The sequence below is a fragment of the Eurosta solidaginis genome, chromosome 2 (assembly GCF_040869045.1).
Source record: "Eurosta solidaginis isolate ZX-2024a chromosome 2, ASM4086904v1, whole genome shotgun sequence".
Classification (NCBI taxonomy): Eukaryota; Metazoa; Arthropoda; class Insecta; order Diptera; family Tephritidae; genus Eurosta; species Eurosta solidaginis.
Window position 1 is genome coordinate 305,461,269 of NC_090320.1, and position 144,179 is coordinate 305,605,447.

At 36.8% G+C, this 144,179-nt stretch overlaps 3 protein-coding genes and 1 long non-coding RNA gene across 6 annotated transcripts; 2 read left to right on the forward strand and 2 right to left on the reverse strand.

The window, feature by feature from the left end:
- The first annotated feature begins 31,458 nt into the window (after positions 1-31,458).
- Positions 31,459-83,785, forward strand: crp (cropped). Its single transcript, XM_067768918.1, has 3 exons — positions 31,459-32,009; positions 57,217-57,523; positions 81,077-83,785. The coding sequence occupies exons 1-3, from the start codon at positions 31,921-31,923 to the stop codon at positions 82,415-82,417; spliced, it is 1,737 nt and encodes a 578-aa protein (XP_067625019.1). The 5' UTR covers positions 31,459-31,920; the 3' UTR covers positions 82,418-83,785.
- Positions 83,786-85,612: 1,827 nt separating this feature from the next.
- On the reverse strand, positions 85,613-86,782 carry LOC137241371 (uncharacterized). Its single transcript, XR_010949985.1, has 3 exons — positions 86,259-86,782; positions 85,914-86,199; positions 85,613-85,800 (listed from the first exon to the last, which is right to left on the reverse strand). It is a non-coding gene; the product is annotated as an uncharacterized lncRNA (long non-coding RNA).
- A 22,690-nt stretch (positions 86,783-109,472) lies between these two features.
- On the forward strand, positions 109,473-117,589 carry pkaap (A-kinase anchoring protein pkaap). 2 transcript variants are annotated; one of them, XR_010949986.1, is made up of 5 exons: positions 109,473-109,630; positions 109,747-109,992; positions 110,049-112,030; positions 112,107-112,362; positions 114,171-117,195. XR_010949986.1 is itself a non-coding variant. In XM_067768919.1 (4 exons), the coding sequence occupies exons 1-3, from the start codon at positions 109,603-109,605 to the stop codon at positions 112,007-112,009; spliced, it is 2,235 nt and encodes a 744-aa protein (XP_067625020.1). In that variant the 5' UTR covers positions 109,473-109,602; the 3' UTR covers positions 112,010-112,030; positions 114,171-117,589. The 2 variants fall into 2 exon arrangements, 1 of the variants encoding a protein (XP_067625020.1); XM_067768919.1 differs by lacking the exon at positions 112,107-112,362 and having other exon boundaries at positions 114,171-117,589.
- Positions 117,590-134,008: 16,419 nt separating this feature from the next.
- On the reverse strand, positions 134,009-137,626 carry LOC137242905 (uncharacterized). Of its 2 annotated transcripts, none has more exons than XM_067770157.1 (2): positions 137,560-137,626; positions 134,009-134,611 (listed from the first exon to the last, which is right to left on the reverse strand). In XM_067770157.1, coding segments are annotated over exons 1-2 (537 nt in total). In that variant the 5' UTR covers positions 137,562-137,626; the 3' UTR covers positions 134,009-134,076. The 2 variants fall into 2 exon arrangements, with proteins under 2 accessions (XP_067626258.1, XP_067626257.1); XM_067770156.1 differs by lacking the exon at positions 137,560-137,626 and adding an exon at positions 137,201-137,275 and having other exon boundaries at positions 134,009-134,626.
- Positions 137,627-144,179: the final 6,553 nt, after the last annotated feature.

Consider the following 144,179-nt stretch of genomic DNA (forward strand, 5'->3'; position numbering starts at 1 on the left):
AAATGAGCTTACTTATATACACAATGAAATTTTTTATACTATATAAATCATGTATAAATACACACACATATCTATAGTTTTTACATCTAGCAATTTGCTGAAATAAAAATCAGCTTCAAATATTTTATTTCCTGTCCAATTGCGATAAAACGTAAAATAAGTTGAATGAGTTAAAAAGAGGGATACAAATGGAAACAAATAAAAAAAATCAACAAAATTTCAAACGAGAATGAAAGTTATTTACTCCACGTACAACTTTTTCTGAAGAAAGAAAGAATTCTGATCATTTACTTTTTATTTCACTTTCACGCACGCACACACACGCATCCCAACTCAGCCTCAAGCTTTTTTATGTACCTATTATACACCCCCCTCCCCCCCACACACACACACACACACACAGATGTTTCACATTCGCATTGTAAAAGCAACAAAGTGTAATTTTAAATTTAACCTTAAAATAAAATGGTTGAATTGCGTGCTTTTTGTTTGTGTTGTTGGTGTGATGGAGTGATGGAGTGGACAACGCAGGCGACAAGCATTCACAATGAGCCAAATGAATAAATAAACCAAAAGAAATGAGCACTCGTGGAAACAAGTTTTCTTTTTTTTTTTTAATTTGCAGGTTGTGTGAAAATGCTGCCGCTGCCGCTTTCGCTGGTAATTGGACAGGGATGAAGAAGAGGAGATTAGGAATTCGGATTTTTTTCTATTAAATCATTTTATTTTTTTGTACAAATACTTTGGCTCTTTTGGCAATGTAATTGAAGCAACGCATGTGCCTGCGTGTTATCTTTGTCGGAGCACACCTTTAGCTTTTGGCAATGTCCAGTTTTCTTTGAAATTACAAATGCACGCTTATACATAAATACATATGGACCTATGTACATATGTATGTATGTATAGATTCGCACTTTGATGTGCATTACATATTTGTAAATGCTCTATTTGTGTAGGTGCGTGTGAATGTTTTTCGTTTTTATACTCAGCTGAGCAGAGCTCACAGAGTATATTAACTTTGTTCGCATAACGGTAATCCGTAACGGCATAAACTAATCGAGATATATATAGACTTCTATATATCAAAATGATCTGGGCGAAAAAAGAAATCCATTGTGTCCTGTCCGTCCGTCCGTCCGTCCGTAAACACGATAACTTGAGTAAATTTTGAGGTATCTGGATAAAATTTAGTATGTAGGTTCCTGAGCTTCCCCGTCTCAGATCGCTATTTAAAATGAACGAAATCGGACCATAACCACGCCCACTTTTTCGATATCGAAAAACCGAAAAAGTGCGATAATTTATTACCAAAGACGGCTAAAGCGATGAAACTTGGTAGGTGGGGTTTGGACAATTGGCGTGGTACCGCCCACTTTTAAAAGAAGGTAATTTCAAAGTTTTGCAAGCTGTAATTTGGCAGTGGTTGAAAATATCATTATGAAATTTGGTAGGAACGTTACTCCTATTATTGTATGTGCGCTAAGGAAAAATTAGCAAATTAGAAAAAAGTCAAATTTTAACAAAAAATTTAATATCTTTACAGTATATAAGTAAATTATGTCAACATTCAACTCCAGTAATGATATGGTGCAACAAAATACAAAACTAAAAGAAAATTTCAAAATGGGTGAGGCTCCGCCCTTTTTCATTTAATTCGTCTAGAATACTTTTAATGTCATAAGTCGAACAAAAATTTACCAATCCTTTTGAAATTTGGTAGGGGCTTAGATTCTGGGACGATAACTTATTTCTGTGAAAAAGGGCGAAATCGGTTGAAGCCACGCCCAGTTTTTTTACACAGTCTTCCGTCTGTCCTTCCGCTCGGCCGTTAACACGATAACTTGAGTAAAAATCGATATATCTTTACTAAATTCAGTTCACTCTCTTATCTGAACGCACTTTATCTTGGTATAAAAAATGGCCGAAATCCGACTATGACCACGCCCACTTTTTCGATGTCTAAAATTAAGAAAAATGAAAAAATGCCATAATTCTATACCAAATATGAAAAAATAGATTAAACATGGTAATTGGATTGGTTTATTGACGCAAAATATAACTTTAGAAAAAACTTTGTAAAATGGGTGTGACACCTTCCGTATTAAGTAGAAGAAAATGACAAACGTTCTGCAGGGCGAAATCAAACGACCTTGGAATCTTGGCAGGAATACTGTTCTTGGTATTACATATATAAATAAATTAGCTGACAGATGATGTTCTGGGTCACACTGGTCCACATTTTGGTCGATATCTCGAAAACGCCTTTACATATACAACTAAGGGCCACTCCCTTTTAAAACCCTCATTAATACCTTTAATTTGATACCCATGTCGTACAAACACATTCTAGAGTCACCCCTGGTCCACCCTTATGGCGATGTCTCAAAGAGGCGTCCACCTATAGAACTAAGGCCTACTCCCTTTTAAAATACTCTTTAATGCCTTCCATTTGAAACCCACGTCATACAAACACATTCCAGGGTTACCCTAGGTTAATTTTGCTAAATGGTGATTTTCCCTTATTTTGTCGCCAAAGCTTTCAGCTGAGTATGCATTGTTCGGTTACACCCGAACTTAGCCTTCCTTACTTGTTTTCATTAGGCGCAATACGGGCAACTGAAGAACGTTGATTAGAAAATGTCAAAATACCAGAACTAATTTGAGTTTTGATTGACTTTGATTGTTTGACTTTTGAATGTGTGTATTTTATTAAAAAAGTCTTCCTTCCAAAACACGAGTGTGTGGTCTTCTCACAACAAGCCCTCATTCAAAAGGAAAGTCGACTTTTTTCGTTTGAGATTTAAAACCAATTACTTTGGCTTAAATTTAAGTGAAATAACTCACTGAGAAGTTTTATCACAATTTACAGTTACATGTTTCGAAGAAATCCTTATAAGCAAGGCTTTACAATTTGTTATAAATACCTACAGTATTATCTACATAATCTTTTGTGTGTATGTATGTATGTATGTATGTATGTATGTACGCATTGTCGCAGTTTTCACCAAAAAATGGTGTGCCACGTCGTATGAGTGAAATTCTCAAATTTTTTGAGAATGACTTTTTTTGTTATTTCCAAAAGCAAAAAGTTTTTAGTTGTTATGATCCGTCACTCGAAAGATAGTAAGAAAAACTATTTAGTAAAAATTGGAAATTGTTATTTTCTCTGATTTTTTTGTATCTGCCAAAACAATCTACTGGGATTTTGGAAACTGCTCCCGAAGTGGCATTTCTTAGGCGAATATGATTATGAGTCCTCTTTTTTTTGCTTAGACCCGATTACATAATGAAATCAATTCAAATTAAATCGTGAATCAAAAAAGTATTTTTGGTTTGGAGTAACGATTTCGCTAACAAAATGCGGTAGATTTTCGAAAAAAAAAGTTTAATTTCTATCATTGCAAAAGCAGCTGAAATATTTATTGTAGCTTGGTTTTCTAGCATCTGATATCCGATTTTTTAAATTAAGACATCATTATTTCGGTCCTTCTAATTCCCTTTTACGCTCTGTACTACACCTTTTCCAACTGTATTTTAAAAAACAACAAATATATTTGAGAAATGAGGAAAGTTATTTGAGAAAAAGGAAAATGTAACTCAGAAAAATTTAATATTTTTGCATATTTCTTAAATAAATTTTCGTCCTCTGATGAACAGTTGGAAAAGGGGAAAAGGTGTATTTTTCAAATAATTTGATTAAAGAAGCAGCGTACTTTAACAGGCTACCTTTTCCTAGAGCTCATTGTCAGAAGAAACTTAGTACGGTAAAAGAAGAACTTTGTAAATAATCAAACTTTTAAAATGTAGTTTATAAAACCTGAAATTTTTATGGAACAGCGTGATTTATCACCGCCACTTCATAGTCGCTGCTACTTTTATCCGTGACTGTGATGGAACAATTGTGACATCTATTGGAGTGGCCATACGAATAAGCGCAGTTTCGGCGTCGGATTCGTGGTGGGAGAGAGGCTTTGTCGCCAAGTGCTGGCGTTCACGCCTGTGGACGAGCATCTCGCCGCTATCCGAATAAAAGAAAAATTGTTTAATATATCATTCATCTGCGCCCATACGCCGACAGAGGAGAAATACGATGAGGTGAAAGACACTTTTTATGAACAATTAGAACGCACATACGAGCGCTGCCCCCGTCATGATATAAAAGTCGTGCTTGGCGACTTTAACGCCAGGGTGGGCAAAGAAGGTGGTTTTGGCCCTACAGTCGGAAAGTTCAGCCTACACAGTGAAACTTCTCCTAACGGACTGAGGCTGGTTGACTTTGCCGGTGCTCGAAACATGGTCATATCCAGCACGAGGTTCATGCATAAAAAGATACATCAAGCTACATGGCTGTCTCCTGATCGAAATACTCGCAATCAGATCGATCACGTTGTGACAGACGGACGGCATGCCTCCAGTGTTTTAGATGTGCGCACGATCCGAGGACCTAACATCGACTCGGACCATTATCTCGTTGCAGCCAAAATACGCACCCGCCTCAACGCGGCTAAAACCAAGGAACAAAAAACACATGGAAAACTAGACGTCGAAAAGTTTCAATCACAACAGACTACCAATGATTTCGCAACTCGACTCTCACACCTGCTCTCTGAGAGCACAACTCATCCTGAAGAAATACAGGAGCAGTGGGAGCATAACTCCAAAGCACTTCGTACTGCCGCCGAGAAAAAAATTGGTTACCGGCGGCCACGAAAAAACAACTGGTACGATGAAGAATGGCGCGTTGCAACCGAAAGAAAAGACGCTGCCTAAAGGGCTACATTAAAAGCGAGCACGACAAGAGGAGTGTGTGAGCGCTATCGTGAGTTGAAAAGGGAAGCGAAACGCCTTTTCAGGAAGAAAAAAGCAGAAGCAGAAAGGCGTGAGTGCGAGGAGCTTGAGCTGCTAGCCACCAGGAATAACGCCTGAAAAGTTTACCAAAAAATAAGGCGACAGACGGAAGGTTTTAAGACCGGGGCAAACTCCTGCAGGAATGAAAACGGCGACCTTGTAACTGATGTCCAGAGAGTGCTTAGATTATGGAGGGAATACTTCTCTGCTCTCCAAAACGGAGGCAGCAATTCACCGCGCAGAGATGAAGAACCCCATCCCGCAATCGATGATGATGGAATATATGTCCCCCCGCCCGATTATGACGAAGTTAGAATAGCAATAACCAGATTGAAAAAGAACAAGGCCGTGGGCGCTGATGGATTGCCTGCGGAGCTACTCAAGTACGGCGGCGAGGAGTTGGTAAAGCGCATGCAGCAGCTTCTTAGCAAAATATGGGCGGACGAGTGCATGCCCGACGTTGGAATCTAAGTGTTCTTTGCCCAGTCCATAAGAAGGGGGACACTGCAAAATGCACCAACTATCGTGGAATCAGCCTTCTCAATATCGCATATAAGGTCCTTTAAAATGTATTGTGCGAAAGATTGAAGCCCACCGTGAACCGGCTGATTGGACCTTGTCAGTGCGGCTTCAGACCTGGTAAATCTACCATCGACCAGATTTTCACAATGCGCCAAATCTTGGAAAAAACCCGTGAAAAGAGAATCGACACACATCACCTCTTCGTCGACTTTGAAGCCGCCTTCGACAGCACGAAAAGGAGCTGCCTATATGCCGCTATGCCTGAATTTGGTTTCCCCGCAAAACTTATACGGCTGTGCAAAATGACGTTGAGCAACACCATCAGCTCAGTCAGAATTGGGAAGGACCTCTCCGACGCGTTCGAAACTAAACGAGGTTTCAGACAGGGTGACCCCTATCGTGCGATTTCTTTAATTTGATGCTGGAGAAAATTATACCAGCTGCAGAACTTAACCGCACTGGAACAATATTCTATAAAAGCGTGCAATTACTGTTATATGCTGATGGCATTGATATCATCGGCCTTAACACCCGCGCTGTTAGTTCTGCTTACTCCAAACTGGAAAAAGAAGCGGCAAAGATGTGTTTGATGGTGAATGAGGACAAAACGAAGTACCTGCTGTCATCGAGCAAAGAGTCAGCGCATACGCGCCTTGGCAACCACGCTACGCTTGGCAGCCATAATTTCGAAATAGTAAAAGACTTCGTTTATTTGGGAACCAGCATCAACACTAGCAACAACATCAGCACTGAAATCCAGCGAAGAATCAATCTTGCCAATAAATGCTACTTTGGACTATGTAGGCAATTGAAAAGCAAAGTCCTCTCTCGGCGAACGAAAATCATACTCTACAAGTCACTTATCGTACCCGTCCTGCTATATGGGGCAGAAGCATGGACCATGACAACAGCAGATAAAGCGGCTTTGGGAGTGTTCGAGAGAAAACTTCTTCGAAAGATTTATGGACCTCTACACGTTGGCCATGGCGAGTACCGAAGAAGATTTAATGATGAGCTGTACGAGCTATACGCAGACATCAACATAGTCCAGCGAATTAAAACGCAGCGGCTGCGCTGGCTAGGCTATGCTATGCGAATGAAAGATGATGCTCCAGCCAGTAAAGTGTTTCTATCGGAACCCATCTATGGAAGCAGAGGTAGAGGGCGGCCCCCATTCCGTTGGAAGGACCAGGTGGAAAACGATTTAAACTCCCTTGGTGTGACCAATTGGCGCCGGTTGGCGGAGCGAAGGAGCGACTGGCGCGCCTTGTTGGACGGCCATAACCGTGTAGATGGTTAAGCGCCAATTAAGTAAGTAAGTAAGATGGAACAATGTGAAATGAACCATCGTACACATTCACGCTTAGCAATAGTCACAATCACAGACCCAATCACAACTCTAGCCAAAGTAGTTGAATTAATCTGTGATTTTTGCTGTGTCTGGGTAGCAGTGGACTCATTAGGATTGTCGCAGCTACGTGTTACTTTGATAAGAACTGTGATTGGATATATGATCCCGATTACTGGTTAGTGTGATAATAAAAGAGGCGCATATGCTGTCACAGTTAGTTAATTACGGCGATTTTTTAAAAATTTTGCCGCGTTTGACTGTGATAGAATAATTTTTTGAATATTAAAAAAATAATTAACTTCAAGTGCTTCGTTGTAAGTAAGAGCAAGAGCGGAGTTTAGACAATAAACAAAGATATCCATCCATATATTTACTATAGTACATAAACTACATACGTACATATATATATATATATCTACTTAAATATAAACATCATCAATCATAGTAAAATCAGCGAATTACACACCTTTTGACCATTTTGTGTTGTCACAAACAAAGCGGCGGCGTGTCATTGTGACACAATTTCCATAAATCTACAAAGAAAACAACAAAAACGGATATCAACTGCTGTTGTTGGCAAATGCTAAGTGTGAGCCATTTTTCTTTACTTATCATCAAAATATGTAAATGGTTAATTCAAATTTGATTTTTGAATATAAAATGTGACTTATGTAGGTGTCTCGTGCGTCCGCAGAGTCACAATCACATACAACTCCGACACGTATGTATGCATGTGTGCGTAACTTGTTTCACTTTCATGCAGTTTCTTATTGTAATTCTGCCATTGTTGTTGTTGTTGTTCAAAGTCCTGTATTCACTTGTCGACGCTTTTGTGTGTGAGACCGATGAAAAATTACGTTTATTTTGAATGAAAATGTGGGCGTTTTAGATGGGCAGCCAATTCTAGCTGTCTGTCTGTCTACAGTCGACAGTTGCTCCATCATCCATCATGACACCCTGTGAGGGCGAATATGTAAACGAGAAATTCAAAGAAAAATGGTGCAAGATAAGTGGTTTAGTTTTGAATTTATTATGCAAGCTCATGCCTTCTGAGCACAAGCTGCTCTAACATCCCAGTGGGAAATTATGCTAAATGTAAATAGGACTTTGGACGATTAACTACACGCATACATAGACAAAACAATCTCATCCCTCATCAATTTTGAATGATTTGCATTTAACATACAATATTTATAAGGCAATTTTAAGTGTGTGAGTGTGTGTGTGTAGTTATTTATAAGGATCTGAGTGAGTACGCTTTAACCTTACAACAGGTGGTTCAATATGGAGTAAGGCAATTTAGCTGAGTCATAAAATGACTCACATTTTGCTTCTGTAAGAATTTGGAAGCTTTCTTATCCTTTTTTATGTTTATCATACACATGTATGTATGTGTATGAATTTGTTCAGTATTGGCTACTATTCCTTAAAGTCTGGTATGCAGTTAGTTCATCGTTGGTCGGAAATTTTAGACGAATATATCCCTCGTGTAACTCAAGGTCCTTTCTATGATTTACATCTTTAATGTCCGGACCATTAATGGCGATGTGGATGGTGCACCTGCATGGCCGGTTGAGGTCCTTACGAAGGCAAAAGCCGACTTCATCAGCATGCAAGAGATACAATGGACGAAACATGAAAAAAGGCGGTTAAAACATGTGTTGTTTCCTAGGGTAAACATTTTACCGCAGCTGAACGTATTAGAAGCCTACATCTACGTGTTCGAAGGTAGCGAAGTGTTGGTGAACAAGAACTGCCACTCCCCTAACCCAAAGGGTTTGGCCCCCGTCGCCAAATTTAGTAATAGACAGCTGTGCCCCCCTTTTTGGTAGAATAAGGTCGAAAACCAAGGAAGACTTAATGGAATTCAAGGATTTGCCAGGGCACTTTATAGCCTATTCAATCATTGCACCATTATGGACCACCTTTTTATTTAGAACGCGTGGCTCTGGCGTCTCCAATTCCCTCACGGAAAGGGAAATTTCGATGACCTTAAAGGTTCAACGTGGTCCAATCGCTTCCACGATGAACAATACAATAATGGTGATATTTTCTGAAATGTACCGGATCAATATTCGATAAAACTCCAAATCCTTCGGAAAGTCTTCTTATCACTTATACTAAAAACAATAAGAAAGGAATGTTAAATGGGGTTACATCTCCCCATTAGCGAGATGAATGAAATGCTGAACAAACAGTTTCTGTTGAATACCCAGAGAAACTTGGGCATCACAATAGACCTCTGATTGAAGAGGCCTCACCTCGCAGGGAATTAAAACGTTATCTCCGCAAGCATTATGAGGAAATACGGCACCTGAGAACACAGCCGTATAAAGTAAAAAACGCAAACAGGTCCCCATTGATCCAGAAATAAACAGGACACCTATCCAGGAATTGCCCGGCGAACCCAGTTCTTTAAGATAAATACCCGGAACTCGCAGAATTGGAATGCACCCTCCCTAGGGAGACGCGTGTCACTCTAGCTCAACTTCGATCTGGGTACTGTAACAGGTTAAATTTTGACCTATCCAGAATAAAGCTCGACATATATAATGTATGTTCTGCATGCAATGTATCTCTTTAATTGCAATGTGGAACCAACGTCCCTCACTCTGGTCCACCCCTGTTGAAGCTGCAAATTTCCTTGGACTTCCGTTAGAGGATATTGATGACAATTTGTGATCGGTAGCGCATATTGGATGGGGCGAAGAACTTCTACAACAACAACAACAGAAGTGAATGTTATATCTCTATGATTCAGAGGTTGCGAGAGAATTTCACAAAATTGACTAGCTCGTATCGAGTTGCTAGGAAAGTCCGAACAGAGAAGGAAGGGATAAGCGTACGCAGCAGAGGTGGTAAAAGAGATCTCCCATAGCACCGGTTTGCATTAAGAATTGTCCACCGCTTTAGACACATGGTTGGCCCAACCGCCCGGGAATCAAAAATAGGTAAAATCAAGACCCCGATTTTAGTGTATAATTCGAAGGGAAGCAACGGTTCCCCAAAGGGTGAATGCCGTGACAAATCAAGCGCTACCGTCTAGTTAGATGTCACTTCCGGACTTTGATTCAGGTCGGTGGTACAATGCGGTTAAATGTATGTGATTCCACGATATCGTGACCTTCAGATGACTGGAGGGTGTGGTTTCAGTTCTCTCGTAGCTTGGCCTACGGAGGAGAGACAGTGCTACGTCCACTAAATAAACAAGCAGCCCAGTGATGCTGCGGATTCTACAAATAAATTTTCAACACATTTAGGTGGCGTAGAGCGAACTCTTCCCAGCAAATGAGGAGGGTTCGTTTCTCATGGTACTTAGCTATGAGAAAGGTTTTTGTCTTGCTCGGGGCTGCAAAGTTTTGAAGATGATATGACGGTCTTACGGCATTACACCAAGATAGTTACTTTTATCATTAAAAAAGGGTGACTGTAGACTTATGATGGACGTACTTACTAAACACTGCATACCGGCGTCGCGGGCTGATGAGCTAGGCCACGGCAGTAATGGCAGTTATAGGAAGTGAGGGTTACAGAAGGAAATGGCTAAACACGTTCTGTTTTCATGTCCTTCGCTCGCCAGATCAAGACTGGACCATATACCTATTGGTATTTGCCAAGAGTGTAAAGTTTCAGGCCATACAAAATGTATCTCCGAGGAGGCTTATACTCTCATTTCCATCATGGTGCTTTTTAAATTTTTCCAACAAATAAGCGAGAAATTAGCCAAATTATAGTAAGGCTATGGACACATTCAGAATATGTGATGTCCTTACTTACTCACGACCAGCGCAACCTAACCTTTTTCACACATAGCCATTGAAAGTGGCCAGTGCCAGCATCATCAACTTATACGTGAAGTTGATTCTTGGATGGGATTAAGCTCAGCATTCCCTTATGAATTAAGCATTACCTTAAATTTCTAGCGGCCGCCGTGGTGTGATGGTAGCGTGCTCCGCCTACCACACCGAAGATCCTGGGTTCACACCCCGGGTAGAGCAACTTCAAGATTTTAGAAACTGGGTTTTTCAATTAGAAGACAATTTTTCTAAGCCCTTCGGCAGTGTTTGGCAAGCACTCCCAGTGTATTTCTGCGATGAAAAACTCTCAGTGAAAACTCATCTGGGTTGCAGATGCTGTAGGTCCCGTCACGCCAACTTGTAGGAAAAATTAAGAGGAGGCCGGCGCAAATTGGAAGAGAAGCTCGGCCCATTGATCTGGTAACCTTGCCGTGCGCGGACGTGGTTTTGATCGCTCTTCGAATTGTTATTCTTTTTACTTTGTAAACAAGTTTTATCTTTTATAAATATTCATTAATATAATAGAAAACAGTTTATAAGTATAATTTCGTATTAAATCTTTACACAGTGCAATATACTGTTACGAATATTAGCAAAACAAAGGGGTGCTGCTATCTCTAAGCCAATGCTAAACAGTGATATCATGCACATCCATAGATCAATCATTATGTATCTACATAAACGAAACAATAATTGCGTCTACACATATATACCACGAGCAGCGGAGAATCAATACACAAACACATGCATAGATCTGAGATACTCCTGAAAGTATGCAATGAGAGAAGCTATAAAATCGTGCAATTGTAGTTACAGCTGAGAAGTTTGAGAGCTGATGGCAACAAGCGCCTAGAAGATGCGAACGTTGAAATCAGAGAGTATAAAAGGCAGCAAATATAGAGGCGCTGGAATTCAGTTTGATTTGAGCTATCAAGCAGTTTCGATTAAAACGCTATCTAGCGAGCAATAGCAGTATTATTTTGAAAGTGAGTTTCGTTTGAGCTATCAAACAGTTTGGTTGTTAGGCAAGCTAGTTGCAAAGTATAAGTGTTATTGTGAAGTACTTTAATAAAGGCCATTTTTCCATTATTCAATATTGGAGCTATTTATTCGACAATTTAGCGATACGAACGTAAGAAGCAAGTTGAAAATAAGCGGAGTTACAGTAAATTCGTTACAATACATAGTGGCTTTATGTGCAATTTAAACATTCAGTCTGTTTGTTCATAAATCATAGATTTTCACAAAAACTTGTGATAACTGCATACCTTTTTGTTGGTAGCTGCTATTAGCAAGTCATTGTGTGCCCTTTTGGCTTTCTGTTGTGTTCGCTGCTAGCTATACGCTATCTTACGATTTGCATCCAGTGCTCCAAAATAACTCTCGCCCATATTTTTTGAACAGCTGTTCAATTTATCCTTTGCTTATAGTTTCTTTTGCCTATTTTTCTTTTAGGTTTGTTTAACTTTGCAATTATGTTGGATTGCTGTGTCAAGAAGTGCACCAATCAAAAGAAAATTTCCCGTGGTGATACTTATGTTTGTTGTTGGCTCTGTGATAATCTCACATAGGTCTGGTGGTTGACCTAATATCCTGCAAAATTGGACTGAACTGGACATGTCATAATTGTCGTTCCGTAGAAAATGACATGCGAGCTATTATGAGGCAAACTCAGAAAGAGTTCAACAACATTTTTATTTGGTTTCGTGACCTTAACGAAAGATTCAAAATGATGGAAGCTCACTTTAAAAAATTGAAAGTGATATCTGATTCCACAAAACGTAAGAAATGTATGCCAGCAATGATTCCAACTTGTCTTCGAGTCAGGGGCAAAGCTGTCCTCCTACGAATGTTCCTTCAACCGCGTTGACTGATACGAACAGGCTTGCCAAAGACGTTATGAACCATGCATTTCAGGAATCTCCACAAGGCTCTGTCGAGACTTGTAGTGAGACGATCTCTGGCAAATTAAATGATGCACGATGTAATAGTGGTACCTCTGCGGCTGTTTGTTCTACGTCACCAATGTTGATTTTGCTGGACTCCCCAATTCATCGTACACCTCCACCGGTATCTTTAGCTCCAACAATAACAGTTACCGATACTGGGGTTGTTGCTAGCGATACAAGTGTACCTGAAAAATAGTACTTCATTGACGGGCTCGATAACCAACGCTAGGTCAAACAATGCGTTTTCTGTCAACTGTCCTATAACGACCGCACCTTCCCAGCTCTCTGGTGCGCTATCCGCTACTCCTTTGCAGGTGACTGCCGTGCCACCTATAGGGCGCTTGTTTTTTGCGGTTCCCCCTATAGTATCCAGACACTACGTTCCTTTTTATTTATCCCTTTGTCGACGAAACTTTGCTAAAAATAATCCTCTTCTTATCTGGTGCGCGCACTACAATGACTTTTATAGCTGTATCAGTCTTGAATGTACTCTTGCCACTATACGTAATGCAATACTTGCCTATCTAATTTAAGAGATACAAGCTAATTTAATTTAATTTGCCGGCATTTATTTCTTCCGTAAAAAACAGGCACTATCTCGTTTAAGGATGGAGGAACATTTATCAACATGTATCATTAATCCTGCTCAGAACATTAATCTTCCGCAAGTGGAGCTCATAGACTTGGCTTCCCTTAATCCGCAAGCTGTGGTTCCATCCACTTCTAAGGCCGCGGAAAAAACCTTTTAGAGTCTCAAACTGTAACTTCTGAAACTGTAACTTCTGGAACTGTAACTTCTCAATCTGTGACTTCTTATTCAGAAGCACCGGCTAAGAAGCTGGTTGTAGTCCCGCTAAAAAAATCGATTTTTGTATCTCGCTTTGACAAAGACATTTCCGTTGAGGATATCAAGTCTTATGTCACTTCGAAAATTAAGGCTGACGGCATGACTTTAAGAAAATTTCAATTTCATTACGAAAGAAACGTTTATTCATTTAGAATTGATGTATACTCAAAAGATTTTGATAAACTTTTGGACAGCGCATTTTGGCCGCCAGGGGCTTTTGTTCGCGAATTTGTGCATGAGACTATTGAGATTACTCAAAATGTAACAAAAATTCCTCCTCAAAGTTCCGATCCAAAAAACTTAATTTGACATCTTGCTTAAGCATTTACTATCAAAACGTTAGAGGCTTAAATACTAAATTAACTGACTTATATTTGAAAACCATTCACTGTAACTATAATATTATTATTTGTACCGAAACATGGCTGAAACCCAATGTTTTAAATTCCAAAATTTTTGCGGTGAGTATCAGACCTATAGAAATGATCGCTTAAATAGGACCGGAGGTGGTGTCTTGCTAGCTGTACATTCTTCAATTCCATCTGAAGATGTTAATTTAGCCGAAGTTGATTCCATCGAGTTTAAATGCATCCGAATCTTACTAAGCCGGGTTCATATTTACTTAGCCGATTCCTATATTCCACCGTCTTCTGATCTATCAGTGTATATGCACCATATTTCACTGTTACAATCAGTCAATTCGATGATAAAGCCCACGGACTCTATGATTGTTTTAGGCGACTTTAAACTGCCACATATATCTTGGAATACCGTTGATCACAATATTGTCCCCGTATCATCCAAAATGCATAACAATGACTTTCTGGATGGAATTACTGATCTTTGCCTTAATCAGATCAACTTCTTTCCGAATAAGTACGGAAAATGCTTAGCCTTAGCATTTGTTGACGACATAGCTAAATTCTCTATAAATCGGTGTGAACCTCTTGTTTTGCCAGAAGACGTTTACCATCCTTCTCTTGAGATAACTTACATAATCATAAGCAACGAAGTCGGCTGCACTAACAAAATACGTGTCTTTACCAGAGGCTTTGATTTTTCCAAAACTAATTTCAACAATTTAAATAAAGAGCTTTCTGAGATAACGTGGCCTCGATATAAAGAGGATGTAGAGGAAAACGTTTTACATTTTAATAAAACCATGTATACTTTATTTGAAAAACATGTGCCCAAACGCTCATGCTCGTGCATTGAACCAGTACTAGCCTAGTTTACTAAAGATTTAAAAGCTTTAAAAAATAAGAAATCACGTTTATTCAAATTATATAAGATAACCGGTTTACATTCTCATTATGCACAGTACGCTATTTTCCGTCATAAGTATTTTGAACTTAATAAAAAGTGTTATAAAGCTTACATATGTAAAACTAAAAGAAACATTATTTGCCACCCGAAGTCTTTTTATGATTTCGTAAATTCTAAACGCAGAACTAACGGGTTTCCTTCTGCCATGAAGTTTAGACATAGCATTTCCACGACGATCAAAAGATTGCAAACTTCTTCGCTCAATTATTTCACTCTAATTACTCTGCCGTGGTTGATTCATCACCTACAAATTATCCGTATGAGCTCCATTCTAGTAACTCAATATATGCCCCACATTTGCTACCTGAGGATGTTCTACTACATCTAAGGACCCTAAAAGAATCCTTCAAATACGATCCCGATTTGATCCCAACATGTTTTCTTAAAAAATGTGCGGAATACATTTACCAGCCCCTTACTGATCTGTTTAACCTCTCTTTAAAAAATGGCATTTTCCCGACGGCTTGGAAGGAATCTTTTCTTATCCCACTCCATAAAATAGGAAGCAAGTCGTCTATTGAAAACTATCGTGGAATAGCAAAGCTCTCCGCTATCCCTAAGCTTTTCGAAGCAATCGTTACTAACTACCTTACATTTTCGATTTCTACATTGATAGATAATTCTCAGCATGGCATTTGTAGAGCCAAATCAACCACAACCAATTTGCTTGAATTTACAACTCACGTCTTTAATGGGTTTAGAAACAATCATCATACCGACGTTATATACACTGATTTCAGCAAAGCATTCGACAAAGTACGCCACTCATTACTTGTTTATAAACTCGAATTGCTTGGTTTTCAACCTGGCCTAACTCGCTGGATCTCCTCCTATCTTTGCGGTAGAACTCAAAGAGTCATCTTTAAAAACATTTGTTCGAATGTCATCGATGTTCCCTCCGGTGTGCTTCAGGACAGCCATCTCGGTCCTATTCTGTTTTTGATCTTTATAAACGATGTTTCCACAACTATAAAATATTCTAAAATTTTTATGTATGACGACGACGTAAAACTTTTTAAGTCATACGCGTCGGTTGAAGAACGTTCTGTACTTCAGGCGGATTTAAATCGTTTAGTTACTTGGTGTAATGCGAATTTTATGCCTCTCAACATAGAAAAATGTAAATCCATGTGTTTTTCACGTGGGAACATACAGCCAGCTTCCTACACAATTAATGACCAAACTCTGGAAAGCGTTGATGTTTTTGTCGACTTGGGAGTTACAATGAATTGCAAACTTAGTTTCAACCCTCATATTAATGCCACAGTCAATAAAGCGAGAGGAGTTTTAGCATTTGTGAAAAGATGGGCAAAGGAGTTTAGTGATCCTTTCGTTACAAAAACCCTTTTTACATCATTGGTGAGGCCAATATTAGAATATGAATCGATAATTTGGAATCCGCGTTATCAAGTTCATGTGGATAGACTAGAATCAATTCAAAAACAGTTTTTACTTTTCGCCTTGAGAAATCTTCAATGGGACTCTCCGTATAATCTTCCTCCTTACACTAATCGATTAAAACTAATAAATCTTCCTACACTTGTAAGTCGTAGAGAAATGCTAGGTGTAGTATCTATGGCTAGACTTGTAAATGGATCGATTTCAAGCCCATTTCTTTTGACCGAAGTAAACTTGAATGTTCCATGCCAAGTTTCAAGGCATTATAAACCTACAATTCTTAAACAATGCAGAAGCAATTTCCAACTACACGAACCTTTTCTATGTTTGTGTGAAGATTATAACTCTCACTCGAGAATAATTGATGTTTCGGACTCGCTCTTTGCCATAAAAAATACGGTTCTATCTTCTCTTAATAATTAAAAAATTATATTTATACCTTTAGTCTATTGTATTTTGTGAATCTATATTTCTCATCTGATGAGTTTCTCTGTAGCTGAGCGGTTTTAGATCTCGGCGCTTAAGAAGCCACTGCCTCTCAAAGACTCGGTAACAAAAAAATTATAAATAACACATAAATAAGAATTAGGATACAAAAAAAAGTATGTATGAATTAAAAAAAAAAAAAAAAACAAAAACAGGATTAGCCTGGTTTCATCGGGCCACTTGAGGGCAGTGCGCTGCCACAACGTCCGTGAAAAAAAAAAAGAACGACCAAGACAGTACTGTGTTGATTGGAATCTGATGCATTCCAACAACGTTAAAAACATGCTTTTCATGAGTCACTGACCGGAATCGTATGCATTCCGGCAGTATAATCTTATGGGTCAGGCATCGAGCTGATTGGAATCCGGTGCATTCCAACAACACAGGTCATGTTACTTTTTTATGCCTTGTGATGGTGTATCCTCATTACACTACTCTTAGCACTGCCGGATTCCCATGACATGCTGATTGGAATCTTGTTGCATTCCAACAACAAAATTGGAATCCACTGCATTCCGAAATCATGCTGACCGGAATCTGATGAATTCCGCCAGTATAAGATCTCGGTATAAGATCTTATTTCTGCTCATATTTCTTATTATTATTATATTCTGAAATTAAAGTGTAATGTTCATTAATATATCTTTGTTTGTAATATAACATTATTGAAATCTCGATATATCTTAAATTTTATCTTTTGATTTGTATATTTATATATCTTTTATATTATGCAGTCGACCATAGTTTGTCGTCGACTTTAAATAATAAATAAATAAATAAATAAAATCTCGTCGGAGGTTGTTGAGCCTTACATTTATTTTTAACCACCTCAAGAACCTTAAATGATGGGTAAAGTGCTCTTAAGTATAGTCGTCTAAAACCTCTACATTTCTTTTCTAATCCTGTTGAAAATCACCTTTCCCAAGCCTTTTGTTATTTTAATCTAGCGAAACAGTACAGGAAACTCGGGAAGTTCTGTTTTTCTTAGATCTTCCCAAGGAATATCAAGAAATATGTTATTTTATAGAGATTAAAGTATATCTATGATAACTGAAGAATCTCTTTCTTTCCAGGTTAACGCGATCCTAAGAAGCCAGAAAATTTGCATTCGTATTTTTTTTCTACCTCATAAATTTCAAATAAAGAATTACGAAATAAAATCAGAAAGACTTGAAAAGCATACAAAGTCCAAATAATGAGTTGGCTTTTTTTGTTTTATTGCGGTTTAATATTCGCATCTACATACATATGTATGTATGTTTTTTTATATGTATGAAACATTTTTTGTAGTAAAGATGATTGCGACGGCACCACCCGCCTGCGCCACAGCACCAGTGCACTTACAATTCTCACACTCCGTCATTTTATTATCAAAACTAAGCGATTTGCCTACGCAAATTTGGAGAGCTTCGTCTATAAAAATATGTATATGTATGTATGTATGTATGTTTGTGAATTATATGGCTATAAATAAAAAAGTACTACGAGGTGGTGGCGTCCTTATTAAGGGTGGTTAAGTTGGGAAAAGTGCGTTATGCCAACGAAAAGATACGCAGAAAGCCCAATGCCGACACTCAAATCATCTTTATTGCTGGTATCGTTATTTTTATTATTATTGCCACATTTCTACTTGCTGGTAAAAAAAACGACCGACCGACCACCCGGCCCTCCCTTCCTCCCTCCAACGCGTCGCAATGCGATTAAATAGCTCGTACTTTGTTTGGATGGATGGATGTGTGGGTGTGTTGTAAGTAAATAAGTAAAAGGTATGTAAATCTGACATCCTCGGGTATAGCAGGCTGATGGCTGTTGAGCTGAGAATTTTTTAGGGCCTCTGATGAAATAAATTTGGTGAAACATTCGATATGTTTACATAGAATAAAGTACAAAGAACTATATAGCGAGTCCTATAAATGTAGCAATGTATGTATATCATTCGAGTGAGTTAGCGCAATTAAATCCCCACAAGTATCCGAAGCCTTCGGGGCTAAGCTCTCTTTATCCTTAAGACTTTAGACCATGGGTCCCCAAAAATTGAAATTATGACCAATTATGCTAACCTCGTTCCTTTTAAAGCCTTGATTTGTTTTTCTACGTAGGGAGTAGGATTCCTCGAGAACGAGTTTCGGCATCTTAGCACGCCTATTGTAACTGCAAGTGGACAGAAACGGATCTTCATTCGGTTGTTAAACTATCAGTATCAAGGAGGTCACTAGAGAGCAAGTAATATGTGCTGGCCGCCTTTCTTAACGTCGAAGAAGCTTTGGAGTTGAATCGACTCTAGTAAACATTATATGTGACCCGGTCTATGAAAAGGTGGCTAATACAAACGGGATACATCAAAGTTGAAATCGACCTTCTTACAAATTTCTTTCAGTATGTTTTGGACATTAAAAATGTTTGTTTTCCTTCAACTGTTTTTAGAATTGCATTAACTTCTACATTTATTCCTATATATGTACATACATACATATATTAAGTACCTACGTACATAAATTGTTCTTGTTCAATCACCACAAAGAAATCATTGGCTGCTTTGTGCATTCATGGCGATTTATTGTATTTATGAGTTCCGTCCAGTTCAGCAAAATCAGCAGAATTGCAAATAGGCAGCCATTTCGGTAAAAAGGACTGAAAAAAAACAAGTCCGAGTCGATTTTTTTTTTTTCAATCAAACAATAGGCTCATATATGGAGAATCTATATTTATGTATGTAATGACGGTGACGAGTCCATGTGAGTTTGAAATGTGTGCGTGCGATCATAAAATGAATATCAAGAGGGGAGAGGGCTATAAATTTGATTTTATTACCGCACATAATGTTTGTGCGAATTTTCATTTCCATATAAAGCCTATCCAAAAAAACATACAAAAATTTATTTGCCTCCATTTTGTAGGGCTCCACCTCACCCTACCTGCACTTACATTCATACCTAAATACAAATATATGCATATACATATTTACTGTTATTAAAATGTCCACTCGATTTTATTTTTATCATAATCAGCAAATCGCCAATGGAAAATTCATTTCGATTTTTATGGAATTTTGTAGCCAGTCAAACCAAAACTACTTTTAGAGGTTTTCATGAGAGCGTTAAATGATATCAGGGATTTGAGATGAAATTGAATTTTCCAGATTCATTATCAGAAAATAAGTATTTTTTTTCTAGTAAGTACATATGTATATCCTAGCCCCGCCAGCATGCTCTTGAAAAATTTTTATTTCTCTTCTTTCCAGATTCACAGTTTTCCCTTCCTCTGTGGCTCCCCATTCGTCTTTATCTTCCCCTTTCTCCTTGTCTACTCCTTTCCCCTTTGCCTTTTCTCTCCTCCTCCTACTAATATTCCCCCTCCACACCCACAAGAATAGGGAAACAAGTGTCGCCTCGCTCAATTTTTTTGAGAAAAATAGCTAAAGCAGAGAATTTGTACACAATGTGTACAGATTCTCTGGCTAAAGCCATTAAAAAATTTATATTTTACATAAAAATTCTCTGATAAAAACAACCAAACTCCTTCACGATTTTAACTCCCCCAAAGGTGTCACGCATGCAACTACAAGCCGTTATACACCACTTTTGTCTTTCCACCAAATATATGAAGTGATTGACCACGCCATCAGACGATTCACCTCAGGCACAGGGTAACAAAGCGTTCAGCGGAAACAGAGACTTTATACACAATGAGAAGGAGTTTTTGCTAGATTCCAACTTTTTTGCATGTGAACACGTCTTGCACTTCACCACACACAATCCAATTTCAATGTTAACCAGTAACAGCAGAAAATTCTCTGTCAACAGTTTCAACTGGTGTATAAAATCTCTGGATTTTCTCTTAAGATGATTTCTTTGTGGAAATATAGGTATTTAGTAGGATTGTAGTATCGCGTGGAATTCACCCCATTTCAAACACGCTTAACATTACAAACGCTCGTTCATTGCGCCAGGTAACTACCATAAGTTCATTCGCTTTCACTAAGTCAATAATTTGCTGACAAGCATTCCTCACTATTGAGTCATGCACCTTTAGTATGTAAATATTAATGTAAGTATGTATATATGCATAGGTTAAGAACTTCTGTATAAATAGTAATGAATTTCGTCAATAAAGAACAATTGCAACAATTGCGATCCAACGCTACTCATCAGCGTTCGGCTCTTAATCATTTTTGTTCAACTTTATTCTACATGGCGATCCTGCCAGTTTAGATTAATATCGGCAAAACTGCCAAAATAATCTAACTGACTAGAAAATCCGCCAAGCCTAAAAGTGAAAAAGTAAAATTCAGGACTCCTTACCAGTAAGGCAAAAAGAAAAAATTCTATTGACATAAACGCTCAAATGTAAGCGAGTGTTCATACTAGTGCGCAAAGTCAGCCTTCGTAACAATCCAGGACATTTAAACAATATAAATGGTACTAATATTTGGCAACAGCAGAAATTGGAATTTCAACAAATGGAGCCTTTTCGTGCGAATTTTTAACAAATCTCAAGGTGAAGAAGATCAGCATTACCCACTGGCAACGAGCGGGCATAATTCAAATGGAATAAAAAGGAGATACGTTAGCAAATAAAGATCATCAGTAGAGGAACAACAAATAAAGAAACATTTTATATGGCACAGATACCAGCAGCAAGCGGAAACAACTAATATTTTATAAGTATATTTTAAAATTTCTAGAATAAATTGAGCAGCCTTGCGACGCTTAACCATTAGCAAAAATTCCATTTTTGCTTAGGATTTTTTTTTAAATAGTAGGAGATTCTAGAATGAACAGAATTAATTAAATGTAAAAGAAAAATAAATTAAAATCCAAAATTTAAATTATAGAGTGATTGTTGAATTAAATAAGTAAATTGGAATGTGGAAAAATATTTTAAACACCCCATTGAGTGGGAAGACAAAGTAATTTTAGACGCAGGAACAGTAGATTACGAAAAGGAATTAAATGATTAAAACCATTTTGGAAAAAGATACGCATGAATAGGGAACCCACAATTGAGGATGTAAAAAATCCCACAACCAGGGAAGAAGAAACCGTGAGAATGATTCGAATGGTATTCCCCAAGAGAGCTTAAAATTAAATTGTAATAGCGTTGAAACTTTTTTTGACTATGAAAGAAAATAAACTATACTAAGCATGTAGATTATAAAATTTTTTTTTGAAATGTTAAAATCCTTTTAACCTAAATAAAAATATCTTTAATTTAAAACATTTTAGATTTATAATTCTATAATACGAAGCTTATAAATAGATAGATAGATAGATTGATTGATATTTATTATTAATATGTTTACATATTTTTTGATTTCACAATAAATTTTAAATATCACAAGTTCATTTTCAATTCACAGACGTGTATGATATATATATATATTAAGTAATAAAAAGTAAAAAGTAATAAAAAGTATTTTAGCCTCGAATAAGATCTATACATAGCCGTTTAAAATTCATAATATTATTCTCTCGTTTGATATAATCAGGTAACGAGTTAAATATGTTAAGGCCCTTATATAATAATGTGTTTTGGGCTGCAGTAGTCCGCTGTAATCCTAGTCGAAAGTCATTCGCATTCCGCACAGCATATTGGTGTGTATCTCTAACATACTGAATGCAACTTGTTAAATACATCGGCGCCCTGTTCTGTTTAATTTTAAAAATCATTATTAGTGTATTGAGCATCAGTTTTTGCTCAATATTTAGCCATTTCAATGTTTCAAGCATGTGACTTATTGGGGTGTATTTGTGGCATTTTATTATTGATCTCATACATTTGTTTTGTAATTTCTGTATTCTTCCTATTTGTGATTGGTTACAAGATGGGTACAGAATTGTGGAACAGTATTCAAAATGTGGCTTTATGATTGTATTGTATATTTTTATTGCTGTTAAAGTGTCTAATTTATTTCGTATTCTTCTAAAGAAGTAAATCTTTTTTGCAGCTTTTTTACACAAATAGTCCACGTGATTGTTAAATTTGAGCTCATTGTCTATTATTACACCTAAGTATTTCATATTGGTTACTTGCTCAATACTAGTATTATTTATCTCTAAATTTATTTCGCTATTTGTATTCATCACCATTACTTTTGTTTTCTGTTCATTCAATTTGAGCCTATTCATTTTAAGCCATTTCATAATTTCATCTATATCACATTCTAACTTTCGTTTACATTCTTCCACTGTTTCTGCTTCTGTATATACCAATGTATCGTCTGCATACATTACCAATTTGGATTTTGATATCACTTTTTCTATATCATTTATGTAAATTATAAACAGAATTGTTCCCAGAAGAGATCCTTAGGGCACCCCTGTATTCACATATGAAAAACTTGATTTTGTGGATTTTATATTTGTTTGCTGTCTACGATTTGTAAGGTAGTCCTTATACCAAAGTAGCTCTTTTCCTCTTATTCCATACATATACAGCTTTTTTATTAGAATACATCTGTCTATTGTTTCAAATGCTCTTTTAAAATCAAGAAATAGAGCTGCTATTATTGTTTTTCGTGGACGCTTCTTCCACTCACTTACGACGAAATTTATTGCACTTTCACATGAATGATTCTTACGAAATCCGGACTGGTTTAGAGACAGTATATTATTAGTTTCTAGGTACGTTTGTAGTGGATTTTTCACAACACTTTCCATTATTTTTTCAAATATCTTAAGAGTATTTATTGGACGAAACTCTTCACATTTTTTTGTTTTAACAATTTTTTCAACTGGCACTACCAATGAGTCCTTCCATTCATTTGGGAATACTCCGCACATTAATGAATGATTTATTAATTTTGTTAAGAAAAGCCCAAGTACATTCCAGTTTTCCAAAATGATCTTTGGGCTCACATTATTCCAATCCTTTTTGTTCTTAAGTTTTTTACAAATTGCCTTTAGTTCGCAAATTTGTATTTCTTTAAAATGAAAGGTTTCAGGACAATGATCAATATTGTTAATATATATTTCTTTATCAATTGAATGATCTATTAATTCTATGCTCTCAATGAAGTATTTATTGAGCTTATCAGCTATTTCATTTTCATCACTTATTTCTTCGTTTTTATAAATTATAGAGCTTATTTCTTTTACATCTTTGCTAAGTATTAAATTTTTAAGTATTCTCCACATTTCTTTTTGATTTGTTGCGCTATTGATTTTTAGCTTAAAGTATTTATTTTTTGCCTTTATTATCTCTTGTTTGTATGTTTTACATACACTTTTATAAATTAACCATGAATTGGTATCGTCCATTACTCTCGCAGCTTGGTATGCTCTAATTTTATTTATTTTTAGCTTCTTTAACGTTGAGTTAAACCATTTGTTGCGACTTGAGCTATTTCTAATCGTTCTACTTCTCGTATTAGCTACCACCAAATCTTGTATGCACTTTTCCAGAATAACAGTGTTTTCATTTACATCATATGCGTTACTATGTTTTAGGTTTGTGTTTAAAAGCATTATATTAAATTCACGCTGGTTGTAGTGGAATTGTTCAATTACTTTGTGCTTTGGTTTTATTACACTTTCGCGAGTGGGTTTTTCTATAACTATCGGCTCATGATCTGATATTTTTAGAGAATGTTGCACTGTTACTCTCAGATTGTGTATATTCGTTAAAACATAATCAATCAAGGTTTTAGAGTTTCTAGTTATTCTAGTACTCTCGTTCATTTTCTGCATTATACCGTTATCATTTGTTATTTTTTCTAATTCTCGCTTGTATAAACTATCTTTCGACCAGTCAATGTTAAAGTCGCCTGCTATTATAAAATCTTTACTTAAACTGGAATATTTAAGACAAAGAATAAAATCAAAGAAATTTTATTAAAATTGCAATTTACCCCTTATTTTCACTGGAACAGGAAAGTAACCACAGAAGGTTCAAAATGGCTTGGTGGACTAAGATAGCTCAAGGCATCATGATAGCGATAGCCGGTTATGAATTAGGGAAGGAAAACTCGGAATCAACGGAAAATAGAGTAGTAAAATATGAACCACCAACCGAAATAGATACGAAAAATATGCCAAACGTTCCAGATGTTTGGTTAGCAGTTTTAATCTGCGTAATCGGGCTATTGATAATTGCAATAGCCATGATGCTCAAAAGTTATATGCAATTTAAATATAGGCAATTAAAACCTGTTCAAGCTCGTACCTAAGGAATTCTATTGTTAAACTTACACCCTACTATTTTAAAACAAATCTCAAAGCTAAGGAAGAGCAATAAATAATCCAAGTATACCTCAAATAGTAAATCTCAAAATGTCACAATTGACAGTAAAGGCACCTCTGCCTAAAATGAACAGCAAATCAAGAAGTTGCATAATTTACATTTAATACCGCAGTAGTCCCTATGGAAGTTATCAAAATAACTTCCTTAAAGGCTGTCAAGGAAGAAGATTTATACCACAGCCCCGATAAAGTTCATGTCAGTGGATATATGCAAAATACAAAAACTTTAAAACCAGCCCATAACAGCAACAAGCATGAAGAAAAAGTCACAAAGAAAACATATGTATATATATATTATGCATCAGGTCAAATACATATATTGCTCGCAATCAAATTAGGAAAGAATTCCTGAAGATATCGTCCCAGACAAACAGTTGGAGTGTTCATGTGAATCACGTATATTCCTACAACAATGATATATTATAATTAATTATGATCGCGAGTTCGAATCGAGCTCAAGGCCTAACAATAATTTTTTATCATTATTATTGTTATGATAAATTTTTTCTTAATTGAAAAAAATTTAAATTAGAATAGAAGAAAGAAAAAATTTTAGACAACTGCCAAAGCTCGTTGTATAGATCCATTTCGGGAACTGCTAAATTCCTTGAAGGAATTCCTTGAATAAATATAGTTGGTAAAAAGGAATAGAAGTAGCAAATTTGCCAGTCAAACAAACCACCGCTGTATAGCTAAAAGGTTAGCGCAGCATGCCTAAAGCGTACTGATGATGAAGGCTTAGCACCCTTCGAAATGGATCTATCTGCGCAGCTATGGCAGGTTGTCTGAAAAATTTTCTACTTACTATTCCAAAAACAAAATACAATTTTTCAAATTTAGAAAAATTAAAAAATAACAACAATTATCATTAGAAAAAAATTATTGTTCTGGCCTTGAGCTCGGTTCGAACCTTGAATGATTTATCAATAGGCCGATAAAAACAAAAACAATTATTAATAAACCATGAGCACTTGGGAATGTCAAACAAAGTAATTGACAATAAACAAAAATCCAGCATTATCAGTGATTTGCACCAGATGGCGCAAGACTGAATAAATATAGTTGGTAAAAAGGAATAGAAGTAGCAAATTTGCCAGTCAAACAAACCACCGCTGTATAGCTAAATGGTTAGCGCAGCATGCCTAAAGCGTACTGATGATGAAGGCTTAGCACCCTTCGAAATGGATCTATCTGCGCAGCTATGGCAGGTTGTCTGAAAAATTTTCTACTTACTATTCCAAAAACAAGATACAATTTTTCAAATTTAGAAAAATTAAAAAATAACAATAATTATCATTAGAAAAAAATTATTGTTCTGGCCTTGAGCTCGATTCGAACCTTGAATGATTTATCAATAGGCCGATAAAAACAAAAACAATTGTTTTATTATGTTCAATACCTTTGTTACATATAATTAGTGTTAAACGATTTAGTCTTCTAATCACATTTGAAGAAGTAAGTAATGATGTTTTGTTTTAAAATTTTTTAATTGTGTATAAAAAGGGCTTATTTCGTTTTGTATATTTCTAGCTCCTGATGATGAATTCAGACTGAATTCGAAATATTGAGTGAAAATAAATTAAAACAAAAACATATTTATTTGTTTTATTTAAAACCGGCCTTGAGCTCAATAAAATTTTAAAATAAAAACACAGAATTTTTACACAAAAATTTGACATAAAAATTCTCTGATAAAAGCAACCAAACTCTCTTCACGATTTTAACTCCCCCATAGGTGTCACGCGTACGACTACAAGCCGTTATACACCACTTTTATCTTTCCACCAAATATATGAAGTGATTGACCATGCCATCAGACGATTCACCTCAGGCACAGGGTAACAAAGGTTCAGCGGAAACTAAGAATGGCGATACCACCCTGTATAATTACGATGGTTGCGTCGTCTGCTGTGAGATAGTATAAATATTTCAATTCCGCCGGAAATGCACTAATGCTTAGTTTTCAGTTCTAGCTTAAACTCCATTTTAAGTTGCTACCACTTCGGTCGCTTAGGATGAGATGAGCAGCAAAATTTTATGTTATCGGCCTAAAACTTTGGAATCAAATAAAGTATTGGCTTTATGCAATTCAGAATTCGACGAGTTGCTTGTTCGCGGCAACTTTCTCGTAAAAACAATTTTTGACGACGTGTGCAGAAATTTATATTAATACCATTTCGACTGCCAAAATAAAATTATTTTGATAATCGTTTTGCCTGATGAGATACATACGTGCGCGAATTTTTATTTATATCAAATTTTATTAAAAAATGTTTTTTTTTTTTGTTATATTTGCGTTTCAGTTGCTCAAATAATTAAAACAAAATATTTATCGATATAAACGAGTGAATAAATTTTTTGATAAAAGTGTCTGTCCTGCAAATGATATTGATTATAAAGTTGTGTAATGTCAACAGCCCATCACTGTTTTTTTGTCTTTTCTTTTTCAGGGGCATTTCAATCTTTCAAATAATTTTATTTTTCTGCAAAAAAAGATTGAGGCCGACGTAACATAGCTATTGGGCTATTGTGCCCTCATCAGATTACGTCGCGTTCCAGGAGGGAATGTTCCGCTGATCGATCACGAAATCAAAATTATGTTTTTTATTTAGTTGAACGGCGATAGAAACTTGGGTATTTTTCAGAAAATGCAAGAAGAACATAGGTTTTTAATTATTTGTGTGTTGCTTCGACGTTGGCGTTGCGTTGCTAATGGATTGAAGCAATTAAAGCGCGTGTGTTCAAAGTCAGATGTAGACGCAACGCAAGTGCCAAAACGACGCAAAAGTCACCTTAAGCGTAATTGCTTCACGTGTTATTTATCATCATTAATTAAAAAAGTTAAACTTAGGCAAGATACATTCGGGGCGTAGTTTCGTAGACGCGTACAAAATATGGCATGCAGCTACGATCTCCCTACGCCTCAAGATTTATTATGCTGTGCCTAATACGCGTCTATGAAGCTACGCCTCGTGTGCATCTTCCCTTAGATTATATTTCAAAGAAAGCTTTTTTATTTTTAAACTTTGTTCATGATATTCATGTACTGTCTGTACATGCTATTATTATGGCAGTCGCCTGCATACTACTATTTCATTATTAAAAAAAAAAATAATTTCTGAAAAATGCAACCTTGTCACATACATTTTCAAACACGTTTTCATTTAGGACCAAAATTCATCGAAAAAAGGACAAAATTTTTGTTTTATTTTATTAGTTTACAAACAATTCGGCAAATTACTAGAGTGTCGTATTCGTTGTAAAAAGCAAAAATTTTAGGATATTTCCGTGGTTCCCTATATAAAATTTGAATAAAGGAGACACTTGGCTTTAATTCAAACTGCGCAAATAAAAATAAAATGTACCTTTACCCTGCAAAAATCGTTGGATCATGTGGTCCACTTGTGTCATACTGGAGTACTCCATGGATTACTCTGATGTAATGCTGAGATGGAGTATATTATCCAGTCCTAGGACATCGCAATGTTAATTGGACCATATTTTTTGTATGAATTGTGGTTAATTTTGGATCACTCGCTTGGTCCATATCGAGTACTCCATACATGCATGCATGGAGTACTCGCGACTTTTGCAGAGTAGGTATTACATTTTCACATTTCTAGGATAAGTCTATGTCTTTCACCGACCAAACGTTGTGAACCTAGTTTTGCTTCATTGCAAGGAAATAAAATGTGTAGCGCAGTTAAGTTTTAGTAAGGAACGGTTAAAAAATTTGCGTTGTGGGAAACCCAGTAAATCGTAAATGAAGCTAAGCAATTGTGTTAATGCTATTTTTATAGATGCTTACTTTTTCCCTAACAGTTTAAACTTCATACCAGATCCTAGATTCGGTAAGTGTGAATTTTGAACTCAGACTAAAAATCAAGCGTATTAAAAGTTTCAACTGTGTAATAACTGAACCGAATTACATGTAATTGGGTACGAGAAACTAGTTAACAGTGTTGTGATTGAAGCTTATGGAGTTTTGCAAGCACCTACGGGAATATGTTTGCGCAAAACACACGAGTATATGAGATAAATTTTTTTTCCACGACTAGTCGCAAAAATATATCACGAAAAGTGTTTGATAACCGATTGAAATATCGAACTACTAAAACAAGTATTTTTTCTGATAAGTCCGTTGTTTCATCAAAAATCAATGACAATGTGTTTTCCCAAACATTCAACAATTATCTTTTTAATGCCTCGTCTAAATTATTCCCAGGACATTGTTCTGCTACATTTTATTGACATAAATTTTTGTTTCAGTGAAAAAGAAATAAAAGTACCAAAACCGTGCCGAAAATGGACCAAAATTGAAAAAAAGGACCAGTGGACCAAATGGGGTTATAAGGGAGCATTTTTGGTCCAAGTGGTTGGAGGTGGTAACCGTGCTCTGAAATGCAAGCTTCCAAATTAAATACTAATAAATTCGGCATTACGAAATACATAGTCGCGTTTTGAGGCAAAGCATTGGTGGATAAAACCTTTTTGGCCACCACAATACCACTGATTAAGTATAAAATTTCACGAAAATAATAATTTTTTTGGAAAAATCACACCGAATAACTGCAGTCATTGTTTACGAATTTAGAAAATGAGAATGGCAAATACGACCGTGTATGAAAAGTAACGTCAAAACGCATAAGCACATGGTCATTGTGGATAAAGGCGATGACACAATGACATTTTTCATATCGATGCTTTTAACACAAGCTTATGCATTCCAATAACATCGCCACAATCAACCAAGATGTTGCGTTTGTAAATATGAAGGAACTTCAGACTTGGCAATTAAAGTTTATTACGTCTTGCCCATTCACAAACAAAATTTCGCGAAGCACTGTTGTAAATATTCTCCCTATACAACAAAAATACTTGCTAACATATTTTGTGTCGTATTCGATTGTTATATTGCAGTTTTTAATTGTGAAAAATGTTAGAAAATTTACCAACCAGTGGCAAAGTAATTTCACTTGCAAAATCAAATGTAAAATTCTTCCTATGATTTGCTTGGAACAAAATTGGGGAGTTGGCTACTTTTCAATATCAGATGACGCTAGTGTCGCTCATTCTACCATTCTCCATGCAATGTACTCATAATGCATAAGCATGTGTTAAACTCATCTATGTGAAAAACTGTTTATGTGTCGGAGCTGTAAGTACAAGTGTGTTGACAGGCACTCGCTTAAAATAGCATAACGGGAAAATCTGGGTTGCCATTGTTTTTTCTGTTGAAAACGGTCAATTAAGGTTCTGTGCAGGGACGTAAAAAATTTAATCAGGGTTTACGTAGTCACGTAGTAACAAAAGGTTACTCCTCTAAGTGTAAAAAGCAAAGAAAACGTAGAGTTTTTCAAATTATTGTGAAAAACTTTTTAAACTCAACAACAAAGTATATCGATAAAATATTTTCTAGGATTTCTGAATTTCTGTACCCAAGTTCTTTATATTTGTGCAAAACAAGCAGCATTTTTAAATCAAAAAACAAAAATGTTATTGCAAAAAAAACGTATCTAATTGTCAAACTTTCATCCATTCATATTTTTACTTGCTCCTTTAGTTTGCTTTCACTCCCAGCACCACTTTATTTGCGGGAGACTTTCACAGCTACAAAAATCAGGGCGGATTTACATAAACGCTTTGGTTGCGTTTCATCGATCTGACGCTTTGGCAGGCCCATAATATAAAAATAAGACCCCTTGCCATTTTCTTCGTTTTGAAGCGATAAAGGAGTTGGAAATCCTCCTCTGGGAATTTCTCAACTTTTTGAGTCCCTTAACATTCAACAAACTTTGCTGAGCAAGATATAGGAGCTGCCATAAATTTAACTCATCTGTCGGGCGAAGTATCGAAAGATTTACATAAACGCTTTGGTTGCGTGCTTACGCTTTGACAACGCCATACGAAAAACAATGAAACGCCTTGTGTTATCTTTGCTTTGAAACGACCAAAGTGTTTATATAATTTTACCCTTATGCATTTGTGTAAACAGCCATAGAAGGAAATTTTTCCTGAGGGAAACATGTCCACACGTGTGTCGTTTTATATATTGTTAAGTACCACTAGACTTTTTTGACTCTAATTTAAATAAATTTTGATTTCCGTATGTTTTCGCGTTTTTGGAGGCTACAAATCTTCTGTTATTTATATTTCCGCGGAAATATATGCACCAATTTCATTTGTAAATACTACAAAGTTTTATTAAACTATTAAATGCAACTCAGCTTAAAGGAAGCTTACATACCAAAAATGCAACTATAGACCTGAGATTTGCATCAGGTGAGCGAGGCTGTTTGTAATTTTGACGTTTATCGCTTAGTTGACACACTTGGTATTGTATACAATGTACTTGGTAATATTTACAATGAACCAAGGCGAATCCATACCAGGTGGTGGCAAAGCGAATTCAACCAATTCGCCGTGCAGAAGAATGTCAAAAGAAAACTTTTATTAATTTCGATTAACTGACATTTTGTTGTACAAGGCTTTGTATGGAAATTATCAGGAAGAAGCAATCTGCTGTTGGGATAACACCACCTCTACTGAATTCGCCTTGCAATGAACTCACGAAATTCGCTGTGCAAGAAGCAAGTTTTGGTATCTGGCACCGCTGTTCGATATTCGCCAGTTCTTTCTTTGCTTTCCAATGAAGCTCAGAGAAACGGCGACAGAAACGTCGCTGCCAGTCCGGTAAAGTCAGCAAAAGGCGGTAAACGTCGTAGCATTTTTACGTGGAATTGCGCGCTTAATATTTGACGTTTTGCTTTTATTGTAATTGATTTCTTTAAATAATAAAATTCTCAAATAACGCATCGAGTAAAATTGTCTTAAATCGGTCGCCCAAAACCAAGTACAAAGTGTAAAATAATTGTGAGTTATTGAATTTCTCTCGTGAAAAGTGGTGTGAGAAAAGGCGCCGAAAATTCAGTCTCGCCAGCCATCTTCAAATTTATTGGTGTGTGGCTGTTGTGCATATTTACATACACATAAAGAAAATATAATAAAACACGTGTCGTATTTGCTAAATTTGCAAAAACGTGTGTGTATGTGTGTGTGCTAAATATAATAATTAATAATCAAAATAAATAAGTGAAAAAGAAACCAACGCCGCTAGCAGTTCGCACAAAAATTTCAAACATTTCGTTCCACAAAAATGTCTGTACCCGTTGATATCAAGACAGAGGAAGTCATTTTGGAAAGCGCCGAATACAACAGTGCAGAGGAATTGGACGAGGAGCTACAGTAAGTTCTCATTAAATTAAATTAAATTCATTTGCGACATAATTCAGCCATTTGTTGATGTATTTTAGAAAAAAAAAAAATAAAACAAAGTTTAATTAACATTTCTGTTAGTTGGGTACCTGCGCCACCATATGACGTCGGTTTTTCTTATATGCATCTATTCGTTTACTATACGTTCATTGAGGCAATACAAAACATTTAGCACACATAATACAGGTTCTAGTATATACATACATATGTAGATAAGGTAAAATGTGCATACATATTTACACCCAAACAAACGTACACTAAATTTTTACTATCCAAAATGTACCTTCTGTACCGCCAGTCGAAAGCAAAACGGTGAAAAACATCTGTGCCGTGTCTAGAGAGTGAGTGTAGCTCTGCGGCTGCCCATGCATTCATTTGTGTTGTTTTTGTACAGCCGCTGCTACAGCGCACAGATGGTTAATGGAATATGAAGCTATTTGCTTTATTGGGGGTAAAAACAAAATTGGGAACACTTGTACAGACGTACATATGTGCATATCCTCTCGTCATATTGAAAACGAAAATTTATGAGAAGCGTGGAAAAGGGACGCGTCACAAAATGCCCACAAAAGCAACAACACAAAAATAACAGATGATGTGTGCGGTGTTCTCGTATAAACGAAAGAGAGAATTTGTGTAAATATGCGCTCAACAAATTCCAGTCGCCGCGCCAACATTCTTGTCTTCCAGTGATAGCGGCAAATTGGAAACGTAGTGACGCGTTAGCTTCTGGCGTCCATATTGAAAACGGCTGATTTTTTGTTTACAGTGGCGGTCGATTCGGCAATCTACATGTGATTTGTCATGAAACGTATGTTGGCGCAAAAGTACAGCAGCTGATGAAGAATAGAGTTGTGACGAGTTCACAGCTGCTATGCGGTAAAAAGTTGATTGGAAAATCAAGTTTTTTTGCGACTGTTGCCAGATTTGCATCTGACGTTTTATATAACACTTGATGAAATTGGTGTATATAGAAATGTATGTAGATAAATTTATATAGTATGCATGAATGCATAAAGATATTTGCTCTGTCAACGTATTTATATATATATATATATATATGTATGTATTAGAGATATACGCCGCCGATTTTGGTCGTTTTTCGCACGCCGCCGCCGAATGTCAAAAATATCGGCGTCCGGCGCGTTACTATATTTTCTACTCGTTTAAGACTGTTTAGGCCATTTATTGTTCATGTCGAAAATTGTTCGGATATGGTCGAAAGTGGTATCAACGGATGCACATCGCCGCCAGTTATAAGAAACTAATTGCGAAATTTAACTCTATATAACTATTCAAAAGTTATTTAAAATAACAGGCGCTTTCGATGTCAGCTTAACACGGGCTTTCCATCACCCAATTCACCAAGTTATTAAAAGAAAATACTAAAAGAAAAGTTATATAATAAATTTATATACCCACTTTGCATTTTTGAAAAAATTAGTAATGAACAATGAATTCAAATAAAATGACCCAAGGCGAACATGTTTTTAAACTTTCCTCAAGAATAAGCGAAATCAGTGATGCAAAATCCTTTAGTAGGCTCTAGGGGCATAAACACTCCTTTGAAATTATTTTTACCTCATACTTAAGTTGGGGATATATGTATGTACTTATGAGAAGGGTTTAAAAAATCACTTGGGCTTACATTCAAACATCTGTTGTTTATTTGCGAAACTATGCAATAGCGTCTGAAATGTTAATTTTGATTTTCACACTTCATCCTTCAACACCCAAGTCTTCCGGTTTGACATTTCCTAAAGTTGGCGGCCCTATCCAAAACTAGTCCCTTGGAGTGAATCACATTGATTATAGCCTATCAACCAAGTTTAAATATCACCTGCACGTTACGGCTCCTTTTACAATTGTGAATACGTAGGCACATATATTTACCGGGTGGAGCTTTGTCCTTCGCAAGAACACTCAAAGTGGTGAAGCAAAATCCCAAGACAGTGGAACTAATGACCGTGTGTGATATTACCCTAACGTAGCGGACAGTCGAACTTGTCTGAAAACTGAAGCTACGCGGTCATCCATAATGAGCTCCTATATCGTAAGGCCGGAAAACAGTAGTTAACAACTTTCAACTTAAAATCCGTCGACTTTCATTCTAAATTTGATTTAACGAAGACTATTGAAATCAATGTGAACACAAACGTCTGCAATCTTTGGTCTACATTTTAAAAATTTTACCCAGGGTCCTTGTAAAATTTTAATTATGTAGATGCGCCGAGGATTATACGGATTTTCACCCATGACGCAATGACATCCACTTAGACTGCTTATGATTTCGAGGGCGGCATCTTTGGCCGAATAGTCACTCCCTAACGTTTCAAAGTGTAGCTCGGCAGCATAGCGCGACAAAAGCATCCGTTGGAAAGTCTTTGGAGCTACACCTAGAGCTTCTAGGAAAGTGACGTCGACGAAGGTATGAGTTCGAAGTCCTATAGCTTCTGTATTGGCATATGGTGTGAGGCTCAGGAGGCGTGGTAGCGACTGGTCGTAGGGATTCCTACTGTTCGCACATCGTAAATTTTAGCTCTTAAAAACAGCCGAAAAAACTAGAGGCGCCCTGTGCCACGATAGTCATGAGTATTAATAGACCATTCATAGCAACCCTAAGTCGCCTTTATGCGTGACCGCCAAGGAGCGACAAATGATTTAAAGAAATTGTGTTCGCGACGATTATTAGGAGTTAACTCTAGGTGAAACTACGCTTTGCACGAGATATACAGGCAAACGTGTGACTATTTTATGTATATCTATTTCTTTTCAGCAGGCGCAGCAGTACCAATTCCAAAGACCGGGGTTAGGTTAGAAGCCTCTCTGGAGCATGCGAACGAGGGACAATCCCTTCGCAAGGAGCTACTCCTGAAAATTTTGGAACGGTCTGCGAGATTTTGATGCAAAAACCCCGGATCTTTCCGAAATGGCCAACACATTGATTTCCTTAAATACATATAAACAAAACCTTTCCTAAATATTATTTTTTTAAATAGAAAAATCAAGCTTTTAAAGTAAGAACACCGGCGTACTCACTCACACCGGCGTACTCACTCAAACGATAACTATGCAACTGCCAAACTAATTTCTAAAATTGTAATAAGTTGTGGATCTAACGAATTTTATTTATCGCTAGTTCACATATGTATGTAATTAATCCGAACCACCATTTCAGAGCAATTGTGATTTAAAAAATTTTTTTCGATCACGGATCGTAAAACGTAATACGTGCCCAGGTAGTTTTCTTGGCTTTACCGAAAATGTCTCAATTGTAGATAAGAGGTTAACGAATAAACGATTGCATTTCGAGATTTGATTTCGGAATAAGTGTTTTGTGTAAAATTATTCATGTAGGTGCTAGCAGAACCCGATAAGCTTAAATAAGCAACGCTGTTAACGTACCTAACTAAATACAAAAAGGTTCCGTTATTGCGCAGTTGAAACTTTTAAGACGTTTGATTTTTAATATGAGGCCTAAGGCTAGATTCAGTAAATGTGACTTCAAAACTTTCACTTACTGAATTTAGGCTCTGGTATTAAGACTTACCATATAAGGAAAAAGTGAGGATCTATAAAAATAGCACTGCTTCGAAAAATTTTGTATCGAAAACCGTTGAACATTTTAAAATTGTATAGTTTCCAACGAATATAAAATTAAACAAAACTTTTGGTTATTTTTTCTGATGAATTTTGGACCCAAATGAATAAATGATGTGGCAACTGCGTCTCCAAACCAATTGTGTTTGCGTTCTCATCTCGGGCCTTGACAATAATTTTCAGTTACCATATTTTCTTCATGAAACAATTTCTGAAATGTGGATGAAACCCAGGATACATATATAGAGATGTAGTTCCATTTCTTGGCCACCATTACCCCAGTTCGACATAAACTGTGTTTTTGAAATTCCCTTTTGAAACTACGCTACAATATTCTTAAAAGATACCCATCCCAAAACTATATTTTTGTTTGCAGTGCTACTTTCCTCTTATACTACAGACATTTATGTATCTCCACTTAAAACTTTTTAACTGTTAAGATTAATTAAATCTCAATTTCAGCAAAAGAGCCAGTTTCTATTTGGCAAGGCGAATTCAGTACCAGGTGTTGTTATCCCAACAGCTGATTGCTTCTTCTTGATTATTTTCCATACAACGCCTCAAGGCGAATTCAGTACCAGGTGTTGTTATCCCAACAGCTGATTGCTTCTTCTTGTTTATTTTCCATACAGCGTCGTGTACTTTAATATGTCAGTTAATCGAAATCAATTAAAATTTTCTTTTGAGTTGACATTCCTCTGCACGGTGAATTTGTTGAATTCGCTTTGCCACCACGTGGTATGGATTCGCCTTGTACAACAATCTATCAGTTCATCGAAATAATTGAAAATTTTCTTTTGACTTCACATTCTTCTGCACGGTGAATTGGTTGGGGTTTTTTTTTTTTTTGCAATTTGGCCGTTTTTTAAATTTTTTGTTCTGACAAATAAAATTTTGTTTTTAAATACAAAACTAAACTCAACTTTCTTGTGAAATAAGTGAAAAATTTAAAACAAACAAAAACATGCCAAACTCACTTATTTTGGGGGAGTAGTGGTCTCGCTTTCTCATGGTAGAAATTTTGAAGTTCCGATAAAGTTTCGTCAGTTTTTCTAGCTTGGAATCGAAGACAAAATAGTGTCATATATGTAGGTATAAAGATTGAAGTGGTTAAATAACTCGCTACAAAACGAGTTGCGCGTAATAGCGGAGATACGAACCTCTGTGCTACGATGCTATCAATTATATTTTATTATATATATAGATAGGTCAACGCACCTTAGAGTGGTTGTTAAGCTCAATACAAAGCTTCACAGCTTTCTCTTATCAACCTCACCCTACCGAGGAGATTTCTGTTACAAATTGGAATGTATCATGCAAATAGTTAGCAGACGAGGCGCTGTGTTTGCAACTATGCCGATTTTGACTCATCTTTAAAGCTGATACTTTGTTATGTAATTAAAAATGTAATATTTTCTTATTTTTACTTTATTATCTTGTTATACATACATATATAAATTGATATACTATATGCACTAGAGCGGGTCGATTTAAAAATCGCTCATTGCTCTGTGAAAATCGTATTCTAGGGATCAAAATAAGAAACTTTGCCGAAGGAACCATACCTCTAAAACGATTTCTGATGTCCCCCCCTTTGGGTCGAAGTTTTGGGTAGGGGCTATTTCAATTCTACCTGCTGTGTCTTGCGGTGGCTTAAAAAAACAACACAAGCAATTTTACGATCTGCAATTGTGTCACAGTGATACCTTCATTTTTTAAAACGTTTGAATAAAAAACCCACACAACTATGTTTACGACATGCAAATGCATCACAGTGATGCCTTGGTTTTAAAAGGCGATAGTAAAAACGCTAATTTCTAATATTTTTTTTTAATTTCTTTTCTATTACTAAGTTAAATTAATTTTTTCATTTACATATGATCTGACTAAATAAATTTCTAAAGAGAAAAATAAACTCCAAAAAGAAAAAACATAGGCATTTCAAAGTGGGATTTTTCAAAATTTGCCCTACGACCCAAAGGGAGGGGGGGGCATCAGAATTCAGTTTAGAGGTATGATTCCTTCGGCAAAGTTTCTTATTTTGATCCCTAGAATATGATTTTCACAGAGAGATTTTTTTGCCTCCCCACAAATCGACCCGGCCTAATATGTACATACATACCTGTGAGGACTATGCCCAGTCGATTTTAAGAATGAATAAATAAAAAAAAAAATACGAAAGGCACTGCATTGCGTCAGGTGGAAATCAAGCTTTCACCTTTCGCCACAAGAGAAGTATGCTTCTTATATGTTCGCCGCCTCTTCAAATCGAAGAAAATTGCCCGGTGTAGTTATTTTTATAAATCGATTATCATTGATATTGGCTCCTGTCACCTTTTGCATCTTGTTGTTGTTAATTGCCGCTTAACCGCCTGTCTTTCAGTGGAGGTTGGAATACTTTCTGCTGTCATTACTTAGCCTAAACAGATCCACAAATCCCTTGAACATCAACTTTGCAATTTATTCTGCGCAGTCGTTACATTTCCTAAATAATTTTAATCAGGTTGCTGATGTTATTGTAACGATGAGGTAGCCGACATTTTAATAAGATCATAAAAAAAATCCACAAAATAATATTAAGTATTTAATATCACTTTCCAATACATTTTACAAACCAACACACCTACTATGTTTGGTACACCATGGACGTGATCAGCTGATTTCATTCATTCCCACAAAAATATCTGTAATTACGTCAGTGAATTGTAAATGTGTACTTATTTAAAGCTATGTGGATAGGTATATACATATATATATATATATACATTATATATGTAAACACACATAAATTCAAAACAATCATTGCAATATACATAAAAAAAAAAATGTATGTAGGTACGTATGCATCTATGCATGTATTTATACGCTGGTATGATGTTGATGTTGTTGAGAAGAGGAGAATTACTCTTGACGTCCGATACCATTGGTGAATCCTAAAGTTATAAACCTATCTATCGGGCCATTATACAAAGAAAGTCTGAGATTGTTTAAGCATCTTCAAAAAAGTTGAAGTACGAAGGATTGCCACCTTTGTCGACCCAATTATGGGCAAAATACTCAGTGATAGAAGCGTTGGATCTACTAATCACTGTTTTCTGTATTTGACCAGTTTTGCTAAAAAAATCTGAGTAATGCCGAAATGATCGCCTTTTTTCACCTTCGTTACCCAGATTTTTGACCATCCATACCATCCATAATATATATGAAGGAACCTGACTATCTGTATCAGAGGCAAAATTTTCTCCAGTCGTCTAGATCTGTTCTCCTTACCCACTTCACACATCGTATGCTAATATCTGATCGCCAGTTCTTCATTACTTCCATACGTCTTTGGAACTCGTCCCTTCTAGACTTAGGCTTATAAGCAATGCTCTGCTCTTCAATAAAGAATTAACAAGTTTCTATAAAAACCTAGGCAATTAAAATACTGATTTCTTCTAAGCAAATGTACTCTATCATTCATTTATTTATTTATTATTTATTAAATAGATTATTTATTGTAACCTTTCTTAGCCATAGTCATTAGCTTTATGTTTCAAGTTTAAATTGTTCCTATTTTATGCCTTTTACCGAATAGCACTATAAAATAATTTTTGAATAATGAATTACCTAATAAATACAAATACAAAAATACATACGGTAGTCTTGTCAACGTTGAAATTTTGTCGTACCAAACAACTTGTGCGTTTAAGGTTTCCAGCTTCTGCCACTTATTTCTACTAAGTAGCCAACAAAAATCTAATTTTCTGCAAATCCGAACTCGTATGTTGTGCTTAGGATGTAGTGATTACTAATTCGAAAAAAGGCCCAGTGAAAGAGATGAAGTTGCTGTCATAAAGGAAAAAATCCGTGCTTTTCCAACCGCCGTCCGAAATTCGAAAATCTAAAGAACTTTGTCTACCAAAATCGAAAACAATGTCAACCTGGAAATCCAAAGAAAATCTTTTGTCGGATTGAACCCAGTACACCTCGGTGCTGAGGCCTTCTCTTTTTGGAGGTTCCAATTGGCGTCGATTATCTTGATGCAAGGATGACTGGGGCAACTAAATATGTAACGCCCAAAATCGCCTCACTGGTTAAGCACCAATTACTGATGGTAATCTTCCAGAGGCGCAGATAAACACGTTTGATGCCCAGAACTTTTTTCAATCTCTGAGTATAGTTTATCCGTCGTCAAATATCTTTGAATTCCATGTCGGTGTATTCGGTTTCTGACTGCAACAAGCACAGCGCGTCTTCCGACCTGACCACAGACAGGATTCATACATTGACGTTTGGTATCGTGAGAATGATCGCGTCTTGATAAATAAATGCAAGTCGCGATGACCTCCGAGGCCGAGCTTCTCTTCCAATCACCGTCGTGCTCCTTTTCATTTTTCCTACAAATTGGCGGTGCGGAACCTACATGTTTTACGCCGATTGCGAACGGCTTCTGCAAGGCAGATCAGTTTTCACTGAGAAGCTTTTCATGGCAAAAAAATACACTCGAAGTGTTTGCCAAATCACTGCCGAGGGGCGACCCCTCTAAGAAAGACTTTACTTTGAAAAAACTTGATGTTGCTTTGGCCGGGAAACGAACCCAGGATATTCGTTGTGGCAGGCGGAGCACACTACCTCCACATCACGGTGGCCGTTATTGTTGTTGTAGCGACAAATAAACTCCCCGGATGTTTTGGAGATCGATGTTGATGGTCTTTTCCGTTAACAAGCACCAACAAGGTACAAGCCCGACCCACTAGGGAACGATTTATTATGACCACATTAAGGTACAAGCCCGACCTACTAAGAAACGAGATAATATGTACCTTCTAGGCCATCCCGCCCACCCTCTAGTTCCAGGAGGAACTTGGGGTCGCCAGAGCCTCCCCTGCCTGATTCGCCTTAGATTCGTGAGATTAACAACTGGGTTGGAGAAGCTATAAATTGCGCTGGCGACCACTTGAATCCGTTCACAAAGGTGGTTGGGAACTATATAATTTAGCCATCAAGCGGTCGCGTGGCCCTTGCAAGAAAATAGTTTATTACCGTTGCACCTACAACCGAATCGAAAGATGGTGGTGTCATTGCAAATAGTTCACATCATCCAGACCACTACATTGAGCAACTATCTCTTCCCTTGGAGGACATCTGTCCGTAGAGGCTCCTGCCAAGCAGCCCAGCCGTTAGGTTCAACTTCGACGCGTCTCTTCTTCCCTAGTAAGCTGGAGTCCCCGTGTTATGCTCTCACTTACTTGCTCAGCTCTACCTGCTGTTAGCTGAATTCGTATGTTATCAATATTTGTTCCTCCTCTTTACCTTACAGCTGTCATTATGCTCAAGTTAGCTTGAGTTAGCCGCTACTGTAATCAAATGTATAGGCTACCTATTCGTTGATATATCAGCTGAACAAATTTTTTCCATTTCAATTGACAAAATGTTCCATTTCTGACATTCCATTTTGGCGGCTTTAGCTCAGCTGTGAGAGTATATCCGTTTTCTATGTTTTCTCGTCTTTTCCCCCCAACAAGAACGGCTGGTTTTGACTTGCCCATTGGAAGCGGCTTTTGTTGTTGGCTCATGTATGTACTTATTACATACATGTTGGTCGGTTGATTGGAGAGAGGTGAATCGACGACGTTAGTGCACAAAATAATGCCATAGTATGCAAGTTCATTCTGAAATACACGAAACTTGAACATCGTCACACACTTTTCGACAGGGGGTTTGAGGGTGTGTGGGCAAATGTTTGTTTGCCTGCGTTTCGTAGAGTTGGCATCTTGGCGCATAAAGAGGCCAGCAACCAATGAAATCGACATTGCTGAGATGGTAGCTGGGGAACCGCATTCCAAAACCGGCGCCGATGACTGCAACATCGCTTTGGAATTCGCATGAAAACTTCTTTCCTTTTTGTCGAAGATTTCTGTTTTTTGTTTTTATTTTTTCTTTGTTTATACGTTTTCTCAATGTAAGTATGTATGGGAATGGACTTAGTAGTGTTGGTGGGTTGATTGATTCATTTGGAGCCTCCATCGATTTAGATTTGCCGCTGAGAGTTAAACTGAATGTTTTTTGGGCTTTTACACGAAGCAAATCAGACTGCTGGACTGGATTGTGGGTTGTCGGCTTGTTTTTGGAATTTATTGCGTTTTCTGTTATTTTACATGTGTGTTATTTACTCACGTATTCAAATAGAGAATACTTGACAGTTTGCAGTGTTTGTTATTATATTAGTTGTTTTTTTGTTCTTGTTCGTACATGTGTTTAATAAAAACACATGATTGTTCATATATATACATGTTATGTGGTGTCTAATATGGTATGTATTTAATAAAAATGTAAACTAACAACTGCTTCTGACGACTTTTGGGCCAAGCTTCTTCATTTGTTCTATGCCATTTTAGAGAATCAAGAGGGGAAGAAGGATTGGGTACAATCTGATTTTTTTGTATTATGTATTATTGTGTATTTATTAGACGTAATCTGGTGTGCGAATTGAACTCAGGTTCGCGAAATCCCAGAAAGTTCAATTCGGTCATATTATATCGTTTCCGAGATGACCAGGCTTGTTCCTTAATGGCGCTTGTAGCGGATCTATGTACATATATCCGCCAAACGAACATCGATAGCACTCCCCAAAACCTTGGGAGATTATCTGTATAGCTACAACGACAAGTGCCGTTTTACGCGGACTATATGTCAGCCCAACTAACACAGAGTCGCTCTCCAACAGGAACCCATCTTATTAAGCTCGATTATGGGAGTATGTTGCTTAGGATCATACTTTATAGGAATCTATCATGATCTCACCTCAGGCAGTCGACTGATATGTTTATGTAGGGATTGGTTAAAGCTAAATAGATAGTATGTACATATATCTTTCATGAACTTGAGATTAGCCTGCCTGGTGACGGCATTGGCTTTAATTGAATAGATGAGAAGCACTGTGATGGTTGGGGATTCAATACTTATTTTGACAGTCAAACGGCAACCAAAGTTTTGACTTAAAAAGTGTTTGAATGTCTTTCTTTTCATGGGCTATGTTATGCCTGCTAACTGTCACGCGGATATTTGGTTCGAATTTGTATGCCGGAACTTCCTTTCAATATGAACTTCGGAAGCTCATAGAAGGCGTCTCTACTTGATAGGCCTCAGCCAGGAATCCGCTATGGTCCCAACGCAACTGTCAATGTCAAAGTCCGGGGATCGCTTTGCTTATTGGATTACTACTCGAAAGATATTTAATCAGTTTTATCCACAAAGCGGCCAAGCTTGTGAAAAATAATATGTTGCCAATGAGTGGAGCAATATGTGTGTAGATTTTCGTCGCTGGGAATGCTTGGATGTAAACAGAAACAACACGTTTGACCGAACTCTCAAGCCCGTAGGAATCAATGTGTGCGTCTGTCTACATGTACATAACATATTTGTGTGTGTATTGTTTACAGATAAGCACTGTTGCCATTGACCATTTTACATGCATGCTTATGCAAACATCAACTTTTTCCAATTTAATTTTTGATGTTGTAAAAGGCTGGAATTAATATTAAATAAATATAAATAGATTACATATTTATAATCTGCACTTTTACATAATTATTTCGATTTATTTTCACAATTTTTCAAACTTTAATTAGGTGTTTTTGCATAAAACTGCAAACGGTGTAAAAATTAGCGCACAAAAGTTTACTAGGCAACTCTGTCTAGTGAGAGAGCGATCAGCTGACACGTTCTTACGGAAAAAATCAAAATTGTTTTGATTTCTACGTTCCGGGCTACGTACGTACGGGCGTTGCACGTCGGTGAGTTTTCGTTTACATTGCACACTCATAAGATAGGTCGTGTCAGCTGACACGTTTTTGGTACGTACGTTCGTGAGTAACTGCCGCATAAGTTCTTGGTATGAAATAAAAAAAAAACGCTTAAATCACCTGATCACACCTACCCTCGCAACTGATCAGAATGTTTTCTGCAATTTTTCAATTCGAATACATATTTAAGGGTGCATTTCATTTTTATGAAATTTCGGTTTGTTGTTGTTACGATAACTACCAGCAAAGATAAATAAATTGGATAAATAGAAAATAGAGCTATCAAATACTGAATCACGCAAGATGATGCGTTTTTAAATATAAATAACTTCAGGCTTAGCAATTGAAACTTATTTCGCCTGGCAAAACATTCTCACTAAACAACAAAAATACTTGTTAACATATTTCGTCTCCTATTAAAATGCAGCGCCATCTGACATGAAATAGTAGCCAACTTCCAACTTTTGTTGCAAGCAAAGCATAAGAAGAACAATTTTATTTTTGCTTTGGCTAAGGGTGTTTTCCCACTCGTTGCTACTTTTCTAACATTGTTCAAAGTTAAAAACTGCAATTTACCAAATCAATGCGACACACCTTGCGCAATTGCGGCGATGTTACTGGCATACATAGGATTTGCTTTGAACGCATCTATATGAAAACGTTAATTGTGGCTCGGCCATTAGTCGTGTGTCTTAGCCACATTGTCGGTTCTAGTTATTAGGTCAATGTTTGCGTCATCGCTTGCAATTGCTGAACGAATGCCACATATATATATTTACATACATTTGCATGCAGGTCATACATACAAACATATCTAATACATATATTCTGGTAAAATAAATTTCCATATGCATTTTTTGCCCAACATTTCTCACACATTTTGTTAGAAGATCTACCATTTGTATACTTCAGTAAAATAGCTCTAAAACTTATTTTTCTTTCTACAGACTCTTCCAGACTCGAATATATTTTGTTGTATTTAAGTAATTGTAGTATTAACCGAATTCTTCCGTAAAGGAGTTGCAAGAAATCGCAAAATGTATCTTATTAACCTTCATGTGCCCAGTAGTCTACATTTGCAGCAATTTGGGAAAAAAAGTCAAATAAAACAAAAAGTTCCGAAATAACAATGCCCGAGGTTTTCAGTAGCTTCCTAATTATCAATTCTAAATCGATTAAGAGCATAATATCACTCGAACTATTATTTGCCTGACACCCACCAGACCCTACTTGAAAAAAACATCATCTTGCAACCGGTAGTCTACATTTTAGTCAGCATATAAAATTTATGAAAAATATCATTTATATTGTTGACTTCAGCTTGTCGAAACATGATTTTTTGCAACTGTCACTACGCTTGCCTTACCCATGTACGTTTGTGTGTGCGCATGTGTACATGCATGGAAAATTTTAACGCGATTTCGCAATAAAATAGCACAATCGTAGTATACTTTTAAACAGTTTTTTTGTATGTTGGCTTCAGTTTTGTTTTACATACATTACATACCCTCTAAGCCTACCAAGTAAGGGATAAGGGTTTGGTTTGCGTGCGATGCTAAATCGTTCTATCCACTCAAAAGTTAGTTATATACCGGAAAGAACTCAAATGCTAGTCGAGCAACCAACGAGGTAGAAGGTGTTGCGAGAACACCGAAAGGACTATAATTTGTGACAACTTTTTCACATCGCTAAACTTGGGCAAGTATTTAATGTCCAAACGTCTTGCTCTTCTTGGTACTGTTCGCCAAAATAAGACTTTTGTACCAAATGTACGTTGGCTCTTGGCCATGTTTTATAACATGCTAGATATAAGTGCACTTGCATTATTCATCATTTACTCGGAAAACAATCCATATGACCGTCGTACAGACGCGCGACGAAAGTTCTTGCGGAGCTTGGCCAAGCAACTTTATGCCAGCAATTGAACAACGCTCTAAAGTTCCGCGGGTGGTGGTCAAATCTAACACGTAAAGCTATCGAAATGGCACTAGATGGATCCCTTGCTGCCACTTCTAAAGGTGATCTATCCATTTTTACTTAAATTTCCAGCGATAAACAACCAGCATATCCAGTACGTTTTCAACACTGTGAAATGGGAAATCGTAAAAGTACACGCAAAATCTGCAGTTGGTGTAAAAAAGCAGTGTGCGATGCTCATGCCGAAAGATATACCTTGGGAAAATGCTGTTCAGTTCCTGAAAACTTATACATTTTTTTACTTAAAATAATTACTTGAATTCAATATTTTTAAATAAAATGTTAGTACACACGTACATGTCAAATAATCACCATACAAGTCTTTTTTTCTAAACATTATCGTGGTTTTATATGCAGTTACATGATTGCTACAAATGTAGACTTCCGACCGTGTATGCAAGTTTTATATCCCGGGCACATGAAGGTTAAAAATAAGTAAAATACGAATGTTTGTGGATGTCCAGCGGTTTGGTTTGCGACTCACACATATAGCTGAACTATGGGGAAGAGGTCCGCCTCTGGGAACAGTTTTTATTTAATTAATTATCTAACATTATTGGAAAAGTTGGCATTACCCTCCCCTTTAGAACGAAATCGTGTCCTTAAGAATTTGATATGAAGAGCTTTACCAATAGTAGTGCCCCATTCGAGACTATTTTGGGTCCTTTTAAATACCGCAAAGTTGTATTTCATGTTTTGGTTGTGAAGTTTTGGAACGATGAGGTGACAATTTCCGGATTATTCAGAACTATCCCCGGATAATTTTGATACTAATTTCGGACTATTTTGCGTTTGTCTTGGGAGCGATTTCGGGCGGATGACTATAGGATTGTTTTGAGATCATATTGGAACTTTTTCCAGACCAAGTTTAGTTTCTGGTTTATTTCAGAATTATTTTCGAAATTGATACGCGGCTATCTCCATAGAATTTCTTGATAGCTTTCGCTATCGTTTCGCAATTTTTTCGTGATAATTGTGATAATTTTAGGGTTTGTTTTGGGAACATTTAGGGATTTTTTAAGTATTACATTGTGACTATTTCTGGATTGTTTCCGAAACAAACGACGGACAACCTACGATGTATTCTTTTTCTAATCCTGACGTACATTGTAATGATTTTTCGTGTTGTAGTTGTCGTTGTTTGTTTACAGACAAACCTGTTACGGCGGTGTACCATCTTCAGTGCCATCTTTTCTAATTTTATCTTAATTTTAGTTGGTAAATTAAACAATATTTTAACGATTTTACTGCAGTCCCCTTATTTGCAATCTTCTGCTAACGTTCGAATCACTAAACTGTTGAATAAATAACTCCACTATTCAATAATGCAAAATCGCCTTTATTAAAGTATGTTAGGTTAGGTTGCAAGGGCTGAGCTGGACACTATGGTAACAGCTCACTACTTAGGCCACCAATGGGCCCATTGTAATATCCTATACGATCTCAAAGAGGACCCTTACCCTGCCTAAAGCGGGTCAAACCACCTCGTGGAAATTATAAATTTTGCTAGAGCCTTTACTTCATAGCTAGAGACCTCAGCGAGGTCATGTAGAAATGGTTTACCAAGGATGGCCAACCTACGCCTACTAAGCGCTGGACAATGACAGAGAAGGTGCTGGACACCCTCTTCTGTATATCTGCAGCTGCGACAATAGTCGAAGGTCATTGCCCCCATTCTAGCACCATGCGTGCCTATTAAACAATGCCCTGTTAGAACCCTTATCAGGGACGATAGAACTGATTTGTTTAAAATCAGAAGCGCTCCTGTGCGCCCCTTGTCATATGAGGGCCAGGTTTGCCTGGATGTCTCACACGATGATATGGCTGACCATAGTCCATTTGCAATTCTTATAGTGCTTGTGTTCACACGAAGCCTGAAAGTGGCCATGGGTATACCTACCGAATCATTTCCCGGAAGGATATGGTCGGTGGTGCCTCTTCTGGCCAGCTCGTCTGCTCTGCAGTTGCCTTCAATATCCCTGTGCCCAGGTACCCATATAAGGCTGATACTGAAGTGCTGAGCCATCTCGTTAAGAGATCTGCGGCATTCAGTGACCAACTTTGCGTTGTCGACGAATGAGTCCAGGGCCTTTAATGCGGCCGGGCTGTCTGAGAAAATAACCACCCGTTTACCATCCTTAGACATAGACCCGAGATGGTTCACAGCCTTGTGTATTGCCAGCATTTCCGCTTTGTAAACACTACAGTGATCTGGTAGGCGAAAAGAGACCTCTAGACCCAGATCCGGCGAAAAGAGGTCTGCTCCCACCTTCCCGTCAAGCTTAGAACCATCCGTGAATCCGCGTAGAGCGGCGATGACCGCTATTTCCTTCGCCACCAGGTCAAGAGGTGGAAGGTATAGCATTGTGTTGAGCGCTTCAGATGGAGTGGAGCAGAGAGCCCCGGTGATGCAGAGCTCCGAACTCCGTTGCACCTTTTGAAGCATTTTAAAATAGGTAGTTTTAGCTAGTGCAGGCCACCAGACCAAGGCACCATAAAGAAGAATCGGGCGCACAATGGCTTTATAAATCCAGTAGGCCACCTTAGGGAAGAATCCCCAGGAGGTGCACATTGCCCTCTTGCAGGTGAACAGCGCTGCTGCTGCCTTCTTGCATCGCTCCACTATATGGTCACTCCATAATAGCTTCCTATCCAGAATGACTTCCAAATACTTAACTTGATCGCTAAACGCTAAAAACGTACCCCCAATTCTTGGCGGTGTTAGATTTGGTACTTTGTACCTCCTCGTGAAGAGGACAAGCTCGGTTTTACCCGGGTAGACTTCCAAACCTGTGGCTGTGGCCCAGTGCGAAATTTTGGATAGTGCCCCTTCCTATAGGTTCCAAAGAGTTTGCGGAAATTTCCCCCGCATGGTGACGCAGATGTCATCTGCATACGCGACCACTTGGTGACCTTCTGATTCCATGAGGCGTAGTAGTTGGTTGACGGTAACCACCCAAAGCACCGGGGAGAGAACACCTCCCTGCGGAATGCCTCTGTCTACCGGTCTGCGGATCACGCAACCACCTAGCTGAGTTTTAATCTGCCTACGCGTAAGCATATTGTATATAAACTCCACCAGGTACGCGTCCACCCCCAGATCGGTCTGCGCCGAGGTGATGGCCTCCGGCAGAACGTTGTTGAAGGCACCCGCTATATCTAGAAATGCCACCAATGTGTATTCCTTGACGTCTAGTGACCTTTCGATAACGGATACCAGTGAGTGCAAGGCCGTGTCAGTTGACCTGCCCTTAGTATAACCTCTCTGAAGTTGGCAAGACAACTTTTACGTGGAAAAAAATTACCTATTGGGAAAATTGCCGTGAATTTGCCGTAATTTATCCGTGAAACAAAAAAATTTTCCGTGGCCATATTTTAGAAAATACAGGCTGGCACGAAATACAGGGTTTCGAAATTATATAATGTGCCACCTATCTACGGCAAATTTACGGCAAATTCGTGTGCAAGGATTATTTTCCTAGCTGGTCTCTAAGGTGGTTTTCTGAGGGTGGCACGCTAACTCACGTGAAGTTGGCGTGCCACCCTGTATTTTCTAAAATATGGCCACGGCAAATTTTTTTGTTTCACGGATAAATTACGGCAATTTTCTCAATAGGTAATTTTTTTCCACGTAAAAGTTGTCTTGCCAACTTCGGAGAGGTCTTAGTATAGGCATGCTGAGCTTGCGAAAGAAGCGACGGCTCAATCCTCCTCCTGATGTAGTCCTCTAGGAGTCTTTCGAGTGCTTTAAGCAGAAAAGAAGATAAGCTTATAGGCCTATAATCATTTGGTTAAGAGTGGGAGGGTTTCCCTGCCTTGGGGATAAACACCACGTTGACTTCCCTCCACGATGCTGGTACGTAATTGAGCCTAAGACAACCTATAAACATCCCTTTTATCCAGGGCCTTATAAGTTCGGCAGTATACTTAGATTAGTGCCTAAAAGATGGTTAAATAAAGACTCACCTCGGTCATTTGTATCACTCCTACCCCACTGGGTGTGATGAGCATTGGCGTCGCCTCCGAGTAGGATGAAATCGTTTCGTGGATTTGCCGCTCTTACTTAGTTACTGCTATAAAATTATAACTACAGATGCACGTGTATAGCTTCTCATATGGGTTTTTCAGGCCTCTAGACGTTGACGGTGGCGAACATAGCAGAAGAAAAATAAATAAATGTAAGGCGCGAACTGCCGCATCAAGGACATCAGTAGGTATATTGTTTTAGCCAAGTGGTTTGAGTAAAACAACACGCAGGGTACATCAGCTAAAAATATAATTGATTCCAGGAGAAAGTGCATCAAAATGGCGCCTAGAGCGCTACTTGGGCACGGGTCCATAGCCGGGCAGCACAGCAACCAACCAAGGCGCGATAACCTCCGAAGAGATTTTTGCGTCGTGCTCCTTTTAACTTTTCTTACAAATTGGCGGGACGGGACTATTTTATTTTATGCCGACTCCGAATGGCATCTGCAAGGCAGAGGAGTTTTCACTGAGAGCTTTTCAAGGCAGAAGTACTCTCGGAGTTCTTGGTGAACACTGCCGAGGAGCGACACCGTTAGAAAATTTTTCTTCCAATTGAAAAAGCTTGTTTCTAAAATTTTTATGTTGTTTTGCCGGATCTTCGGTGTGATAGCCGGAGCACGCTACCATCGCACCACGACGGCCCATGTAATGAAAATATCCAGGTCTTAAGAGTATTGCTATTGAGACTGGGCGGTTATAGCAAAGTGGAAGCAGAGTCCGGCTTGGTGTTGGAAAGATCAAATGTAGAAGTAAATATATTCTCTGCTCTTTGTGGAACATGCACAAGTGAGTAACGGCAGTTATGCTCAAATTAAATAAAAACTACAAAATGTGCCATTTTATTTATAATACTTCATTTTTATTTTATTTTTTTTTGTATATTGGAACAATTGCAAATGTAGTGGTAAAGCTCGGTATAAAGCATTTTGGCAACTGCTAACGGCATGCATTAGTTAGTGGCTACGTACATAAATAAGCAAATTTCTGTGGCCATTGCGAACAGGTTTTGCCGGCTGTGGAATTTCTAATGTAAACGAATAGCTTTGAAGATATTAAATTTTTACCAAATTTTTTTAAGGAGTAAAATTACAAAGTCAAAAGAATAAATGTGTTATGTGGGACCGTCTGTTTGCAGTGCCATGTTAATCCAATGATGAAGTTGCTGGACTACATTCCTTTACGACCACACAAAAAACAGTTCCCATCCCGTTCACATCGACCTACAGCTCACTCACTAAATCGTTATCCAAAGCAGGCACAGATGTGCGTATGTATGCCCGTATCTGTAGTCAGATGATTTAAGGATTGTACTCTTTATTCCCATGACTTGCTTTCTTGATCTGTATCAACCAGACATGCTTAACCAACGAACCGATAGCATTTCGTTACGATAATTAACGTTAATAAACGAAACGACTTGTTTCGTTTATTAACGTTAAGAACGTCAAATTAACGAAATGATTTTGTTTCGTTTTCTGCCATATCAAAAAGAAATCAAATCGTTTATGTTGATTATTAATTTCAAACTATGCTGGCAAAGCTGATTGATGGCGGAGTCATTAAAGGTAAAAGCATTAGCCAAGCTGATTGAAACTTTTCTCATGAATTTTGACAGTAGGAATATTTCTCAGAGTATTTTAGACATTATCACCAACGAATTACACAAACAAATTACATGGAGTTTGTGTGTGTATGTCGGCTCGCTGTTACCACCTTACGGCTTCACCATGGCTATAGCATTGCCAGCACAATTCAAATATAAAGTATCACGTTTTTGTTAACGTTTTTAACGTTAACGAAAGCTTTTCGTTTCGGTTAAAAACGAGATACAATTTATCTTGATTATTTTTTTATCGATAATATTTCGAAGTGTTTCAACGGAAACGGTGGACATTTTTTGATAAACGATTATCTTAACGTTAAGGTGCATCCCTGGTATCAACATAAATCTTTTCATCCACTCGATGCCTACTATCACTAAGTCCTCAGTGCTGACCTTGTCTTGTTGAGCCATGGCATCTGGATGAGCATCATGTCAAACGACACCTCCTTAACGACTACGAGAAGTTGAAGGTCATTATGTAAAGATCCTACTCCTGCCTCCTCGATATAAGGCTGCTTTGAAACGTCACCCCCTTCTCTCAGGGCCTTTTTGACCGTTCCAAGAACCCCGAGGTTTTGATATTTCACGTTTGGCTTATCACACACCCTCGCTCTCTGTTGTTGATACATCGCACTATTTGAAGGCTACTTTACTCTCTGTGTTTCTTACTCTTCTCAAGTCTTCTCTGTGCGTAGCTTATTTAGTTTCCGCTGTATTCGCTCTTCATGTCCAAATCTTTGCTTTTAGCGTATTCATCGTAATAATGAGATTCTGTCGTTCAAGTGGGGAAAAACCCCTTTTCATTACACAGCACCCTTCACTGTGGCAAGGCCATCTAGGCAGCTCGGCCTGGCTGCAAATCAACGGAAAGGCAGTGTCCGCAACTTAATATGCGAGAAATCGCCGTCCTCCTATGAGGTAGAGCGGAATCTAGTTTTTTTCAGCTTAGTCAGGCCGACGTCTTTCATTTGCTGAAACCTTGATTACACTGGATCACAAATTCCAATTTTTTTTCTGCACCAGAGACGCCATTATGTAATTCCTATGTAAAATCACCCTCTGATTTCGAAAATCAAGGTTATTTTTAATTCCATGGTAACGTTTTTGAGATATTTACGAATAACCGATTTTTCCAAAAAAAAAAAAAATTGGGGCTACTTAATCATATACATATATCTCAAGAACGAATTTAGCAATTCCAAAACGGTTTGAAGTTTTTAAAAGATTTAAAAATTTGCTGTAAACTGTCCATACAACACTTTTTGCTAGGCCTTGCAGATTAAAAGATAACGAACAATCATTACGGATTTTTTCAATTTTTTTTGTAAAGATATAAAAAAATGTGTACTTTGCGAGGAAGGATCTCGAAGACTTTTTATTTTTTTGCAGATTTGTTTTTTTCTCTAAGCTCTTTTTTATTACAAAAAAAATAAGCTTTCATTCAACAAAATCGATGGACTAATACAAAAGTTATAAGCATTCAAGTAAATATATCCATTTAATACTTAAGTAACCTACTGGTACATATGTGTTAGTATTCGCTAACTAACTGATATACGAATACATACTAACACATATGTATCAGTAGGTTACTTAAGTATTAAATGGATATATTTACTTGAATGCTTATAACTTTTGTATTAGTCCATCGATTTTGTTGAATGAAAGCTTATTTTTTTTTTTTTTTGTATTAACAGAGCTATGAGAGCAAACAAAAAAATCTGCAAAAACTAACTTATATACGAAAGTACAAATTTTTTTATATTCTTACAAAAAAAAAATGGAAAAAATCCGTAATGATTGTTCGTTATCTTTGAATCTACAGAGCCTAGCAAAAAGTGTTGTACGCACAGTTCATAGAAATTTTTTTTACCTTTTAAAAGCTTCAAGCCGTTTTGGAATTGCTCAATTTGTTCTTGAGATATATATGATTAAGTGGACCCAATTTCAGGGGGTGATTTTACATAGGAATTTCAGAATGGCGTCTCTGGTGTATTTGCTGTAAACCAGTGTTATTTTTAAATCTTTTAAGGTCGTTTCACAAGGCGCAATGGTTTTGTTTTGGCCACAAGTTTGCGAAATGGCATCTGCTATGGGCAAAACCATTTGGACACACTTTCATAATTTGATGTAATGTAAAATGAGCTCTCACACATATGGAAGTGTACATATGTACAACACATATTACATAAATGTGTGTGTGTAAGGAAAACACATGTATCTACATATGCTTTATAAATATTGCATATACATATGTACATAACCTAGACAACATTTTGACTCATTATATCCTCCACCTGCCTCTCCCAACTAAGTGGAGGTCTCCCCCTTCCTCTGTCTTCCTCTGTTCCAAACTCCTGTGTCGACCGAAATACTTTCTTGGCCAAAGCTTTGGGCTTTTACTCGCTGCACTATAATTATATCTGCGTAAACTCCTTCGATATTCGCCGTCGGCATTACGGACAGGATCATAAATCTTCCAAAGAACGTTGGGAGGAGACTTTACTTTTCAATTTGCTACTCAGTCCAAAGTAGTACTTGTTGGCAAGAGTTATTATCAGTTTGATTTCTAAACTTATTGTTATTGTTCTGTTAACTCTCGTTTCCAGAACGGCGAAGTCCTTCACAGCCTCGAATTGATATCAGTCAACAGTGACGTAGCTGCCAAGGCGCGGATGGGCCTGAGTCCTCTCGGACTCAACTGTTCGTACACCCAGAAAGAGTTATACAGGATATTACATAAGACTCTTGACCTGTATGTAGGGTTACGGGTAGCTTTAAGCATATAACTAACAAAACAGGCTACTTTTTCCGCATGGTTAGCCGATTGCGGGTGACTTTTTTATCTTGAAGACGGACAGTCTTCCATGCGACTTGCTAGCGACTAGAAAGTCTCTGAACAATCTTCCGAATGTGAGCTGGGAATAAAAAAGCAGCATCAAGTAAAAACGCTGCAATACACTAAAATATTTATAAATATTTCTAAGTAACAAAGAAAGAAGCAAAGTAAATAGTTGAAGCTGTTGTTGTTTGTAACCTACAAAGAGGAGAATGAAACTGCATTCCAATGTCAGCTGCACACGAAATGAAATTTGTGACGGCAGCCGAGTAGCCAACGAATATACGAAATCGATGAGACTTATGAATGACTACGAACACGAACAAATCAACAAAACGTACGTCTATTTACGTAAGATGTGTTAGTGTGTTTGTTTGTCCGCTATGAATGTTTTTGTGTCGACTTTATTTTACAATGCAATGCAACGCTTTTATCTTTATATTGGAATTATAGAAATAGAACTTCATTCCACAGAATAGAAAACAACAGAAACATTGTTGTTGCATCTAATAAAATGCTGCGATTTGAGCATCGATCGACGGTAACCAGGGACTGCAAATAATGATTGTTATCCCGTTGATTTAACGAAAAATCAAACTGAAGGAATAATGAAAAGCCACTGTTTCCTCCGCCACTGAAAGATTTGAACTGCGACCTGAGCTGGTACACGCCCTCTAGCTCATCGGACGTCTCGTTGCCCTTTATGTTACGATAGACCAAGACCCAAATCAGATAATCGCTTTGCCAACTCACACTGGCCAACGAAACTTGATGGTGTCGTCGAAAGCTAGTTGAGCTGCTGGTTATGAAAGAATATGGAAACCCTCCTACTGGTATTACTTGTATGCAGTCATGCTTACACGCCTCGTGAATTGAAACCCACTCGCTGAGTCCGCAAGACCCGGAAGTGTGGCTAAGACCCCCGCTCCAACTCCGTAAGCCATTTTAGAACAGTTCGTAAAATTCGAAATTTAAATCCGGATTGAGCTCCCTATTTTTCTAATACTTCTACTTCCAATAATATACATCTGCGAGTAAAATAAAAGCAGCAAAACTTAATTGCAAGTTGTATCAGTTATTTACTCCTTTTTTATTTTCGCTAATTAAAAAAAATTTTAATTAGTTATATAACGAAAATTATGTATGTAAGACAACTTCGAAAAGTGGAAAATTCGACATTTTTTTAAGAATCTTCAAGAAAATTTCCGAATTTTTATTTAGATTTTTGGTATACGTTTTGATGAGTATATGGCTTTGTAGTCACATTCATTTTAGTCTGCCAAACTGGAAGTATCTCAAAATTGGCATTGGTTTTTGACAATTTTTTTCTGAAGGGTGTTTGAGATTTAAAGATTAAAGCCTAAGAAGTTCATAAGATACAAATCTTTGAAGTTTTCCTGGACCGTTATTTGTGTAGCTAACCTCGCCCGCTTCTATCAAATGAGTGCTCCGTATTTACCACCGAAGCGATTTAGCTTTCTTTTTCTTTATAATTCTTCGCACAAAGCGGCGGCGGAAGGCTACATGTTTTATGACGACTCCGATCGGCAGATGCCAGGCAGGTGAAGTTTCACTGAATGCTTTTTCATGACAAATGTATTCGGAATGTTTACCAAACCACTGCCGGCGCGACCACGCGTAGATGTATTTTCTTCTAAACTTTGATGCTGCTTTGCCCGGAACTAGAACCCATGTCCCAGGTGTGGTAGGCGGAAAGCGATACCACAACACCACGGAGTCAGAAGTACTAAGTTCCTTCCAATTAAGAGAAAGTAATTATGTTTAAGGGGGCTCACGCTAAGCTCTGCGGCTTCCGCTCCATTTGCTTAACTTTCTCAGTGATCCCTGCATGATCATAGTATTCACAACGGGCACAGACTCGATCACAGCATTACTACATCATACCCGTACCTCTCCGCGGATGTGCTGTAAACTCACTAGCTCAAGTTCAGCCACAGTTCACAATATGATTGCCAATACCAAGGGCATAGGGAGCGTCCTTGGTGGCTGCCGTGTTGTGGTGGTTGCCTGCTCCGCCTACCACACCGAAGGTCCTAAGTTCAACTCCCAGGCAAAGTAACATCAAAAAATTAAAAACAAGTTTTTTTAATTAGAAAAAAAGTTTCTAATGGAGGTCGCCCTTTCGGCAGTGTTGCGGCAAACACTCTGAGTGTATTTGTGGCAAAATACCTCTTCCTTGGAGATGCCGTTCGGAGTCGTCATAAAACATGTGGGACCCCTCCCATCAATTTGTAGAGAAAATTAAAAAGAGCACGACGCAAATTGGAAGAGAAGCTCGGCCTAAATCTAAATTTATTAAATATTTTGCGAAAATTTTATTTAATGCGACATTAGGACGGATCAAAACCTCATCTCATGAACTTCTTCAAAGCCTTTTTTCCTGGGAGTGGGTTTTGAACCCGCAATCCTGCGTTGATTTACAAAGTATTATCGAAACACCTGTCTCCTTGTCCATTCTGATGTCACGTTGAATTATTTTTTCCCAAAATATTCAATATCAAAAACGTTTTCGGAAACATTCAAAAATTTAAGACAATTTCGAACTTTTATTTGGAGTTCTCTGAAGTTGTTTCAGTATACAGTTTTGTAGCCCATTCAGTTTTAGACAAAGTACAAGTTATAAGTCCATCAAAATTCGCATAGATTTTTGAAACGTTTTTTCCGAGGGTGTTTCAGATTTTCTTCCTACAGGAAAAATTAAAACATCCTTTATTGTCAAAATTCAATGCGAATTTCAAATGTTGGACTAAAATTTATTGAGCTACAAATCTGAATACATATGTATGTACCTAAAAAAAACTCAAAGAACTCCAAATGGGAATTTCGAAATTTTTTTTTATAGAAGTTCCAGGCAAACGTTTTTGAGATTGGTTTGGCTACAAAACACAAGTTTTTTTTTCGTTAAAAAATTGAAAATTAAAAAACAGAAGAACATTGTGATAAAAACTGCTATTGCAATTTTTCTTTTCGCTGTATGTACTCAAGTATGTACATATGAATGTGTGTACTATATGATCAAAAATCAGCATGCCATACTAATGGCGTGTTCTTATCTGAAAATAGTGTCGCCCTGTTGGTTTTTCTCAGCTCTCTCGTGAGCTTGTGTGTTCCTTACACAAAATATTTTCCAATAGATAAAGAAAGTGGTCTCATTTCCTACAAATAGAGTCATTTTGCGTAGCTCCAGGAGACCCAGTTCCACAGCTAGAACTAAATAGGTCAACATGAGGGTAAAATTTTTTGTTTTTTTTTTCTTTTTCTTCAGAAAATAAAACATCATAAGTATTAGCTAACAATCACCATTTTATTTTTTAATTTTTCCAGATTACAATTAGAAGACTCCGGAGGTGAATATATTCAGTATCAGGCAGAACCGGTGCCGCAGCGTCAGCGGCATTCTAGTATGAATACGAGTAGTGGTGCAACAAAGAGCGGCAGCGGCGGGGGCGTTGATGGAGGCGGTGATACTACAAGTGGTAACAATGGTGGCAAAAACCTTCTAGAGAGCGAAAAGCGAATGCGACGAGAAATAGCCAACAGCAACGAACGGCGACGAATGCAGAGCATCAATGCCGGTTTTCAAAATTTACGTACGCTCTTACCACGCCACGAAGGCGACAAATTGAGTAAGGTAAGTTACACCACAAAAGAAAAAATGAAAAAAAAAACTATTATATACTACGCTATAACATCTACTACAGTACACATACTATTGTGCACATGAAAACATACGTAATAACAAAGGGTAGAAGCAATAGTTGGGTGGGTGTATAATAATAATACGCGCCCTTTTTCAGAACGAATCTTACTTATGTATCTACAAGCTATGTTTGTAATCTGCTGCGGTTCAAATCCCACTGAAGTGAGGCAATATTCATGTGAAACTGTTAAATACCTTTTTAACATCCCCAGTTCCAATTTATCACTTTACACATTACATAGGCACATACATACGTAGACTTTTCTGCTGCACGCGCCAAAATCAATACAATGTCCTACATTTATTCCCTGGATCTGCCAGTTTTTTTGCTGCCCGAGCTACTTGTGCTATCCATCAACACACTCGCGTAGAAAATTCAAAATTTGTATGCATTTCTGGTTTTTAAATCCTGCCGCGAGCATAAACTATTGACCGTTTCTTGAACGTGAGATACATACATACATACATATGTACATACATACTTTGGGTGATATGTAAAAGCATTTTAAAAATTAAATAATTTCATAAGCTTATGAGGACCAGATTTTTGTTTTGATTTGAATTTCGCATGCGCACGATAATGGGTGGTGGCGAGTTCTGTTGATGCATAACAAAACTCAGTTCTGTTCATAAAAATAGCAACAAAATATTTCAATAAATTAGATTAATTCAAACGAAGTACATATGATGTTGTTGTTGTTGTAGCGATAAGGACACTCCCCGAAGGCCTTGGGGAGTGTTATCGATGTTGATGGTCCTTTGCCGACCATCTCGGGAACGATTTGTTATGACCACATGCGACCTTCTAGGCCATCCCGGCCTGCCACCCCCTAGATCCATGAGGAGCTTGGGGTCGCCAGAGCCTCGGCTGTTAATGAAACAGGATTCGCCACGGATAGGTGAGGTTGACAATTGGGTTTTTGATATATATTGCGCTAGCAACCTGAAAGGGTTGCGCTACACAACCCCTTGAATAAATGTGGTATTTTAGTCGCCTCTTACGACAGGCATACCTACCGCTGGTAAATTCTAACCCCCTAACCCGCTGGGGGCGAAGTACATATATTTGTTTGGTTTAATTTGCAACGGGTCCTAGGCCGTTAATTGTGAAATTTTAATTAAAATGTCGGATAAAAAAAACTTGTTTAAAATATTTTTTTATTATTAGTAAAAAATTTCCAATATAAATTAAGGGCCTCATTCTCTATTAGGAAACGAACGTTCGTTTCGCCTCAGAGACGAATCGCTGGTGTATTTGCACTATGATAAACGATCGCAACATATCATTTAACACTTGCTTTCGCCTTCTGTTTGACATAAAGTAAGAAACGTAAAGTCCAACCGAAAATGATAGAGAATACCAATGCTAGGCGAAATCGTTCTTCTCTGAGCTATCGTTCATAATACAGAATGAAGCCCTTAGTTTAATTTTGAGATAAATTGCACATCCTCATTTCAAAATCATTCAAATTTACGTAAGGTTCTATGAAATTGATTTTTTTTTTACTTTCGTACACAAAATTGTACGAGATTCCAGTTTAACACAAACTAAATGCATACAGCTTAGAGTTATGTTTGGTAACTGGTCTTATCTCGCGTATCTTCGTGGCACAACTAGAGCTGGATGCAGGATCTTACCCTACTTACATATATTAGTAGATGAAAACCCGTGAAGACTGTGGAAAAAGTCAGCAAGTCGAGCTTAGTTATATTTCTCCAGGTTGAGATTGTGACTAAATTAGGAAGCTCACGATACAAATTATTTCTAACATGTAGAAGTTCATTTATAAGGGGGATTCGCTTCGTCTTGAGAATGATGCATGAATTGCACGGATTGTAAATTCAAAACAATCCGTGCAATTTATGTTATGCTCAAACCTATTTACATTTTCGTGCAACGAATTGTAGGAAATGAAAAAGCGAACCCCGCTTCAATGGTATTCCTCTCAATCCTCTTATTTTGTTTACAAAAAAGTTAGCAATTGTTTTTCATGATTTTTTCGTGGTGTTTTGTTATTTCTATGCCAATACGCTTTTACTACTTATGCATGCTATAACTCCGCAATGGGGTGTTCTCGAAGCATTGCATAGGATATAAACAATCCATGCACCTTGCAATACAAAGCGAATCCCCCTATTGTGTTGTGTTGGCTGTAATTTTAGTAACATGCTCTAACGAACGAATCAGTTTTGCTTTAAGAAATTTTATTTTGAGCGTTAGTCGCCTCCCCTAGGCAAATATCATCCTTCTAGGTCCAGGGCAGATATACGAAGTTTATAGAAATATCACTTCCAAAGTCAAGGCTAAATAATCATAGCTTTTTCAAGCCGACAATAAATTCTGAACTGCAAGTAGAAGCGGTGTTTAGCCTTGGCTAGTTAAAGAAAGCCGTCGGAACTTTATACTAACAGATTCAAAAACAGCTATGACGGTCAGTTTTGGAACTTCAAGTATTCTATGTACATATGTATGTTAAGGCGGGTCGATTTAAAAATCGCTCATTGCTCTGTGAAAATCGTATTCTAGGGATCAAAATAAGAAACTTTCCCGAATGAACTATACCTCTAAAACGAATTCTTTGGGTCGAACTTCTGGGTAGGGGCAATTTCAATTCTACCTGCTGTGTCTTATGGTGGCTTAAAAAAACAACACAAGCAATTTTACGATCTGCAATTATGTCACAGTGATACCTTCATTTTTTAAAACGGTTGAATAAAAAACCCACACAACTATGTTTACGACATGCAAATGCATCACAGTGATGCCTTGGTTTTAAAAGGGCGTTGTAAAAACGCTAATTTCTAATAATTTTTTTTTAATTTCTTTTCTATTACTAAGTTAAATTCATTTTTTCATTTAAATATGTTCTGACTAAATAAATTTCTAAAGAGAAAATTAAACTCCAAAAAGAAAAAACATAGGCATTTCAAAGTTAGATTTTTCAAAATTTGCCCCTACGGCCCAAAGGGGGGGACATCAGAATTCGTTTTAGAGGTATGGTTCCTTCGGCAAAGTTTCTTATTTTGATCCCTAGAATATGATTTTCACAGAGCAATGGGCGATTTTTTTGCCTCCCCACAAATCGGCCCGGCCTAATGTATGTATTTAATAATAATCTTACTAGACGGCTAGTTTGGGGTATCATAAGATCTGGAAATGTTTTTGACTTGTATCCTTTAACAATAAAACGTGCGATGTGTATATGTGTATCCCTTACAAACTCAGATGCCACCTATACAATTTGCCGTTTGTAGATTATTTTAGCCGGCCTAAGATCTAAGAGGTGTAGTGCGTTTTGTTTTGTATGCTTATCAGGGCCCTTTGTTCGAGTGACAGGTGGTCAAACACCCGCTTTATACATTTTTGCAGAGCACAACAAAAATACCAATTATGCATTGTTTGCTGCAACAACAACAACAACAACAAAAATCCATTCGTTTGTAAGAAATGCGTAAAACAGATGGTGTTTGGCACTAAAGCGAGTATATATGTAAGGATGTGAGAATTTACTGTTTGAGGGTTGTTGGAAAGTGGATCGATATATTCCAGCAGCGTTACTGCGGTACATTTAATGCAGCTTGCAGCTTTTGCCATTGTGCCGAACCATCAATCCCGTTGGAAAGCATCTACGTATGATGTAGGAAGCTTTGACCCTTCCACTTTCCATTCGAATACACACACACACACGTTTATATATGAATGCACTCTGCAGAAAATATCGGCAATTGCTAAAAACAACAACAACGTACCTATATTTTAATAATAATTTTTTTAATAATTGATTAGAAATGACAATCGCGAGCTGTTTCTTGTCAATTAATATACTCGGCCTCTCCACACACACAAAATACTTAGGGCAGAAAGAAATAAAATTTTATTTTTGACTTAAAATAAAAGTCTAATGTAATAACTGACATTTTTTTAAAAAAAGTCACGTCCAAAGTCGGTAAAAGTCTAGAACAGGGTCGACTGCTAATACGCGTCCACCAGTATTAATAATCCGAAGGTGGAAAAAAACGTTTGCTCGTTCAAAATATATTAACGAAAAACCGAAAAATGCCGCGGCCCCTCCGAAACCGGGGGTGGTGTCTTTTTCCTGTGTACCAGAACATTGCAATAACCACATAAAAATGGCCAACTTTAACTAAAAACATGTTCGGACAGAGATATAATCTTTCATCTCCGCCTGCAGATTATTGTTATCGAGGGCAATACGCGTCGTTTGATATCTCTCCCGATATGTTTGGACGCGTGTTAGCAGTCTACCCGTGTTCTAGACTTTCACCGCAAAGTCTAACATGTGTTAAAACCTAACACGGCCGTCATTCATACAGCGTAAAAAGACTGAAAGAGTCTCGGAAATGGGCAGTTGCATGCCGGATTGAATCCATTACTAGCTCGTGGTGTTAGCTGGACTACCGCAGGCACCATTTTTTTACCACTCAAGTCAGCCGGCCCGTGGATTTAGTCGACCCTTACGACATTTTATATATAGCTGCATTGGAGTCTTTCCGCCCCTTTGTTTAATTGGGCCACGCCTAATCGTCACACATACCAATATGTTAATATAGCTTTTTTCCTGCAGGGTCCTTTGTATACATATTTGTATATGTAGCTAATCTTTCTTCACACAAAAATGTTGTTGCAGCTATTTCTTAGCATCATGAAACTAAATTTCATGCATCTCGCTAGAATTTGTGCACAATGTTCCAAATATACAAAATTTGTCTTACTTGCTCGTTGTTCTTGTTGTGTGGTTATTGTTTAACTTGTATGTAGGCCAGCATCTGTCGTGGTCTGATCCAATTAATACCATCCGACCGCCCCTTCGTCGCATATGTTTTTTTGTTGGTGTGTATATTATGCGTTCTGGGAAAGGTCAAAAGTTCAATAACCGTTTGCGTAGTACTACATAATAGTAGAAACTCAGTTTATACCTACATATGTACGTAGTAATGTACAGTTTGCTGCTGATTTTAGGCGCTAGTATTATTTATGACACATGCGGCAGGATATTACTGGGGCGTGGTAGATGCTACTTGTTAGTTTACTTGCATAAATTGTGCAACCTTTTTCTTCTGCATATATGACTGTATGTTAACACTAATAGACAAATATGTATGCGATTACTACATACATATGTATACATAACATACATACCTAATTTCTGCTCAATTGCATTCAAAAATAAATTGTTCTGTTCGCCTATCAATCAATGACTGTACAGGGTCAAATAAAAGTAAACATAAGAAAACTATTGGATTTCGTTTTATTTATAGGACTTGTATATACATATGTATATTCAGTGCATACACAAAACGATCTTTCCAACGATCGCCACAAGTACATTTCTATCTCACAATGAGCGCTCGTGCTATTTGATAATTTGTTGGCTTTGTGTGCGTTAGCGCCTCGATTATACATCCGTCAAATGCCGGTATTTTTATACTCAGCTAAGCAGAGCTCACAGAGTATATTAACCATTTTAATTTTACCAAGTAGCGCAACTAACAGCTGATCGGTGAAAATTCCCACATTCACACGCACAGTTCTCGACTCAGTTTCAAAAAAAAACTTTAGATTAACTCAAAATTTAACTCAAATTTTAAAGTGAGATAATCCTTACGAATTTATGTATATAGAAAATATAAGGCGTTTTTGTTGTTATTAAAACAATAGTTTTATTTATATTAAAGCTTTTATAATTTTTTTATTTAACTTTGAAAAAACTCCGAACACCATTCCTTCATTATATGACATTCGACTGCCTAGTCCACTGCCTTCCACTCTATTCGCAACATAACCTCTATTTAAGTTGCCAAACTATATAATAAACAATGATATTAACTTTGTTCGCATAACGGTAATCCGTAACGGCATAAACTAATCGAGATAGATATAGACTTCTATATATCAAAATGATCTGGGCGAAAAAAGAAATTCATTTATGCGGCAGTTACGAACGTACGTACCAAAAACGTGTCAGCTGATAAGACCTATCTTATGAGTGTGCAATGTAAACGAAAACTCACCGACGTGCAACGCCCGTACGTACGTAGCCCGGAACGTAGAAATCAAAACAATTTTAATTTTTTCCGTAAGAACGTGTCAGCTGATCGCTCTCTCACTAGACAGAGTTGCCTAGTAAACTTTTGCGCGCTAATTTTTGACCGTTTGCAGTTTTACGCAAAACACCTAATTAAAGTTTGAAAAATTGTGAAAATAATTCGAAATAATTATGTAAAAGTGCTGATTATAAATATTTAATCTATTTATACTTATTTAATATGTATTCCGGCCTTTTACAATATCAAAAATTAAATTGGAAAAAGTTGATGTTTCCATAAGCATACCTACATGCAAAATGGCCAATGGCAACAGTGCTTATCTGTAAACAATACACACAAATATGTTATGTACATGTACACAGACGCACACATTGATTCCTACGGGCTTGAGAGTTCGGTCAAACGTGCTTCGTACGACAAACGTCGGTGGGTAATTGCCGCTTTAGCCATGTCCGTCCGTCCGTCCGTAAACACGATAACTTGAGTAAATTTTGAGGGGTCTTGATGAAATTTGGTATGTAGGTTCCTGGGCGCTCATCTCAGATCGCTATTTAAACTAAACGAAATCGGACTACAACCACGCCCACTTTTTCGATATCGAAAATTACGAAAAATAAAAACCGTAAACACGATAACTTGAGTAAATTTTGAGGTATCTTGATGAAGTTTGGTATGTAGGTTCCTGGGCGCTCATCTCAGATCGCTATTTAAAATAAACGAAATCGGACTACAACCACGCCCACTTTTTCGATATCGAAAATTACGAAAAATAAAAAAATTCCATAATTCTGTACCAGATATGAAAAAAGGAGATGAAACAAGGTAATGGTTTATTGACGCAAAATATAACTTTAGAAAAAACTTTGTAAAATGGGTGTGACACCTACCATATTAAGTAGAAGAAAATGAAAAAGTTCTGCAGGACGAAATCAAAAGCCTTTGGAATCTTGGCAGGAATACTGTTCGTGGTATGACATATATGTATAACTAAATTAGCGGTACCCGACAGATGATGTTCTGGGTCACCCTGATCCACATTTTGGTCGATATCTCGAAAACGCCTTCACATATACAACTAAGGGCCAATCCCTTTTAAAATCCTCATTAATACCTTTATTTTGATACCCATGTCGCACAAAAACATTCTAGAGTCACCCCTGGTCCACCTTTATGGCGATATCTCGAAAAGGCGTCCACCTATAGAACTAAGGCCCACTCCCTTTTAAAATACTCATTAACACCTTTCATTTGATACTCATATCGCACAAAAACATTCTAGAGTCACCCCTGGTCCACCTTTATGGCGATATCTCGAAATGGCGTCCACCTATAGAACTATGGCGCACTCCCTTTTAAAATACTCTTTAATACCTTCCATTTGAAACCCATGTCATACAAACACATTCCAGGGTTACCCTAGGTTCATTTTGCTAAATGGTGATTTTCCCTTATTTTGTCCCCGAAGCTCTCAGCTGAGTATGTAATGTTCGGTTACACCCGAACTTAGCCTTCCTTACTTGTTATCTAAAGTGCTTTTTCTGCTATTCGCCGTTCAGCTGACAAAACCAGCTGATCAAAAAAAAAATAAAAACAAAGAGCAATGCTATTATTAGAGAATGAGAGAGCGAGTAGCATTTTTCGTGTTTTTTATAAGCTTTTATTCAGTTTCACTTTTGTTGTATGTAATGGAATCTTTCAAGTTAAATTTGATACACTTCCCGGTGTCCGATTGAGCTGAAATTTTGCACACATGTATAACTCCGATGACAATGCAATATTACTTTGCGAGAATTCGATAAATTAATCGATAACACAGTTATCGGTAAAGATTTGTGTTTACTTTGGCATAACAGCCTAAGTCCCATACAAACCCGCCGATACCTAACCGTGGATTTTGAGATTTAGACATGGTGAATCACGCGTGTCACACGTAGTAAATCTCACGCTTGCGAAAAGCGGAGGCACAACCCTCCTTTGTATTTCTGTGTATAACCAACATAGCTGAATTTTTAAGGCTGTTTAACTCTGTAATCTTTTCTGTAATTTATTTTGCTTTTGGAAAAATTACCTATTTGAAAAAAGCTGGCTGAAAAATATTGGCATAACAGCTTAAAGTTAAATCAAGAATGGCAAATTTGAGTAGATGTGGCAATTTCGCGCGTCCGTTGAACGAAATATTGACAATCTATTGATCATCGCTAGGAAATTAGCGACATTCCATCAACTTTAGCACATTGCGATAGCAAGAAAAGAAGATCCTAAATGTTCTTAATTATACCATCAAAATTTAACACGCTTTTATTAGAACAATTAGGACTGTGATATAAACTGTAAGCTTTAATAATTTAGGTGTAAAGTTTTAATATAGACGAAAAAGCCTAATTATCGTTAAAGCTTACAATGAACTTATAAATTGTTATATTTCTTTAGAGTCAATTTATTGTTTACTTTTTAGTTAATTTTATTAACCAATAATAAAAGCTTATTTTTAAAAAGTTTTTTTTTCTTTAATTTTATTTTTGTTGTTGTTTTTGCTAAACTCACTCAATGATAATTTAATAATAAAATTAGTGCCACATAAGTCTGATTTTTGAATGGCTGAAAAATGCTTTCAAACATATAAAAGCAACTGAATTTTTAAAATAGGGACTGTTACAGAAACTTCTGCAAATTTAGAACTCCCTATAAGCATGGCGGAACGATACAAGGTGGCAGCATGGAATAGCTAATTATAAACTTTTTTTATTTGATTTGATACATCAACTTCCGGCGCAGTACGATTTTGACATTTGTCCATCAAATTTACAAAAACATAGTACATGGAATTTTTATTTATGTTTGTAGGTATGTCACCATGCTGCCACCTTGTATCGTTCAGCCATGCTATAAGTTTTTTTTTGTTGTGGCACAGTATGCGTTGAATAAATTATTTTTAAATTCGCGTTTCATGACATTTTTAAAATCGATTTTTAAGTAAATTATTATTGAGTAAGAAGCTTGAGATTCTGCCTTATCAGACAAATTTTTGATATACTTCCCATGGAGCTGCAAAGCTAATACCTCACACATATGTAGGTAAAAACCCGATGATGATGCATTTAACGGATACTTAGAAATGTCGTACCAACCGGGAAATCGTGCGATCAAGTTTTAAAAACCTTCCCGCTAAAAACTCGTTAGTTGAGCGCAGCTATGAACGAACAGCTGATAGACCTTACTTGTAAACCTTTAATTTAAAAACGAAGCCGAGTCGTGCCGCTTCAAAACGGTTTGAAAACATGCGTTTTAAGTGATCTAATTGAATCAATACAAACTTTGCGTACGTTTAAACATTGTAGATATATCTTTCTCAGTACGTCGACAATAAAGTGCCATGCCGTTGAAGCTCTTTATATGCCAACCTAATATAAACGCACGCAAGTCATTTTCTGTCAAAAATGTCTCATGCACATACAACTTGTATGAGAGCAATCCAAATTGAATTTACTGCGTGAAAACCTAACTCGATTTCCAATTTTTGTTCTGCGAGACATTTAGATTTGACGTTTGCACACATGCTTTACATTGTCGCAACGCATGCTTATTTGGGTTAGGGCAAAAAACGCCGGTTTTTTGCGTGCGCTAAAAAAACGCAGTGCGGTTTTATTAGGTTGGCATGTTAAAGACTGAATAACTGCACATATATATTTTTCATTTTTTCCAGTGTAGGTATATATATTTTATAAAAGCAAAACCTATGTATGTACATATCTACATACATATATAAGAAATTACTTCACTCTGGAATGCTGGCTGTAATTGAAAATATTTTTTGGTTTACACATTCGCATTCGTTCAATGACAATTACAAAGAACCCGATAACAGTTTCGCTGCCTATTATAAAATTTTATTAAACCACAGATATATGTACATACATAAATAAATAAAAAAAAGTCAAGCATATAAGTAAATGAATATAAATAGTATACACACACGTCTCTGCTTATTCACATTTGTTTTGCGATTTCTGTTTATATGAAATTCGTTGGTAAAAACAGCTGATTTGCCACACGAACAAACATATTAATCTGAATTTGTTTGGTTGTTATGCCACGTACATACATACATACATATGTATGTACATTCGTTAAATGTAAAACAGCTGTACATAAAAGTGTATATATGTATGTGTATACTTAAGCGAAATCAGCTGTTTTTATAAATGATCATGACCACAGTTTTAGTTTTTTTTTTATTTGTGGGGGTTTTCTTTGTTGTTGTTTTTTTTTTTATAAATATTTCTCTTTCCAACTTCAACGAACTTCGAACGCGTCTTGCATAAACGCGATTCGATCAAGGGGATTGTTAAGACTTTGTTTATTAAGGCGCCGATGGCTTTTAATCATAAGATACAAATAATACGATATTTTGTATGCCATTGAACGCTGTTTGTCGCCTTTCTAAGGCCAAGCGACTCAAATCAATAAAAACAAATTCAAGGCGCATAGGCATATACTCCCGAAGAGATTTAGGTCGAGCTCGATCCCGCACGCTACCCTAGTACCTATTACGAAAACATAGATTGGGCAGGGAAAGATTGGCTATGTTCATATTCTCTTATATTTAAGTGCAAAATAAATTTTATTCAGTTAAGGTTCGCGATGCGTAGTAAGTACCAAAAATCAGGAAGATTGAGTTAAAAATTGTGAGAGTTGCCTAGGTTTTTGTTAATGGGGAGTTAAGCTAACTCCGCCGCCTCCATTGACAGCATTCAAGACGGCATCTTGCCGGGCTAATCGAGCACGGTACTATGAACGCAGCTGTGAATCCATATTTTTGGGGATAACCACGCATTACAAGACTTCACCGAGTATATTTATTTTGCGCTAACCAGAGAATGCGACTCTGTCGCTCCGAGGCCAGTTTCTTTTTTCGCAGAACCAGCTTAGTGGGGGGAGGATTTTTGTGATAAGCCAGGGACCATCTATTTATTTTACGTCAAGTGACGACGGACCAACAATATGATAGTTTTTATGTTTATACTATCCTTCATTTCCGCCGAAGTATCTGGAACGGTTTTAAATGTATTCAGAAGAGCTATCGTGACGATAATTCCTATTAACGCGTTCAGTGGCATTTCGTGGTTGTTCACTTCGATAACGAGTGGATAAAGTCACCTATTCAATACATCTCGTCCAGAAACTCATTATTATGTTCTCCGCCGACGCTTTCTATATTTTACTTTATTTGTTCTTTTTAGACAATTATGTAATTTTTTTTAAGGATAAAACTATTAAAAATAAAAAATAAATGTAAGGCGCGATAACCTCCGAAGAGATATTAGGCCGAGGTTCTCTTCCAATTTTCGTCGTGCTACTTTTTAATTTTTCCTACAAATTGGCGGGGTGGGACCTACTTGTTTTATGCTCACTCCGAACGGCATCTGCAAGGCAGACGAGTTTTCACTGAGAGCTTTTCATGGCAGAAATACACTCAGAGTGCTTGCCAAACACTGCCGAGGGGCGACTCCGCTTAGACAAATTTTCTTCTATTTGAAAAACCTTGTTTCTTATATTTTGATGCTGCTTTGCCCGGGCGTGAACCCAGCATCTTTGGTGTGGTAGGCGGAGCACGCTACCATCACACAACGGCGGAGGATAAAACTATTACTTATATGAAATATAGTTGAATTTACGAAAACTGCTAGGGACTTTCTGCGCCAGTCGCTCCTTCTCTCTGCCAACCGTCGCCAATTGGTCACACCAAGGGAGTTTAAATCGTTTTCCACCCGGTCCTCCAACGGAGTGGGGCCCGCCTTCTAACTCTGCTTCCATAGGCGGGTTCTGATAGAAACACTTTATTGGCCGGAGCGTCATGTTTAATTCGCATAACATGGCCTAGCCAGCGTAGCCGCTACGTTTTAATTCGCTGGACTATATTGATGTCTGCGTATAGCTCGTACAGCTCATCGTTAAATCTTCTTCGGTACTCGCCATCGCCAACGCGTAGAGGTCTATAAATCTTTCGAAGAACTTTTCTCTCAAACACTCCCAGAGCCGTTTCATCTGATGTTGTCATGGACCATGCTTCTGCACCATATAGCAGGACGGGAACGTCCAGCGGGTAGGGTTAGAATATACCCGCCGTAAGTATGCCTGTCGTAAGAGGCGACTAAAATACCAGATTCAAGGGGTTGTAGCGCAACCTTTTCAGGTTGCCAGCGCAATATATAGCTTCTCCGATCCCAATTGTCAACCTCACCTATCCGTGGCGTATCATCAACAGCCGAGTCTGTGGCGACCCCGAACTCCTCATGGATCTAGGGGGTGGGAGGGGGGGATGTCCTAGAAGGTCGCATGTGGTTATAACAAATCGTTCCCGAGATGGTCGGGTTTGGTACCGGAACGTACCGGATCTGCATCCGGCAAAGGACCATCAACTCGATAACACTCCCCAAGACCTTCGGGGAGTGTCGTTATCGCTACAACAACAACAACAACAACGGGAACGATAAGCGACTTGTAGAGTATGATTTTCATTCGCCGAGAGAGGACTTTACTTTTCAATTGCCTACCTAGTCCAAAGTAGCATTTATTGGCAAGAGTGATTCTTCGCTGGATTTCAGAGCTGATGTTGTTGCTAGTGTTGACGCTGGTTCACAAATAAACAAAGTCTTTTACTATTTCGAAATTATGGCTGCCAAGGCGCATATGCGCTGACTCTTTTCTCGATGACAGCAGGTACTTCGTTTTGTCCTCATTCACCATCAAACCCATATTTACCGCTTCGTTCTCCAGTTTGGAGTAAGCAGAACTAATGGCGCGGGTGTTTAGGCCGATGATATCAATGTCATCAGCATATGCCAGTAATTGCATGCAACAACAACATAGACGATTTTTCCAGAGCGGTTAAGTTCTGCAGCTATTATAATTTTCTCCAGCATCAAATTAAAAAAATCGCACGATAGGGGTCACCCTGTCGAAACCTCGTTTAGTTTCGAACGACTCGGAGAGGTCCTTCCCAATTCTGACTGGGCTGATGGTGTTGCTCAACGTCATTTTGCACAGCCGTATAAGTTTTGCGGGGAAACCAAATTCAGACATAGCGGCATATAGGTAGCTCCTTTTCATGCTGTCGAAGGCGGCTTTAAAATCGACGAAGAGGTGATGTGTGTCGATTCTTTTTACGCGGGTTTTTCCAAGATTTGGCGCATTGTAAAAATCTGGTTGATGTAGATTTACCAGGTCTGAAGCGCACTGATAAGGTCCAATCAGCTGATTCACGGTGGGATTCAATCTTTCGCACAATACACTTGACAGGACCTTATATGCGATATGAAGAAGGCTGATTCCGCGATATTTGGTGCAGTTTGCAGTATTTCCCTTCTTGTGGACTGGGCAAAGAACACTTAGATTCCAATTGTCAGGCATGCACTCGTCCGCCCGTTTTGCGAAGAAGTGTATGCATGCGCCTTACCAACTCCTCGCCGCCGTATTTAAATAGCTCCGCAGGCAATCCATCAGCGCCCTTGTTGTTTTTCAATCTGGTTACTGGTATTCTGACTTGTCATGATCGGGTGGGGGGATATTTATTCCATCATTATCGATTGCGGGATCGGATTCGTCATCCCTGTGCGGTAAATCTGCATTTAGGAGAGCAGCGAAGTGTTCCCTCCATAATCTAAGTACATTCTGGACATCAGTTACAAGATCGCCGTGTTCGTTCTTACAGGAGTTTGCGCCGGTCTTAAAACCTTCCGTCTGTCGCCGAACTTTTTGGTAAAGTTTTCGGGCGTTATTCCTGGTGGCTAGCAGCCCAATCTCCTCGCACTCACGCCTTTCTGCCTCTGCTTTTTTCTTCCTGAAAAGGCGTTTCCCTTCCCTTTTTAACTCGCGATAGCGTTCCCACCTCCTCTCGTTGCGCTCGCTTTTAACGTAGCCCTGTAGGCAGTGTCTTTTCTTTCGGTTGCAACGCGGCATTATTCATCGTACTAGTTGTTTTTCCGTGGCCGTCGGTAACCAATTTTTTCCTCGGTGGCAGTACGAAGTGCTTTGGAGATATGCTCCCACTGCTCCTGCATTCCTTCAGGCTGAGTTTAGCTCTCAGAGAGCACGTGTGAGAGTCGAGTTGCGAAATCATTGGCAGGCTGTTGCGATTGCAGCCTTTCGACGTCTAGCTTTCCTGGTGTTTTTTGTTTCCTGGCTTTAGCCGCGCAGAGGCGGGTGCGTATTTTGGCTGCGACGAAATAATGGTCCGTGTCGATGTTAGGTCCTCGGATCGTGCGCACATCTAAAACACTGCAGGCATGCCGTCCGTCTATCACAACGTGATCGATCTGATTGCGAGTATTTATGGGGCACAGCCATGTAGCTTGATGTACCTTTTTATGCATGAACCTCGTGCTGGAAGTGAGCATGTTTCGAGCACCGGCAAAGTAAAAAGTCACTGTTTGTAATTTGGTCAAATTTAATTGAGTAATCAATTTTAGAGCTTCGAACACTTTGCGGTCGATCCGCAAACCTCCGTATCCGTAAACCTCTTCTCACACGATCACTTACCACAGCTTCTTTAAGGTTGAAATTGCAATTAATTTGGAAACACTCCGGATTCACCTTTGGTCCGACCGTTCACCGATTCATATTTTTTTGATTGCGCCCATTTCTACTCTTACCTTCAGGCGTAAGTTAAGCCAAGCAATGACTAAACTGAGTACTGGAAATCGGCCCATAGAAGTAAAGAGCGGAAGCCTAGAGCGCGAATATCAGCATCAAGCAACCATGTGTTGCTTTAGTAAGACACAATTAATATTATCAGCAATGTGTATTGAAATCATATTGTTAGATACTTGCGGTAAATATTAAGCACACTCCAAACCATATGACCAGCCAAGCAAACATCGATGAAATGCTTCTCGCTCGTGCGTGAACAGCGCAAAGTGGCAACACACCAATTTATCGTGGTGTGGGCTAAATTAAGACGTTGCTATTTTCTTCTACAAACATGCGCATACATAGTAAATACAAATAAACGTGTCCCCACTTGTTTTGTTTTATGTACCTCCGTTATGCGGCGTTTTTTCCATATTCAGTACCCTGACTCGTCAAGTTTGATCGGGCCCAAGCAGCTGAATCGACCAACGACTATGACTACGACTTATTGCCGATGCGTCGGCATATCACCGCCGCCACATTCGTCGGCACACTCAGTCCGTCATCACAAAGCAAATTCGTGAATAAAAAAAATAAAAACCATGTGGATTTTCACATCTACAATTACACTTCGGCCTGAAACGCAAACACAGACCACAACTCATTGTTGTTTAGCCAAATGCTGCCCAGCCCCAAAACTAAAAATGGTTACTTCGATATTCGTGCCAAGTATTGTGTAGGTTTTTTTGTATGAATGAGCGCCACTACTCATACTCTCAGCTGTTTTACACAGTGCGCCGGCAAATTTCGAAACAGCTGCTAATAAAGCAAAATGCGATAAGATGAGGTGAGGTGAGCTGGTAAATTCCCAACGTTTTGATTGTGACTTTTGCTTGACTCATTGGTGGCTGTAGCTTTTTGCGTTGTTTAGACAAAATTTAGCCTTGATTAAAGATGCATAAATATACAAAAAAAACCCACACATTGGTAGATTCAACAACAATGTATCAGCTGTTTTAAATTACCAATTTTGTATTGACAGATTTTCAACAATTGTCTACATATTTTTTGAGTTTTCCAAAATTTTATATGTATCTAAAAAACACTGAGCGTGGATATCATCCGTTTTTCCTAGTTCCACAAAGCGATGGAAGATAAGTGCAAACCCAACAAACATTTAGGTAAGAGAACGATAAGAAAACAGGTCGAACTCTAATATATTTCTCTAAGGTAGAAGGGCAGAGGACGGTTTGCGAAGTTGTCGAGATCGACAAAAAGACGACTTTGTTCTCGATACCGAGAAAACGGTTAGAATTCTAACGTCGAGTTCTAGTTGGTTTCTAATGTAATTTTTAAATTGTAGCGCAATTAAATTCAATTACATATATAAAACCAAGTTAAGTTTCATTGTTTCAGGGCTGCACCTTAACGTTAAGCTAATCGTTTATCAAAAAATTTCCACCGTTTCCGTTGAAACACTTCGAAATATTATCGATAAAGAAATTATCAAGATAAATTGTATCTCGTTTTTAACCGAAACGAAAAGCTTTCGTTAACGTTAAAAACGTTAACGAAAACGTGATACTTTATGTTTGAATTGTGCTGGCAATGCTATAGCCATGTTGAAGCCGTAAGGTGGCAACAACGAGCGCACATACACACACAAACTCTATGTAATTTGTTTGTGTAATTCGTTGGTGGTAATCTCAAAAATACTCTGAGAAATGTTCGTACTGTCAAAATTCATGAGAAAAGTTGCAATCAGCTTGGATAATGACTCCGCCATCAATCAGCTTTGTCAGCATAGTTTGAAATTAATAATCAACATAAACGATTTGATTTCGTTTTGATATGGCAGAAAACGAAACGAAATCATTTCGTTAATTTGACGATCTTAACGAAATGATATCGTTTCGTTGGTTAAGCATGCCTGCATTGTTTTATTATTTTCGCATATGACCTTTAAATTTTATCCGCCCTATAAACAACTTTTATGTTTCTTGACCATTGCAAAATTCAAAAATCCTACAGCGCTTTAAAAATTCCAATTGACAATTCTCAATTCCAAAATTCCGCTTTTGAAAATGCAATTGACAATTCTAAAATACAATTGACGCTCTCGAAAATCCAATTGACTATTCTGAAATCCAATTAACTCTTTCCAAAATTTATTTGGGAACCAGCATCAACACTAGCAACAACATCAGCACTGAAATCCAGCGAAGAATCAATGTTGCCAATAAATGCTACTTTGGACTAGGTAGGAAATTGAAAAGTAAAGTCCTCTCTCGGCGAACGAAAATCATACTGTACAAGTCACTTATCGTACCCGTCCTGCTATATGAGGCAGAAGCATGGACCATGATAACAGCAGATGAAGCGGATTTGGGAGTGTTCGAGAGAAAAGTTCTTCGAAAGATTTATGGACCTCTACGCGTTGGCGATGGTGAGTACCGCAGAAGATTTAATGAGCTGTACGAGCTATACGCAGACATCCACATGGTCCAGCGAATTAAAACGCAGCGGCTGCGCTGGCTAGGTCATGTTATGCGAATGAAAGATGATGCTCCGGCCATGAAAGTGTTTCTATCGGAATCCGCCTATGGAAGCAGAGGTAGAGGGCGGCCCCCACTCCGTTGGAAGGACCAGGTGGAAAACGATTTAAACTGCATTGGTGTGACCATTTGGCGCCGGTTGGCTGAGCAAAGGAGCGACTGGCGCGCCTTGTTGGACGGCCATAACCGTTTAGACGGTTAAGCGCCAATTAAGTAAGTAAGTAAAATACATTTGACACTTTCCAAAATCCATCTTGAAATGGTGTAGTTACTCCTTTGTGCGTTTTATGACAAATTTTATGCGTACGTCTTGTATTTCGGGCTGTAATGACTGCATCAATGTCGTCTGCGTTTCCAACTTAGAATGAATCATCAGGCATTTCAAGATAGAAAATATCATTGTAACTGTCGTTCCACAGTTCAGGACCAAGAATACATCCCTGTACTGCTCCTCATGTGACTTTCATGGTACATGCATCTCAAGTTCAGTTTGAATAAAAATGTTCATTGGGTACAATTTTTCAAAATTCATTGTTGCTCTTTGGAGTGACTTATGTGCAATATACATATATACAAAAAAGTTTTTAAACCTCATGCGTTTGCGCTTAGTTCAGTGTACACTACAGCTGTGGTTTACTGTATTAATCCGCTGCTACATACACATGTATGTATATAATGTATGTTTTTGTATTTACACATGTTTCCAAAAAAAATCAAACATTTTTTTTTTTCTATCTAAACTAAAAATTTTAATGAATGGGTTGGGTTAAAGCATCTCTACCAAAACCACTATGCAACCTCAACATTAATAAAAAAAATATCAATTAACGTTCACAATCAGCTGCTGTCACAATTTTTATGTTCGGCATTCAAGCAGCTGTGGTTGAACGAACAAACAAGAGAGAATGAGGCGAAAATGTGTTGTGTGCATTAGATTATAAATCATATGTGTATTGGATTATAACTACATGCATACAGCTGGTAAAGCAGCGCATCACTTCTCATTTGTTGTTTTTTCATGTGATTCTTCTTGTGGATTTCCGTTTGAATTCCAAACGTTTCTCACCTTCCACTTCCAGTATTTATAGCGCAAGCGGAAGATATCGAGAAATAAAATTGTTCAATGTGTGTATATTTTCTCTTTCCATTTGATGTTTATGTATGATAGAGGGAGAAGATAAGAGAGAGAAAAAGTTAATTGTGTTCTCTTTGGTAAATTTGCTTTGCGATGAAAATTTTTTACGATGCGGCGGCAAAAAAAGTACAGTCATCACAAAAACGTATGCCATCGTGTACTGACAGCAGCGTCAGCAGCACAGCAAAGGCGGCAGTGAAGTCGAAATGCAGGGTTGCATACGTACATACATACATACATGCATGCCAGCCATACAAGTTGTTTGCAACAGCAGATAACAGTGGCCGTATAAACAACAATTTGAGAGAAAAGAAAAAAAAACAAAAACACATGGCAAATGTTATTGCTTCAGTTCACGGCGAACTTATTGGCGGGCTAACTAAATATATTGCAAATTGTTTTTTAGCGCATACACATATGTATGTATGTATGTACAAACATCCATGAATTAATTTGCGTATAGACGAATCTTTAGAACACATTTTTTCAATTAGAAAAAAATTTCTTAGCAGTTTGACCAACGCTGCTTAGCGAAATTTTAGCTGCTTGCAGATACCGTTGGGAGTCGGCATTAAAGGGGAACCGATCTCGTACCCCCAATTTGTAGGAACAGTTAAAAAGTACGCCGCAAATTGGAAGAGAAGCTCGGCCTTTATATCCCTTATGGGTATATGGGGAGAGGTGTCAAAAGAATTGTTTCAAAATTAACCGAGGGTGGGATCTTTCTACACAAAATTTTCTGTGTACAACAAACATTATGTACAACAAGCACATAAAAATTGCCAACTTCGACTACAAATATCTTCGGGCAGAGATCAAATTTTTCTTCCCCGTCTTCGGATAATTGTTGTCGAGGTTAAGACGAGTCTCTTGACACCGCTCCCGATATATACGCGTATTAGCAGTCGACCCCTGTTCTAAACTTTTACCTCGCTTTGTATCAATTTTATGTTTTATGCCCAAAATTGCACGGACCGCTTTCCATCAACCTCATTATTTGTGTTTTGTTTTTTCATTAATATTGCCTTTTGTTAATTGCTTTGGGTAGATAATAGATTAACCTCGGCCGCAGCAGCGCAACACCTTCCTAGGGTAGATGTACCAGTAACCGGCCACTTAACTTTTTTTTTGTTTTTGAACTCTTCTTGGTTACATTTTATAAGTGATATTAAAAAACTGAATTTTCAAATGACTATTGCTTAATTCTAAATCTAATAAAATCAGTCACTTCGATAGAAAACTCTCTATTTTTTTGTAAAAATTATTGTTTTGATACAAAAGTCAGAATTTGCCAGTAACCGGACAGTTTTTTCAGAAACCGGACAGTAAAATTCCAGTTACCGGACACATGATCTAAAATAAAAATAATTGTTTTGTAACGTTTTACAACGTTTTATAACGTTTTTTTTTTATTTAATATATAAACCGAACACATAAATACAACAACAAAAAATAAACTTTTGCACATTCTTCATTAATTTCATTGACTTGCATAGGTACTTATTATTTAAACATTCAGAAAAACAAATGAAAACATTCTTTCATTTTCAGTTAAAATGTACTTAGATAAAAAAGAAACACACAAAACTGCAATAAACAAAAATTTTAAATATAAATATTTCATCAATTTCAATACATTTTAGCTGAAAACATACCTACGTATTAATTAAACATTACACAAATGCCTCAGTCAGAGACTGGTTCGCAACTTCGCTCATCTTCTTCCTGGTGAAAACCGGAGTCTCAGCGTTATCTCCCTTAAGTATCATCGATTAAGCTGGAGTCTAATTGTTATCCCCCTTGTGCCTGCTCAAGCCATTATTGTCTTCCTCTTCCTGTATTACATCTTTTGAGGTACATGGCTTTGCAGTACTTATATTTCCCTCTTCGAATCGCTTTGCAGATTTTGAGGTTTGGTTCCTGTCATTCCGGCTAATTCACCTACCGGTTCTTGCACTGGTGCGTTTACCCTCCACCTTATGCCTCTTAAAAGCATGCTTGTCAGGTTCAGTCGATCGCTGGCTCTTGATTCTAGGGGTTCTTCCACAGAACGTGCTCGATCGTTTCCTCCTCCAACCCGCACTTCCTACATCTGCTATCACTGACCAAGATTAATTTAAAGGCACGTGACGCCAGAAGGCAGTGTCTAATCAGAATAACCATCATGAGTCTACAGTCCTCTCTTTTTGATGATAGAAGCAACTTTATTAATCTAAGATTGTAAGACCTCCACATAATCTTCGATACTTTACAGCCCAGCGCTTGAACCCACGCCTTTCCTGCTTGGTTGATCATGTGCACCTCTCACCTTCACTTCGCCCCAGTCTAATTGGGATTATCACACATTCTATAATTAATTTTAATATAAACAAATATAATTAAAAAAATGCGCTAAAGAAACAGCATGTCCGGATACTAAAATTTTGCGGTTGTTAACTATTTCTAGTAACCGGACACTTTGTCCCTATTCTGGAAAACACTATTATTTTTATTCCAGTATACGGACAAGTGTATTTACAAAAATATATATGTACATATTTTCACTCATTTTAAACTGTTATCACGTATTTTTATGAATTATTTATAGAATAACAGTCATTTGAAACACTTTTGTCACGAAATTATTAGTAAAAACTCACCTGATAGAATTGAAGTACAACTAGCAAAAAAATTGAAAAGTAACACGTCTTAAGGGCGAATTAATGGTGACTTATAACCATAAAGCCATAACCAGATAAAACAGCTGATCGAACCTACCTTATGGAAATCAATGTAATCGATTAATGGTGCCATACCATAACGCTAACTAGATTACATTGATTTCCATAAGGTAGGTGTGATCAGATGTTTTATCTGGTTATGGCTTTATGGTTATAAGTCACCATTAATTCGTCCTTTAAGACTTCACTTCATACACGTAAACTAAAAGTGAAACAACAAAGCTTCTTTTGAAAATAAAGCAAAAGGCAACGGTTTGCTTATTTCAAACGATTAAACGGAAAAATGTCCGGTTACTGGGGGTGTCCGGTTACTGGTACACCTACCCTACTTCCAGTACAAATAAACCAGGCATTCGCCCCTTTTCCTTTTCATGCAATTTTAACTAATAGGTCAGTAATATGGCATTTATTTTGTTGATTCTTTTCTGCTTTTTGTTTTTTTTTAGCCGGTTGACAGTCGCTTTGCGATTCATATGAACGAGTTGATAAGTAGGAACGTACATATGTATGTATACAGATTTTTATTCACCGGCTTTTTGCATTTTAACTTACAGTAAATAAAATCCGCTTAACAACCTCATCTAAACTTACAAGTATGTACATACATATGTGGGTATGTATGTAAAGGCAGCTCGACAAAAGTCTAAAACAGCGGTCGACTGCTCATGCACAGCGTCAATAATGCGAAGGAGGAGAAAAATTTAAACTATAAGTCAGAGATATTTGCAAAGAAAGGGGCAAATTTTCATATGGTTGCTCTAATTTCGATTATTTTGTTGTACATATACACTCATTTATTTTCTCGGATATAATTTTGATCCCCATACCTGTGTTAAACCCACCCTAAGGTAATTTCCGTAAGCGCCGGTGAAGGCCGCCAGTGCATGACTTCCTCCTCCCTTCAGCTATTACATTGAGTCTCCTCCAATCCCCTTTTCACCTCTAGTAGATTTGCAGCCCTCTCCTTACCGCTTCAAATTCATCCCACCGGGGAATTTATTATTAACTTGGTCAAGTAATGGACCTGCGACTTGCCTGCGCTAACACTTAGCTGTACAAAATATGCTTATTTTTTAACAAAAAGGTGTGAAACATGTAGGGTAATTCTGACAACGGCCTTTCATCAAAAAACCGTATTTCGAAGTCAAAAACCGTTCGTAAGAATATTGAGTAGCCAACCAGTTTGTAAGATACGTTTCTGACGTGCTCTTAATTTACACATATGAATCGTGTTGGAACTCCCAAAATAAACTTCACCACATGTAGTGTATTTTAAATAATAACTTCTAAACCCGTTGCGCCAGAAAATCCAAAGTTTGTCAATGATCTTTTAAATCGTCTAACGATGGACTGAAAATGGCTTTAGCTAGAACTGCGCTGATGGTGTCCGATTCTGGTTATTAGAGTTCGTGTCACGAAGGGTTGGGTTAGGTTAGGTGGTAGCTGCCCTGATAAGGATAGCTAGCTCACTTGGACAACACGAAGGTCCGTTGTGATACCACATACACCAAAAATAACGGGGACTTAGATCTAGATAAAGCTCCGAATGACACCGATCTCAACTTTGGATAAATCCTCGGGAGATCCAAGTGAGTCGCGACCGAAGTACTTTCGCCTAGTTCTGGCAAAAGCTGGGCAATCAAGCTTAAAGTGATTTGGTGATTCCACCTCATCATCCTCCATAGAGCTGCAGCAGGATGGAGTTTCCAGTATATTGAGAAGTACCGCATGGATACACATAGGACAGTGCCCTACCCCAAATACCATTGATAGGTGAGCCTTAGCGAACCCAATTATTTCAGCAGACCTCCTGCCATCCACTTTCGGCCAGAAAGATCTTGCTACCCTGCAAGACGTGGTGTCCGCCCAACGTTTGCTGAGCTGACTCGAGGCCCACGTGTCGCGAAGAACTATGGCGGAAATATATCTGGCTATTTCAAACAAGATATGGATAGAATGAGTTCATGTTCCTTCTCAAACAAAATACGGGATTTAAATAGTTACATAAATGTCCGGGTCTTAGCTGAATGCTTGTATCTAATAAGACTTTTGAATCAAATTAAATTTTAAAAATATTTTTATTTGCCTTCAAATATTATAATTTATTAAATTTTGATCAGTCCGATCAGTGGTAAAACATATTCAATTGTTTCCTGAAGATGATCTCAGAATGAGATCGAAATATCGACCAAATAAAATTAGAAATACAAACATTTAAACTGTGCTTCAATTTTTTAAACTGCCTCGAGCTCATCAAAATTTAATAAATTATCAAATTAAATTTATTAATTGGTAGAAAATATAAATACATACACTTAATTTTCGTGCCATTACTTGAACTTAAAATAACGAATTGAAATTTATTAAATTTTTATAGGCTGCGATCTTACAACAAACTTCTCAATACATTTACGAATTAGAAAACCAGAAGACACAACTTTTGAACCAAAATAGTCAATTAAAGCGTCAGCTTGGTTTGCACGAATCGAATACAAGTGGCACAGGTGACAGCTCCACCACTGGCAATACCAGTGGTGGCGACACTTTGACCACTGGCGGTAACGTAGCGATGAAAAAGCGCAAACTCACGGACAACGTAATCAGCCTACAAACGATAAGTGACTCATCCGATGAAGGTTTAGGCTCAATGTCCCCCGAGCCAACGACACTTCTAAATGCAGGCGGCGGTGGCGCCAATGTCAATGCAAAAACTCAAGTAATTATTGCTGCCACCACAAAGGAATTGAATGAAATGAAAAAACAATTGGAAAAAGAACGTCGTATGCGCACCATGCTGGAGGAGGAATTGCAAATGATAAAACGGCAATTATATTCAGTTGCTACTGCGCCGCCAGCTACATCAACATCCACTTACATTCCACGAGAGGTTATCGAACATACAGACAATTTGGTGCGCGAAACTATGGATGATTTACCAGCTGGAACCGTCTCGTATGTTGAAATTGATGAAGTGACCGGTCAACGCCAAGTTGTCGTTTGCTCGAGCATTGAGGAATTAGAAAGTGAAGCTGCCGCCGCAGCAGCAGACATCATCACCGAAGATAATATGCATGAAGAAATTATACTCTCTTCAACATCGTCTACCGAATCCGAACAAGAGGTAAATGCTATTGCCAAGGTGTATGCTGAAGGTTCGTCACCATCTGCGGCAGCGCTGCAACCCATACTACAAGCCGCTATCAAAGCAACACCAAAAGTTGAAGTCGAACGCATACCAGAGATCATCAAAGTCAAAACGGAGAAAATAGATCAACCTAGTGGATTAACACGTTCACGGCAGAATTTAGAAACCATAGTAGAGGCAATACGACACCTAGAGGGTGATCATCTATTCGCTGATGGTAGTGAACAGAAACTGCAACAGCAAAGTCAACGATTACAGCAGGATGCACCACTGGCGCTAACCACAAAGGTGCACCATGCGCAGCGTGCCACATTGGCTGAATTGCGTCCTTACCTGCAAATTAAAGGCAACAAACAAGTAACTATCCTACAACAAACGGATAATAGTACAGGAAGTTTAAGTACAGGCACCGCCACAGTAATGCCCACCGCCATTTATAAAGTGCAAACGAGTGCTGCTGCGGGTTCAGGCGTTGTGGGTGGTACAACACAAGGTGCACAACATGTAACAATAACAACGACAGCCCTTAAGCAAGTTCGACCGGGTGTTATCGTCGCCAAGCAGCTGTCTTGATTACATTCAGCAGCAAAAGCGTCAATAATCGCAACAAATACAAAAACTAAACAAATTAGGATGAAGAATGAGCATACCGATTCAGCGCTATCTGATACAGAGGCACAAACAGAATTAAAAGCAGCAGCAGCTAAAACCCAGCTCCAGACGACGACGACGAAGAAGAAGAATGGAGAATGCCGCGAAAATGAATCACAATTAGAATATACGATGGCCGTAGATGTAAGGCGAAAATCAACAACAATGCATGTGGTGAAACACGTAACCGAAAACAACAGCAATAAAAATATAAAAATAGTCGATAAACAGTTTGCCACCAACAACTCGAAACATGGTACAGTTGTATTACCGAAATCCTCAAATAAATGTACAAAGACTGCTCATCATAATACCAAATTAACCATTAAACCAAAAGCAGCCACCACCAGCAACGCCAACACAAAACTCACCATTGTTGATGCCGCGCCCCCAATTGGGCGTTCGACGAAATCTGGAAAATGTTAACGGGTTTCAGCCACGCCTGAAATGCGCATAAAGCTGAGGCTCGCTCAATAAATAAAAAGAGAAAAAAGTTGCTGCTACTGCTCCTAAACTAATTACTAATAAAAAATGCTACAACTACAAGTATATACATACATACTACTATTATTATAACTAAACAAAATTAAATATACAAAAATTAGTAATAATAATTATAATAATGATATAATTTATTAATTTTAATTCTTGTAATATTTTATTTAAGTTAATGAGACGTCAACAAACAGAAAATCTTAATGTTACCAATATTGTTAATGGTAATAAATGCAAAAAAGAAAAATATATCTATACATACATACATATATACATAGTTGCAAGATCAAATATTAAATGTAATTACCCAGAACAGCTTACAACAAAAAAAAACATGCAAAAATCCGTAAATTAATAAGCAACATATTTATGTCAACGACATTCATTCACACATACTTATGGAACAAAAAAAAACTTTAAATATAAAAAATATATAAAAAAATTTATTTTATTGGAATTCAAGAGCTATGCATATGAGTATAAGAATAATTGATATATAATATTGATAAGTATAAGTAAATTACTTAAATTATTCCTTTTTCTTAAAAACAAAAAAATGTGTGTGTATGATTGCAAAAAGTTTTCATAAACTTGTACACTAGTTGTTGCTAATAATTTTTTTTATTTTGTTAATACCGTTATAATATAATTCAACACCTAGAGTCAATGTGCGCTCTAAAGACTTTCGTTAAAAGAGAATAATTGTATTCCAAACGATTTTTGGAAGCCAAAAATTTTAAAAACAAAACATTACAGTCGTAGACAAATAAATAAGACCAATAGGTCAAAAAAATACATTGTTCTCAATTGAATTGGTCCAAACTGCTTACATATGTAGTGACACTCTAGACGAATCTATATAAGGTGATAACAAAGCGAATTCAGACCCAATTCGCCATACATTCGTTTAAGAAAAGGTGTAAGGTCCGATATACAGAGAGTCAAGGTGAAGCAACACGGCAAGCATCGTATGTGAAACAGCATTAATGTTTTTTAAAGATTTTGTTTCGCTTAAGATATTTTGAAGGTTTTGGTTTGATGTGTTTTCGACATCAACAAATTATCTATATTATTTCTCTTCTTTTTCTATTTCGCCTATTTCAAAGAAACTATTTCCCAAATTTTTTCATTTGCTATCAATGTCTCCTATAATGGGAAGTTGGTGGTGCTATGTGCAAAAAAGCAGTTAGGTTTACGAATGGACAAAGCATTCATTGCATGTATTCGCCGTAAGATTTATTTATGTCATCGTTGGCATTTTATGTATCGGAAGGTAGTGCTGGAAAAATCTCGTATATTTTGCGTTATTATTTTTGGAATAAAAGTAAGTTTAAAATATACTTAGTACATCTTATGACCTGTAATCAGATGTAGGTATATAACAAAATCTTTATTCGGAGTACATTTAATAAAAGAAATTTTGCTTTAAAGGATGAATTTGTTAGAAATCTTTAATGATTTGCGTGACAAAAAGTGCGTATGGCGTTTGTAAATAACATATTTACTATTTAGAAAAAATTATATTTAGTTCAATTATTAAATTACATAGTATTTTTTTAAATATGTGCAATATGTTTTATGGGTGTGTGAATAATGCAATGATAAAACTTTTGATTATTGGGACAAAATTTATTTGAATGATAATGCATAATGGAAATTTAAAATGGGTGTAAACAGAGCTTTGAGTTTTTTTTTTTACATTTCGAATTTAATTAGCTTGTATGGACTTTTAAAAATATTGAATATATTACACATTTATTCGCACAACCCTTAAACTCTTAATTGCATAAATAGTTTTACTACGTCTTAATTAAGTTTCAATTAAAAAAGTGTTGCAGCTAGTCTAGGTAAAACAAAGAAAAACAGAAATGAAAACATCACTGCAGTATTGCCGTCCATAGCAAAAATGGAGTAAAGTGCACTTACTGCCTTTTAGGAATTTTAATGCCAATAAAAATCTTTGATTCCAATTTATTCATTAACTAAACAAATTTCATTTAAAATTCACTGTGAAAGATAAAACAAGACTTTAATTTTGGTGTTTACTTCAAAAATTATAAATTTCACAAATAAATATTATATTTTCACCGATTTAACTTTACATACTTTACTGCCTTTTTGGTATGGTCGGCAGAGTAATTGTTTCACATAAATCATATTTTATTTGAGCATATGTCCTACATACATACTTCCTATAAAAGCACTTACCTTCCAGAACGAACTTTAGTAGAAAAGAAATATCAATCTCCATCACCTAGGACAGATTATCTATCAAAAGGCAGACAGCGACAAGCTTTGATTAGTAAAAGAAATAATTTTTTTGAATTTATTAGAGTTCAAATGATTTAAAAAATTGCTTTTCTTTTTCATTTTAAACACAATATCACAGCTGTTTTGTCGTGAATCGGAAATTAACCCCCCACTGTACTAGAAAATGATCCACTGTTTCACCTGCGACAACATATTCACCCTTATCACGAAGTTCACGCGGAAAAGTGTTCGCCTTCACTTCTTTTGTTCGGGTGAACTTTTTCCGCCTATCGGTAATTTCGGGCGGACAAAAGTTCACACCGAAATAGCGATGCTCTATTGTGACTTAGCAGTGAACAAATAATTTACTTGCAATTGTGTAAATTTTGTAACCAAGCATATATTTCCTTAAAATACAACAAAAATAGAAATAAATTTATAAAATAATATTTAGTACTGCACTTAGGTTGGTATTGGTTGAGCGCGAGGAGAATATAAATGTGAAAGCGATTCGGAGCCAATTAAGGGATAGGTCTAACCCTTTCGAGCTAAATGATTCACTGTAAGTTGAAAATCACTATTGTCAGCACTTTTGAATAACAAGTAAATTTTTTTCAATTAGAATTCGCCAATATTACAGGCTAAACAAGACGGCATTCTAATATTTGCTTACCAACTTCTTGCCAACATTGAAGCAAAAATTTTGAGTTCCACCAATTGTAAAGTTGAGTACATGTCTTCGTTTTTTCGCATAGGGAAAAGGCGTTGGAAAGGACCATTAAGTGGGTCTTAGCCAATCTTGTTTCAGTGGGGTGCTCAACATTTTGGAACCGTCGCTTTGTTCAGAATGGTTAACTTGGCCGACTGATACGTTGAAATAGAATTTACATACTTAGAAATACAGGAATTTCACTTTTTTCCACTCAGCTTCCGAGTGTGCATTATTTATTGATTGATTTCTAATAATAAAAGTACAAAATTATAAGAGTATCAAATTTCAAAACAAAAAGTTACTTACATTTTGTTTTCCTCTCGTTCGCCTGTAAAATATTAGTGAACAAATTTGGGTTTCCCCGCTGATCATTTCGCCCGAACAAAGAGTTGCCGATAAAGTGAAATCTTTTTCGAACACGAAACATTTTTTCGCCACCCTCTGCGATAGGGTGAACAAAAACTTTGAATATTTTCGGGTGAAAATAAAATTCGCGATAAGGGTGATTGTATACCAGCTCATCTATTCTGCATGCATAAAAATAGCCGAGTGGTCGGTCTGTTAGCATTTTCTTTTGACTGAGTATCGTGTTTCGTTGTAAAAATGCCACAGACTTTCATAAATTTTCCAGGACTGAAATGAATTCCGTTTGTTAGCATTGTAAAGCCTGGGGCGTAGGGGCCTACTCGCACAGGTGCTCTTCGTGCCCATTACATGTCCATGCCATATAGTTAAGCAGTGACAACTAAAACACAGCATGTAGTGTAAACAATTTTTTAAAAATCCTACAAATGCACCGTCAATGCTCTTATTACAAAATTTAGCGGGTCTCTTTGCAATAACCACTTCTGACCATAGTAGACGCATATACATACATACACACTTGAGCATTCTTTAACTTCATACACCTACCTTTTCATATTTGTTTCCGTACATTTTAAGTCATAAAAGCAATAACAAAGAAAATATACCAATCACATTAAAGACAAAAACAATGTCAAAGTACAAAACAAAATAGTTATACATATACACACATACATATATTGTAAATTATATTTGCATGCATATTGAAATATTAATTGATACATAAATAGTATATACATATCGCTCATTTGTTGCAACGTCGTCATAACTCAAAAAACACAATTTTCCAGGAGAGCCATTCAAAGATTTTAACTGCCATATGTTGCGCATATAAAGGCATATTTTCATTTTTATATCACGTGCTAAATTTTTAACTGATCATGAAGATTTTTTTTATACAACATAGATCATGATATTGGGTACGTTTATATGTTATTAACTCAAAAGTCATGTTTTTTGAGTTATGACGTCGTTGCAGCAAATGAGCGATATGTAGTATAGCTACATATGTAAATAAATCCTGAATGAAATTTTTTGCTTAACATAATTTGTTACATTCATTAATTCATATGTAGTACGTTTATATAAGGTCGATTCTGTTTTATTATATATATCAGTTTAAGGGGTCGCTTCGGTACAGCTTAACCTTTTTTAGGTATTAGGTATGGGCATATGTATACATACATACATACATATGTATATATGTATATTGTTTTTATAAAAGTAAAGCAATTTTCCTTATTTTTTTTTTTTTTTTTGTAATTTAAGGAACAAATACAAAAACTTTTTTTTTGCATGTAGAAAATTGTTGGGCTAAATATTTTTCGGAAGGATAAAACTGAAATTTCGAAAGCCTGCATCATCGCAAGCCATTCATATTTCCTTATCTCAAGTTTACAATAACAACATTTTCAACATCTTTCGTGGATATTGGACAAGTTGGAAGACTTGACATGAAAAGCGAAAAAGTGTGTAAGTTAATGTCGAAGAAGGATTAGCTATGAACAACTGCATTCGAAATAGTATCAGTGGCAAATGAGCATGATTTCAAACGAAAACAAAAAGAGTATATCCTTTTCAGTTTTATTTTTTATTTTTTTTTTTAACTTGCAAGGAGTATAATGTTTTCCTTAAATTAATCAAAATGTGTAAAACTAAGAGTTTAAGATGTGATTTTTAATAGCATAAATATGCTATTTACAACTTCAAAAAATTTATACAATAATAAATAATAAACGGCTTGAATTATTAATAGTTTGTCATATGACCATTGTTGGATAATAAAGCCGCGCATCTCCTCTGCATAGAATCCTTTTGGTTTCATCGGACCATTAAAGTTGCGCCGTTTATCCACTAGCCAGTACAGGTGTTTTTCGTCAAATTTAATACTGCAGGGATTGGAGTAGAGGCATCCTTCTTAGGCTTCTGGCAAAAGGTTTAGCTGCGAGCAAATCCAATATAAAATTGTAAGTTTTGCCTTCTGCCAATAACTTTTTGATGAGTTCTCGCTTTTCTTTAGAACAGTGTTTAGCACCTTCCATTTCTAAAAATTATGAATTTATACAACTACCGATAATACTTGAAATGAATGAAATTAATTAAAATTTTCACCCTTTATGCCAATCACTTCAAAAAGACGGCTATTTAATTGCACTGCTATTTTTAATCACACTTAAACAACAACTGCCTATCACAAAAGTTAACGCGACTTCATAAATGTAAATTGTATCATAAACTTATTTAAATCCAGAGTTGTAGCATTTGAAACAAGTGCTATTTTAATTAAAAAAAAAAACAGACAAAAATTTGCATAGGCCACTGCTATTATTTCGAACACAGATGTATGTATGTACGTATTTAATTTAAGTTGATAAATAATTGTATAATTTCTTATTTTATTTTTTGTAATGTTGACTGTTTTTTGTAATAATAAAAATAAAATATTTAAAATTTGAATATACATACATATTTGTAATACATACTTACAGAAATTGCAGGTATCTCTATATACTAGCACATATACATATAACGAACACTTACAAATATATATAACATAAAATAAATACATATATAGTAATTAATAAAGTTTTTTTTTGTTTAATTCTATGCCAGTTTTTGATTTTTTTTTAGCTTGAAGCAAAAGCATAAACAATAAATGTTAAACTAAATTAAATATGCAAAGATGCATACCTACATACATATGATAAGCTAAATTCACAAAGGCCCTAACCAAAAAATTTAAAATTTTACAGGAGAAGGATTTTTTCCTTTTCACATTCATTCACTACATGCAGAAATTGCTTTTTAAAAGTAACTGCCCCGTTATTGGTTCTAAAACTGTCAAATTTTTCATGTGGGTGTATTTTGATATATCATCAAAATCTGCGAAAAAAGCGGTCTCGAAATACTGGCTTAGGATCTTTATGTATTAAGCTTACGATATATATCTTCGGGCTTAGAGTGTAAACCTGTCAACTGATAAAAATAAAAAATTATATATTGTTCAATATAATGTTGATTTACTTTGTTGGTAGTCACTGTATAATTTTTTCCATTTGTCTGGTTCATGCAATCAACTGATACTCTACCGAACTGCTCAAAAAAAGTAATTTTTAGCAAAACTGGGATTCAGCTGGTTTAGATTCTAATCCGACGAAATGCATACACATATTTCGACGTATCCTAATATAAAGGTCGTACCTTAAAGTTTTGTTAACCTGCAGGTGTCTCAAACATTCTGCTAATAATATCGCGTCTCAGCGAAATCGTGAATAAAGTCGTACCCCAAAAGGCCGATGAAAAAGATTGTAATTGAAAAAAATTAATTGTTTGGCAGAAAATACATGAATTCAACTTTATTTATTTCGTTTTCGCAATTCGCAAAGGACTTAAATTTGGAAACTAGAAGGTATGACTATAGTAGTGAAGTCCTGTTTTGATAGTAATCACTTAATAATTATCTTACAATTTGTTGATTCTACACAAATAGTCCATAGATTCATTCGTCTTCTTTAGTAGATATGTATAGTTTGGCGGGTTAAGTCGTTTACGAATAGATAGAATGCGGCTTTATATAATGATTTCTGTAAAATTAGACCTTATTAACATAAGGTTCTGAATCCTTGTTACCATACCTTTTAATTACGATCTTTCCAGTAGGATAGGTCGATTTATATATATTTTTTTTAAATCTCCTTACTACGCTTTTGTGTGCCTACAAAAAACGAGTGGACTTTTTTCAATTTGTTTTACGGAGGTTGAATAAATTACCTATTAAAACTATAATTTGCTGTTTAATTTTTTCTTTATGGTAAACAAATTTTAGTTCTTAACTATCTTATATTATTTCTTGAAGTGAAAGATCCCTGGAAGTCTCTGCAAGTGTTTATTCATATAAATTACAAGGTTTTTAACGTATATCAGTAGGCGTATTAGCGCGTACCTTTGACTCATATGACGATAAACAACACCGACAACTTCCACCAGTTCCCTGCGATGTACAATGTCTGTGCATGCAGCAGTTAAAGTGGATCATAACGAAATTCCTGGTAGAGGCCTTGGTATCACATTGCATTTAGAAAGATGGTTTGTACCATGTGGACACATCTTTCATCGTCGATCCGTCGGCTTGATTCCATGTCATCGGTTGTTATTTAGTTTCGGGATTAATGTGGTGGACCCAGGTCATAAAACGTGTCAACGTTGTCTTTGGAACTCTTTGATATATTTTCTTCTAACATTCTTTGAGATATTTTCTTCTAAATATCTTATATTTTCGGTCCCCAACGCGCGGAGATGTTTCTCATATTCAAATCATCCGCAAGGTAAAAATACTTCATTTGAGATCCTTCGGACCTCAGCTTCATGCCTGATAATCACTCTTCGATCGGACAATACTATTTCAGCTTCTTTCACCTTATCTTCGAAAAAAGATTGGCTTCCTTCACAATTCGTCTTCTGTATTTTTACCCAGAATGGAACTGCGTAATATGGACGAGAATAGTCCCCTAATTAGCCCATGTCACTGTGTACGTCTTGAGAAGAATTTTTTTTTCAGTTCTGGTTTAATTATTTTTTGGTTTTTCAGCCTAATTTTGTATGTGGGGGCTTTTGATGTATCTAAGTACCTCTTCAGGCTGTTTACTCCATATCAGATAGGGATTAAGAGTCACACCACCTAGATGAGAGTGTATCTGCTTAGCCAGAGCACCCAATATATATACAAAAGGCTCTCAGGACTCGTAGTCTATTGAAGCTATTGTTTTCTGAACTAGTGGATACCTATGAAATTAGATGATAACTTGGTTTATGTGCACTAGAAATAACCGAGCATCCCTATTTTTTTATTACCCCACTATACAATAGTGGTGAATGCAAAAGAGAGTGGCTGCGAACAAAAGATTCACAAAAACTGACCCATTGTTTCTTGAGCTGTCTACAAAGTTTAAATAAAATATGACATTGAAAGTGGATCCAAATATAGTCCATGGGAGTGAGGTGAAGCTATTAGCCGTGACATAACTTTGACCTGAGTATGAAAACGATTCAATTTGTATTCTTTTTTCCTTGGTGGGGATGTAAAATTTTGGAACCATCGCCCTCCCGGTGATCGCTCTCACATTGTATCACGGATACGTTAAATATTCCTTTTTTTGGAGCCTTGTGTCCCTGCGTTTATGAGGCAATTCTGAAATTATTGAAATCCATCAATATGGGTCGTAATCCAGTATTGACGGCATTGCCTTATAGTGTGACACTTTTGAATGGTTTCTAAGAAAAATTAAATAAATGAAAATTACAAAAAAAAAAATGCAAATTAAATTGCATCAGCTCCAAAAGTTAAAATACATATGAATGTACTGAAATTTTAGGGTTTCATTCTGTATTGCGAACGATTCGATGTGGATTCGAAATGGTATTTTTTATCATTTTCGTTCGGATTTTACGTTTCTTACTTTATCTCAAATAGGAAGGCGAAAGCAATTGTCAAATAATATGTTGCCATTGTTTAAAATAGTGCAAATACACATACAATTCGTCTCTGAGGCGAAACGAACGTCCGTTTCGTAAATGAGGCCCTTAAACTATAAATCATACATGTAATACTCCTATATTGCTAGGACAATATGCTCGCAATGAGTTTTTAATTCAAAATCAAAAAAGACAGCCCACAAAGTTTTTGTGATTGTAGCAGGTACGTTCGATTATTGAATATAAAATATTTAAAGAGCAATATATCGGCACTCAGATGTTTGGGAGTGTAGCCGCAATATAGAAGTATAACATACTAAATGGTATATAAAAAATGCTGTACTACAAATTAAAACAATCACTGCTATATATCAAATTTGTATTAAAAATTTCTGAGCAAATAACTGAATGAAATGAGGACTTTATAAGCAAAAAATTATAATTTATTTAAGATGGGGATGTAAGTATGCGTGCTAATTGTTGAATATGTCGGGAGTGAAATTACTTTAAATCAAAAGATATGTATGTATGTATATTTGTGCAAATCTCATTGTTAGGATTTTAAATTTTATATATTCATTATTATTTTAAGTTTAAACCGTGTTTATGTATATTCTAATTTTTCAATTCTCTACTTCCTCCATCGATGCGAAGCTTAGCTCCAAATTAAGTAAATTAAGTGGTGAAACCATTTCAGACACGTATACGTATCCAAAATAATTGGTATATTTATGTAAGAAATTTGTTTAAATTTATATAGTGAAATAAAATTTAATAATTTATAAATAAATAAATAGAAAAAACTAAATAAATAGTTATCATTAAAAGTTTGGATCAGAATTTAGTAAAATTTTCCGAATACTAATAAAAGTGTAAAATTTCTATCAATAAGAAATTAGATAATAGATTTAGTCGATAGTTTGTGATGAAAGTATTTGAAGAGTGAATGAACTCCAATCAGAGTATAGTAATTGAGTTGAATTGTTTCTTTTTACTTTACTATACATACCATGGAACGTAATCATTATGAGCTATAGTTTATAACAATTAATTAACTTACATACCTTCTTAAGTACTTCTGCTAAGCCCAAAACCATTGTAAATTTTACCAAGTAGCGCAACTAACAGCTGATCGGTGAAAATTCGCACATTCACACGCACAGTTCTCGACTCAGTTTCAAAACAAAACTTTAGATTATTTAATTCAAATTTTCAAGTGAGATAATACTTACAAATTTATGTATACAGAATATATATGGCATTTTTGTTGTTATTAAGCAATATTTTTATTTGTATTAAAGCTTTTATCATTTTTTTTTAACTTTGAAAAATCTCCGAACACCATTCCTTCATTATATGACATTCGACTGCCTAGTCCACTGCCTCCCACTCTATTCGCAACATAACCTCTACTTAAGCTGCCAAACTATATAGTAAACAATGCCCAAAACATTTGTACATACGCCTATACATTCATATTGACATATATGGAGACCCTGTCAGCATTTTCTATTGCGCAAGGCTTAAGCTGCACACAATGGTACTTTATCGGTAACCTTATAACAGCTGATTCGACCAACCTTATGGGAATCAATGCAATCGATTATTGGTGCCGCTACGGTCGTAACCGTATCGTAGCCAACCAAATGGTTTTTGGTTTACCGTCGTAACGATAAACAGCTGATTACGTTAGGGATACGACTACAGCGATACGACATACGGCACCAATGACTCCCGCTTTAAGTTGGAGACATTGGTGCTTTATCGGTAACCGTATCGGTAACCTTTTAACAGCTGATTCGACCAACCTTATGAGAATCAATGCAATCGCGTATTGGTGCCGCTAAGGTCGTAACCGTATCGTAGCCAACCAATTGGGTTTTGGTTAACCGTCGTAACGATAAACAGCTGATTACGTTAGGGATACGGATACAGCGATACGACATACGGCACCAATGACTCCGGCTTTATTCTATACGACATTTCTGATGAAATGATCGCGGGAGATATTTCCGTTTTTTCGAACTCATATCAGCTTTTGGGAAGAACTGTTCCCTCAAAGCGAAATGAGATTTGGATACGAAAGCGACAAAGCATTTAGAAACTATTTCGATAGGAATAAAAGTTACTAACGCGATAAGACGATAAGTGTCGAGGAAGATAGTATTTTGAGCAGGATAGCCTAGAAGGTTCAATGTGGTCATATTAGATCGTTCCCGAGATGGCCGGGCTTGTACCTTAGTGTAACTTGTTACCGGAACGTAACGGATTTTTATACGACAAAGGACCATCAATATCGATAACACTCCCCAAAACCTATCGATACAATAACAACAACATAGGATATTTTGGAAAAGCTTAAAATTGCGTGCACACTAAGCGACGCGACACGTGGCGACAAAATATTCTTTGCATGTATTCTTATGGAACCATACACACCTCGCGGCAGCAGCACTGCGCGGCGCGGCCATGAGCGGCAATGTTGATCAGATAGGCAAAAAAGTGAAGCGCCGCTGCCGCTACATGTCGCGCCGCTTAGTGTGCACGCACTTTAAATTGGTTAGGAAGATTCATACAGAAGTATGGTCTTATGGGCGGCAGTGGACAAAAACCTAGGGAGCCATTTGTGAAGCAAAAAAAGATTTCTTCGCCAATGTCTTGCTAAAGCTGGTTTAATTCTAGGAAGTGAAGTAATCCAAAAGTGCGAATAAATATTTTAGAGATAAATTTTGGATTTGCTCAACTTTTTTTAATATGGGCAAACTTTTTTTGTTTCGACCACTCACCACGCTAAGTGGTCAGACTCAGAAAATGAAAAACATTTCATTCAAAAAATGCGTTCAGAAAAAGTATTGAAATAAACCAAAATATAAAAGTTATCGCCTAATAAGATCACTTTTACACATGCACTAATCTACAATAAATCATCAATAGATAATCTAAGCGTTTACATAAGTTATATCCCTAGGAATTAGATTATTATCTGTAATATTTTCAAGCTTCTCTAATACCCCTATTAAGAACTCATACGATACACGATAAACGCTTGCAATCTGTTATACCGTATTATGAAATAAATTCTAGCGTGTGAAACCTGATCGTTAGCGTTTATCGTGGTATTGCCATACGCTAACTCTCGCATCAGTTATTCAATTTTCTACGCTAGCTATCGTTGATAAATTTTTGCACGATACCTTGGGAGCTATTTAAATAAAAGTAAACATAAAATTAAAAATCCAAATGAATCTAACCAAAGCGTCATTCCCAACACTCTGTTGCAACACCCTGGCAAGAAACCTTAAAGTGGCACAAGCCTTCAAAATATTTGGGATAGATGACTTGTTTTTACGGGCACGCAAACTGTCTTCTACTTCTGTTAAGACATACTCTGAAATCTATTTTTTTACTTCTAGTATGTCCAGTACTTACAGTGTAGAGTTAATTTTAAAAAGATTGGAAGCATTTCTCAATTTTCTTCTTTCTAGGGCCTTTATGCGAGTTTCGTCAATTTGTTCATTTGAGTTCATATAAAAGGCAACAGAGGTTGCAGAAAACATTTTATTATTACAGCTTTAAAAAACTTTTGCCACTTTTTCGTACAAAACAATTGAATTTTTAGTATTTGCGTTTTGTATTGCTATCTGTTTCGTATAGTTTCACAATAATTTGTAAACAAAACTCTGCTGTCATTCACAATAGTATATCTATCGGGTGTGTGGAAATCGCAATATGAAAGCTTATTTTTTACGATACGCTGGCAAGCGTTTATCGTTTATCATATGAAAATTCATAACAGGGGTGTTATATTTCGTGCTTCCAATTAGAGATTACACTCTAGAGGTGGAATTTTTTCCCTGAAAAAAAAATCGGCATCTATAAAAATTGTTCATTATTACCCTGCAAAAATTGTTGGATTACATGTTCCATTTTCTTCATGTTGGAGTACTCTAACCATAGATGAATGGATTTGCAACTCTTTGTTTCGAGAGACCGTTGTCAAAATGCACATTTTTTATAACATTTGTCAATGATGCCACTCCAAACAAAAAAGAATGGATCCGAATATGGGGATTTTTGACATACATTTCGGGGATTATAGTTTCAATCATTTAATAAAATGATAGCCGTAAAATATTAATTTCTTTAAACTTATTTTACAATAATACGACTAGCTAGAGTAAAATTTAAACAAATCTAAGTAAAATTTACATTTTGATTAAATTAATTAGTCAAATATTGTAACATGCCAACCTAATATAAACGCACGCCAGTAATTTTCTGTCAAAAATGTCTCATGCACATACAACTTGTATGAGAGCAACCCAAATTGAATTTGCTGCGTGAAAACCTAACTCGATTTCCAATTTTTGTTCTGCGTGACATTAAGATTTGACGTTTGCACACATGCTTTACATTGTCGCAACGCATGCTTATTTGGTTTCGGGCAAAAAACCCAGGTTGTTTGCGTGCGCTAAAAAAACGCAGTGCGGTTTTATTAGGTTGGCATGTAACGCATTTAACTCACAGTGAAAACCATATATTCTTTTGAAATTTCAGTAAATCGGACCTAGGGCATAATAGTTAACTTTATTTAGTGGATAGGGCTTATCCTATGTGTCTGACGTTCCAGGTTCTGTGATCAAAATGGACTGGTTGCATCGGGACTTCATATTTACAAAACCTGTTTTTAGTGATAACTTTTGAATGGGAAATAATATTTACCTCCGCCTTCGAACTTATAATATTTACTAAAACAAGTATTTTTATCCTTTTTATCCTTTTTATCCTTTTAAACCTGTTTTTAGTGATAACTTTTGAATGGGAAATAATATTTACCTCCGCCTTCGAACTTATAATATTTACACTAAAACAAGTATTTTTATCCTTTTTTCCATAATTTTTGAAGGCTATTCTACAGTTGTAGGTCAAACTGAAGTTTACCGACATTTTTGGCCCGTTTTTCATTTTAGCTGGCACATTTTTTATTCTGGCACCCGCTTCAGCTGGCGCGAGGGATTTATCTGTGATTGTTACCAGCTCAAATTTGAGATAAATCCCGCGAGAGAGCGTAAACAAATGTTTCGTATCAAGTAATCTTTGACTCTAACAATACTCCTTTGCAATGCGTTTGCGGACCACCATCAGCCGATCATTGCGCGTTTTTTAACGACCGTGATCACGACACGATGACGATCAAACAGAGTTGCCAAAAGTAAAATATTGCATACAAAGATAAAATGCAACCGCGCACTGCTTTTATGTATACGTAAAGAGAAATATTAGTTTCTTTATTCACGCAAACGCTAAATAATATAAGAATATTCGTAGTATAAAATATAAAAGTTGTATTGCCCCTCTTCATTTAATTCCATTTTAAATTAAATTCACTCCGATAATTCTTTCCGACACAATTCCTCTTTAGTACTTTGGCATATGATCCTCTGTGGGTGCTCCATGGAGTACTACAGTGAAAGTACTTTGGAAAGTACTCTCACGTATGTACTCTATGGAATACTCACAAACAAACCGTGAGTGGGGTCACCTACTTCTCTCCTAGGACATCGCAATGTTAATTGGAGCACATTTTTTGTATGAATACAGATTAGTTTTGGAACACTCCTATACTCCTAAAGGAGTATTCCTTACACTATTTATGGAGTACTCGCGTTTTTTGAAGGGTACCGATCATCGAGGGAAAAATTTGTATGGGAAATCTAGTTTTATTTAATTAACGATTAGGAGTTAAATACGAAAATAAGAGCTCTCTTATTTTGTACATATGTATGTCTGAATGTAGTTTATTAGTTTATATATATGTATATGGGTGTTCAACCAACTTAACTAAATTGCAGGCATGCTTAACCAACGAAACGATATCATTTCGTTACGATAATCAACGTTAATAAACGAAACGAAGTCATTTCGTTTCGTTTATTAACGTTAAGATCGTCAAATTAACGAAATGATTTCGTTTCGTTTTCTGCCATATCAAAACGAAATCAAATCGTTTATGTTGATTATTAATTTCAAACTATGCTGGCAAAGCTGATTGATGGCGGAGCCATTAAAGGTGAAAGCATTAGCCAAGCTGATTGCAACTTTTCTCATGAATTTTGACAGTACGAACATTTCTCAAAGTATTTTTGACATTACCACCAACGAATTACACAAACAAATTACATAGAGTTTGTGTGTGTATGTGCGCTCGTTGTTGCCACCTTGCGGCTTCACCATTGCTATAGCATTGCCAGCACAATTCAAACATAAAGTATCACGTTTTTGTTAACGTTTTTAACGTTAACGAAAGCTTTTCGTTTCAGTTAAAAACGAGATACAATTTATTTTGATAATTTCTTTATCGATAATATTTCGAAGTGTTTCAACGGAAACGGTGGAAATTTTTTGATAAACGATTAGCTTAACGTTAAGGTGCATCCCTGCTAAATTGTATGGAAAAATTCAAATACTACAGATGAAAAAAGGTATTGCAAACAATTTAACAACACATGCTTACATACATAAATAATTACGTATTTTCAATACAAAACTATTAGCTTTTGAAAACATTTATACATCCTTACATATGTACATACATATAAATGTACCTACCTAAGAGGCATAGAATTTCATATGAAATCTACATATGCACATTCGTATATACATATACATACCTACATAAATATATACATAAAATTAAAGATACATACCAACATACATACATCTATAAGAGCAGGAGTTGAAATAAAATAAAACATACAGACTAACTACTTACATAATTTAAAAATTAAATGCAAGAAAATATGCTGAAATGGAATATGCATATAACTGATAAATTGTTTGAATGAATTACACATACTTAGTACACACATACATTCACACATAAAAAATAAACTTCATTACTTTATTATAGCAAATATAAAAATATTTGTTTTATTTATTTTTCTCAAATTCGGTGTCGTAATTTTGCACAGAGATTTTAAAGTACTACTAGAGATTTTACACTGCGCAAAATATACATGCAGAGGCCCCCTACATGGCCCATTCAGAACGAGTAATGTTTAACGAGGAGCACAAAGGTCCATTATTTCTTCTGCTGTTGTTGTTGTTGTAGCGATAAGGATTCTTCCCGAAGTCCTTGGGGATTGTTATCGATGTTGAAGGTCTTTTGCCGCATACAGATCCGGTGCGTTCCGGTAGCAAGCACCATTAAGGTACTACCTCTACCATCTCGGGAACGATTTGGTATGACCACATGAAACCTTCTAGGCCACACCGCCCCCCCCTCCACCTAGATCCATGAGAAACTTTGGGTCGCCAGAGCCTCGGCTGTTAAAGAAACAAGATTCGCCACGGGTAGGTGAGGTTGACAATTGGGTTGCGCTACACAAACCCATGAATCAATTTGGTGTTTTAGTCTCCTCTTACGACAGGCATACCTGCCGCGGGTATATTCTAAGCCCCATAACCCGCTGGGGCGTCTTTCTTCTGGTCGAAGGCTGCTGCTGTAAGATCCTTAGTGCTGAAATGAGAAAGCACACGGTTAAAAGTTTGAAACTACGTTTTAATCTACACGTTTACATATGTCCGATCCCTAGGAACTATATTATTTAACGTCATATTTTCACGTTTCTCTTTAATTTCATGATTCCAATTAGAGATGAAACACCCTAGAGGTTGTACTTTATTATTAGGAGTTAAATACGAAACGGGAGTGCGATTATTGCATGCCACAAAGTTGGTAGTATTCCATTTCTTCAAAAAAAATTGTTGATAAAATAAAAGGTAAATATTAATCTGTTCACTTAAGTTCTATGTGGACGTATGTGTATGATGGCCTAATGCATTAGTGGACATAGGAGTGCGCACGTATTCTGGTTTTCGGTTCAGAATGAGGACGCACGTACTTTTTGGTTTAACTTTAAAAATACGCAAGATTTCTCAATATAAAATTCTACTTGCTTCTTGGAATATGCACGTTTAATTTTTAATTTAGCGTATAAAGCATTTGAAAATGGTCTGGCGGTGGGTTTTGCTCGTATGTCTTTCATAACTAATGGACAATTGAACAATTTTATTTCAATTTTACTTTCCCTCGACAAATTTTAGAGATGGGAATTTTTTTTTCATATAAAAAGTTCCACCTCGTTTAAAAGTTATCCGCGAAAAACAGGTTTGTGTGATACATATTGTTCCCGCACGTTTACTATCTTTTAAGCGCACACATAACTTTACTTTTTATATTTAGTATATTAACAAAATCTAACTTGCACGAATTAACGAAAAAATTATGTTAAATTTCACTAATTTATAAAATATCAAAACAAATATTGCAACAAATTTCTGTCGAAATGAAAACACATGAAAGTGAACAGTGTTGCCAGCTCAGCAGGTAATAAAACAAGGTTTGATATATAAAACATCTATATTTAACAGAAATTTCTATAATAAAATTATGTTTTTATGGGAAAATGATTGCTAACTTATCATAAATCGAATAATAAGTCGAAAAAATGTGTTATTGGCAAAATACTTTAATTTTATTTTTTTTTCAAAAAAGGCTTAACTAAACATGCACAATAATTCTGCGTAGAACACCTTTACCCGATCCAACACCGGCTGCACCATGCACAGTAATTCTGCGGAGAACACCTTTCTGCATAGGCGGCCTTTGGCTACGCCATGCCAAGTCCGGGTATGTGGTGTAACCGTGGCGGTAGCCACACCCCCGGACTTGGCATGGCGTAGCCCAAGGTTATTTTTTATAAGCGCGGCCGAAGGCCGCCTATGCAGAAAGGTGTTCTACGCAGAATTACTGTGCATGCCGCAGCCGGTGTTGGATCGGCTAAGGGTGTTCTACGCAGATGACTTGAGAAAACAAGAGTAATTTCTTGTTCAGTTAATTTCTAGTAATGCTCATCTGGCAGCACTCTTCACCATCAGGTGTTTTTCTTCAACAACGAATCAAGTGATTAAAGTGTATTTTCTGTATTTTTATTACCTAATTGCTGCATATTAATTAGAGAAATTAGACAAATTTTTTTTATTAATTCGTGAATATCAAATTGTATTAATCTATCGAAAAACAAAAAGGGAGGTGATTTGTGCGCTTAAAAGATTGTAAATGTGCGGGAAGAATATGTACAAGACGAACCAGTCTTTCGCGCATAACTTTTAAGCGGGTAAAAAAGTTAACTTCCGCTTTCGGATTCTTAATATAGACGTGAATACGGGTATTTTGATACCTCACTCGAAAAAAAGGCCCAAATTTCGGTGGGTACCATAAACTGCACAATTACCTTAACTCCTAGCCGTTAATTAAATAACAACCCTTCAAAAAACGCGAGTACTCCATAAATAAAGTAAGGAATACTCCTTTGGGAGTATAGGAGTATTCCAAAACTAATCTGTATTCATACAAAAAATGTGCTCCAATTAACATTGCGATGTCCTAGGAGAGGAGTAGGTGATGGGATTTAAGGGGTTGTGTAGCGCAATATATAGCTTCTCCAACCCAATTGTCAACCTCACCTTCGAGCGGCGAATCCCGTTTCACTAACAGACGAGGCTCTGGCGACCCCAAGCTCCTCATGGAACTTGGGGGTGGGGAGGGAGGGATGGCCTGAAGGTTTAATGTGGCCATATAAATCGTTCCCGAGATGGTCGGGCCAGCACCTTAATGGTTTTGTGTTACCGGAGCGTATCGGATCTGTGTCCGACAAAGGACCATCACATCGATAACACTCCCCAAAGCCTTCGGGGAGTAACCTAATCGCTACAACAACAACAACAGGAGTAGGTGATCCCACTCTCGCTTTGTTTGTGAGTATTCCATAGAGTACATAAGTGAGAGTACTTTCCAAAATACCTTTATTGTAGTACTCCATGGAGAACCCACAGAGGATCATAAGCCAAAGTACTAAAGAGGAATTGTGTTGTCGGAAAGAATTATCGGAGTGAATTTAATTTAAAATGAAAGTAAATGAAGAGGGGCAATACAACTTTTATATTTTATACTACGAATATTCTTATGTTATTTAGCATTTGCGTGAATAAAGAAACTAATATTTCTCTATACTATAGTATGTATACATAAAACCGGTGCGCTGTTTATCAGAGTTGCCATAGTAAAATTTTATCATCACTTATTTGTATGCAATATTTTACTTTTGGCAACTCTGTTCGATCGTCATCGTGTTGTGATCACGGTCGTTAAAAAACGAGCAATGATCGGCTGATGGTGGTCCGTAAACGCATTGCAAAAAAGTATTGTTAGAGTCATTGTTTACTATATAGTTTGGAAACTTAAATAGAGGTTATGTTGCGAATAGAGTGGAAGGCAGTGGACTAGGCAGTCGAATGTCATAAAATGAAGGAATGGTGTTCGGAGTTTTTTCAATGTTAAAAAAGAAAAATGATAAAAGCTTTAATAAAAATAAAACTATTGTTTTAATAACAACAAAAACGCCTTATATATTCTATATACATAAATTCGTAAGGATTATCTCACTTTAAAATTTGAGTTAAATAATCTAAAGTTTTGTTTTGAAACTGAGTCGAGAACTGTTCGTGTGAATGTGCGAATTTTCACCGATCAGCTGTTAGTTGCGCTACTTGGTAAAATTTACAATGGTTAGAGTACTCCAACATGAATAAAATGGAACACGTAATCCAACAATTTTTGCAGGGAAAGTGGATTTCCCATATAATTGTTTCCCCTCGATACCGAAAAAAAGATTATATGTAAACTAGGTCTATGACCACGTTTACACATGCCTGAATATACAATAATCAATAGATAATCTACGCGTTTACATATGTTAAAGCCCTGGGAATTAGATTATTTTCTTTCAAATTTACGTTTCTCTAATTATTTGCTTCCACTAGAGATTACACTTTAGAGGTGGAACTTTTTGTATAAAAAAATCCGCATCTCTAAAATTTGTTTATAATTACCGATTGTCGAATCGAAACAATTACACCCCTATTAGAACTCGTACTATACACGATAAACGCTTGCAATCTGTTATACCGTATCATCACAAATCACACCAGAAGATTGCCCAATGCGCATGTAAACATTAGATCAGCTGTTTTTTATGACGCATGAATTGACCTTTTTCTTTAGCTCTTTTTTATCTCGCTCAAGGGTCAACTGTGAGGTAGATGCGCAGAACGAAGCAATTTTGAACTCGTAAATGCGCAATCTGGGTAGGTGATTTGTGCGGTATTAGTTACGTTCCATTGAGACTTGAGCGAGATACGGATAGACATTTAACATGCAAATGCAACAACAACGTTGTGATCCTGATATTTATCTGGTTCAATTTCTGATCCGTATAGCAGTTCTGTTCGTTTCGTTTTCTGTAGTAGATTTTTTGACAGCTAACCACTTTTGAGTTGGTAGCACTCATGGCTCAACTATATGGTTGGTTCATCTCTACAGCAACAACATACATTTGTTCACATTGCCAAAATCAGAGTGTTGCTGTTAGACGAATGGAATGGAATGAAAACATAAAACTTAGCAGCATTTGTATGTAGTAAGAAAATGTTGTAAATTCGTTGGTTTCATTTTAAGTTTGCCATCTCCTTCTGACAATCCCTACTACAGTGAAATGAAAAAAATAAAATCAGCTGGTGAGATGAGCCAACCATATAGTTGAGCCATTGTAGCACTGAACTAAATATGTGTACATTTGTGTATACATAAAAGAATTCGCCATATTTAAAAGCAAAAACACTGAAAGAGTAAACAACTTGAAGATGATGTAAGGAAAATAAATAGTTTACTTACGTGCGAAACTATTTAAATGTTAATAATTCTATCAGTATCTTAAAATTTTGTGTACGTTTCTTCTTATTTTCAACAAAACAGATGTGTTATATTAGTGCTGCCAGTTCTCAAAAAGTTGATCCAGATCGTTCCAATGAGATTTGAGCCAGAGCCAGAGCTCGATAAACCAATGGAACGGCCCTATTATGAAATAAATTCTGGCGTGTGAAACCCGATTGTAAGTAAGCGTTTATCGTTTACCGTGGTATTGCCATACGCTAACTATCACATCAGCTGTTAAAATGTCTATAGTTGATAAATTTTTGCACGATACGTTGGGCACTATTTAAATAAAAGTAAATATAAAATTATTACAAAATCCAAAAGAAACCAACTAAAGCCTAATTCCCAAAACTCTGTGGCAACACCCCGGGCAAGAAACCTTAAAGAGGCACAAAGCCTTCAAAATATTTGGGATAGATGACCTATTTCTACAGGCGCCCAGACTGCCTTCTACTTCTGTTAAGACATACTCTGAAATCTATTTTTTTTATTAAACTTTTTTACTTTTAGTATGTCAAGTACTTACAGTGTAGAGCTCATTTCAAGAAGATTGGAAACATCTCTCAATTTTCTTCTTACTATGCGAGTTTCGTCAATTTGTTCATTTGAGTTTATATAAAAGGCAACAGATGTTGCAGAAAACATTTTATTATTAAAGCTTTTAAAAAATGTTGCCACTTTTACGTACAGGGCAATTGAATTGTTACTATTTACGTTTTTTTTTGCTATCTGTATGGATTCACAAAAATTTGTAAACAAAACTCTGCTGTCGTTCCCAATAGTACATCTGTCGGGAGTGTGGAAATCGCAAAATGAAAGCTGATTTTTTATGATACGTTAGCAAGCGTTTATCGTCGATCATATGAAAATTAATATAGGGGCAAAGAGTATATATTTGTTAAGAGGCGTCACTCGATACTTTGTTGTTGCCAAAGCAACCCTGTCATGTCGAATGTGATTCTCAAGGAAGTTTTGTTTAGTTTTTTTTAATTGAATCCTATATAGTTATGCAGTAAAGTGACTTTGCATAATTACGATTTTTGGAAAGAGAATTAATTAATTAATTTAATACAATCAGTAAAATAAACACAAATACCCCACGAAAATGTATAGAAGGCGTTTTTATAAATACATCTGATAAAAAAAGACAACGACTACCTTGAGAAAACATCGAGTAATTTGCTTTGGCAACAACAAAAGTATCGAGTGACGCCTCTTGACAATATATACTCTTTGATAGGGGTGTTAGATTAGAAATCTAGTTATATGAATAACGGTCTAATACCTAGTTTACAAATAATTATCTTCATTTTCATACTTAACTCCTAATTGTTAATCAAATAACATATGTATAATACTTCTATATCTATACCTTCCTATCTTCCCATAGTTCAATTATACAGGTTGGCACATCTCATCAGCTGATTTTATTTATGTCATTGCATGGTCGAAGGGATTGTCAAAAGGAGATGGCAAACTCAAAATGAAACCAACACATGGGCAACATTTTACTTACACATACAAAAACTGCTAAGTTTTATGTTTCCATTCCATACCATTCGCACCAACACCAATACACAGATTTTGACAATTTGAACAGAAATATTTTGTTGCTTTACAGATGAGCCAACCATGTATAGTTGAACCATGCTATCTTCCTAATGTGCAAATTTTCTGTCAATCATTATTTGCTGAAACTGTGCAAATGTATGTTCTGCGCACGCGCGGGCTTTGTTAGTGTTAGTGAATTGTAGTAGCGTGTGTAAAAAAATTATTAAAGGGGTAAAACGGGTCACTATCCCCTTTACCCAACTTCTGCATACTAATTGTTATAAAATCTCAGTTTAGTCGATGAAGGCCAACAAATACAATACAAGGCTTCAAGTGTTTTTATTTAAGCATGGGCTGCAGCCATACAAAGTAAATTATTTACATAACTAGTAAAAAAAAAAAACAAGGCGGAGAATTCATATTTTTGAAATGAAAAAAATTCAAATATACATGTATAAAAATATACTTATACATTCATCCCAACAAGCAACGTTTTTAAAAATATTATTTTGAGTTTTTTAATGAAGTAAATTTTTGATAAAGTAAACAAAATATGAGTACTGGGCTGGCTGCTTTGGTGTTGAAATAATATTAATTTTGTAAATTTTACTTATAACAGCTGAAAATCTTACGACCGCTAACAAGATTTGTTTTCAATTTATGCCATTCGTAGCGCCTACGCACATTTTGTAACTGTTAATTCTGTGCATGAGAAATTCGTAGTTGTCAGTTGGCATTATTTGCTTTTTTTTTTGTCGCTTTTTGGTCACTAAGTGCTCATTTACATACGTATATCTGCGCACTCAGCACAAATGTGTAATGCTACTCTGCGGAGTTCTTAAAACAATAAAAATTTTATAATACTAATGGAAAACAAAAGCTTACTTTGTCATTTGGAGAAAGAAATAGTCTAATGTACAATATTGATAGAAGCAAGACGGCTTGTTGAAATATACATATATTAAAGCCCCTCTTACAAAAATTGAACGACAGCCTTGAGATTTTGTCTCCTTGTCTCGTAATGTTTGACAGGCTGCAAAGTTCAGTAGTAGTGATATAGAAGTATTACATATATGTTAAATAACTAGATTTCCCTTTTAAATTTTTTCTTTCGGTAATAGGAAATTATAATCAAATTTTAATGATGCCCATTTATTTTCATAGAAAAAATACCGCCTCTAGAATGTAATCTCCAATTGGCAGCACGAAATAAAAGAGAAACGTGAAAATTTGACAGATAATAACTTAGATAGATTATCTATTCAGGATTTAGTGTAGATTACTACATGTGTAAGCGTGGTCGAATCCATCGAGGATAAAACAAGTGAGATATCTTGTCCATCAACTGTCTGACAGGATGTTCAATATGGCTACTTTTAAGCGTTTTGACAGAGAGTTCAATATTGCGGCGCATAGGGCTAGCTATCTTCGGCGGGTGATAAAAAGGTGATCCATTCTATATGTAATTTTGACGTCTATGCATACTTGCCATATCCACAATGTTCTAAAGGGCAGACAAAGTTGACGTACCTGTATCCATATAAAACAGCTGATCCAACCAACCTTATGGAAATCAATGTAACTGGTCAATGGTGCCATACCATAACGCCCTTGCCATAACCATAGCCAACTATATGGTTTTTCGCCATATCCATAACCTAAAAATATCTGAGTTGGTGAATTCATTAACCCTTTGTAGATTTTATTTATTGTTTAGATACGCTTTTACTAAGAGACCTATTACTTGTGGTATATGTTAGCAATTTTTTTGCGTTTTCTTCATTTTTATGAAAATGCCACGGTTTTTAGGTTAAGGTACCAATAACTGATGCCAAGTGATATGGATAAGTAAAAATATGGTTTTGACTATGGCGTTATGACTATGTCAACTTTGCCAGCAGCTTAAAAGCGGAGTCATTGGTGCCGTTTGTCGTATCGCTGTAGTCGTATTCCTAACGTAACCCTATACGATATATTGTGATCGATTAATGGTGCCTTAACCTAAAAATCGTGAAAATTGCATAAATATCAAGAAAACGCAAAAAATTACAAACATATTCTACAAAAAATACATCTCTTAGACATAACGTATCCAAAACAATGAAACAAAAAGTTATTAAATTCACCAACTCAAATATTTTTAGGTTGTGGATATGGCGAAAAACCAAAAACCAATTGGTTGGCTACGATACGGTTACGACCTTAGTGTTAAGCGCAAAATACACGACACGAACATTTCCGCGAACATTCCGCAATCTTGTTCGCAGCTTTGGCCATACACCATACGAACTTTTGGCCGAACATTAGTTTTCTTTCAGACAGCGATGAATACGGGCAACAATTGTGCTGCAGCAATATTGCTCGCTGTGGCAATTAAGCGTAAAAAAAGAGAGAAGATCGCAAAAAAAGAATTTGGTGCAAAGAATAGTTTAAAAAACGAGCAGTTCTTTGACAAAGTGAGATTATTAAAGAACTGGAATTCACGTCACAAAATGATTTTAAAAATTACGTTCGTATGAGCAAGGCAACATTTGACCAACTTTTAAAAAAAAATTTTTAATTTTTCGATTAAAGTCGCATAATCATTATTCTTTTTAATTCTATTACAATAATCTTTGCTTTTTGCTTGCCACAATGATGATAAAGATTTATACATTTCAATAAATTCTCTCAGAATTTTTTTATTGTCCATTTTACTTTTCCGCGCACGTCTATTCCGTTCAGAAATTACTACGATTATGAGCTATTTCACCATACACGCACGAACAGTTCGCGCAAATGTTCGCCAAAAATTAAAATATTTTGATTTTTGGCGAACATTTGCGCGAACTGGCAAATACCACCATACACGACAGAAAAGGTCGCAGAAACATGACATAACGGGAATGTTCGCGGTAATGTGCGTGTCGTGTATTTGGCGCTTAACGATATGGCACCAATAATCGATTACATTAGTTACGTTCCATTGAGTCTTGAGCGAGATACGGATAGAAATTTAACATGCAAATGCAACAACAACGTTGTGATCTTGATATTTATCTGGTTCAATTTCTGATCCGTATAGCAGTTCTGTTCGTTTCGTTTTCTGTAGTAGATTTTTTGACAGCTAACAACTTTTGAGTTGGTAGCACTCATGGCTCAACTATATGGTTGGCTCATCTCTACAGCAATAACATACCTTTGTTCACATTGCCAAAATTAGCGTGTTGGTGTTAGACGAATGGAATGGAATGAAAACATAAAACTTAGCAGCATTTGTAAGTAGTAAGAAAATGTTGTAAATTCGTTATTTTCTTTTTAAGTTTGTCATCTCCTTCTGGCAATCTCTACTCCAGTGAAATGAAAAAAATAAAATCAGCTGGTGAGATGAGCCAACCATATAATTGAGCCATTGTAGCACTGAACTAAATACGTGTACATTTATGTATACATAAAAGATCTCGCCATATTTAAAAGCAAAAACACTGAAAGAGTAAACAACTTGAAGATGATGTAAGGAAAATAAATAGATTACTTACGTGCGAAACTATTTAAATGTTTATAATTCCATCAGTATCTTAAAATTTTGTGTACGTTTCTTCTTATTTTCTACAAAACAGATGTTTTATATTAGTGCTGCCAGCTCTCATAAAGTTGATCCAGATCGTTCCAATGAGATTTGAGCCAGAGCCAGAGCTCGATAAACCAATGGAACGGCCCTATTGGTTTTCATAAGGTTGGTGGAATCAGCTGTTATAAGGTTACCGATAACGCACCGATGTCTGCAGCTTAAAGCCGGAGTCATTGGTGCCGTATGTCGTATCGCTGTATCCGTATCCTTAACGTAATCAGCTGTTTATCGTTACGACGGTAAACCAAAACCCAATTGGTTGGCTACGATACGGTTACGACCTTAGCGGCACCAATAATCGATTGCATTGATTCTCATAAGGTTGGTCGAATCAGCTGTTATAAGGTTACCGATAAAGCACCAATGTCTCCAGCTTAAGCCGGAGTCATTGGTGCCGTATGTCGTATCGCTGTATCCGTATCCCTAACGTAATCAGCTGTTTATCGTTACGACGGTAAACCAAAACCCAATTGGTTGGCTACGATACGGTTACGACCTTAGCGGCACCAATAATCGATTGCATTGATTCTCATAAGGTTGGTCGAATCAGTTCGTGAGTAACTGCCGCATTAATCCTTTTTGCGATTTTGACGGCTACGGTGAAGTCAAAACCGACGATAGTATCGATTTGATGGATCAATGTATCGAATTTGATGGACAGCTTCCCAGCTCTAAGCAGCTGTTGAAATTTGCAATGATAAAAACAGGCTGAAGGGAATTGCACACAAGACAGAATTTTCAGTTTTGGCCATAGGGAACGTAGTTTGCTAATTACTGCCTGTTAAATGGATATGGGACATCGGTAGACGGGGTTTGCCATGCTGAATTATTTAAAGAAACGGAAAGGTAAATACCAATAATTCTCTTATCTTGTTATGTGGAAATATTTATATCTGATGCGATGATCAGACGTGGTTTCTATGATCTCATACTAAATTAAACTTGTGATTAATATTTATTAGGACTTCACCGACATGGAATATGGTCTGATGATTCATTCAACAAGTCGGATGCACAAATTAAAAATAACGACACAGCAGAAAACGAATCCACGCACAATAAGTTTGGTATTAAACGCAATTCATTAAAATCGACTTCCAGCTTTTGCGATGAAATACTCGCACAGAGTGAAATAGATGATGGCACCGTTGATGGCGTAGGTAGTTGCGGTGGCAGTTTGCGTGGCTACAGTTTGGTATCGGATGATGGTAAATATTTTATATACCAATCGCTTAATTTATTTTTTGTACTCAACAAATTCTAGATATATTCCGATATACATCACGGCTGGCTATGCCACTTTCAGCAATAGTGTGCGATCCCAATTGTTTAAGTTGTTTTGTGCAATATCTTGATACAAGACAAGCACTTGCTCTGCTCAAATTTTGTCTTGATACAGAAAATTTTAAAACTGCAGCAGCAGCAAATTTGGAAAAGAAACAAACTGCTGAGCAAACGTCAGCTTATTTAAATGGTTTGACGCAGCAAGCTGAAGATAAAAACAAAACTACCACTCATTGTGATTTAACTTACGAGGTTGGAAAGCCAACTGTTGCAAATGCGACAAATGTTACGGATAGAGTACCTGAATTAAAGAATTATTATGATTTATCTATGCGTCAGCCGCTTACGGATGATGAAAAAAGTCAAATCTATGCTGAAACGAATAAACAAATTCATGAATGTAATGAAAGCCTTACTTTGAATAAGGGCAACACAGGCTATACGAATGGAAATCCCACTGAATCTACTGAATCTCAAACAGACTGCTGTGATGAAAAGTCAAGCACAAATTCGCCCCCTACTAATGACCTCAAGATGCACCGTATTAATGTAGAAAACTGTGTGGGACCTGCAAGTGTTAAAGATGCGATTTCTATATACCAAAAATATTTAATGGCAAATGCAAGTCACTTTGTCCTACTACCAGTGTCGATTCTTTCCCAAATATCGCTAATGTTGTGCCAACGATCCGAGCGCGTACAAGAGGTATGTCTAGCAAATACAACAGACAAAGAGGATGTTCGTACAATACCGGCAACTTGTTTCGACGAAGCACAACGTTATGTTATGGCGCAATTAGAGCGCATGTACCTCAATGACTTTTTACAAAGCTCCTTTTATAGCAAATATTGTTTAGAAATAATTGAAAATGGTGAACCAGAATTATCAATATCTGATATCCTTTACAGCGAAACAACACTTTTTTACTTTATGGAATTTCTAGAGCAACACGGCGAACGTGAATGTCTTGACTTTTGGACATCAGCCATCAATTTTCGAAAAAGTTATGAAACAGTAAATGAAGATGCAGAGAATACGTGTGATTCAATGCATGTTAAAGATAAAAACCAAAAGCGAACTTCAATACAATCAGAGGCGCAAACAGATGCAATGATCATCTATGAAAAGTTTTTTTCATTACAATCCGAAGAACGCTTTTGGCTGTCAGATCGTCTACGTAGTCGTGTTGAAGAACAAATTTGCGCCAATGGTCGTATAGCATACTGTTTTGATTTACCATTGCAATTAATAGCAAAATATTTAGATTGTAAATATTTGCCCGATTTCCTTAAATCGCAAATATTTCAAAACTATCTTAAGGAGCTAAAACTAAAATCACAAGATATGGCCGCGTCAACAGATTCACAAAAATCAAGAACAGTTCCAACCGGCGGTGTATTTCGCAAGTCACTACACCGAAAAACATTTTCCGATTGTAGTGAAGGAAACAAGCGCGAAGCTTTAAAACATAATACTTTACTAGCAATGGATGGTAACAAGTTACCACATACATGTATCAAAAATCTGCAACAAACAACAGGTTCAGATTTGCATATTGATGCGCGCCAATTAACAAATCCAAATTTGTTGTGGCGCCGTTCATATTCAACAGGTGGTGGCGGTTTGAAATTTGGTCATATAAATGAGCTGGGTCGCTTTGAGCGCGACTTTGAAGCAGTGGATGCGTTAAGCAATGAACTGGCGAGCGGTGGTAAACACAGTTGGTCTCTCAACTTTAGTGGCAATAAGATTAAAAATGCAATGCGTAAGCTTGTTAATTTGCCTGAAGATAAAGTGCAGGAGGAAATTGCTTGGCAAGTAGCTGAAATGATTGTTAAGGATGTAACAAATGTAACATTGAAAAACGAACAAATCAAACCTACATTACCGAGTGGTATAACAAGAAATAAAGACGTTAATGGTGCAATGCAGCGTCAATAATGAAATAAAGTTCTTTTAACAGTAAGTGGATTTAGTGGTAAATCAAGCGCAGGAAGCTGCAATGTAATCTCAATTTTAATCTTATTTTTGAATACAGGCACTCGGCATTGTTATGGACTCTAATGCAATTCAAAATTTGGCTTTTGAAAGTCTAATCACGGTTTTCTTATTACAAAAAAATTTGTGACGAAAATGCAGTCATGAGCTTCTGCTACCACTCTATAACAACTCCGTGTGTTATCAAGTACCCAATATACATAGAGGTCAACAAAATGCATAAATTAAAAACATAAATGTAAAAATCAAAAAATTTAAGTTTTGATTTTCATTACAAAAGTGCTAAAATATTACAAGTACGAGTATAAAATTATTCTGTATTAAAAAAAAAACTGTAATAAAAAAGTGGTTCAGATGTAGTCCGGTCAAATTAGACCAAAAAATTAGTTAATGATGGAATTATCAAGCTGATTTAAAAAAAAAACTTAAATAATTAAACAATTTTTAAATCGTTATATCTCAAAAACAGTGGCTTATAGGGAAAAAACTATTATAATACATATATGTAATGATATATAAGTTTTGTCTTTTTGCGATGAAACTCACCGACTTGAAGAAAATCGCGAAAAGCTATTTTTTTTTTTATAGGATGTGATGGGGAATTTTTAATGTTTTTAACTATGTTTTGAAAAATGTTACTCACTTTTCGCTTGATGGAAGTTAATGTTCCTATAAACCAAAATATATTAAAGTAAACTTGACAGTGCAAACGAAAAAAAAAAGGCAAGGCGAATTCAGTACCTTTGTGACCTCTGTTCGGCTAACAAGGACTTTACTTCTCAATTACCTCGACATTTGAAATAAGCACTTGTTAGCAAGGAAATTTATTTTGGCCTACAATGTTGGTTCCCAGGCAACGAAGTCTTTGTTCCTTCTATAAAAAAGATACTCAAATAAACAAATATGTTACAATTTATGGCTCTCTACAACTATATCTATTTCAATCCTTTCGGAAGATTAGCAAACGTAATCTGGATTAAACATGTAAATAGTACCAAAAATATGCTTAGCTTAATAAGGGTTAATGAGCTTGCTTACATTTTTTTGACGTAAAAACTCCAAAAACCAAATTGGTTCAGCTGTCCCATAAAAAGTTGAGTTTTTTTGTCGAACGAGGGTATTGAATATAAGCTGACGATGTAGGGCAAGCTACTGGAATTCGTAACACATCGGTTCGAAACCAGGGGTGGTTTTCCATAATTCGATAGTCGACACTCCTTAGCTCGATACTTTAATTCGAGATCGAACGCTCGCCGACACCTTGTTTGATTTGCCTTGCTATAAACTACTATCTATTTTGACCGGACTAATTTACAAGCCGACCTAATATATACGCACGCAAGTCATTTTCTGTCAAAAATTTCTCATGCATATACAACTTGTATGAGAGCAACCCAAATTGAATTTGCTACGTGAAAACCTAACTCGATTTCCAATCTTTGTTCTGCGTGACATTTAGATTTGACGTTTGCACACATGCTTTACATTGGCGCAACGCATGCTTTTTTGGGTTAGGGCAAAAACGCCGGTTGTTTGCGTGCGCTAAAAATACGCAGTGCGGTTTTATTAGGTTGGCTTGTTACATAATTAAAGTTATTACAATGTTTATAAGTTTTTTTTTTTTTTTTTCAAGTAAAAGGGAAGAATGTTGACAGGAAAAAAAGCTGTTGTAAACTTGAGCATCAAATGCTTTTTATATATGAAACTATAGCTCTCTCATACATATTTATGCTAGATTGTAGTATTTAATATTTAATAATACATCCGTATGATTATCTTTAATCTCTACATATTCGGAATAAACTTTTAGCAGCATACATTTTTTTTTAATATAATTTTCATATACACAATATGTGCATTGTCCATTAATATAACAAACTACTGATACCTTTTCATTTATGCACAAATTAAATAAAAACAATTATCTATACTATGTATGTATGTATAAGTAATATTGTTATTAATTTACAATACAAATTTTCTCTATCAGTGTTTATACTGCCGCCCTAAAAAAGAGTGTGGGTACAACATTCTAACTGTAACTGATATATTGAACTTAACTTGTGTGGAGCTTTACAAAAAAGCGTTTTTTTTTTTTTTACAGACAAAACGTATTTTGGACCAACTTCGATGTGAACTTTAAATTTATGAAAAAGGAGGCAAAATTTCAATTTCTTATACGGGAGTTTGGCGCCTTTGTAAATGACCTAGCTTCGAAAAAAATGCACATACCCACGACAATATATTCTACAAACTAATTATAAAACAAATTCTCATTTCGTTATACTAATTATATATTCTTGTAATTTATAAGATTATGAACTGTCGGCGAGACAAATGGGATTGACTAAGAATGAATAAAAATATATTTCATTTTAATTTTCTATCTGACTTAAGCTAAATTAAGCTGAGTTTAGAATAAAAAACTAGTTTGAACATACAACGGCATCTTTTATCATCCATTGGGTTACTCCATATTATAAGCGATTTAAAATATAACTGCCAAAACGGGTTTTGCCTCCCATAAAAGGTTTTTTTTGCTAAACGAGGGTATTGAATATAAGCTGACGATGTAGGGCAAGCTACTGGAATTCGTAACACATCGGTTCGAAACCAGGGGTGGTTTTCCATAATTCGATAGTCGACACTCCTTAGCTCGATACTTTAATTCAATATCGAACGCTCACCGACACAGTTTTGGTTTACGTATTTCAATTTGAGTACATTTTTCTCGTGTATCAAAAAGTGTTTCGAAAGTATATTGGAATCATCAAAATAATTTCAATAGGGAAAAGCGTTTGTTTGCTGACTCCTTATCTTAATATTATTCCTCAAATAATCGCCAAAGCATTAAAAACTCTAGCTTACGAAAAGCAATTCGACACCTAAGGTGCTACCGAACAGATTGTATCGAACGTTCGATAAGACGCGACGAGATTTTGTGTAACGGAACGCAAAAACGATTATTTGATACTCGTTTTTGTTCGATATCGAATTACGGAAAACCACCCCTGGTCACCGCCCCCCAGATTTTTATTTTGTTTTATAACTCAAGTGTAAACTTCTCTATATGAAAATCAAAACTCAGTTCTAGCTTACTTTCAGGAAGACCGGTATAATCCATATTTGACACCAAATTTGGTGTGTAGTACAAAATAGTTTCAGATTTGGACTCATAATTTTAAACCGTGTACCAACAAAAGATTAGCTACCTTATTGTAATTTAAAGAAAAACTTATAAATATGTATATATAAACGAAATGCAAAGAAAAATTCATTAAGAATGGGACAGATAATTAACCAATTATAATAAGTTTTTTATTTATTCACTCCTGATGTAAATCCATTTTCTATAGCCGACCGTTCATGTTTACTAACCATTTATAGAAGCACATGTATATATTATTAATTTTAATATACATATATATTTTATAATTTCTTAAACTTGATATATTTTTGTTCAACTCGAATATATACATAAGCCTTTATTTTTATATAATTACGAATCTAATATTGTACGAATTTCATCAAAATTCAAAAACAAATTCAGCACGGCATATCAAACGTTAATGGTAACGTTTTTATTTTTTTGGTTTTTTCGATATCGCGCACAAGTCGTATTTAAATTTAAATATTTGTTTGTTTGTATATGTACGCATATACATACATTAGGGCGGGTCGATTTAAAAATCGCTCATTGCTCTGTGAAATTCGTATATGACTCATTGGGTTTTCGATAGTTGTTGATATAGTTGCTTCATCTTGCGGTGTAGAGGATGGTGGATTCATTGTAAACTTTTTGATTTGGAATGGTCACTTCACTTATTATTTTTTTTGAAATATTTTTTTATCTGAAATTAGCACTTCACACTTTGAGTTCTTCACACCGACTTAATGCATTCACAAAAACTGCTGCGTTATATATGGTCTACGAGACGTGGTAATAAGAATGAAATGGTAATTTCAATTCTACCTGCTGAGTCTTGTGGTGGCTTAAAAAAAACAACACAAGCAATTTTACGATCTGCAATTGTGTCACAGTGATACCTTCATTTTTTAAAACGGTTGAATAAAAAACCCACACAACTATGTTTACGACATGCAAATGCATCACAGTGATGCCTTGGTTTTAAAAGGGTTGTAAAAACGCTAATTTCTAATAATTTTTTTAAATTTCTTTTCTATTACTAAGTTAAATTCATTTTTAGCACGCTTTTATTAGCTTGGCCTGTATGTAACGGAATCTTTGAGCTTAATTTTCACCGGTTTCTAGAAGTCTGATTAATTTGAAACTTTGCATACGTATCAAGGACCGATGACAATGCATTAATGTGATGGTGTGGTGACATAAGGTCAACGGCCATAAGGTCAATTGGCCTTATCACCACTTTGAATGGCGATAAGTTTGATTGCAACTTTGCACACCTATCAAGGCTCGATGACAATGCATTAATGTGATGGTGTGGCGACATAAGGTCAACGGCCATAAGGTCAATTGGCCTTATTACCACATAGCCATTTAGCTGATTTTTTCATGTAAAGTGCAAAACCGGCGATTTTTTGAAATGTTTGTATGGTGAACCCCCAGGGGGGTTCCAGGGGGTGTGCCACTGACATCGGTGGGTCGGGCCTCCAAAGTTAGTGGGGGTCGGTCATACATTTGGACTCGATTGGGGCACTCTAAATGGGTCAAAGTGGGATTTTTCAAAATTTGCCCCTACCCAAAAGTTCGACCCAAATTGGGGGACATCAGAATTCGTTTTAGAGGTATGGTTCCTTCGGCAAAGTTTCTTATTTTGATCCATAGAATATGATTTTCACAGAGCAATGGGCGATTTTTTTGCCTCCCCACAAATCGACCCGGCCTAACATACATACATACATATATAATAACTGTAGAAAACTGGCTGGATAAAATATTTTTGATATGTTACGCAAGATGTTGAAACAAGGAAATATACATAGATATGTAGTATAATTAATGAAAAATAATAAATTGTACGGCTTACATTTTGAACTATAATAGGGTAAATAAAAAATACCCAGCGAGTTGTCGAAATTATCACATGCTTTTAGTTTCATAAACATATTCATTCTAATTGTTGTAATTAAACAATTATTTTTAAAAATATCTTTTTATTACACAAGGAAAAATTATGAAGTGAGAAGGTTTTTTTTTTTAAATGTCAACACATTTAAATATTTCAGAAAGAGTTCTTGAAATAAAAATATTAAAACAAGTGGAATATTACATAACAAGTGGGATACCACATCGCTCCCCTCTAAGAAATTACATAAAAGTCAAAATAATAATAATTAATATGGCAATTCATTCGATTGAAATACTGGCTTCAAACGGTCTATAGAAATTTTTTCAATTTTTTAAAGTATTTTGTAAATCGTTCAATAACTTCATACGGTCCTGAGTATTTTAAATCTAAAGATGATCGACCAGCATCAACACAAATCCAAACATGTGTATATGTATATAAATCTTTGCTAATAAAAATGGTTTTTCTGGAATGTGTCGAAGTTGAAATAGGTTAAAAAATTTTCATAATTCTTTTTAAAGTTGAAACGAAATCTGTAGGATCTTCAACTAGTTGTGGTTGAAAGAAATCTCCTGGAAGTTGAATTTGTTCTCCATGGGTTGGTGTCGAAATTCTGTATGTACAACATTCTAAAAACAAAATTCTGCTTTTTAAAATTTTGCTTTCAAAATTCTGTATTACAAAATTCTGTATTAAAATATAATGTTAACAATGTTAAAGAGGTCATGTAATTATATTGAAAAAGTGTGCCATGCACAGTAATTCTGCGTAGAACACCTTTCTGCATAGGCGGCCTTCGGCCGCGCTTATAAAAAATAACCCTGGGCTACGCCATGCCAAGTCCGAGTGTGTGGTATAACCGTGGCTACCGCCACGGTGATGTCCTTCTGCGTAGTATACCCTTCTCCTAGGCGGCCTTCGGCCGCACTTTAAAAAAATAACCCTTAGCCAATCCAACACCGGCTACGCCATGCCATGAGTCCGGAATTTTGACTTCCAGAATTAAACATGCAGAATTTTGAAAAAGCAGAATTTTAGAAAGCGGAATTTTAAAAAGCAGAATTTTTAAAAAGCAGAATTTTGTTCAAGCAGAATTTTTTTGCAATTTACAGAATTTTGTAATACAGAATAATGACACGCTCCCGTTCTCCATATATAAGTCCAGCAGAAGTAGTTTTCAAATTATCTTTAAAAGAAGTACGAATTCCTAAAAGTACGGAATTTAGCGTTGATGTCCATTGTAAAATTTCATTACACCGTAATCCTGCTTTCAAGGTACCGTGAAAACGTTCAACTAAACCATTCGATTGTGGATGATAAGCTGTGGTGACATGATGTGTTGCTCCAAGGAACTTTGAAAGATCACGAACAAGTGATACAAATTGACGACCTCTGTCAGAAATAATAATATTTGGACATCCAAACCGGCATACCCAAAAATCGTAAAACGTTCTGCAAACTGTTTCAGCTTTAATATTTACAATAGGGAAAGCTTCCGGCCATCGACTAAATCGATCAACACAAGTGAGCAAATAACTGCATCCTTCAGATATTGGTAATGGACCAACCAAATCTATATGGACTTCCTTAAAACGACCACTGCTTACTGGAAATTTGCCAAGTGGACTCGAAAAGTGCCTTGAGATTTTTGATCTCTGACATGAGGTACAAGATCTGGTCCACTCTACCACATCCTTATTCATTGAAGCCCAGAAAAATTCCTTTGTAATTAACTTTTTACCTGCCCGAATGACAGGATGCGATAAATGGTGAATATTTTTAAAAACTATTTTACGAAACTTAAATGGCACATATGGTGGGCTACGCCTGATGATACTTCACAGTAAATTTGAATATCACTATCTCGTAGATTGATTATTTTTGATAAGCAGCTTCCCTCAGACTGCAGCAAACTTCGCAACTCCAATTCTTCTTTTTGGGTTCGTGCCATCTCCTCATAATTAATACTTTTAAAATCGATGGATTCAACTCTTGACAGAGCATCGGTGACAACATTGTCTACGCCAGATATGTGAACAATATTAGTTGAAAATTGCGATATAAAATCTAGTTGTCTACATTGACGTGGAGATGCTTTATTTAAATTTTGATGAAATGCGTATATCAAAGGTTTGTGATCAGTAAAAATTTTAAACTGTCTGCCCTCCAAGAAATAGCGAAAGTAATTTACTGCTGAGTAGATTGCAAGCAATTCCCGATCATAAGTGCTATAGTTAACTTGAGCATGACTTTTTAGAATAAAAACGTAAAGGTTGCCAATCACCATTAACGAGTTGCTCTAACGACATAATTATTGTAACGTACACCTGACTCCGCCTCTTTGCGCAATCAAGGTGGATTGCCCCAGCTAGCTCAGTGTGAGGGGTCGGGCCCTTAACCCTTGTCCACCTTGATGTGGGGCGGATGTTACAATCACCTGCTCTTCCTGTAGAGATGCACACACCTCGCAGGAAGCCCACCCTACTTTGGACCGCTCAATTATTTCGGCTTTAAGTTGGTTCCCTTTTCCTTCTGCTCCGTCTGACTCCTTTTCACTTACCCTTTGTCAACGTCGCTTCCCAAGGCAGTCGGTTTTATTTACCGGTGCGACTCGGGATTTTTCCCGACCAAGGACTGTCATTTCAGTGTAACCCCATTTAATTTGTTGCGTCCCTCCCACAAATTGTCATCCTCCCAGCAGCGGGACTGCTCCATATTCTCTTGCTCCGGGAAGGTATCGAATCCAATCCGGGTCGGTCTCCTGTCCCCGGTCCTGAGAAATGGTTTTGCTGCATCTGCCGGAAAAGAATCTTTTTAGGATGGTCATACTCTGTTCAGTGTGTCTCGTGTAAGGGATGGTTGCATCGGACAGGTTCTGGGCTTGACCCCAAAACCCGACGTCCACGTAACTTTTATAAATCTTTTGTGGCTCCTTGCTGTTCACGCCCAAGGGCGTCCCGCAGTCTACGCCTAAGCGCCTAGCCTTCCTCAACCCAGGCGTAGTCACACGTCACTTACCCCCAGAGTGGCGACGTCTCCCCCTATGCACTTCAGAATTCTGCAGTTAAACTGTAATGGACTAACTGGGAAGATTACGGAGATAGTCGATTTCATGAAGCGGCATAACATCCGCATTGCTGCGATTCAAGAGACTAAACTCACAACGAGATCTGCATTGCAGACCTGCTATGGGTATAATGTCCACAGAAAAGATCGCGAGAGCGGAAATGGAGGCGGCCTCGCGTTTATCATACACCACTCTGTGAAATATTATATATTTGATCCTGGCATCGACCGCAGGGACAATGTCTTAGAACGTCAAGGCCTATCTGTCCGGTCAGGCGATGCAAACCTAGAAATCATCAACATCTACATCCCTCCTGCCACCTGTTGCCCCAGTGGATACCGCCCTAATATCAGCGCCTTACTCACTGGCAACAATCGCATTGTCTTAGGCGATTTCAATGCCCATCACGATCTATGGCATTCAAATGTGCGGGCGGACAGTAGGGGTGAGATGTTGGCGGATCAAATAGAAGAAACGACGTTCTGCACAATAAACGGAGACGCACCCACACGTATGGTAGGAAGCTGTCACAGTTCGCCAGATATCTCAATCGTGAGTGCAGAACTCGTAAACTGCGTCAACTGGCAGCCGATGGTAACATTGGCATCCGACCACCTGCCTATACTTATTTCGCTCGAGCGTACCGCCGACTTCATCATCACAGAAAAACGCTCTTTCATAAACTTCAAAAAAGGAAAGTGGAACGAATATAAATCTTATACAGACAACCTCTTTGTGCCCTCCCTATCCCGACTGATGCTCACCAAGGGGAGCGTGCCTTCCGCAAGGCCATTGAATCCGCCTCGGCGCGTTTCATTCCTTCGGAGGCCGCAAACTTAACGAGAGAACGTGACCTTATAAGACAGCTTGATCCAGGTGATCCCCAAATAAAGGATATAAACCAACGCATCAGATTGCTTGTGAATGAACACAAGCGGGCGAAATGGGAGGAGCACCTAAGAGGTTTTAACCTCTCTACCGGTGTGGGTAAACTTTGGTCCACCGTAAAGTCCCTATCGAATCCGTCTAAGCACAAAGACAAAGTTTCCATCGCATTTGGCGATAAAGTGCTGTAGGATGCGAAAAAATGCGCGAGCGCTTTCTGCCGACAATATATAATGCATTATACGGTCGACAAAGATGACGGATGGCCAACAGACACTCACATAAACACAAGTTCAGCGCGTCACCAATCACCATCACCGCTAAAGAGGTTGAGGGCGCCATTGGAGGGTTTCAAATATTTAGCGCATGTCTTCAACCTGTCTCTTTCCACCTTTGTCATACCCGAAAAATGGAAAATGGCCAAGGTGGTCCCGCTACTAAAGCCTGGGAAACCAGCTAACATAGGAGAGTCGTATCGTCCGATATCTCTCCTATCGCCAGTAGCAAAGATGCTTGTAGCCATTTTGCTCCCCTATTTCCAAGCAAATTTGCAGCTAGCCTGTCATCAGCATGGCTTCAGAAAACTCCATAGCACTACCACCGCGCTAAATGCCATTAGCACCCAAATAAATTGCTGTTTAAATCAAAACCCCCACCATAGAACAGTACTCGTAGCGCTAGACCTATCAAAAGCTTTTGATACGGTCAACCATGGCTCGTTACTGCAAGACCTGGAAGGGTCTACCCTTCCCCCATGCCTTAAAAGGTGGACCGCAAATTATCTGGGTGGTCGGCAGGCATCGGTGCAATTTAGAAACGAAACATCAAAACCAAGAAGATTTAAACAAGGGGTGCCACAGGGTGGTGTCCTGTCCCCACTTTTGTTTAATTTCTACATATCTAAGCTACCTTCACCACCGGAAGGAGTCACAATCGTTTCCTACGCCAATGACTACACAATAATGGCCACAGGCTCAGGCCCACAGATCGATGAGCTATGCAATAGAATAAACGGCTACCTCCCTGATCTCTCCAGTTTTTTCGCCTCGCGAAACCTGGCATTATCACCGACTAAATCTTCCGCGACCTTATTTACAACATGGACGTCCCAAATGTCGACCATTTTGAACATCCACGTCGATGGCACTACGCTACCGACTGTCTTGCACCCTAAAATCTTGGGTGTGACGCTTGATCAGGATCTACATTTTGGTGAGCACGCAGCCGCAATTGTTCCGAGAATTCAGAGCCGTAACAAAATCCTCAAATCCCTCGCTGGCAGTACTTGGGGAAAAGGTAAAGAAACGCTCATGACTACATACAAAGCAATTAGCCAGCCGATTACGTGCTACGCGTCACCCATATGGTCGCCAAGCCTAAAAATTACCCACTGGAAGAAGCTACAGGCCTGCCAAAATACTGCTCTCACAATCGCCACGGGCTGTCTTCTTATGTCCCCAGAACACCATCTGCATATTGAGGCGAGAATACTCCCCATCAGGAAGCCAATTGAGATGCTGACCAAACAGTTCCTGTTGAATACCCAGAAACCTGAGCATCCCAACATACATCTGATTGATGAGCCAGAACCGCCTAGGGGCTTAAGGAGTCATCTCCGTAAGCATTTTGAGGAAATACGGCACCTGAGAACCCAGCCGTATGAAGCGAAAAAACACAAGCAGGTCCTTGGTGAACTCCACAAACAGGCGTCGGACCTTTATGCCGGGAATTGCTCGGTGAATCCAGTACTTAAAGAAAAGTATCCAAAACTCGCGGAAGAGGAACGCATACTCCCCAGGGAAACGCGTGTCACTCTTGCTCAACTTCGTTCTGGATACTGTAACAGGTTAAACTCTTACCTATCCAGAATCAACCCCAACATACAAAATGTATGCCCCGCTTGCAATGTGTCCCCACATGACACCAACCATCTCTTTAATTGTAATGTTCAACCAACGCCTCTAACACCCCTTTCCTTATGGTCCACCCCTGTTGAAACAGCAAGTTTCCTTGGACTCCCGTTAGAGGATATTGATGACAATTTGTGATCGGTCGCGGCTGTTAGGTGGGGCGAAGCACTGCTACAACAACAACAACAGTTGCTCTAACGATGCACAGTGGCGCCTGTTTTTTCTTTGCAAAAATCATAACTTTTGAACCAATGAAGATATTTTAAAAATTTAGAATGCAAATGAAAGCTAATTATTTGAGGTTTTATTGTGTGAAAGCTCAGAATGTCACAGATACAGGGTGCTTCAAAAAAATTCGTCAAAATCGAAAATTAGAAAGATACAAAAACAAAATATTTTTAGTAAAAAATAAAAAAAAATTAAATGAGATTTGTCTTATGATGACGTATTTAAGCATTAAATAAGATAAACTAATGATTTTGATAAGATAGCGTGGCACTGCCCACTTATGATAAAAAGTTGTATCTAAGTAGTCACGTAATCAATAGCTATCATCCGGTGGCAAAATCTTGAGCCAGATAAATAATTTTGCATGTAAATGCAACAACAACAATTTGAGCCAGATAAATCCAGGTAGAAGTCTGGTTCAATTTGTGAGCCGGATAATTTGTTAATTACTTCTTTTTAGGTTGGCAACGCGGCCTTTAATATACCTACTTTTTCAAAAATAGATGTCGCTGCTTAGCATTTCGCCGTATGAGTTAAATGAAAAACAGCGGCGACATCTGCCTATCACATTTCACGTGTACGAAAATTTCACGACATCTGCTTCTCAAGTCTCTCAATGATCCAGAGCATTCCCGTGAGAATTGAGCGTGAGCCGGAGCTGTAGAACTCACTGAAAGACGGCAAGCAACTACCAAAATCGATAGACGTATTGTTTCTTTTAAATGGCAATACTCTTATAAAACTCAAATGTCTGTTTTTGGTGCCACAATAACAAGGTGTTTCAAAATTCATCGTACAATTTTACATCTTTTTTTTTTAATTTACAAGCCAAATATGTATTTTATTAATAACTAAAAGTTATTGAAAGTGGTTCAATGAAATTTTATTTGAGCTACAGATTAAACAGCCAACGAATTTTAGAAAAGGGGAGTGGCACTGCCCATTTATGCTAAAAAGTTTGATCTTAGTAGCCTCTTTACCAATTTGTACCAAACTCGATAGACGTATTGATTTCTATAAAAATATAATACTCGTTTGAAGGTGAAATGCCTAAGCTTTAAAATAAATTTGATAAACTTTAGAGAAATGCAATAACGAAAAGTATATATTTATAAATTACTAAATTAATTCTTTTATTTTAAATAAAAAATTAACTTGTACATAGATATTGTCACGGATATTAGCATCACTAAATTATCCCATCACTAAGGCGATGCTAAGGCCATGCCAAGCAGTATTTACGTTAATAATTAAATCAAGTATACACATATATAAGGCAGCCCAGAGAGATGTCACACACAGATGCATTTACTTATATGCCTATGTGCGCGCGAGAGACTGTAAACTACAAACATTCACATCAATAATTCAATCTTTATGTATCTACATAAACGAATAAATAATTGCGTCTACACATATGTACGTATACGAGCAGCGGAGCGGCAATGCACAAACACATGCATATATCTTATCTGAGTTGTCACAAGAGAGAGCAATAATTTGTGCACGTAGTTGTGGCTGGCGATTTTGTAGCCGAAACAACTAGTAAGTTCTGGAAATCGAAGAGCCTAGAAGTATGCAGCGTAAACTATAAAAGCGGGGCAAGCGAGTAAGAAGTAATTCAGTTTGATTTGAGTTGTCAAGCAGTTTGATTAAGACGATATCTAGCGAGCAATAGCAGTGTTATTTTGAATAGTAGAGTTTCATTGAGCTATCAATCAGTGTGGTTATTAAGCAAGCTATTCGTTGCACAGTTTGTTATTGTGAAGTACTTTAATAAAGGCCATTTTGCATTATTACAAATTGGAGTTATTTATTTAACAGTTTAGTGATTCGAACTTAGCAGAGGATTGCAAATAAGAGGATTTGCAAGCAAATTCGTTACAATATCTTATTTTTCAATAAAGTAACAAAATTGATTAGTAAATCTCTTTTTCATTGTTGTGATAAGAAGTGAGAAAATGATTTTATCTTAACATAGTCACTGGAACATATATCCAACAAAGCAACCATTTCTGAGCTATACGCATCTGTAAGATCTTTTTGTGTTCTTACATACCTCATATATGATATCGACTGGATCAGAAGAGACAGCTGACATGTTGAAGAGGTCTTCGTTTTGTCTAACTCGTGATACTTTGCAGGTGTTCATACATCTATATCTTTTGTAGTCCTTGTTCTTAGATTGTTGAGCTTCTTCAGACAATTATCCTAATGGTGAGCACTGGTACTCTATTAAATCTTTTCCATGTCCTAAAATTTTATGTACCGTTGGTGTAAGTTTCTTCTCAGGACACTTTTGATGCAGCAACTCTGTAGTTTTAGATACATATTCTCCAAATTTGGGTCCATTAACTGGTTCATGGCAGTATTTAAAATTACTCGCAATCTTTTCACAATATCTCTATCAAGTCCTGTTATGCGAGCAGTCACTTCATCGTTTTCAAAAAATCTTCTTGAGGAGTTACCATCATTTGTATTTCCGTATCTATACTTTGGACAGTCAACTCTAAGGCCAATATCTTTATAGAATGCATCCTGAATTATTATTTTTTTTTCTCCTGTTTTGTTTCTTCTTACATGTTGTATTGTCGTCGAAAACTTCTCCTTGTTGTGGTAGTGTATAAGCCAGCTTCAAAACAAATTCCATACATCTTATCCTAGCATGCAAAGGAGATATTCCATACTCATAATTTAGTTCGTCAGTTATTGAATCATCAAGATTTTCAAAGTCCTTTAGATGTCGTATTTGTTATAAAGTTCAAAACTTTTCCATCGACCATTGTTAGAAGAAAATCATGCTTTATTGTAATGACATTCCCCTCTTCAATTTCAATTATTGTTGGTTCTAATTTGGCAATTTGATTTTTTATATCACTCACTGTAGCTTTTATGAGTTCCGAAGACTCCTTCTCGTATAGTTGATGACGGACGTGGATTTTTCCAATATTCTGAAGCTTCATCTTTTAGTCGTAATGGAACAATAGAAGCCATAAACATATTACTATCTGTAATTGTTTCATCGTCTACATTTATTCTTTGTTTATATGCGCTTTGTCCTGATGATCCATCACAGCCCTACTTAGTTATCAATGCTAGCTCCTTTGGCAGTGATTTCAACTTTTCTTCAGTAAAACTTTGAAGGAGTCGTGTAGACGTATGATCCATTAGGTTTTGTAGCTCAATTTCAGCTGATACTTCGGTTATTTTGGGACTTAGAGGAACTGCTTCTTTCTTGGCTTGAGTAATTTTTTTGTATCCAGGTAAAATATGGGCATTACGTTGCAATAATGACTTACGCAATCTATATGGGGTATTCTATCCCATTTCGACCAATTTTGAACCCGACCCCTTTAGAATTGGCTGAAAGTGTTTCTTCTTTTTCTAGATTACGTAAGACGTTTTTCAAAAGTTTTTCAAATTTTTTTATCCAACTCAAAAAAGTTATGAATTTTTAAAAAAACTCCGTTTTTGTTTTCAAAATGCTATAACTTTTTCAAAAATTGACCGTTTGGGATCTTTTTTTTTTTAAAAATTTATTTTTAAATGTACTTTTCGGAAAAAATTCAAAAAAATTTTTAAGTTTTTTTTTGTAATTTTTCAGTTTTTCGAGATTTTTCGAATTTCGCCCTTTTTTTCTCATAATAAACTTCAATCATCTCTGCAATCATCCCCACTAATCCCGGAGTAGGCCGAGAATTTTTTTTTTTATTTAATTGAAAAAAAACTTTAAAATTTTTTTGTATTTTTTCCGAAAAGTACATTTAAAAACAAATTAAAAAAAAAAGAGTTATATCATTTTGAAAACAAAAACGGTGTTTTTTTAAAAATTCATAACTTTTTTAAGTTGGATGAAAAAATTTGAAAAACTTCTGAAAAACGTCTTTCGTAAGCTAGAAAAAGAAGAAAAACTTTCAGCCAATTCTAAAGGGGTCGGGTTCAAAATTGGTCGAAATGGGATGGAATACGCCATATATATAAAAAGAAGTGTACATTTTGATTGTCACTCCATAACTCGAGAACGGCTCGACAGATTGCCATGACATTTTTAGGAAAGATACAGGAAGGAGAGATGATGGTTAGTTGATTTTGAAATCCCAAATCGGTTTAGCCATTCTTGAGTTACGATTTTTAGAAACAATTCAAAATTAAAAAAAAAAAAGGTTTACATTTCGGTCCACCCGGGTACCCCTAGAATGTGATTATACAATATGGATATCAAATGAAAGCTGTTGATGAGTGCTATAGTACAGGATAATTTTCATACAACTGGGAGGCTAGGGTCTCGAGATATGGCCCAAAACGTGGACCCGGGTACCTCTAGAATGTGTTTATACAATATGGATATCAAATGAAAGATGTTGATGAGTGCTATAGTAGAGGATAATTTTCATACAACTGGGAGGCTAGGGTCTCGAGATATAGCCCAAAACGTGGACCCGGGTACCCCTAGAATGTGTTTATACAATATGGATATCAAATGAAAGCTGTTGATGAGTGCTATAGTACAGAATAATTTTCATACAACTGGGAGGCTAGGGTCTCGAGATATAGCCCAAAACGTGGACCCGGATACACCGAGAATGTGTTTTTACATTATGGATATCAAATTGAAGCTGTTGATGTATGCTTTAGTACAGAGTAAGTTTTACACCGCAGGGTGACTACGGTCTCGAGATATAGGCCAAAAGCATGGACCCGGATACACCTAGAATGTGTTTTTATATTATGGGTATCAAATTAAAGCTGTTGATGTATGCTTTAGTACAAAGTAAGTTTTACACCGCTGAGTGACTAGGGTCTCGCGATATAGGCCAAAAGCATGGACCCGGATACCCCTAGAATGTGTGTGTATTATGGATATCAAATTAAAGCTGTTGCTGAGAGCTCTAAAGTTCATTGTGATATTCGATTTAGCCGCATCAACCTGGTAAAACTGATAAATATGCATGCGAAGCCGAAATAAAGACAAGAATTAATAATACCCACATACCTATCTACATACGTCCTATTCGATTTGCCTGAAATTTCGTATATAAATTTGCCTATATTTGTATTTACGATGCTTTTTTCCGGGAAGTATACCAGAGACGGACTGGGACTGAGACTGACACTTGGAGTGGGACTGGGACTCGGAATGGGACTGGAACAAAATACATACCACCCTCTGGGACTGGCAATAAGAGATGAAGAAGAAGGAGAAAAACTTGAGAGAAGAGGAAAGAGAGGAGACTGAGAAAGAGATAGAATGAGACGAAGATGGAGATGAGGCGAAAAAGACGGAGGAAGGAGTGAATAAAAAGATTAGGAAAAAGTGTAGAGGCAGAGCTAGACGGAAAAAGCTTATTAAAATGTATACAGATAGGCCAAATTTATGACAGAACAACGTCTGCCGGGTCTGCTAGTATAATATATTTTTTCTTCGTTAAACCGAGATATATAAACAGCGCCAAAGCTTCTTCGGGAGTGTATTTCCTAGGTAGCGCATTTGGTGGTGTGAGAATGCTGTTTTTGATCCTCATCAGTCGCACTGGACTTGCTACCGCAACTGCTTCTGTTATATGAGACTTCACGTTTTCTTCGTCTTTTTTATATTTAATAGCCAGTGCTTCTTAAAGATGAGTCGTGGCCATAGCTTTTGTGGTACCAGACAGCTTCCTTTTCCTTGTGTAGGTAGAACACTCTTCTATGGGTTTTGTTGGTCTCCCTCTAGTTGGATTGGTTGACGTGCTAGGCGTTTCTTCGTCCAAAAAAGTTTTGTCAGCTAGCCACTTTTCATGCTTACTTAGAAATTTTGAATTGTTACGATAGACGTCCTTCCATTTTCTTTCTATCATAATGTATTGTAAACCAATTTTTTCTCCCAGGCCTTCCTTTTCTTTAATGCTTGTTTCACTCGCTAATTCTCTCATAGTAGCCTCAACGAAGTCCCGTCTTGACTTTGTAGATTTAAACACCGCAAATAGTTTCGAGTTTTCTAGATACATATTAGAATTGGCTTCGAGTGTATCTGACTAAATATTAAACTGTGAACTATATTTGAAAATACTATTCACTTTATTTAAGTAAACAGAATACTTAGTTCCTTAATCTCCAAAAGACGAATGATAATGTGCATTGTATGATGGATAGCTTTATATACCTACTCAAATTATTAAAATGAAATTCAGGTATACAATTCGTAACTAAAAAAATGTATGTTGTTAACAAGTTCCAATAACAAAAACGACCTTACGGCCGTACTGAATTATATATACCTGCTCAGGCGCGTATTTATGCCCAAGGTTGTTTAACTTTATTTGATGTAAAAAGTGAAGTTGCAGCTGGACGCAGGTAGACTTTATGAATTTACAATTTTTGTTGTTATATCGGCCTACTGATTTGTAATATCGCGAGTTAATATCGAGCTCAAGGCCTAACAATAATTATTTTATCATTATTATTGTTATAATATATTTTTTCTTAATTGAAAAAATTTTAAATTAGAATAGAAGAAAGAAAAAATTTAGACAACTGTCAAAGCTCGTTGTATAGATCCATTTCGGGAACTGCTAAATTCCTTCATCGGCAACGTTTAGGCGCCGCTGCTATAACCATGCAGCCATCACAGCGGTTTGTTGTTTGTCTTCATTAATCCTACTTCAATTCTGGTTCTTGCCAATTGATATTCACAGCACTGCGACATCTGTTACAGAATAGTTGTGAAAATTGGACTTTGTTTATGGCGATGATGCCATAGTGTCATATTTTATTGACACTTTTTCCCCGTGCTCTGGGATGTATTAACAATTTTTGTTGTTATATCGGCCTACTGATTTGTAATATCGCGAGTTAATATCGAGCTCAAGGCCTAACAATAATTATTTTATCATTATTATTGTTATAATATATTTTTTCTTAATTGAAAAAATTTTAAATTAGAATAGAAGAAAGAAAAAATTTAGACAACTGCCAAAGCTCGTTGTATAGATCCATTTCGGGAACTGCTAAATTCCTTCATCGGCAACGTAGGCCGATATAACAACAAAAATTGTTAATACATCCCAGAGCACGGGGAAAAAGTGTCAATAAAATATGACACTATGGCATCATCGCCATAAACAAAGTCCAATTTTCACAACTATTCTGTAACAGATGTCGCAGTGCTGTGAATATCAATTGGCAAGAACCAGAATTGAAGTAGGAATAATGAGGACAAACAACAAACCGCTGTGATGGCTGCATGGTTATAGCAGCGGCGCCTAAACGTTGCCGATGAAGGAATTTAGCAGTTCCCGAAATGGATCTATACAACGAGCTTTGGCAGTTGTCTAAAAAAAAAAAAAAAAATTTTTTTCTTTCTTCTATTCTAATTTAAAATTTTTTCAATTAAGAAAAAATATATTATAACAATAATAATGATAAAATAATTATTGTTAGGCCTTGAGCTCGATATTAACTCGCGATATTACTTTATGAATTTAGGTAACTGAATATTTCACAAATAACTACTGTTATTTTGACGAAGCACATATTTTAACATTTTTTTTCCATCAAAGTTTTAAAAAGGGCCTAAAAATAGGAATTTCGAAAAAACAGGTATATCCGCCAACTTTTAACAAAAAAAAAAAAAACAATTTTTTTTGTTTCAATCCTAAATTAAATTATCTTTAATTGCTATACAAGAAAACGACAACCGGCCGCCTTATTTACTCACAAAACCATTTTAAATACAACGAAAAAGAAGAATAATTTCAAATTTTTCCCAATGTTGAAAATTGGTCAATTTTGAGCGGCTCTACCTGGTAAACTATAATTTTCTGTGAACAAACAGTTGTAAATTCTTGATCCCTGGAAAATTGTCTATAAGAAACATGTATTAGATTTAGCGAACGCTTTCATGATTTTTTTGATTTTTGCCATGCTTTAACGGCAGAGGCCCCACTGTGCGACGCTCCCATGCCAAAGTTACTAGCATCCACTTTTAATGCAAGGACAGCATCTGGTATAGGAAAAGCAAGAATTGTAGCTTCTGATATTTCTTCCTTTACTTTCTCGAAAGCAGAAACGGTTTCCTTATTCATTCTTTTTTGCACCATTCAGCAAATTATTTAAAGGTGCTTGAGTTTTTGCTCCATTTGGTAGAAATTATCGATAAAAATTAACCAAAGCTAAAAATTGTCTCAAATCCTTGATTGTTGAAGGTTTTGTACAATCCAAAATACCATTTATTTTTTTTGCATTGGACCAATACCAAAACTAGTAATTTTGTGTCCCAAAAAGTTGAGTTCTGAGACTCCCAATTCACATATTCCAGCATTGACAATGATACCATACGTTTTGAATCGTTCGAATAGTTGCTTGAGATGCTCCTTGTGCTGATCAGGATCAGACGAAAAAACTAAGACATCGTCAAGATAAACAACAACCAACTTAAGACGTCGGACTACTTCATCCATGAAACGCTGGAAGGTCTGTGCTGCATTACATAACCCAAATGGCATTCTCATAAATTCGAACTCACCAAATGGTGTTATAACTGCAGTTTTAGCAATATCTTCCGGATTAACTGGAATTTGGTAATACGCTTTCATAAGGTCAAACTTTGAAAATATTTTCGCGCCCGCCATTTCCATAGTAAAATCTAAGATACGGTCATGGATACTTATCCGATACAGTAATTTTATTGAGTGCTCGGTAATTACCACATGGTCTCCAAGTACCATCAGGTTTTGGGTGTAGTGGGTTAGCCCAACTACTGTTGCTTGAACGAATAATTCCGTTATCCAAAAGATACTAAAATGCACCTTAGCTATGTCATCTTCTTGGGCGGGCCTTTACAGGACTACCAGAAACTGTGATATGATGGACAACTTGATGCTTGCATTCGGAAGTAAATTTTGGGCAGAATACAATTCAGAATACTCCTTAAAAAGTTCATGAAATTTGCTTTCTCCTGAAATGGCTTTGATACTAAGTTTCGTTCCTTTTAAATAATTAACAGGCGTGTTCAACACAAGGAAAAATTATGAAGTGAGAAGGTTTTTTTTTTTTTTTAAATGTCAACACATTTAAATATTTCAGAAAGAGTTCTTGAAATAAAAATATTAAAACAAGTGGAATATTACATAACAAGTGGGTTACCACACTAATTAAAAATTGCTTTCCTTTTTACAAAATGTTTGTTAATTTCATACTCTTTGGAAGTTATACCAGATAGTAAATTACCGTGGAAACTCCATGAAAAGGAGAATACGAAGCAAGACTCCGCTGCACTGTATGCATGCAGTAGTATGCACGTGAGGCCTATCGCATACACTCTCCCATGGGGTACTTTCGGTAATTGTAAAGCGTACAAAAAAGACTTATGTTAAAAAAAGGAGGGTATGCAGTTTTCCACTGATAAGTATTGCTGGAGCCTTAAAAAGTACCTCATCCTACCTGCAGACCTAATGGCCAGGTCCCGTGCCGGAGATACGAACGAAATATTGGAGCCACAATAGAATTGGAGGGTTTGCGCACGATACACATGTATAGCGATGGTTCCTTATCTGTGAGAATTGTTGTATTTTACTCTGATAACGGGTTTAGTGGGCATGACTCAGCAAAGGAGGTTGTGTGGATGAAGCCCTTGGTGTCCTTCAGTTTCTTCTTCCTAAATGGGTCTTTCATCCGGATCTCTGATGTTTTTTTATGCAGAATGGCTTCCAATATCTTCGCTACTGGCAAAATTAGATATATCGTATTATTCTTTAACCCTTGCATTTTTCCATTTTCCAAGAATGTCAAAAAATGATAGATTCAGATGGAAGCTATGCGTGAGGTGGCTGAGTCCCTTATCGCTAAGAAACCTAAACATCGGAGGATTACCTCTTTTGGAAGTTTTGCCGTTTTGTATGGCCCCTATACTCCTATGGTAGAAATGATAATGTGTGGAAATTTTGGTGTTTATAAGCCCGTCTATCGGTTCGCCTTTTGACCTTGGGAACCGAACTATTTAGCACACATGTATCGACGCCAGAAAGTGCTGATGCATTTCTTCGAGTCTGCTAGAGTTTTCGTTCTGGCCTTAGCTTTGTCAATTGTATCGCGGCGTTGCCGATGTTATGTCTTTTCCTTAAATCGATTATTTCCATGATCTTTCTAGTTAATCCATTACAGTTTAGCTTGAGGACTTTGAAGTGCGATGGGAAGAGCTTTTGTTGTTGTTGTTGTAGCAGTGCTTCACCCCATCCAATAAGTGCGACTACTGACAAATTGTTATCAATATCCTCTAACAAGAGTCCAAGGAAACTTGTACTTTCAACTAGGGTGGACCAGAGAGAAAAGTGTGTTAGAGGCGTTGGCTCCACATTGCAATTGCAAAGATGGTTGGTGTCATCTGGGGACACGTTACAAGCAGGGCATACATTATGTTTGTTGTTGTAGCCATACAGGCAATCCCCGAATGTTTTTTTGTGCTATCGATGTTGATGAGCCTTTGCCGGGGTCGCCAGAGCCTCGGATGCTAAAGAAACAGGATTCGCAACGGGTAGGTGAGGTTGACAATTGGGTTGGAGAAGCTATAACTTGCGCTGGCAACCCCCTTGAATCATTTAGCTAATTAAGGCGCCTCCTACGTAGGGATCAGGAGTTAATTTTCTTGGCTTAAAAAAGTGGCTTCCATGTGGCAGGGATAGGGGCTGTGATAGAGTTGCTTTTATCCATACTACGAAGATTGTAGTTATGGATGCTAAACTATCGTCTAACCAATGAGTAGATTCGAAATTTCTATATTAAATAAATATTTATTTGTTACTTATGATAAAATATTCTTATTAATTACAGTTGGACAATTTACAAGAGTGTCGTATTCATGTAAAATTTTAAGATTTGATTGTTTCCATGGTTTCAAGTTTCGTCATCAATTGTTGCTTCAGCGAACCATCTCAATACCCTAATCATCGTTTTAGCTGAATAAACACAAAATGGATACTCGTGGTAACATCGGTCGGTAGAACCACGGAAAACGAGGCCCTTACTGAAGGCACGTTGAATTGTCGCTGGAGCCATATCGACTGTAGCTTCAACAAACTCGAGTAATAATTTGGCTTCATGTGACTGAGTTTCTGCTCCTGACGCTAATTGGCATATTAATGATTGCAGACATTCAAAAGGATCTCGTGATAAAATACGTTTCCAATCAATATTGAGACTGGTTGCATTTTGTGAACTTTGGGTAGCTGATTGCTCTGGTTGACTTACCCACATATAGACTTTGGTAATGGATTTGGGAGTTTCCCGCTTCACACGTGGTACAAGATTACTGGCACTAACAAGAGCACGGGCAGCTGCAGATACGGGTCGACGGATTTTATTGTAGTCCTGTGCGAGTAAATGCATCATATATAAGGCACCCAAGCCCATGCCCATAAGTAAGATTAACCTAACGAAATGGATACTGAAATTAATTACTTAAAGTATTTTATATGGATTGAATGAATATTTATAATTTGCTATGATTTAAAGGAAGAAGGGTAAAGGTGTGAGGAGAGTGGGGAGGGATGATATTTAACTTAGTAAATTCACTCGGAGCGTGCTTTTGAAAGGACGTCAGGATTCAATCGACCTACTCTAAATACTGCTGCAACATGCAAAGTTAAGTTAGTCGGTGGCCTGTCGGTAAGGCCTTCTCACAACCACTTCTAGTTTTACTTTATTATCTCGAAGTGCTGTTACGGGATCAGCTAGTCTGCTCACGTATTAGATGACGCTATACAAGTAGGAAAATAGTGCTGCCATCGGAGTGGCTTTCAGAGCTCCCGTTTTCTGTAGGTTGTTTTTGCGTGGACCAGGGACGTACAGTAAATGTTGAGAGAGGAATTGCCATAGAGTCCATAACGCCCCCAGCTTTATTTTATGTTAAGTTAGGTCAAAGGTTTCTTCCCTCTCCTCCACATTGAGCTTACACGACAACTTGCTGTCTGTAATGATATTTTGTACTGTGCTTTTCCTGCAGGATGATCCCTCCTAGAACACGTCTAGTTCAATAAAGCACTTTTTACGTGTTATTTAACAAGAGCAGACGTCTCCCGTCGCGTTTGCGCTCAAACCAACATAAGAAGTATAGGCATGTATATAGCGAAGATTCCAATTCATTAGAGAGCTACTGAGCCTGAACAGCATGTCTATGACCTGCTTTAACAGCAGATGTGGGAGTACCCCTTTTATCTCAAAGCTTCTCTATGTTTATAATTAGTTTATCAAGTGCAGTGTCTACTGACTTTCTTTTTGTATACATGTGTAAGCCGTTAAACGATTTGAATGAGAAAGTGTGCTAAGCTAATGGCCTGAAGTCTTTGGGTACATATGTCTTATATTTCCCGCATTTGGTAGGGAAATGACACGAGTGGCACGTTAATAGTTCGACACTTATTCAGTCTTATGTATCCATCAATGCTTATCTGGAGTAATTCCACGATCGTTCTACTTGACATTTGTTGCATGGCAGGGAATATTCCATCAGACGGAAAATGTGCATCAATGTGCTCCTCAAGTGCATATTCACTACTGCGTGGTCACTCCCCATTCCCTTTCACTTTCAGTCTCCGGACTATTTCGTTCCTGGTTTTTCGAAACTTTGCCGTTATTTTGTAACATAAAATTTGGCTCTTGATATGAATACTATGACCAGTTCAACTATACCACCGTCGAAGTATTGGGTACGTTTGTAATGGTTTTAGAGAAAATCTTCACACCGATGTTATTTACACCGATTTCAGTAAAGCATTCGACAAGGTATTACACTTATTACTTATTTATAAGCTCGGTCAGCTTGGCTTTAAACCTGGTCTTACATGTTGGACCTCTTCCTATATTAGTTATCGTACGCAAAAAGTAATCTTTAAAAATACACTTTCTGGGGTCATCAATATTTCTTCTGGTGTGCCTCAGGGCAGCCGTCTGGGTTTACCATTTGTGCTTAGAAATTTCCAATGGGACTCCTTAATAATCTTTCACCTTATACGAATCGATTAAAGCTTATCAATGTTCCAACTCTTGCTAGTCGAAAGGAAATGCTTGGTGTGACTGTTTCAAAACAGTTTGAGAAAGAAGTAAAGGAGAAGTTGGCTTTTGCTATTAAAGGAATAATCGATCCATGTCAGCATGGGTTTGTTGCGGGTAGTTCAGCAGTGACAAACCTAGCTGTTTTTTCTCAATACTGTGCTTCTGCTTTTAAGGATGGGTATCAAGTTGATACTATATATACAGATTTCTCTAAGGCGTTTGATACAGTGTCCCACAAAATACTTCTTCGGAAACTTGAATACATTGGTTTCCATTCAACCTTTTTGTCATGGTTAAAGTCATACCTGACAAACAGAATTTTATTTGTTGAAATCGAGAATATGAGGTCATATGAGTTCTTGGCAACCTCTGGGGTGCCACCAGGTAGTATACTCGGTCCAATCTTATTTGTTACTTTCATTAATGATTCGGCTTATATTTAAAGCATTCAAATTTTTACTTTATGCTGATGATTTAAAACTGTTTAGGCGTATCACCTCTGTATCTGATGCATTGCTCTTACAGAGATATTTGGATGCTCTTAATGTGTGGGCTCTTAATAATCATATGAGATTTAACAATAGCAAATGTTGGCATAAACATATCTTGCTTCGGCCAAAAAATTTCGTGATCTTGGTGTCATTTTCGACTCTTCGTTCATTTTCGTTAACCATGTTAACTATCTTATACCAAAACCTTATGCTAACTTAGCTTTCTTACGGCGTTATGCGAAGGATTTTAAGGACCCATACACTAGGAGTATATTGTATAATTCTTTAGTGCGATCTAAATTAGAGTACGCCACTATCATATGGAATCCTATTTACAGCACATATTAATTGATTTTTAGAACAAGGAGTCCATAAACGCATCGCTCGAAATCAAATGATTTATGGTAGTCACATTTTTCCTTTTACGGTAATTACGTTGATTATTACTCATCATTGAATATAATTACTTCACTTACTTAAACATTTTATGTCGAATCAATGGCTGTGTGCTAAAATAAATATTTGCAATCACTTTAATATTTGAAAATGCAACTTGCTCCCAGAGCATCCGAATGGAAAATGAACACCAAATTTCCTATCCTGTACATTGAGATCTTTAAATTTAATAAATAAATATGTACTACGTAAAGAAAGACTTTAGTGAAAATTCAACGAATATTGTTGAAATGTATTTATGTAGTTTTTCCATTCATACCGGTTGTTTCTCTATAAAACCTAAATAAAATAAAATGGGAGTGCGCGGAAAGTATGGACACCGGATTTTTTCGATTGAGTTGACTTGTTTAATTTAGCTAAAATGAACGCGTCTACTTACATATAATAGACCGGAACCACATTTTTATAAAAGCGTATGTCACTTTTCTTGTTTTTTATATTTTTCGTTTTTCTTAGCGCAAATGAACAAGTAGGAGTGAGAAAATTGCCTTATCCCGGCTCTAGTTGCACAAAGTCAGGCTTTGTTATGCATTAAGTATGTATGTATGTATGTATGCATGTATCATTATGGCTGCAGTTAGTTGTTAGTTGTGCAATGTTTACAAGCTTTTACTTACATAATTTTCACTTACCATGGCCTTGTAGACTATCCAGCTTCAATGCTGTAACAAAGTTGATGCACAAGTCCTTAGTCTATGTTAAAAATTCAAGTATAGCCCACATAGAACATATATTCATACATATATATTTCGTACATACTCGTGTATTAATATGTAGGTTTATAGATATTGACGAGTTTTTCTTTTTACATAATAAATCAGCATGGCCAGGCACGCTGTATTATGATTAGTAAGATATGTAGTTTATCTATGAGGAGTTGCATATGATCCATCAAGCATGAAAGAGCTCAAGACTTTTAAATAAGGACAGTAATGTGAAAACTACGGCTATACTTAGATTCTCTCAAGACTAAAATAATGACACCAATTTAAAAAATCAGAATTAAACAACTAAGGAAGGTTAAGTTCGGGTGTAACCGAACATTACATACTCAGTTGAGAGCTATGGTGGCAACATAAGGGAAAATAACCATGTAGGAAAATGAACCGAGGGTAACCCTGGGATGTGTTTGTATGACATGTGTATCAAATGAAAGGTATTAAAGAGTATTTTAAGAGGTAGTGGGCCATAGTTCTATAGGTGGACGCCATTTAGGGATATCGCCATAAAGGTGGATCAGGGTTGACTAGAATTTGTTTGTACAATATGGGTATCAAATGAAAGGGGTTAATGAACATTTTAAAAGGGAGTGGGCCTTAGTTCTATAGGTGGACGCCTTTTCGAGATATCGCCACAAAGGTGGACCAGGGGCGACTCTAGAATGTGTTTGTACTATATGGGTATCAAATTAAAGGTATTAATGAAGGTTTTAAAAGGGAGTGGTGGTAGTTGTATATGTGAAGGCGTTTTCTAGATATCGACCAAAATGTGGACCAGGGTGACCCAGAAAATCATCTGTTGGATACCGCTAATTTATTTATATATGTAATACCACGAACAGTATTCCTGCCAAGATTCCAAGGGCTTTTGATTTCGCCCTGTAGAACTTTTTCATATTCTTCTACTTAATATGGTAGGTGTCACACCCATTTTACAAAGTTTTTTTCTAAAGTTATATTTTGCGTCAATAAACTAATCCAAATACCATGTTTCATCCCTTTTTTCGTATTTGGTATAGAATTATGGCATTTTTTCGTTTTTCGTAATTTTCGATATCGAAAAAGTGGGCGTGGTCATAGTCCGATTTCGGCCATTTTTTATACCAATACAAAGTGAGTTCAGATAAGTACGTGAACTGAGTTTAGTAAAGATATATCGATTTTTGCTCAAGTTATCGTGTTAACGGCCGAGCGGAAGGACAGACGGTCGACTGTGTATAAAAACTGGGCGTGGCTTCAACCGATTTCGCCCTTTTTCACAGAAATAAGTTATCGTCCCAGAATCTAAGCCCCTATCAAATTTCACAAGGATTGGTAAATTTTTGTTCGACTTATGGCGTTAAAAGTATCCTAGACAAATTAAATGAAAAAGGGCGGAGCCACGCCCATTTTGAAATTATCTTTTATTTTTGCATTTTGTTTCACCATATCATTACTGGAGTTGAATGTTGACATAATTTACTTATATACTGTAAAGATATTAAATTTTTTGTTAAAATTTGACTTAAAAAAAAAATTTTTTTTCAAGTGAGCGTGGTCGTTCTCCGATTTTGCTAATTTTTATTAAGCATACATACAGTAATAGGAGTAACGTTCCTGCCAAATTTCATCATGATATCTTCAACGACTGCCAAATTACAGCTTGTAAAACTTTTAAATTACCCTCTTTTAAAAGTGGGCGGTGTCACGCCCATTGTCCAAAGTTTTACTAACTTTCTTTTCTGCGTCATAAGTTCAACACACCTACCAAGTTTCATCGCTTTATTCGTCTTTGGTAATGAATTATCGGTTTTTCGAAATTTTCGATATCGAAAAAGTGGGCGTGGTTATAGTCCGATATTGTTCATTTTAAATAGCGATCTGAGATGAGTGCTCAGGAGCCTACATACCAAATTTCATCAAGATACCTCAAAATTTACTCAAGTTATCGTGTTAACGGACAGACGGACGGACATGGCTCAATCAAATTTTTTTTCGATCCTGATGATTTTGATATATGGATCTATAGATGATCTATATCTATCTCGATTCCTTTATACCTGTACAACCAACCGTTATCCAATCAAACTTAATATACTCTGTGAGCTCTGCTCAACTGAGTATAAAAACTAATTCCGCGGTACATAAAAACAAAATACATGGCGCGGTATACATCCGAGGAGATTTAGGCCGAGCTTCTCTGCCAATTTGCGTCGCGCATGATTTTTCATAATAATTTTCCTTCAAATTAGTTGGACGGTACCTACATGTTTTATTCCGACTCTGAACGGCATCTGCAAGCGGATGAATTTTGAATTCTCCGGACCACCGAGGGACGACCCCTCTTAATGGTTAATTAAAAAAACAAAACATCGAGCGAAAAATCCTGATTAAAATAATCTGAAAAGCGCTTTCATCCTATTAAAATAGGAAGCTTTTGTAAATTTTTGAAAAGGGGCGTGACCAGAGATATACGCCGCCGATTGTCGAAAATATCGGCGCGGCGGTGGCGGCGGTGGCGTTCGGCGCGTTACTATGTTTACTACTCGTTTAAGACTGTCACCATTTATTGTTCATGTCGAAAATTGGTCCGACATGGTCGAAAGGGGTATCAACGGATGCGCATCACTGCCAGTTATAAGAATCCAATTCCGAAATTTAACTCTTTCCACTCATTCACAAGTTATTTTAAAAAAATCGTTTTCGATGTCAGCTTAACACGGACTTTGCATCACCAAATTCACCAATTTATTAAAACATAGCACTAAAAGAAACGTTATATAAAAAATTTAAAGGCCCACTGCATAAATTTTTCAAAAAATTAGTAAAGAACAATGAGTTCAAATAAAATAACCCAAGTTGAACATGTTTTCAAATTGTCCTCAAGTTTTTAAAAAAACAAGTTGCCCGAAAAAGGTGCAGATTAAAAAAAAAATCTATACCCCGATTGGATGAAAGAATAAGCAAAAACAAGGATGCAAAATCTTTTAGTTGGTTCCAGGGGTTTAAATACTCCTGTGAAATGATTCTCATGCCAGACTTAAGTTGATGATATATGCACGTATGAGAAGGGTTTGAAAAATCACTTTGCACATATACATATTAACCAGGTGAGGCTTTGTCCTTCGCAGGAACACTCAAATTGGTGAAGCAAAAGCTTTCCCAAGACAGTCGAACAAATGACCGGGTGTTCTACTACCCTAACGTAGTAGACAGTCGAACTAGGCTGGAAACCGAAGCTACGCGGTTATTTACAATGAATTCTTGTATAAAAAGGCATGAAAACAACAGTTTGGACTGAGCCTAACATTAACATCTTTCAACTTAAAATCGGTCGACTTTCATTCTTAAATATCGTTTTGATTTAACAAATTTTGGTCCACATTTAAAAAAAATTATCCACGGTCTTTGTAAAATGTATTATGTAGGATTATACTATTTTCATCTATAAGTTACGCAATAATATCCACTTGGACTGCTTATGATTTCGGCGGCGGCAGACTTGGCCGAATGTTTTAAGGTGTTCCTCTGTTAGGCGCGATAACCTCCGAGAGATTTTAGGCCAATTTGCGTCGTGCTCCTTTTAATTTTTCTTACAAGCTGTTTCATGATGACTCCGAACGGCATCTGATTTGCCCGGCTCGTGAACTCACGATCTTCGGTGTGGTAGAAGGAGCACGCTACCATCACACCACCTCGGCAGCATAGCGGGACAAAAAAATCAGCTAGAAAGTCTTCGCTGTTACACCTAGGGCTTCTAGGAAAGTGACGTCGACAAAGGTATGAGTTCGAAGTCGTAGTCCTATAACTTCTGTGCTGGCATGTGGTGTGAGGGCCACAAGGCGTGGTAGTGACTGGTGGTTGACAGGATTACTACTGTTCGCACATCGGGAGTTATAGCTCTTAAAACAGCCGAAAAAACTAGAGGCGCACTTTGTCGCGATCAACAATAGGCCAGCGTTGGTGTTAATCATTAAAACTGTGCCACTAGAGCCATGAGTATTAAAAGGCCGTTAATAGCAACCGTAAGCCACCTTTGTGCGTGACCAGCAAGGGGCCACAAATAATTTAAAGAAATCGTGTCTACATCGAGTTTAGGAGTTAGACCAGAACATATCCTTCGGTGAAACTACGCTTTGTACGGGACATACAGACAAAAGTGTGATCTTTTTAAGTACTTAAATTTTTTTCGGCCTACGCAGCAGTACCAGTCCCTTAGATCAGGTTAGGTTCGAAGCCTCCCTGGAGTAAGTGAAGTGAATGCAGGAGCTGAATGATCCGCGAGACTTTGAGGCAAACCCCGGGACCTTTCCGACGTTGATTTATTTAAATACATACAAACAAAACCCTTCCTAAATATTATTTTTTAAGTAGAAAAATCAAGCTTTATAAAGTAAGAACACCGGCGTAAGCCGGCGCGCCGCCCACGCCGCCGCCGCCGGTATATAATACTGCCTACGCCGCCGATATAGTTATCGGCGTAAACCTCTAGGCGTGACACCGCCCATTTATGAAAAGAACTATTTAACAAATTGGTTACGAATCAATAACCGTTCAACCCATCATCACAAAACTCATCAATTAGAAAATTTGTATTAGGATTGTATACTAGACTGGGTCGATTTATTAACCGATATCGCGCCATCGATTTTTCGATAGGAAAAAAAGTTCCACTACGCATACCCAAAAAAATAATTTTCGAGCCTGCGAAATTGAATTTTTTTTACTTTTTTTCGATTTTGGTTTTTAAGGTTTTTTTCAACACCTACTAAAAAATTTTCATTTGATTGTAAAATGCTCAAGTATACCCTGTCCAACCCAAAAATGTCCGCTAAAAACTTTGTCAATAACAGTTATGCATATGAAAATTTTTTTAGTAGGTCATGAAAAAAACCTTTAAAATCAAAGTCGAAAAAAAGTAAAAAAAATGATATTTCGCAGGCTCGAATTTAATTTTTTTGGGTATGCGTAGTGAAACTTTTTTTCCTGAGCCCAAATCCTATCGAAAAATCGATGGCGCGATATCGGTTAACTTTCGTTCATACAAATCGACCCAGGTTATTGTACGATTATACGAAAATAAACATATCATAATAACATTATTTATGTAATTAAAAACAAAAGTTTGCAAATTGGGGATGTGGGCAACAATTTTTTTTTCAGAAAAGAAAACGCCTTTAGTGGCAAAGAACTGAAACTAAACGAAGTGAACGATAACAGACCATTGCTGAGTATATAATACTAGGATCCAGCCGAACTTAGACTCCCTTACTTTTTTTGAGACTATATTTATTCTCAGGGCCAAATTAAGAATTTAGACACCCGGGGACGCGTTTCTTGTGGGGGGCCTTTTTTGAGGATATGATCATGAAAAATAAAATTCTTTTCACAGGATATCATAATTTTTAAATCATCATGTAAATAGTTCTGTTAATAATATTGTTAAGAATATTAGCAACACTAAGGGGTACTGTCATCTCTAAGCCGATGCTAAGAGTGATTTGTATGCATATCCATAAATCAATCATTATGTATCTACATAAACGAACCAATCATAAGGTCTACAGATATGTACGTACACGCAGCGGAGAAGCAACGCACAAACACATGCAGATATCTTATCTGAGATATGCAATTATAATTGTGGAAGTGTCGCTCACAAACAAACGCGCATATGAGAGCTATACACATACATCTGTAGTTATAATTATAACAGATAACCAACTAGTAGATTCTAGAACAGAAGCGCCTAGAAGATGCAACGAGGAAATCAAAGAGTATGAAATGCAGCAATAGTAGAGGCGCTACAATCAGTTTCGATTAAGCACGCTATCTGTCGAGCAATAGTAGAGTTATTTATTGTGAAGTACTTGAATAAAGGCCATTTTGCATTATTAAATATTGGAGTTATTTATTCAACAGTTTAGTGATTCGAACTTAGCAGAAGGTTGCAAATAAGAGGATTTGCAGTAAATTCGTTACAATTGGTGTCAGAAGAGGAATTGTTGAATAAATACCGAAGATTGGGAATACAACTTGGACATGGCAAAGTTGAGTGAATTGAGGATCCAGCAACTGAAAAAGGAGTTGGAGAACCGTGGATTGAATACAACCGGCAGTAAGATCGAACTTCAAGCACTAGAGGTAATGGAGTCGCAAGGAATTGATGTGGACGAGTATATCTTTTATCCTGTTGGGGACGAGACAACAACAAAAATTGAAGAGAAAAACGAAACATCGCAGACAGTTACAAGCACAGACTTGACATGATTTTGGCTGCAATATCTGCACAAACATCGAC

Bases quoted from the DNA above. Each gene is read 5' to 3' on its own strand.
- crp (XM_067768918.1), top strand. From the start codon at position 31,921: ATGTCTGTACCCGTTGATATCAAGACAGAGGAAGTCATTTTGGAAAGC. The intron at 32,010-57,216 runs GTAAGTTCTCAT...TAATTTTTCCAG, and splicing joins GAATTGGACGAGGAGCTACA to ATTACAATTAGAAGACTCCG. The intron at 57,524-81,076 runs GTAAGTTACACC...AAATTTTTATAG, and splicing joins AAGGCGACAAATTGAGTAAG to GCTGCGATCTTACAACAAAC.
- pkaap (XM_067768919.1), top strand. From the start codon at position 109,603: ATGCTGAATTATTTAAAGAAACGGAAAG. The intron at 109,631-109,746 runs GTAAATACCAAT...AATATTTATTAG, and splicing joins TTATTTAAAGAAACGGAAAG to GACTTCACCGACATGGAATA. The intron at 109,993-110,048 runs GTAAATATTTTA...AACAAATTCTAG, and splicing joins CAGTTTGGTATCGGATGATG to ATATATTCCGATATACATCA.